Source organism: Xenopus laevis, chromosome 5S (genome assembly GCF_017654675.1).
Source record: "Xenopus laevis strain J_2021 chromosome 5S, Xenopus_laevis_v10.1, whole genome shotgun sequence".
Taxonomy (NCBI): domain Eukaryota; kingdom Metazoa; phylum Chordata; class Amphibia; order Anura; family Pipidae; genus Xenopus; species Xenopus laevis.
In genome coordinates, this window is record NC_054380.1 from 66,728,764 (window position 1) to 66,872,942 (window position 144,179).

At 37.0% G+C, this 144,179-nt stretch overlaps 1 protein-coding gene and 1 long non-coding RNA gene across 2 annotated transcripts; one reads left to right on the plus strand and one right to left on the minus strand.

The window, feature by feature from the left end:
- Window positions 1-31,911: 31,911 nt before the first annotated feature.
- LOC108717955 lies at window positions 31,912-57,903 on the minus strand. Its single transcript, XR_001935942.2, has 2 exons — window positions 56,752-57,903; window positions 31,912-33,011 (listed from the first exon to the last, which is right to left on the minus strand). It is a non-coding gene; the product is annotated as an uncharacterized LOC108717955 (long non-coding RNA).
- Window positions 57,904-58,844: 941 nt separating this feature from the next.
- On the plus strand, window positions 58,845-117,625 carry lin28b.S (lin-28 homolog B S homeolog). Its single transcript, XM_018265415.2, has 4 exons — window positions 58,845-59,630; window positions 60,278-60,474; window positions 88,163-88,347; window positions 116,214-117,625. Exons 1-4 carry the CDS (start codon window positions 59,621-59,623, stop codon window positions 116,581-116,583), a joined length of 762 nt encoding a protein of 253 aa, XP_018120904.1. The 5' UTR covers window positions 58,845-59,620; the 3' UTR covers window positions 116,584-117,625.
- Window positions 117,626-144,179: the final 26,554 nt, after the last annotated feature.

Sequence of the window (144,179 nt, forward strand, 5' to 3'; positions counted from 1 at the left end):
GTTGCGTAAGATGGATTTTCGCACCGTCGGTTTTGTTTTAACCAACGTCTTTAGAAGATCCCAATTACGGCGGATCCTGCTAGACATCTTTACAGTAACAACGTTGTTACCAAGAATGACCTTTGTGATGAGAAAATTACTTTTTAGAGCTTCTTTTTGCACACATAAGCCGTCGGAAGATCTGGCGGGAACAAGCCGGTTCTTAGTCGCAGTTCCTCGGGTGTATCAGATCTTAAATCTACGAGTAGATATCCGTAAGGCTGATGCGTGGCATCTTCAAAAGCTTCTAAAAAGAAACGTGTTTTACCGGGGTACATTTGCCGAGCCAGCGTAATAACCTGTAATTTATCACGCGGGTTCTTAAACAGGACCATGTATTTAGTGTTTAAATTTATGGTTCGGCTTTTCTTACCCTGACAAAACACGTTTTGAACGAGATACATAATGCTCAAATTTCTGTGGTGTACATATTTGGTGAATGCGTTTTGTATTTCAAGGTTTTCACAAGCCGCCTCCATAAGATCATCAACAACTGCCAAATTTACCTTGTCCGACGGGAATAGATCGTCGTCTGTAAAATTTTGCGGTACCCCCTCGATAAACCTGATATTTGTAAATAGGCTGTTGAGATCATCATACAATTTTTGCCAACATGCATAAAACCAAATGACATTATCAGGTTTGTGCGACATTAACGTATCTGAGTGTATCAACAATTGTTTTACAAAAAACTCTTTCCGGAATTTGATGGACCGGCTAAAATACAAGAAAAAGGGTGTTGAAATTGAGTCATCATGTCTAATAGCCAAAAGGCACCGTCGTAAAGTCTGCCAGCAGTTGTCTCTTTGTGTAGACACACTTTTGAGTTTTACGTAACGGTCTTGTCTCAATGTCCCAACGCTTCCTATTTCTGACAATTCCGTTTTGTTCTATACCTATTGTTTTCTGGTTCTTGGGATCTGAATTGCGTGAGTAGTCCAACACAAGGTCTTTTAAACTGTCAAAATTAACAAGTTGTGTGTTAGCAGTATTGAGTGTTATACCCTTAACCTTTAGTACAGTTTTCTCGGTGTTGAGTTTGTAACCATAGGTCTTTGGACCTGCAGATACAAACTCTGTAATATATGTACCATCGGGTATTTCGCTAGTCAGCTCACCGAGAAAATCGCCCAAAGACGGGTTCCAGTCACCCTCTCTACTCACGAATATAACGGAGTCTGTGTCGTGGTATAGACATCGTTCTTGCAGTCTGTCTAGGAGCGTGTATAACTCAAGTCTGGCATAGGCAGTAGTAAAACAGGCTATAAAAATGTTTGTGTTTTTGTTGCGCGTGTAGCGCTCTTTTACATATTTCCAATTAACTACTGTTGTCTCGTCATCGATGAAATTAACCTCTGAGACGTCGTAGTATGGTACAAAAGCTAATTTGAAAAGTTCATCAGGATCCGTGACTATACTGGTGCGCGACAAGTTAGAACGCTGTCCAAACTTACCCCACAAAGAGTTGAGGAACAGTTTTGAGATTTGTCTTTTTGCGGGGTTTACAGCGATTTTGTCAGGCCGCAAGCGAACACCTTCTTTTTTAAAAAACGCGTCTATGTACGCCATTTTTTCTGAATCATTTTTACACCAACTGGGATAGCCAGAAGCCTCCTGTTTATCCCTGAGGTGTAACTTGATGTACGGAGCAAACAGTTCGTTTGTAGTATTGGGGAAATGCCAGATCTCGTAGACCTCCCCAATCCTATAACCTTTTTCCACCGCTAAAATTAGTTCTATAGTACACCATGTACCTGTCAGGGATCGTTCGTCATCAGTGTGATTGCAGATGTCTTTCTGGGAATTCAAAGCGCATGTATAGCAAAGCGGAAACATTAGTTTTTTATTCAGCTTTACAGGAAGGACCGGAAAAAATAAATCTCTGGGCGGATACACTTTAACTTTGGCAATACCAAAGTATTTTTTGATGTGTCCAAAATGATCAAAAATGATTTCTGGGTGACCGACTGGATACGTTTTAGTTTTATTAACGAAAGGGTATAAACTAGTGAAATCGTAATAATGTAGCGTTTCACCGGGCTGCACCTTGTGATAAAGTTTGATGGCGTTGGTTCGACCACCGTAAAGTGAATCACGAGGGTCCAAAGGTACTGGAAACTGCATTTTAAACAGAAAGTCTTTGACCCCTTCATCACTAGCGACCATTTCACGCCACTCGTGTTCCCACATGACACGGACTGTAAAGCCGCATCTCTGTAGGTGACTTTTCTTAACTAAGAAAGAGTGATACAGCTGACCGTATGAGGATTTAGTAAGCTCATTACGGTCATGCTCGTTATAACACACGGGACAGCCGTGGTAAAAACAACCCTGAAATTCAAAGGCGGTTTGTAAACCATTAACTAAAGCATAACCGTCCAAAAAGTATTTCCCCACCTTCTTCTCACCGCCCTTCAAGGCATGTTGAATAGTTATGCCTTCTGTGTGTTCTAAGAACATGAGCCACTGAATAGCAGGTGTGGAAAATCGTTTCTGGGTCTTGTGGTACATATCTGCGGGCACAATCGCCACGGTATTTGCTGGAAGAAATTTAAACCGGTACATGGACATGCAGACAGATGCCAGCGTGATGAGCTGGAATGGATCAATGCATTTAGTGACCAATTTGTATTTCTTGCCAGGTTTACATTTCTTGCCGCGTTTAAAGTATTGTTTGACTGTTTTTTTAGTCATATCCATAATCGTGTCCCTGTAACACTCACAGGCCCTTCTCAAGACCTCCACATCCTGTTTACAGTAAGCCTTTAGTTCTGCCTGAAAATGAAAGGTGTCATTTTTATGGTTTTGGTACCACTCCACAAATTCTTTTTTCTCCCCGGGCATCATGTAATCCACGCCGTAATACCGGATGTCCGGCATCGGCCCTATGTAATTTTGATTTTCTTCTGTATTGAAGAAATGTGGGAAATGACCCTTGGACCCCGAAAAACCCATAGCTTCAGGCATCTTACTGAGTTTCATCGGCATGAAATTCAAAGAATCTATGAACCTCATTTTTAAATCTTTTAGGGACACACACATTAATCGCCCTCCTTGGTTAACAACTTCAATTTTAAATTTTTCCTTGATCAGTTCCTGTACAACAAAATAAGCGTCGTAACGACCGGCATTATGGGCTATGAATGTGTAACCCAAAAACTTGCCGTTGGTAAAAAAGCGGACAAAGTCCTGCGTGCAAGTTTTTCCGTTGAATTCCCAGGAATTTGGACCGTATAAAGTCGTTGCAAAAATGTAATTGGGTACGTGTACACCTGTTTCTTGCATACACTCAAAGTCGTAAAATATGTATTTGTCGGTCATTTGTTTGGGGTTGTAAGGTTGCATGTAACAACTATGTTCGTCAAATTTGTCAACCACCGCTCCGCATACGCTGCATTTCAAACCGTTACACTTGTGCTCGTCCCCATTGTCTACATATCTGTAACAAGAATCGCAGAAAGTTTTTTTCTTACAAATAGCGTTGTTGTTTGCAGCCAAGTTTCTATGTGTTGCAAAGCACTGAACTGACCGACAGAACACACGACATATGGGACATCGTAAATTATCACTCTGTTCAATGCAGTCTGGACGGTGACATGCTTTGCAAAACTGAACACAGTCGTGGTTATATTTATGGCTGTATAAAGAACAACACATATCGCAGAAAACGTTGGCGCCAATAAACGCTTTTATATTTTTTATACCGTAATAATGCGTTTCATGGTGTAATATGTAGACAATCTTGTCTCTATTGGTATTACCCGTATGATAATAACGCCAATGACCTCTATTGTGGTACAAAACTTTAATTGTAATGTTTAAATATTTTTCAAACATTACAATATCGTTAAAAGAAACTAAATGTCCTTCCGGTATTTGTAAAGCACTATGCAGTTGACGCGCTTTCTTTAACAACACGTCGTCGCTTGCATCAGTGCCATCCAAAATAGCGTACACACTAGCGGCCAAGCAAACTTTATCATCGTAATTGTTAAAGTCGTACAAATGCTGTTTTTTACGGTCGATGATCCTGCTGTACGCTATGGACCCCAAGCGTCTTCGGGAACCGCCGCGACGGTTCCTGACGACTATAACAACTAGTTTAAGGGAATTACCGGCTATGCACTCCGCGTTGCTCTGTAGAGCGTTAGCGACATTGTTCAAAAATGTTTCGGCTGTAAAACCCTCTCTAGTATGTCTTGTTGAAAAAATTGAGTCAAACGTCTCGCCGCCGTCTAAACGCAACTGTATAAAATCACCCGGTTCAACGTCCCGTAAAACCCTATCTAGCAATGTCTGTATGGCTGCGTGTATAGCGTCAACAGCGTCAACGAACGATCGGATGGTTTCCAGATTCACAAATCTAAAGTGTTCGGTGTACATAACGCTATTAAAATTTGAAAAGTCACGTTGTTGCTGAAAAACAGATTCTAAATACACAGTTCTAACGTCATACTGTTCTGGGTTGTCATTGTCTGTACACGGTATGTCAGTTTGTGAACCAGGGGGTTGAAAACGATTTGTTTGCTCTGTAGGTGGACGAATAGTCCGCTCGTTGTGTGGGTGAAAGCGCTCTGCTTGCGGTGTGTTCGCTGTTTGTACAGCGCTCACGCTGGTCGGCTCAACCGCTTTGTTACAACGGAGCCTTCTCTTTTTCCTAGCAGTTTTAGACCGTCTAGCCGCAAAGTACATCTTTATAGCCCGTTTTAATTTTTTTGTTCTTACATTCACGGGTGTTTTTTTGTTTTTATAAGATTGTCCACCACCAATCATGCATAGTCAATTTTTACCCATCATCTCTTTTTCAATCTCATCGACATGAGTCATCAACCTTTCATATTTATCATGTGCCGCGTGTATTTTTATCACACTAATTTCGTTGGGGTTGTTGAATGCCAAAAACATAGAGTCTCGCACAAAACATCTTAAATAGTTGGCTACACGCATCATTTTATCGTTGTAGCGTGCAAGAGAACTCAATACATTGTAAGTATTTTCGTCCCAACAAGTGCAAGAACGTACAAGCGGAACATGATGATATGAGGCATTCTGAACCTGACAGATTCCAACCTGATCCCTACCGTCATCATTTGTGTCTGGTGTGTCAAATGTTATTCGTCTTTTAAAAATATGGGCCTCTGGTGTATCGTGGACTAAGTTAATGTCGCATAAATCTGTTTTGTCATTCACCATGCATGTTGACTCACCACCCTCCGGAGACCGCTGTGTTTTCATTATATCGGTAATCGGTGATATGGCCGCTTCACGTTGAGACAGAATTTCTGAAAATAACGATTGCGGCGATGAGTGCGGTGTTTTTGCTGTTTGATTTTCTCTCCTGTACCATTTTTTACAACTTTCTTTTCTTTTTGCTAAAATTTAAAAAAGTAACCGTTAGGATTTTAAACACTTTCAACACGTTCAGTACAGTCAAATAGTGTTATGATTTAGTTAAACTCACGAGCATTTGGACAAGAGATAAATGGATCCGTTAAATTTTCATATCGCCAACTGTCGCGAGCGCTGGTGCTTGGCTCAGGAGTATCTACGATGCAGGAATTTCTCACAATACCGTTGCTGTCCCCCGACGACAAAACACCTGAAATTAAAACGAAGGGACAATATAATGTCTCGCGTCTAAAGCAATAGATATTGGCATTTCATTGTCTTTTAGAGATTTACCATTTGATCGCTTTGCTCTTGCTCTAGAAGGGACCGGGGCTGTGAAAGTTTTCCGCTTCACGGCTGCGTGTTTAAAAAAGTGTATTAGAATTATAGATAATGTTTAAGACAGTCTGCATCAATAGTGCTGATTAGTGTCTTACGTGCTTTGCCCCGTTTGCTTCATTGTTTTTTTTGCTTGTGACCCGGATGATGTGAGATCTATAATGGATGGTGGTTCATTCTCCTTTAACACAGCAGAATTGTTGGAGCCACCAGCCGGGGCGTCAGGATACGCTTTGTTTTTTACAAACATGCCGCTGTTTGAAGGTTTTAGAATCTTATCGTCGTGTACACCTAACATTAACAAATACCAAATGTTACAAATGATAATATAACAATATTATATAGTAAAACATATAGAGCAAAACTTGAAAATAGTGATGTAAAGTATAATAAGAATGACTGCAGTTAGCACTCTTACCATCCATTCGAGAGAACGATTCTTCTGAAATGGTCTGCGGGCCGTCTGGAATATACGCTGTATCGTCTGAAATTATTTGCGGACTCTGTACGGAGCAGAATGACTCAAAAAATTCTTCGGCGGCTATCAACATTTCAGAATCCGGGATAAAATCATTGATCCAAGAGTCCGTAATAAGGTCTTGGCCGTTCAAGCTCTCTTGGTATGAAGCCATCTAAAACATTTTTGAGAAACATCATTTGTTGAGCAGAATAGTTTATCTAAATAGACACTCTAAAATATTATCTGATAAACTATATATATATATATATATATATATGCAGACATCGAAAATAAGACAAAGATTGGTATCATAACAAGGCATTACAACATAAACAGTAATTAAGACAGTACAACATAAACAGTAATTAATACTAAATTGTTAAGTTTGTGAATCAACATAATTTGTTGAGCCGAATAGTTTATCTAAATAGACACGCTAAAATATTATCTGATAAACTATATATATATATATATATATATATATATATATATATATATATATATATATATATATATATATATATATATATATATATATATATATATATACACATTTGTGTAATATACAGTATATAATAGACAAAAGCAGACATTGAAAATAAGACAAAGATTGGTATCATGACAAGGCATTACAACATAAACAGTAATTAACACTAAATTGTTAAGTTTGTGAATCTTACCTCAATTTTTGAAATGCGGGGTCTGTTGTTGAAGTGTTTGCCCTTTAGAAAAATGCTTGTGACACTGGGTGTAAAGGGGCTGTTTATATAGGAATTTGGTCTGGATAGGCCGGCCTACTAATGAAGCATTATCATATTCATTAGCAAGATTTTTTTTTTTCAGGACGGTCTGATATGTGTACATTTAAGATACTTTGACTATATTATAGATTATTAAATAACAACAGTGTAATAGCAGTTACATTTTGATTTATATGTCTTATTTTTGATTCAATGCTATACAATAACAGTGCAAGAGTTCGCTATTGGGCATCGGTAAAAGCATAATTCAAAATGTATTTGATTTTTCTACTGAATAGTTTATGTTTTACCTCTAAAGACCTTTTAGTTAACATTTTATAATACTAGGTAAAGCGAGTTTTAGCTTGATAGAACAAGCTTACACACTTTTCCGCATGCCGCTAAATAAGTATATTTTTTCTTATTTTATGTTCAATACTATATGTTGGCACTACAAGAGTTTGCTATTGCATATCTATAAAAAGTCTAATTCAAAATGTATTTTAGCCGCACTAGAACAAACTTATGCACAATGTTATGTATGATGTTCATGAGATTATTATTGAAATAAATAATAGAAGGGTGATTTTATATGATTTCCAAACACATATGGCTAATTAAATTTTGGAGGTTGATTTGTCTTTACAACCTGAGTACACAGATGACTAATGGTATTTCAACAGATCTGTTGCCCAACAGCTAAGGTTTTTACACCATGTGTCCAACAACTGTCTCTTTTCAGTCTGGGTTACACAGATGTCTATTTGTTTTTCAAAACAGATCAGTTACATACAAAGCCATTAGTGAGCTTCTGTCTTATTGACAAAAAAAAATAAAACCAATATGATTGCATTTTTTTTTTTTTTTCACTATACGGATGTATCTCGGCTTCACAAAGGGATAAGCTAGAAATTGAGGCTGTTTGATATTAGAAAGGGGCGTACTTTAGGCGTGGTGTGGGAAGGTTGAATGGGCGGGGCTGTGGGAGGGGTGGGAGGGGTTATGGGCGGGGAAAGGAGCGTGTCGACCTGTCAAATTAAGTTTGACGAAAGGGCTATACGTTATACTACTAAGATGTTTAAGAATAATATAGGTTAGAAGCAGTAATGTCAGTTTGCTTTGTGTAACTTCTGTTTTTAGAAATGTGATTGTAATTTTAATGTTTACACAAACACAATTTTTTCTATGTTACAACTACTTTGTGCTAACTAGACAGTTTCTAAATATAAATATATGCATTATAAAGCCTCTAGACAAAGGGGAATGCACCTTGCATAAAACCACAGGGGTCCCACAGAGGATCATGGGAATTGTAGTATAATGGCTAAGTAGAGAACAGTAGGCGGAGACTTATGCTGCAAAAAGATTTTAAATTGGAAACTAATGAGGGAGCCACACCTTCTATGAGGAAGTGGACCGGAGAGTCTGTGAAACGTGTAGGAAAGGACAGTGTGGCACCAATTGCTACTCCCTGAACACCACCATATCTCCAAACAGCAGATCCTTCTGAGGAGTCTGGATTTTTACCTTGGAATGTGATGTGCTTTTGATGCTGAACTGTTCGTGAGTAGGCAATTGGCGTTCTGTGATTGCTTTTAAAATATTTATTAAACAGAATTATACTATTATTGTTTTCTCTTTTATCTCCACTTCATGTATGGAGTAATGAATTAACTGCGGAACACAAAACAAATATGCACATGCAAGCTGCACATTGACTGTTTGTAAGTACATGCCCAAAAGGGAAGCCTGATTCATGTGTACACCTTAGGTGGATCCAATTGACCTTTATTTCTGAACACCTTTTAACCCTATTGTGGCTGGAGTGCCCTTATCAGACAACATAAAACAGTATTGCCCTATGTGCGCTCCCTTCTCTTTTAGATATTGTGCAGCGCTGACCAACTTTGTGTGAGTTGGAATTAAGGAAGCAGCGGAGATACTTAGTAAAGTGGCGCAGTATTAATAAAAGCCTCTCCCAGTGCTTTTAATTGTCTATATAAAGAAACCCCAGATACATAAAAGAGAAGAAAAGCTCAGTAGTTCTAATGTTGGGTTTAGATACCAAGCCTCATATGTTCAGCTAAGGGGAGCGGAAAACTGTAAAAAACACAGTTGGGCTGTCACTCACAAACATTCCAATGTGCAGGCCAAAGTATAAAGCAGGCATGTCCAAAGTCCTGCCCATGGGCCAATTGCGGCCTGTTTTCAAATTTACACCGGCCCACAGCCTCTGTCATGAAATTAATAATAATGTGGCCTGCCAGCACAGTGTGATCAGGAATCGCTTAGCCATAGCAGTAATATTTGGGCACATTAGTGAAATGATCTGGCATTTGGTTTATACTGCTGCCTGTGTGCTAAAGGTGTTAGCAATAGACACGTACTGGCATGTACTGATGTGCTGCTCTTGCGTACTTCTTTATGGCTGAAGATGCAATAGACGTACTGACGTGCCAGTACAGTAAACTACAGAAGTATGCGAGAGCGGTGCGTCACTACCTGCCGTTACGTGTCTTTTGCTAACACCTTCAGCACACAGGCAGCAGTATAGAACAAGCGGCAGATCATTTCACTAATGACTATCCTGCCCAAATATTACTGCTACAGCTGCGCAATTCCTTGTTTAAATAAGGCACAGAGAATAAGTCCAAACATACTCCACTTCTTCACTCCCTAAACGCCGTGTACGCGTCCGTCTCCAGGATTGAATGATCCTGATCACAAGCTAGCTTCCTCGGAATGGATGTCAGGCTGAGTGGTCGCCCCCACACATTTTCACCTCACCAAATCTGGCCCTTGTTGCAAAAAGTTTGGACACCCCTGATATAAAGAGTATTTTATTATTCATATAACAAGTCCACATACAGCCTTTAGTACTTTATCATAGATTTGAGTAGACTGGAATTTCAGTAGCCTGTGTAAGTGCATGAACAATGCCATTTAGGCTTTATTAACTAACATTGTGCCCATTGTGCATACGATGTAGTAACTGGCCTACACTAGGCAGGCCCGGACTGGCAATCTGTGGGTTCTGGCAAATGCCAGAGGGGCTGCTGTATGGTTCCATAGAATGTTACCATATAGTGGGCTGGTAGGGGGCTGTTTGGGTCTCTGTGTACTTGGAATGGCAGGGCCTATTTTAACACCCAGTCCAGGCCTGATACTAGGTACACTAGTGCCACCTTCTATGTAAGGAAACTGCACACTGTCCTGGGCCAGTTCATCAAATCCATACTGTACTTACATACTTTACTTATTTATTTTCATACCTGACAAATCTGTCTATTATTATTGCTGTTGATTACTATGATTGTTGTTGATAATAATAATAATAATAATAATATAGGTATGGGACCTCTTATCAAGAATGCTTGGGACCTGGGGTTTTCCAGATAACAGATCTTTCCGTAATTTGGATCTTCTTAGCTGAAGTCTACTAGAAAATCTTTAAACATTTAATAAATGCAATACAATGTTTTTGCTTCCAATAAGGATTATTTATATCTTAGTCTGGATCAAGCACAAGCTACGGTTTTATTATTACACAGAAAAAGGAAATAATTTTTTAAAATTTGGATTATTTGATTATAATGGAGTCTATGGGAGATGGCCTTTTCGTTATCTGGAGCTTTCTGGATAATGGGTTTTCGAATAACGGATCCCATACCTACTGTATATTAATAATTATGGAAATACAGAAAATAATTAACATAATTCCAGTAATTTACCAAAAATGTATAAGAAGAGACAAATAGCTGAGATGATCTATGCAATGTAAAAAAAATCAGTGTGATACAGATGATCAAGTATAATATGGCTACTCCCCATAATATATCAACAAGATTCATATTCAGAATCCCATTTGGATTTTATATCTATTTTTCCTGAGAATGTTCTCTGTGGTACAGACTGATCTTTCATATGGACTCGGCTGTCAAAATACCAAAGTGTTATGTTGTTTCAGTTCTATATCGTTTTGATAAAGTTACAATTTCATAGTACTTCACCAAGAGAAAACTAAAACAGAAAGTGAAAGTGAGTCTGAAAGTTTCGTTTAATGATTTATCCTCATAAAGTCAGAAAATGTTAGCGAGAAAGTGAGAACTGAAAGCAGACGATGAGTGAGAATGAAAATATGTAAAGCAAGAGGAACAATGAGGAATGTTCTGTGTGTGAGTTACGGTGTGAGTTTAATGAAGTGTTTCTTGAAGGTACAGTTCACCTTAAAATGAATGAAAGGCATGATTTAAGCAGTCATCATTTGATAACATTAGCTATATTTTTTCAAGACAACTCGACATCAGATTGCAATATCTGTTAATTTATATAGCAATGACACATTTATACATCAGTCACTGCCCCAATGGAGCTGACAATCTAAGGTCCCTATTATATTCTCTCACACACACACACACTCTCTCTCTCTCTCTCTCTCTCTCTCTCTCTCTCGTCAATTTTATCAGGAGAAAACCCAGAAGAAACCCACACAGTCACAGAGGGGACATACAAACTCCTTCCACATAGTGCCAAAGTCCACTGTGCTGTCCCATAAAATAAATATTATTAAGTGTTAAGTAAATAGCTGCCCAGTAGCCACCAAAGCTGCACCAGATTTCAGGTGTAGAACACAGTGCTCTGTGCATAAGCAGTTTGTGCTCTTATACTTTCATCCAGGGAAATAAAAAAAGGCAGATATCAGGATACTTTATAAAGCTAAAATGTGTTTTAGAGATTGTGTGTATTGTTCTCCCTTATGCTCTGAGCTGCTGAAATATATGTAGGATAGTTCAAGAAAAAATATACACTTTTCATATATGAATCCCCAGAGTCATGCCTCATTATACATGTGGCACTATTCTATTATGAGATGTATTGAATGCCATAGATTACATGGCTGGTGGCATGTTAAGCAGAATATAAAACATAGTTTCCCAGTACAAAGTATATGCATGCTTAACCATGTGGAAATATTTGCCTGTGTTGCAAAAAAAAAAAACTGGAAGTAATAATACAGCCTTGTTGGCTTACTCTGGCTTCCTGGCACCTAAGACATCATCTCCAGTTCTTCATTTCATGGAGCTGAATAGAGCCTAAGAAAACTGGAACAAGACAGCTGTAATCTGAAAGTAGGCAGTAGGCAGTAAAGCAATCTGAAAGTAGGCAGTAGACTGGAGTACAGCTGGAGAAAGGAGAATGCCAGGGGAGAAGCCAGGGAACATCCAGGGGAGAAAATACAACTAGATGTTTAACCATTCTGCTGCTGCACATTCATAGATATTATATTCAAGAACAGAATAAGTAGTGTCATGCTATGAACTGGCAAAACATTATACAATTGTTGGAATCTCCCAGATAATAGAAATCATTCTAGTGGCAAGCAAGTATTGTCCTAACGGGAAGTCTAGACATTATATCTAAAAATTGTCTGCCGTTAGTACTGCATATTTAAATTTGTAGTTTTTATCTCTGCATGGATAGCAGCTGTCCCACATCATAATAATTATAATTGTGTAGGCAAGCCATGCAGCATTATCTTTTACTGAATATTTAATATGTAAAGTGAAAATGAAAGTTAATATTTCCCTATAAACAGATCTTATCTTAGAGCACAAAATCATGTTAGATATCTGGTTATATCAACTTGGTCACAGGGCTGGATTTACATAGCGGGTGCCCCTAGCCCCGCCGTCATTCTACACAGGGGTGCTTCGCCAATGAGGCGACTTGAGGCTGTCGTCTCAGGCGGCAGCGCCCCACTAGGTACCAGGGGCGGCAAAAATGCTGCTCCTGGTATTTTAAGAGCGAATTTCCGGGGGGGGGGGCAGCAGCATCTGCTACTGCCTCAGGCGGCGGAGGGAATGGAGCAATGGGGAATGGCACATGGGAAATTTAAAAAAAAACTATCATAACCCTGCCCATCCCCAGTGTTTCTGAACTGGCTATCTCCTATAGAAGACAGGAAGGAGAAATCGAGCAGCGCAGGATGGATCGTCGCCCTGAAGAGGAGCCAGGGCCGGAACTAGGGGTAGGCAGAGCCTAGGGCGCAATCATGGGGGGGCCGCACTTTTAAGGAGAATTTTTTTCTTTTCTTTTTTAAACCTTGGTTTGCTTGGCCTTTAATAGTTTTAAAATTTTATAAACTGCCTGTTACAACCCCCTCTTGCCCATGATTTGTACTGTGGGCAGAAGCACTTCCCACCTCCCTCTTGCTGCTGACACAGATACATATTTGGGGGCAATTTGATGGATTGGCTGCTGCTGGTTGTCAGGGAGCGGGATGCTCCCACCAGGGAGGTTGTCAGGATCAAGGAGGAACAGTGTCGGACTGGCCCGGCGGGACACCGGGAAAAAACCCGGTGGGCCCCGACCCTCGTGGGCCCCCGCCGGGCCAGACCCCCTCTAATAGTATAAAAATTTTTAAAAAGTTTCCGGCGATGCGCATCGCATCACCGCTTGCAAATGCGCATCGGCGCTTGCGCGCCGAGAAGTGCGCTTGCGCATGCGCATGGCGGTGTTCGTGCGGCGCAGCAGTCCCGGTGGGCCCCAGTCCCCCCAGTCTGACCCTGAGGAGGAAGCCCACAAGGGAGTCAAGGTCGCGGTGTCCAACAAGGGGTAAACCAGAAGAATAACCAAAGTCCAGGCAAGGGTTCAAGGGCAGGCAGAATATCAGCAAAGTCCAAAAGTCCAGGCAAGAGGTCAGCAACAAACAGGAACAAGATAAGTCTTCAGACAAGCAGACAGGAAACCCAGGAAACACACAGGAATGAATCCTATACTTGGGCGCCATTCTGGCGTCTTGGTATGGCTTTTATATTTGAATTTGGCGCCATAGTGACGTCATCGGCATCCTTGCGCCGACGTCGACGCGCTGACGTCATCGCGCCGGCGCCGCTACCCATGTGGCGGCCATGGGCGCCGCCATTTTGGGAGCGACGCCGGCAGGGGAGGACGCGCCGCCCGGAGCTCCTGCTCCGGGCGGTGATCGTGACACTGGCTCAGGTACATGGGGCCATATGGTGGCTGCTGGCACAGGTACACAGATGTTTTGGGCAATATGATGGATGTTTAGCTCCTGCTGGCACAGGTACAAATTAGGGGCAATATGATGGATTTTTTTGGCTGCCTCCTGCATAGATACAGATTGGGGGTAACAATATGATGGATGTTTTGTCTTATACTGGCACAGGTACAGACTAGGCACTTGGGAGCAATCTGAGGGATTGACTGCCATTGGCATAGGTACATGGGGCAACACTTTGGCTGCTGGCACAGGTACAGGGAGCAATATGAATGGTAAGGTGGGAAATGGTAATGCAATACCGGGTGGGCGGGCACTGATTAAAGCCCTTGCCTAGGGTGCCAAAATACCTTGGCCCGGCCCTGAGAGGAGCGCAAGCAGAGAATCTGTAAGTTATTTCTTAATAAAGACTTTGTGAATTAAAAGTTAAATGTGTCTTGGTGTTTTTTTTCGTTATGTAAAATACATTTTTTTAAAAAAAAAATTATGCTACTGGTCCTTTAAAAGGAGGTGTGGAGCAACACCTCAGAGCTTCCCCCTAGAGACCTCCTTGAGTGGAGGAGGGTGAGGAACCACGTCAGAACCTCCTTGAGAGGAGGGAAGGAGATGTGCATGTGAGAAGCTGGGAACAAGAGTCTGATACCCCCTTTGTTGGAGAGAGCTCCAAAAGGACTGGAGAGGAAGACAGAAACCCCACCCAAAGTCAAAGTAAACTTTATTGTCATCTCAGCGGTATACAAATATACAGTGAGACGAGACGATGTGGCTCCAGCTAGTACAGATCACAAAAAGGCACTTAAAAAATACACAATAAATATGTAAACATGAAATTTGCAATATATAGGCAGAAATTGCATATATACATGTGTAAACCTTTAGCATTGTGCAAATAAATTAACAGTTCACAAAGTTAAGTTCACAGTTCAGGTGTGTCTGGAATGTAGTGGGAGGGCAGTCAGTGAGTTGCGGAAAAAAGCTTTCATGCAGCCTGGTTGTTCGGGCTTTAATACTGTGAAATCGTCTGCTGGATGGGAGCAGCGTGAACATTCCGTGTGAGGGGTGTGTGGAGTCCAGTGCAATGCAGGAGGCCTTTCTTACACAGCACTTGTGGAAGATGTCCTGCAGTGATGGAAGAGCCGCTCAAATGATGTTGCCAGCTGCTCTGACAGTCCGCTGTAGACTTTTCCGGTCAGCAGATCTGGCACTACTGTACCAGATGGAGATGCAGCTCATGAGGACGCTCTCTATGGTGCCCCTGTAGAACACTATGAGGGTGGGAGGCGGAAGGCTGGCCCGTTTCAGTCGTCTTAGGAAGTGAAGATGCTGCTGAGCCTTTTTGGTGATAGAGGCGGTGTTGGTGGTCCAGGTGAGGTCATCAGAGATGTGGACTCCCAGGAATTTGGTGTTCTTTACTGTCTCTACTGTGAAGCCGTTGATGTTGAGTGGTGTGTGAGCAGGGAAAGTTCTCCTGAAGTCGACGATCATCTCTTTCATTTTATCCACATTCAGTGACAGGTTGTGCTCACTGCACCAGACTGCCAGCTACTGAACCTCATCTCTGTACGCTGACTCGTCGTTGTGGTTGATGAGTCCCACCACAGTTGTGTCATCGGCGAACTCGATGATGTGGTTCGAGCTGTGTCTAGCTATGCAGTCATGTGTCAGCAATGTGTACAACAACGGCCTGAGAACACATCCTTGAGGAGCTCCTGTACTCAATCTGATGGTGCTGGAAACCTTGTCGCCGATACAAACAGACTGAGGCCTCTCTGACAGAAAGTCAGGTGGAGTACAGAAGATATGGCATCCTCAGTTGACCTGTTTGGCAAATTGTAGTGGGTCCAGTGAGCGGGGGAGGGTGCTCTTGATGTGTGCCATCACAAGTCTCTCGAAGCATTTCATGATGACTGGGGTTAATGCAACAGGGCGGTAGTCATTCAGGCAGGTTACTGAAGATTTCTTTGGCACTGGAATGATGGTGGTGGACTTGAAGCATGTGGGGATGATCATCTGGCTTAGCAATGTGTTGAAAATGTCAGTGAAGACGTCAGCCAGCTGATCTGCACAGTCTCTAAGCACACGACCAGGAATGTTGTCTGGTCCGGCAGCCTTTCGTGGATTGACCTTGGTTAAGGTTCGCCTCCGGCCGTGGGTAGACAGATGACTTGGTCGGTGAGAGGAGGTGTGGCTTTTCTCACAGGCTCTTTGTTTAGCGCGTCAAACCGTGCGTAGGAACTTGTTCAGTTCCTCTGGGAGTGTGTCGCCTTCGTCGCTGCTGCTCCACGCAGGCTTGTACTGTGTGACAGCCTGAATGCCTTGCCATAAGTTGCGTGAGTGTTTTGAGTTGTCAAAATGATTTTGAATCTTCAGTGTGTACTTTTGCTTTGCTTGTCTGATGGTTCGAGAGAGGTTGGCCCTGGCTATTTTAAGAGCAACTCTGTCCCCTGATCGGAAAGCGGCATCTCTCTCTCTTAGCGTGCACGAACCTTTGCTGTAAACCAGGGTTTTTCGTAGGGTCTCGTGGTGACAGTTTTGGAGACGGTAACATCCTCTATGCATTTGTTGATGTAGCAGGTCACAGAGTCTGTGTACTCCTCCAAGTTGATGGAGCCATTGTGGGTAGCAGCCTCCCTGAACATGTTCCAATCTGTGCAGTTGAAACAGTCCTAAAGTGCTTCCACAGCTCCACTCGGCCAGACTGTGATGGTTTTTCTGGCTGGTTTTGTGCGTTTGAGCAGCGATGTGTATGTGGGTGATAACATCACTGTCCGGTGGTCGGAGGAACCTATGTGGGCGCGCACGAAGGCTTTGTAGGCGTCGCGCACGTTTGTGTAGACTTTGTCCAAACTGTTCTCTCCCCTTGTGGCAAAGTTCACATCCAAGAGACAAGAGTGTCTTAAGTGTACTCCAGAGAGGATTCTGGGAGTTGTGTCCAGTGAATGCTGTAAGAGCTAAAAACGTGAGTTTATATAAACACCAGTGAGGGTGTGAATTGGGACTGTGATTTCTTATGATTGAAGCCAGTGGGCTGAAGATTGTATTCATGTCAAATAAAAGCCAGCAAAGCTGCATTCAAACATAAAAGTGCTGTCAGTATCCTTTTCTGTGCTAAAAAAAAACTGTGCCGTGGCTCTGGATTTCACAAACAGAAGCTCACACTGTCCAATACGGAAGGATTGAAAGTTAAGGACATTTAGAAGTAGCCCAGTATTGTTTTTTTCGTTTTCAAAATGCTTTTTGGTGCCATACTATTCCGCTTTTTAATACAGGTATGGGATCTGTTATCTGTAAACTCATTATCCAGAAAGCTCCAAATTACACAATGGCTGTCTCCCATAGACTCCATTTTATCCAAATAATCCAAATTGGAAAAAATGTTTTTCTTTTTTCTCTTTAATAATAAAACAGTACCTTGTACTTGATCCAATGTAAGATATAAGTAATACTTATTGGAAGCAAAACCAGCCTATAGGGTTTATTTCATGTTTACATGATTTTCTTAGATTTAAGGTATGAAGATCCAAATTGTGGAAAGATCGGTCATCTGGAAAAACCCCGGGTCCCAAGCATTCTGGATAACAGATCCCATACCTGTATTACTTTGTACTTAATAAAAACATATGTTCTTATATCAGTGGGATGTTATATATATATATATATATAAATTCAGCGGTGGTGGGTGGGTGCTGGATCAAATTTGTAATCATAGAATTTCACATAGAACCGCACTTTAGATAAAGTCATATTTTATTGTATTCGATCTGCGTGTCCAACGTTTTGGCCCACCTTAGGGCTTTTATCAAGGATAAACAAATGCAGTGGTATCAACATATTTATATTCCAAATGGCCAATTTTCGTTTTTCATTCCACAATAGTGACACCAAGTGGTGAGAAAATATATTTTTTCTTTTGTTTTTCACTGTGGCTAATTAAGGATGTGGAATTTTAATTTGTATGACGTCATACTTGGCACCAAATACTCCTGTAGGAGTTGGGGTATAAATATGTTGATACCACTGCATTTGTTTATCCTTGATAAAGGCCCTAAGGTGGGCCGAAACGTTGGACACGCAGATTGAATACAATAAAATATGACTTTATACATCTAAACAAGTTGGAGAGCGGTTCTATGTGAAATTATATATATATATATATATATATATATATATATATATATATATATATATATATATATATATATATATATATATATATATATATATATATATATATATATATATAAATTTTTGTTTTGGATACAAAAATGACCAAATGGCAAAATGAATAAACATTTATGAGCTACAGATATTTGCAGTGATTCTGGGCCTTGTACCACTGCCATAGCAACATGAGGCCTCTGAATGATCTATTCAGACTGCACTTGACAACAAGAGACAAAAATGCATTTGTGATTGCTTAACCTTTTCCAGATTTGAAGTAAAACCTGGGCTGTAAGTTATTTTTGGAGAAGAAAATGTATAAGCGGTCTGGTTCAAAAAATATAAATATTGCAGTGTATAAAGGTATTAGGAAGACAGAAAATGAGGAGGGGAAACAAGTGTATGCTGTAGGTCAAGGGTAACAGAACTAGAGAAGAGATTCCTCTAATTATATGTGAAATATTAGTAATGAAGGGCACAAATCAATTATTTCTGAAAGTTTCAGTGCGTCTTTCTCAAATTGGATATAAAACCATCCTTTCACATTGCAATTGTTCTGTATTCTAAATTTCATATATTGTATTTTTCTTGGTTATATTTTTGTGAATCAAGTGTTATCTCAGTGGTCTTCATTGGGTTTTGCGTGGCTTATTGGAATGGTTTGCGTAGACACAGTCTCTTTTTCATTTACCAGTGTTGGATTGGTTATGTAATATATAATATATTAAATAATACAATTGCAACATGGTTTACATAGTGATTTGGATATTTGTCACTAGAGATGTGTGGGTCTACAAAAGGTAGACCCGCACCTGACCCTAACCCACCCATTTGGTAACCACTCCCAACCCAAACCCAACCCTAACACAGTTATTGGCCATATTTATAGGCCCATCCACACCCTGCTGTGACGGCAACATTCAAGAGGTTGGAGAGCAACATGTTGTTCATGAGCCACTGGCAGGGCCTGAACTAGGGGTAGGCAGAAGAGGCATCTACCTAGGACAAAACGAAAGGGGGGAGCTATGCAGGTACCTGTCTTCTGCCTACCCCTAGTCCATATTCAATGCTCTCCCCTGTCTCCTTCCCCATCATTGCTCTCATCTGCCTCTGTCGATCACCCCTCCATCACTCTCCCCTCCATTGCTCTCCCCTGCCTACATTGCATATGTGCACACACTTTGCGGTCGCAGTCAGGAGGGAGTGCAGTGGCCACCCGGGTCATCTATGGCACCCAGTTGGATTGGCCACTGGTTGGGGATCACTGGTCTAGCAGTTTGAGTGTGTCCTTGTATTGTTATGGCATGATCATTAAAACAGCTTAGTAACAACAGGGCACCCCATTAAGTACACTCATGGCTGGAATAATAGTTTTAAAATAAATATCCTGCTGTAATAAAGAATTACCTGTATTTACTTTTGACTGATTAGTAGTGATGGCCAAATTCATACGCCAGGCATGGATTTGTGGCAAATTTCCACGTTTCACAACCTGCAAATGTTTTCGTGAAACCGTGGCAAACATTCGCTGGCAATACAGTTTGCCGTGTTAAAAAGAATTGTCACTCTTCAAAATTATTCGGACGCCCATTGACTTTAATGCATTTGGACGAAATAGTTGTGCGTATAAAAATTGTTGTGCGTCAAAATTGTTGCGCATTAAAATGATTTTGTCGCAAAACGACAAAAAATTCGCACAGATTCACCCATCACTACTGATTAGCTTTGAATTTTTAACTGTGCCGACTGTTAACTAAACCAGCATAAAGCAGTATGGCTTGTTTTTATGGTGCTCCATATTCTGGGAAGACCTCACAGATCAAAAATCAACCAAGAAATGTAGTCACGTAACCCACAGCACTGCTGATATACAGCAGGTAAGTGGCTGAATACAAATATTTAATATCCCTTTCAGCCTTATACAAACCATGGGTGTCATGTACAGATAAGCATTAGGTAGCATCTTCCAACAAGATTCCGTTCTTGGCTTCTAGAAAGAACTCCCCAATGAGCAGGTCAGATGTCACCACCAGCTTTTATAAGCCATCATTTAATACACTCTAATAAGTATGCTTCGTGTATCCGTTTTGCTTGTAAGCAAGACAATTGAAATGGTGTTGATATATCAATCTGTCATTTCACCGGCTGAATAAATTAGCATCACTAACATAAACATAATGGTCTGTAAATGAGGCAAACAAAAAATATGTAACGTGTAAATCAATGAAAGGTTGTGTCAGAGTTGTGACTTGTAGTACTGTACCCTGATGTCTACATGTCCATAATCTCAATCACTAAGCAGCCTTATTTTCAAGATAACTTCCATTGCAAAAACCACAAGGTTCATTATAAAGGAACATTGATTAATAAATAAGGGCTATTGTGCAGAATTGGTAATGCTTCACAATGTCTATAGAAGTCGTCTGAAAATTCAGAGCAATTTTACACTGAGTCTATGAAAGAAAATGGGTTAAGTTGGAGAGATGTGGCTGTTACCATAGAAACGCAAGCAGGCCCCCCCCCCACACTTGTCTTGTGATGAACTGAACTATCGATGCTTATAGATTGGCTACTGCATGAAATAATGTAGCTTAGGAAAGGAGATGGCATAAAACACAGTTATATGAATGACACTGATGCTTCAGCCATGGATATCAGGGATTTTCTTGTAAATTTACAATATTTAAAAGCAAGAAAGTTCTGAATTAATATGGATCCAGACAATCATTTTGTAACCATGTAATTCTGCAGATACTGTGGAAAGCACAGCATTATTGATATTATGGCAAATCTGTTGTACAATTATTATTGTTTGATTAATATTTACTGATAAAATGATGGTAACTAAACAAATTTAAATCAGTTATAATTGATTTAATAAATTAAATAAAGCATACAATCTCTGAACAAGCATTATAGCATAAGAAAGCTCTTCTATCTCCTTTTGCCTCTTTGTTCCAGAGTCACTGATTCCATGTTTCAACTGCTACTGTTCCATATAATGGAGACAAGCCAACACTCTCTAAATGTGAGGCTTTTGAGTCCCTTTCTTTTATGAAAGAGCAAAGCCAATGGAAATACTGAAGAAATTGCACCTTGTTAAGCAATACTGATTGGCACTGGCCCATTTATGAATTTTATCTTCAATATGAATTTATATTGCAAGATTTCTGTTGTTATCAATGAAAATGTTGTTGAAAATGTTGTTTGAAAAAAATCCGGTTGGCCCCGTTGACCAAGACCTACTCCCCAGCATCTCGCTGAAAACTGTGGGTGCTTCCCACACTCCCCTTGATAGTGGCCACAAGGACAGAAGTGAAAAGCCTGAATTCTGCCTGAATCAGAAGTGAAAAGGTACATTAAGCAGGGGAGGGTTGTAGCCTCTTGATGAGCTCAAGACTGGAGTGGGGCCCTTAAGGGGATGTGGAAGCCCTGGGATGGCATTCCTGATTGGCCCCCGAACCCCCCCCCCTCAATGATATTGTTGATATTGATTTTAACCCTTCTGTTGTGTTTACTGGAACTAAACTTAATGACATGAGACTGTAATTGCCACATTAATAAAATCCTTAAATATATCTTAATGGGCCTTTTTTATTTCAAAGCAAAAGAAAACACTTAAGTTGCCAGATCTGGTAAAAAAAATGTTTCTGCTAGCTAATAAGAGTAATTTACAAAGACCCCAGACAGAAGTTAAACATAAGTAATTAATCCTTCCAATTCTGTCTGGGCTCTTTTCATTTCACACCTGAAAATTAATCTAGCAGAAGATACAAAGCACATTATCAGTGAGTGCACCACTCACTAACTTGCACACCTGAATTACTTATATGTTCGGGACATGTAGAGAATGGCAGAATGGATGCCTAGGTAGGGGGAGACATGAAGGCAAATGATTGGTAGTATAGTTGGGAAATGCAATTTACAACTAACCTACAACTACTTTACAACTAGTTTTCAAATAAAAGCAAAATACCTTTTTATTTCAGAAGTTTACCCTTCCCATCCCCTTACTGGAAGATAATCTTGCAAAGTTGAAATAATCTATATGCAATTCAAATATGCAGGGACACTGTTGCCATGAGACGAGTTGAGGAACTTGCCTCAGGCAGCAGCAGCCTGCAAATTAGAGTCCTGCAGTGGGTCGGGTACCCACGGGTTACCCGCAAAAACCTGCGGTACCCTGCGGGTTGTGGGTAGAAGTTCCGGGTATAGTGCGGGTGCGGGTATAGACGCGGGTAGGCTGTTCTGTGGGTCGGGCCGCGGGTCTTCTCAATAGTGATTTTTACTCCTTTTTTCTGATCACGCCTACTTCCGATGATGTCACTTCCGGTTTACAATGACAGCACTTCCTGATTCTTGATGGTCAGCGGGTCATGGGTCCGGGTTGTGGATAAGGTACTTGCAGGTCGGGTAGCAGGTCCAAGCGGGTAACAATGCGGTTTAGGGGTTGCAGGTACGGGTCGGGTACAGGTTCCAAAAAATGGACCCCTGCAGGACTCTACCGCATATTACCAGAGGTGGCAAAAAATCCACTGGCGATAACTCAAAGCTGAAATCGGAATTTAGGCTTTGCTAGCACAGACAGCGCAATTGTGCTGTCTGCACTAGTGATGCGACCCCCCTACATGCGCTCCCGTGCTATAAATGGTATGGGTGCTCTTTTGAAGGAAGTATTCCATCCATTCTTAAATGACATCTGACTTCTATCCTACTCACTTGTGTTCAAGCAAATTCCCTCAGTTAAAGAATGCTCCCCTTACGTATAACCCCTCACCTTCATTGTGATAATTGCTACATTAATATATGCTGCAATCATTAAAGTGATGGAGGATTTACATAAACAAAAATGTCAATTAACTCTCTTAGCTCTCAAATCAAGGATCAAAAAATCTTCCTATCTACTGGTAATAGGGTATGTGAAGGGATGTAGTAGGCCAGTGATCCCCAACCAGTGGCTCGTAAGCAACCCCTTGAATGTTGCTCCTAGTGGCCTCAAAGTAGGTGCTTATATTTAAATTTCTGGCTTGGAGGAGTTTTTGTTGCATAAAAGCTAGGTGTACTGCCAAACATAGTCTCATGTAGGCTGCTAATCCACATTGCATAGCTAATGCAGGCAGCGTTGCATTCATGTTTTGCTAGCTCTATGCACTTAGACCTTCCACATAAATGATGCCTAAAATTAGCTTCATTTCTGTACTGAAAGGATGCGCATGCATGCAGTCATGTAGGACAGAGGGGGTGCCAGAGGAGGCTGGCCTCTGGGCGCCCTCAGAGGGAGATCCAGCCCTGGGTGCAAGAAAGTGTTGAAGGACATGGAAAGTCCTTTAATCCATAAATAACCATATGATAGTCTCAAATGCTAGCTTTTTCTGTAAATAGAAACAGTGCTTTATAGTTTCACTATCTTGATGGGAAGCTTACTTCTCACTAGTCGCTCTTCTTTCTTGCACAGTGTTGTCTGTGAATGGGCCAGTAGCCCACCCACTGATCCCTGCATACGTCCCTAACATCTGAGTTATATATGTTGTAAATCATTGCTGGTGGTAAATGCTATTTACACACTAACACAGTGGAACTGTTCAGATTTCTATTTGCGTCTCCATGGCGTCCATGGATTCATGAGGAGAGAAGACGGGTAGCTGAGGGTTACTGATGCAGGAGAACATTAGATGACAGTCCATGCTTTGTCTAACACTCTGGATTGAGAACCACTGCCGAGGGCAGCTGGAGCTGCAATAGTAAGTAGGGCACAGATTGTTTCATTGTAATTATTGGGCTTATGTACCAATAATTGTACACCTGGGCAGTAACCCAACAACCAATCAGTAGGAACAATTAAATAAATATTTGATTGGTTGCCATGGGTAATTGCCCAAGTGAAATTTGTCCAATGTTAGTAAATGAGCTTTGTGTCTAGACTGAGACACACTGCAGAGGAATAGCAGTGTTTGTACAGCAGTTGTATATTGTTTTAATTACAGACTATTAATTAAGTAACATAGTGTCTGATTTTCTTTTGCAGAAAACAATTCATTGTTAGAAGGCAGAGCATTTAGGGCTCTTACACATGAGCGTTTCCGACCTGCGCTCCCCTGCGTTCCGTTTTTTGGCGTTCAGCCGCAGGGGAGCGCAGGAATAGACGCAAGTCATTATTTGAAATGGGGCTGTACTCACTCAGGCGCGTGTAGGCGCCGAACGCAGGTTCAGACGCAACATGCTGCATTTTTCCTGCGTTCGGCGCCTACACGCGCCTGAGTGAGTACAGCCCCATTTCAAATAATGACTTGCGTCTATTCCTGCGCTCCCCTGCGGCTGAACGCCAAAAAACGGAACGCAGGGGAGCGCAGGTCGGAACGCTCATGTGTAAGAGCCCTTAGTCAGCCAGAAGCCTCTAAATTGTTCTGATTGGAAACTGGTAGTTAATTACCTCATCTTGCAGGAAATTAGTCTCAGCTAAAAGAAGGCCAACAAGAAAACAGGTAGGTACACACTTTGCTTCTGTTATAGCCAAGTAGCATGTCTGACCACAGGCAGTAGAATCTAGGAGAAGCATGAGAAGTAGAAAAGTTAATTTGTATTGTAAAACAGGATAGAGTGTACTAAAGGGGTGGATTGTTCAATGGTTGCAAAAGTCAGGGGCTTGGCTGAGCAAAGCTGAACTGAAACTTGGAGACAAATGAGAAGTCAAGGGCAGACCAGGTCATACAAAGAGAACAGCCCAAATCCAAACATGGTACCAAAGTAAAAGACAAACTGGGTCAAGATACAAAACATAGGTTGGTTGTACTAGGAGCAGAAATTACTTCATAACCAAGCAATCACCTAGTAAGACACAGACTAGAACGGATGTATTATGAGAGTTTGATTGCATACCAACCAAGTGAATTAACAATTTGCTTTAGAATGGAATGGTCAACACATAAAAAAGAGAGTACATTCAAGAGGTTAAAGGAATTGTTCAGTGTATAAATAAAAACTGGGTAAATAGATAACTGTGCAAAATAAAAAATGTTTCTAATATAGTTAGTTAGCCAAAAATGTAATGTATAAAGGCTGGAGTGACTGGATGTGTAATATAACAGCTACAACACTACTTCCTGCTTTTCAGCTCTCTTGGTTTACACTGACTGGTTACCCTGGTTACCAAGCAGTAACCAATCAGAGACTTGAGGGGTGGCCACATGGGTCATATCTGTTGCTTTTGAATCTGAGCTGAATGTGGAGGATCAATTGCAAACTCACTGAACAGAAATGTACCATGTGGCCCCCCTTCAAGTCCCTGACTAACTCAGAGTTATAGAGCTGAAAAGCAGGAAGTTGGATTCTGGCTGTTTTATTAGACATCCAGTCACTCCAGCCTTTATACATTACATTTATGGCTAACTACTAACTATATTAGAAACATTTTTTATTTTGCACAGCCTATCTATTTACCCAGTTTTTATTTTCACACTGAACTGTTCCTTTAAGGATACGGAAGGATACAGAGGTGTTCTTTGCCCTTGGCAATCCAGACATCATTTGCAACTTTACTTAAGGCTTTTTCAATGGAGTGTGCAGATCAAAAAACAGACTTTGTGGGATCGAGTTTAAGTTAAAGGGGAACTCCGGATTCCAAATCAAAATTTGATAAAGAGGCCCACGTAACACAGAAACCCCTAATATACCCATCACAGTTACCTGTTTCTTCAAAAAATATGAACAAATGTCATTTTCTATGCTGAAATCCAGCTGTTTTAACAGTTGTTCTCTTTCTGCATCATTTGAAATCCTGGCAGGGAAGAAGGGACTAAACACTGATGTTACAAATTGTAACAACTTATCCACAGCTTAAAGACAGTATGCAACTACATAACCCACAATGCATTGCACTGTGATGTTCCGTTCCTTATTGAAATCATGTGTGCAGTGAATTGTGGGGTTTGGAGGATGCAGGCTAAGGACAAATGGCTGCCCCACTGTATCTGGCTGCAGTTGGCTGCAGCCGCAAAGAAAATCAGGTGGGAGGCCCGGCTGCATGGCACGCACCCGGGCCCACCTCCACCTAGTTATGTTACTGTATCAAACCATTAAAAATCATGAAAAGTCTGCATATTTTTTAATTGATGTATATAGCAAAGTTGCTTGAAATTATGTTTACTTTTTCAAAAAGCCCAAGTTACTTTTTTGTGGAGTTCCCCTTTAAGAGACTAGAGATAGAAGTAGTAGACAGGATGGCCTGAGTGACACCAACCTTAGGGAAGAAATTAAGAAACTAAAGAAGAATTGAATGCATCATATTCATATATAATATCAATATGCTGCTTTTGATACATCAATAATAAAGATAGTGTGTGGGCTTTTTTTTTACTTTTATACCTTCGTTAGATGCACCAATCATTTCCCTACTATATCCGACAAATGCACCCAGCCCCTAAGTGTTGTGTACTCTGATCCATGCAGACCAAGGAAGATCTACACCCTCCATATTTCCTTGAGTGGGTGTTTGTTAAAGCTCCTGTAAATATTTCAAAGATGACATTTATCTTTTTCTACATACTCACTAACTCTGGCAAGCCTCAAGCTAAGTTAATTGTAGCCTTACAGGTACTGCTGAACCTTATTAATCAACACGTGAAAACAGTCTTGGCCCCAAGCCTCTGCAGCTCTTTGTTCACTTGTATATGATATTTGATACATATGTCCCTAAAATCCTGTGGAATTTTGGAATCCAGCTGTGGAGTGGTCAGTGCATAACTGAATTAAGTTTTTTGGATGTAAATATCACATACAGTGGTGTGAAAAACTATTTGCCCCCTTCCTGATTTCTTATTCTTTTGCATGTTTGTCACACAAAATGTTTCTGATCATCAAACACATTTAACTATTAGTCAAAGATAACACAAGTAAACACAAAATGCAGTTTTTAAATGAGGGTTTTTATTATTTAGGGAGAAAAGAAATCCAAACCTGTGTGAAAAAGTAATTGCCCCCTGAACCTAATAACTGGTTGGGCCACCCTTAGCAGCAATAACTGCAATCATGCGTTTCCGATAACTTGCAACGAGTCTTTTACAGCGCTCTGGAGGAATTTTGGCCCACTCTTCTTTGCAGAATTGTTGTAATTCAGCTTTATTTGAGGGTTTTCTAGCATGAACCGCCTTTTTAAGGTCATGCCACAACATCTCAATAGGATTCAGGTCAGGACTTTGACTAGGCCACTCCAAAGTCTTCATTTTGTTTTTCTTCAGCCATTCAGAGGTGGATTTGCTGGTGTGTTTTGGGTCATTGTCCTGCTGCAGCACCCAAGATCGCTTCAGCTTGAGTTGACGAACAGATGGCCGGACATTCTCCTTCAGGATTTTTTGGTAGACAGTAGGATTCATGGTTCCATCTATCACAGCAAGTCTTCCAGGTCCTGAAGCAGCAAAACAACCCCAGACCATCACACTACCACCACCATATTTTACTGTTGGTATGATGTTCTTTTTCTGAAATGCTGTGTTACTTTTACGCCAGATGTAACGGGACGCGCACCTTCCAAAAAGTTCAACTTTTGTCTCGTCGGTCCACAAGGTATTTTCCCCAAAGTCTTGGCAATCATTGAGATGTTTTTTAGCAAAATTGAGACGAGCCTTAATGTTCTTTTTGCTTAAAAGTGGTTTGCGCCTTGGAAATCTGCCATGCAGGCCGTTTTTGCCCAGTCTCTTTCTTATGGTGGAGTCGTGAACACTGACCTTAATTGAGGCAAGTGAGGCCTGCAGTTCTTTAGATGTTGTCCTGGGGTCTTTTGTGGCCTCTCGGATGAGTTGTCTCTGCGCTCTTGGGGTAATTTTGGTCAGCCGGCCACTCCTGGGAAGGTTCACCACTGTTCCATGTTTTTGCCATTTGTGGATAATGGCTCTCACTGTGGTTCGCTGGAGTCCCAAAGCTTTAGAAATGGCTTTATAACCTTTGAAATTGAACTCAGGTGTGATAAACCACAGTTAAGTTATTTTTTAACAAGGGGGGCAATCACTTTTTTACACAGGCCCATGTAGATTTGGAGTTTTTTTTCTCCCTTAATAACGTAAACCTTCATTTAAAAACTGCATTTTGTGTTCAATTATGTTATCTTTGATTAATAGTTAACGGTTTTTGATGAGCAGAAACATTTAAGTGTGACAAACATGCAAAAGAATAAGAAATCAGGAAGGGGGCAAATAGTTTTTCACACCACTGTATACTGGCACAACATTTGTTACTTCAGTTTACACCAAACCAAAAGATAGAAATAATTTATTGAGACCCACTTCTTATCACCCACCAGGTCTCTTCAAAGGTTTCCCAAAAAGTCAATTATTCCTGGTCAGATGTATTGCATCCACTGATGGGCTGTTCTGATACTGAGTCAACCCAGATGATTTCTGGATAAAGACCAAGAGTCCCAATAAAGTTCAAAGAATACCTTTTATGACTTCTTTTGACACAAGGGTCGAATTTGAAAAACGTCGAAATTCAAAAAGACCAAGAGGTCCTCTGCACTCAACCCATTATCAATATATTTTGTGCACACTGCTACTGAAAAATGCCTTACCCTTTAAACAAAACAGGGATTGTTTGCCCATATTTTCTTAATGAATCGGATAAAATTGAGCATAGGACTGGCCAGATATGGGATGACTTTGCCAGCTTAAATATATTGCAATATATGGACAAACAATCCCTGTACAGTTTTATATAGCAAGTATAGTCAGGGCAGCCATCAGGGGGGGACAGGGAGGAGAGTTGTAGGGGGCCCCGAGGGTAAGGGGAGCCCAGCCATGCCACACTTACTTGGTTAGAGGGCCCCCCATCTTTCTGAAAGCTGCTGACTTCGGGAAGGCATGGACGTTTAAGGGGCCCTGGCCACCAATTTTCTCATAATGTGGGGGGGGGGGGGCTCTGGCCACCAATTTTTTTTCTCATGTGGGGTCCTAGCCACCAATATTTTTTAATGGGGGGGCCCTGGCCACAAATGTTTTTTTATGGGGGGCCCTGACCACCAATATCTTTTTATTTATTATTAACATGTGGGAACCACCAATATTTTTTTAGTTTTTTTACTGTGTGGTGGGGGGCGGACTTGTAGGTGGGGCTTGCGGTGGGTGCAGCCAAGGGGGCTCAGGAAATGTTGTCGTATGGGGCCCTGCGATTTCTGATGGCGGTCCTGAGTATAGTATAGGTATGCAATGGAACAGGTTGATTTGGCATTTTATCTAAAACTAAAGCTTATTGTGATGTATAATGTAAAATTGCAACTAAAATAGAAATTGCTTATACAGGTATAGGGTCCCTTATCCGGAAACCCGATATCCAGAAAGCTCAGAATTACGGAATGGCTATCTCCCATAGACTCCATTTTATCCAAATAATCCAAATTTTTAAAAATGATTTCCTTTTTCTCTGTAATAATAAAACAGTAGCTTGTACTTGATCCCAACTAAGACATAATTAATCCTTATTGGAAGCAAAACCAGCCTATTGGGTTTATTTAATGTTTAAATGAATTTCTAGTAGACTTAAGGCATGAAGACCCAAATTACCAAAAGACCTGTTATCTGGAATCCCCCAGGTCCCGAGCACTCTGTATAACAGGTCCCATAACTATATAGGAAAGTATTTATAACATGCTGTAAAACACATATAAAATGGTTCAGTGTTTTCCAGTCTATGTCTTGACTTGTAGATTCTAACACTGAAACTATTTTATATGCGTTTTACAGCATGTTTTAAATACTTTCCTATATAAGCAATTTCTATTTTAGTTACAATTTTACATTATACACCACAATAAACTTCAGTTTTCCCTAAAAACTGTATTTGTCTCAACCTAGATTAGGGCTTCAGATATATTAATTTGCCTTCAGTGTTGTTTTTCCTCATAAATTACGAATGAGGCAACACAAGATGTGACGAGAGCAAATGTATTGCACCCTCCTCATCCCCACACAGCTGATTAACATCAGCATGAATTAAAAGTCTATGCATCTGCAGTTTAAAGGACAAGGAAAGTTAAATGAAAGAAGTAGGGTAGAAATGTTGTACATTAGGTTGTGGGCTTCTGTACCAGCCCAAGGCAACCAAAGCCCTTTAGCAGTAAAGATCTGTGTCACCAAAGATGCCCCAGTAGCTCCCCATCTTCTTTTCTGCTGATTCACTGCACATGATCTGTGCTGCTGTCACTTACTGAGCTTATGGACCAACTCACAATGTACAGTACACATAGAATAAAAATGTCACAATATAAGGCTGATTAGTAATTAACACTGATAATTACTACATGGCAGCACAGAAACCAATGTAATTAGCATCAGAATTTAATAATCAGCCCTGTAGCATCATCTTATATTACATACAAAAGATTAGCTTCTTAACAGCTGTTCAGAGACCACTGAGCATGTGAGTGTCGCAGACACTTTCCAAGATGGTAACCCCGTGACAAGTTTGAAGTCCTGGATCATTGCTGCTATTGAGAAGCTGAAACTTTAGGCTGGTGCAATAAGTTCAGTATATAAAATTACATTTTTAGTCCAATTCATTTTTAGGGTTTATTTCTCCTCTTAGTACCCCATGGGTCTTTGTATATTTCCAAATATACAACAAATAGCATTAGTTGTTACAGAAGGAGCATACAATAACAAGCCCTATTTATACAAATGCAGATACTTTCACCACCAACAAGGCTTGATTGTTCAGATGCCAATATCGGAGTCACAAAAAATACAATAATACACAATAAATACAAGTTGGCTTGTTTGTAGAGTCACAAGCTTCCATTGGTCAAATCTGGCTCCGTATTTAAGACATATGGAAAAAACTTTTATTTGCAGGAGGCCAGGGGAAGCATCTATAGTCTCAGAAAAGAAGCAGGTCTGGGTCACCCATTTATGTGTAAGTGACTCACTCACGTGTCACTTTTATCATGTATACATCTGTACCTTTCAGAGCTAATCTTCTTGTTTCTCTCCTTCCTATTCAGAGTGAATTTCTAAAATGGCGACTCTAACTAAAAAAAGGATAGCTGAGTGCCGCCGCTTCCAGGAAAAATGAAAATTGGAGTATTTTTTCACTGAAATACGAAACAACTATGTCTGCCTAATTTGCCAAGAGACTGTCGCTGTTTTTAAGTGGTTGTTTTTGGTGGTTATATTACCACACTGACTTTTCAATGAATGGTTTTCCATGGACTTTTCAGTATCATTGTTTTTTTATGTTAATTCCATTATAAATACCTTCTGCACCATTGATACACTATGCTTGACAAAGTTGTTGCCCTGAGATGTTGCACTTCCGCAATAATAAAACTGCAAAGGCTTGCCCTGAAACATAAGCCTTGTGTGCCAGTGAACTCTTTTTCAACATGTATCTTGTTGCCGAATCCTTTATCACTGGGCATGAGCCACTATTGTTGGGTGTGTTAAGGGTGTGTGAATGCTTCTCTCATTCGATCTCTACCTTATGCATATACAGGGTCATGGAACTCCTCTGTGACTTATAATATCTTTATATTTTACAATAGGTGCACATTATTCTCTCTATGAATAACAATTACATATAACATATATAAATAATGTTGAAGGGGGTCGTGAGCAGACACCAGATTCTGTATTTCTTACACCATAGAGACAAAACAATGTTTAATGGTAAAGATTACTAGTAATCTGGGATTTTACTATTTTATTATGTTAAGAAAGAGTATTGCTCAAGTAAGTATATAGTTGGATGGATGTAATGGATGTGAGATCAATGGAAGTGGACAGTAAAATAAATGTTTGCTTTTATTCTTAGAGAATTTCACCTCAGGTGAATATTAGGAAATTATAGATATACTGTATATATAAGATGCAAACATATCCAATGCAACTGATCTTCATTTGGGATTTTCTTGAAGCTTGATACTGGATAAACAATACCCATAAAAGACATTGGGGTTCTCAAAAGGCACCACTCATGGCTTTCCCATTTTGTGTAGAAAGACATCTTTTTCAGGATGGGACCTGTTATTCAGAATACTCGGGACTGGGGTTTTCCAGATAAAGTATTTCCATAATTTGGATCTTCATACCTTAAGTCTACTAGAAAATCATGTAAACATTAAATAAATCCAATAGGCTGGTTTGCTTCCAATAAGGATTAATTATATCTTAGTTTGGATCAAGTAAAATGTACTGTTTATTACTACAAAAAAGGAAATCCTTTCTAAGCATTTGGATTAATTGGGAGATGGCTGAGTGGGGTGCTTCTGGAGTGGTATCTCCCATCCCTTATTTCTCTGGTAGTCCAGTGGTATACGGACACCTCATATCAGGTATGATTTCAGCAGTAATCAATGACTTTCAATTTGGCCCTATGAACTGTGCGTAGCAAGGACACCTTACATCCCTTCGATAAAAATATAGGGGAGGTAGATAGGGACTGGAAGTGGGATAGAAGAGAACTGGAAGGCCTGCCCAGTCTTAGGAGAACCGAGAATAGCACAGATGAAGTTACGTGCTAACTTGTTAGAGAGCAGGAATGTGATGGATGGAAGTAAACTTTGGGAGAGCACCGGGGTAATAATACTGGCAGTGATTAGTACTTCTGCCTTGCAGTGCTGGGGCCCTGCGTTCAACTCTATGTAGTTCCTTTCTCTGCATGAGTTTTTTCCTGCATGACAAAAACACACAGGCAGGTTAACCGGCTCCTGATAAACTTGAACTAAGTGTGTGTTGAATGTGACAGGGACCTCAGATTGTAAAATCCAGTGGGACAGGGACTGGTGTGAGTAATAAACAATTACTTATTGATCACCCTAGCTGGCACCCCATGCTGATCCACTTGCGTCCTGGCTCCTTCCTTTGTTCAGTAGTGATCTGAACAGCTGCAACAACAAAAGAAAAAATTGGTTAGTATGGTTTCTTTGTTCAGGTAGCATCTCCAAAACCATTAAACCCACCCAGTTTATCTACCTTAATCATTTTTCCAACTCCTTTCCCTGGTAGCTGCTTCCGTCCTATTTTTTTTTAGTTTCTATTGCTCTTGCCTAAACTATTCTGTTCAGGGTTTTTGAACCCTCTGCCCAATACCAGCATTTGTTCACTAACTGCTGTTTTGCTCAAAGTGCAGCAGTTCTCCTTCAGCTGTTGTTATTTTTCTGTAGGATCCTCTCAATGGTTCATAGCTCCCTCCCCCCTCCACTTGTGGGGTAGAAGCCATGCTCTTTATTAAGAAAAACCAATAGAGAGCTCTGTTTGTCCTGTCCATTCTGTGAGGGTGTAGGGGGCGCTGCCACCCGGGCTCATCCCCACTCCTGTGTCCGCATGCGCACAGTGCAGGTGCACCCCTGTCCTCACTGTGAGATGGTAGAGCTCAGATCATTTGTCCCCTAGGCAGTAAGTAATTCATGTGTGCTTGTCCGGACGTAGCTTCTGTTTGTTGCTTCTGTTGCATGACCTGCCCTTTCTATTTCTGCAGCTTCCATTGATGATGTGGGTGTGTTATCTTTGTGTATATATATATATATATATATATATATATATCCTTGCTACTTTCTACTGCCATCAGTCAGTGCCTATCTTAGATATTTGAAGCCTGAAGGAAAGCTCGTAATACGCTGCCTCCCTTTTCAATTGAATGGAGCCACTGTTTGTTACAAATCCAGATCAATACATTCATGCAGTGTGCAGTGGGGGCAGGGCTCCTACAAATAATTCACGGAAAGACCCATGTGCACAGCTAGAATGTAATCACTGCTAATATTCCAAAAGGGTTGCTTTTCTTTGGATGGGAGCTGCACAGGGAGTTCTGCTGCAGTCACCTACAGAACTAGTGGTGTCTTCCAGCTGCAGTCCTCCAGCTGCTTTTCAGCCTGTCTCCCTGCATTAATGGTGGGAGCTGTAGTTTTACACCTAGTACAGATAGGTTGTTGGACACATTTGCCTTTTTGCAGCAATTTAATTGAAAAGGGGTTTTGTAGAGTGAAAAACATTTTTTTTTATTTGGAGGCTATATATATAAATCAAGGTGGTACATCATGTAGTTTATTTGCAGAAGGGTTTAACTTTAAAAAATTAAGTGGGTTTTATACTTATTAGTGATCCATTCAATGTAACATGTGCAATAAAGGCCCTTATTGACTTGCAACTGCTAAAGGAGATTGATATGCAAGATCATCAAATTAGAGGGTCGGAGGTGCCTAACTTGGGTGGAGTGCATAGAGCTCATTTTCAAGCAGTTGGTTTATTTTTTTTTCAGTGGTGAACATAATGCTTAAAATATTTAGAAAAGAGGCCTATATGTTTGTTTTCCATGTAAACATACATTTTATTTTCACATTAGAATTTTTTTTAAAATGGTATATAAATTGCAATTTGAAATATAGACTGCACCCTCCTCTGTAGTCTATTTCAATTGACCCCTAATTTTCATTTTGTATAGCTGCATATTATTATGACTTGCTTTAATTGTTTTGAAAATACACAGTAAGGACATTATTTTAGATGTTATTTGCTTTAAGTATACTGTTCAGCTTATAACAAATGTATGTTTCATTTGGCACGTTTTATTGTTGTGTTGTTTTATTTTATTTCTGTTTTATATGTGTACTAGAGCAGCAGTTCCTCACCCTACCCTCATCACAAGGGATTTTACCATGATATATTATATTTTGAAACCGCAAAATGTCCTATAAAAACTTACATAGATCTACATGTATACATATATAATAATTATTTGTGATACCATGATATGGTAACTTGGAAAGCCTTTTGCTGCATCTTTTTACATATATACAGGTATGGGATCTGTTACCCAGAAATGTGTTATCTAGAAAGCTCAGAATTACGAGAAGACCATCTCCCATAGACTCTATTTTAATCAAATAATTTACATTTTCCCTCCCCCATTATTTCTCTGTACTAATAAAACGGTACCTTCTAGTCCTTCCTAGTACCTTCCCAACAAAGATATAATTAATCTTTATTAGAGGGAAAACCAGTTCCATTCAATGTATATATACTGTATATACACACACACACACACACACACACACTAGTGTCTTATATCATTCATCAGTCTTCCGCTGAAAGACAAACAACTCCACTGGTAATATCCTATTTTGTCTGAAGGGGGCGGGATGAGATCCCTAAATTAAATCTGACTTAGGATCTGAATCATTTTAGTGAGGACATTTTTATTCACTCCATCTTAATTTCTGTAGAATTACATCAGAAACGGGTATATACATATGTCAGTAAACCAATACAATTTCATTTTTGGACACAAATGTATTAAAAAACATTTAGTTTTCCTAAAGTGTAACAGTGCAGTATTATAGGAACTATTTCTTTTTGTATCCACTTGTATTTAACGTCTGTGTTAAAATGCTTTACACAAAATTATATAAATTATAAACTTTTGATTGCTAAGAATGAAGGTTTGATGCAGGAAAAAAACATGTTAATCACTTTGTTTAAAAAACTATGTCATCTAGACTATATCAAAAAATTTGCATATTAAGGCCCACTCATTGTGTTGTAGAAATAAAAGAGAAACATTCTTTGCAGTTCTATCATGTTTATGAAAAGAGCTTATTGTTGTGTCTTTGGCCTCACACTTAATGAGGAACGGATATCACCTGCTCCAAAAATAAAAGTTAGTTATAAATTAAAGGACACTTGTTTTCTTTATATAAAACAGAGGGACACATTTATTAAAATCCAATCAAGGGAACCTTCTAGTTTCATCACATTTGTTGACAGTCAGGAAAATGCTAATAAACTGGCACATTTATCAAAGCATTCACTGATTTGATCAGTGTCAGTTCATCAGAAAGTGTTAGAATGCTTTTGAATACTTTGAACAGCTAAATTCCATTCTTTTCTATGGATGTTAAAGCTCAGCAGCACTACTAAGCACTAACACCCCACCGAATCCTTAAATTGCAGGTTAATGGGGAGGATTTAGTAATTTAAAAAAACTCTTAACTCAATCAAGAGCTTTTAAAATCTAAATTAATTACGGTAAATGTTAAATTAGACCCTCCTGTGTAATTGTTAAACATAAGTGTTTGTATTTTATATCCATTCTATTTCAGATTGTATTTCAGATTATTTCCATTCAATCAGATTACAGAGTTAATGTTTATATGATATATAACATTTGATTGATTCATGTCAAACAGACTGCATTCTCATAAGGCTTATATTTAATAATAGTAAACCTTCATATTCTATTAACTGCTGCATTTTATAGATTTATAAAAATGTTATGTGATTTTTTGATGTGATTAATCTTAGCATACGCATATACATTACATATATACACTCCTACATGCTATCACGTTTTTTTTAATGCATAGTAGTGTTTGAACGTTAGAAGTAATTTTGATTTATTTTTATTTTTTTTTGCTTGCTTTGTCATTATTGTCAATAATATATATTACAAAGAATTGCTTTAAAAAAAAGTTGCATAATGGAGCAGTGTCTTAGTTAATGTAGTTTGTCATTTGCAGAGCAAGAAGGAATGGAAATACTTTTTTAATCTGATAAAAACATTACATTTTCTATAAACCAATCAGTGACTCTTAACTGTAGGCAACCTAGATTGATGTCAATTATTTACCAAAATGTTTGTTTTTCTTTCAAGTTTCATAAGTGTCTCAGAGAATATTTTGTTTGCTACAATACCAGAAAGCCTTTCTGAGCTGTGTTCTTTTAAAATGCAAATGTTAAACATTTTGCAACAGCAAAGAAGTGTATTTTTCTTGGCAAAATTATGACATGCAGCAAAGTTTTGATTTAATTTAAACTTATTGCCTATTAAGAAAATATCTCACATAAACAGTGAATAAAAAATGTATATGAACTGAATTTTATTGAAGAAGTGCACAATATTTTCCACCAGTGGACATTTTGTTAAGAAATTATATATTCTTAATAGCATAATTTCTCTTTACAGACATAGGTGTGGCTAATGCAATTTTTTATTAAATCACAAGCAAAAAAAAAATTCTCTGGATGAACATAATAGTTAATACAAAGAAAAAATACATCATGTTTTCTTTTGGTATTAACATTTTTCATAATAAAATGTATAATTACTTTAGTCGTCTTTATTAAGCTAAAGAGTAATAAAAGTGTCCATGTTTATCAAATAATACTTAACAGCGACTTGTGAAAATAACTTAACCTGGCATACACAATGCAGTTTTCTGCTAAATTAAATCTGTGTAATTGGACCTTGCATATAAATAAGTAGATTTTTTTTTTTAAAATGTCTCTGTCGTTTAAGCCCTATAAAATATTTAGAAAGTACAGGTTGTTAATGCTGAAATGTATTTTTTAAAAAAAACAGAATATTTTTCTGTAATGCCCTCTAAAAATAATTTAAAAAAAATTCTCCTTTATTCTTATTGGATATTTAGATATTCGATAATGACATCATGTTTTAGTTCTGATATGCTTAATAAGAGAGTACTTTTATGCAAGAATAACTAAATGTGACCCAAAATTACCTTTTTTATGTGACTAATATATCTTTAATATTTACACTTTGTCTAACAAAAATACGACTGCAGTACTACGGCACATGATATCAATTCTTTGTAGAAAATTCAGGGAGTGCATATGTAATATTTAAATAGAAAAGGGAATACTTATTTTCTCTGGTTTCCTCATTATCAAAATGATTGAAATTTAAACATGGGAGTAACATGATGGTTTAATTCTAAGCCATAGGGCATGAAAAATGTTTAAAAACCCATAAACCATTGCATTGCAATCCATCTTCTACTACCTGTCTACAAATACTAAAAGTTAACTTTAAATCATATTTCACATTTATCCATCCCAGGATTACTAAAATATGGAATACAAATTTGTAATAACTGTATGTGACAATTAGAACATATTATTTTTTAAAAAAAATAATTACATCATAGTTATTTGCATTGCGTTAGAATAACCTACAAACATATCAAATCAAGGAATTTCTACTTTGTTAGTCCAACAACGTCTACTTACGTCTCAAAGTAATCTTTAACATGCAGTACATGTATCAATAGATTTATTACAAAAAATGGATCTTTGTGCTATAGACAAATACAAGAGTCCTCTGCACTCAACCCATTATCAATATATTTAAGACATAGACATTTTGTGCATACTGCTACTGAAAAATGGCTTACACTTTAAACAAAACAGGGATTGTTTGTCCATATATTGCAATATATTTAAGCTGGCCAACTACGTCAAAGTCATCCCATATCTGGCCAGTCCTATGCTCAATTTTCATCTGATTCATTAAGAATTCTATTGCTTCATTATACATTTTACAAAGGGACTAAGTTTTACCTGCAACTTACTAGCTGCTTTCAAAGTAAAACTCCCAAACTTGGCTGCTCTTTTATAAGACACCAGTGGGATCACCTGACTATAGCTGGGAAGGGTGGGAGCTACAACATGGAGCTGGTCACTGCTCCTGTATAACTATAACAAAGAAGGGAAAGTTGTGCTCACCACTAATCTTTGTGCTAGTCAACATGCAAAAATTAGACTGGTATATCAACACCTGCACCTAATTTTTGAATTCCTACACAAAAAAAAAAGGTACACAAAAAATCTTTCAATAAATCTCTACATGGTTTTTTTTCCTTATCTCCCTAACCATTTACATAAAGTTCCAGTTTTGCAGCCTCTAAATGTCCTGCTCACTGCTGCTGAGAAAGCGGTCTCTGCTAAAGCATTTGGCTTACCTTTTAGACCTGCATTACCCAGACAGCTTTGCAAGTATATTGTTTATATCAATGTCATGCACCTGCATTGGTAATTTTAGAATTTAAGATTTAGAATCCCACTTAACGGGAACCACAGTTTAGTGAAAACATAATCTTCTAAACTGTATTGAATGTTTAATAAACATTTCTTCTGCTACAAAAAAATACACCCATTCTGTGAGTCACTAGCAGTTTTTACCTGCTTTTAATTTGCACTCACATCCGACAATCATGTCGGATACATGTAGTTTGTAGATGCAATGTTTAGATCACTTTCATTATATTCAAATAAAAATAATATATTCTGTTTGTAAATAACAATTATTACGAATCTACCAAACAAAGGGTACATGTTGATACAAGCTTTGAATGCATTGGCATAAGTTTGACTAACAGGAGCCAATTTAAGCGAGAATATATATATATATATATTATATGGTCACTTTGTGTAGATCAGCACCTCACCAACATCAGATCATGGTGTTTACAATGGATTTTGATTAGATATTTGTCAAATAAGATAAATGCCTAATGGTTTATAAATTCAGATTGTCTATCTGAAAAGTTGTGTAATCTGCTATAGTAGTGTTCTTATTCAACTCGTAAACATTTTACTTCAAGAGTTATCGAGTACACAATCTTTTTACCAATACAAATAAAAGGGGACAATAAACCTTAAAATAAACCTTGGGGCAGATTTATCAAAGGTCAAATTGTTTTCCATGGGTAAATATAGCATTTTGATCCTCTATTTTCCTTTTTGCATTCATGAAAGCTTTCCCCAGCAATTTCAAACTTTTTGTGACTTTTATCCAGTATCAAAAACATTTTAACGACTGCATTGACAAGTCAAAAACCTTTCTATACTATGGGCTAACAATAAGACTACTACAAATTCAAATCAGTAGAGGAAAGTGAAAAGTTGGGAAACAGTTTTCCATGCTGCAGGAAATTTATCACAATACAAGTGTATGGGAACGCCCTGTAACTTAGTAAAGCATCTCTTATTGTAGGGAATAAATACAGGAAAATCTTTATCATCATCATTTATTTATATAGGGGTTATTTATCAAAGGTTGAATTTCAAAGTTATGTGAATTTTTTAACAGTAATCAATTTGAATGTACTCACAACTCGAATGGGAAGTTATTTACGAAAAAACGCACATTTAACATTTGATCAAATAGGAACAACCTCAAAATTTGAATTTAATTTGAATCAAATTCAAAATGAGTTTTCCTCCGAAAAAAAAAAGAAAGTTTCAGGTGGAGAAGTATTGAATTAGAACTATTTCCATTGTCGAGGTGTGATCAATATCACATTCGAATTGGTGGTTTTAAATTCGAAATTGTGAGTTTTGACCAAAAAAATGGAATGCCTTGAATTATCTATTATTTTTTCAAAACAGTTTAACAATCTGATTTCCTTCTTTTAAGATATTTACTATTTTATTTTTATATGCATTTTTTCTGCATTTGCAGTGGCTAACACAGGAACATTTTTTCTTAACTTAACCACTACATCAGGGGTGCCCAAAAGGTAGATTGGGATCTACCAGTAGACCTTTAGCTGGTGATCAAGACACTGTCAACAAACAGCTTGTCTAAATCACCCTCCTATTTCATATTTTTCATTAAGATGTTTATAACAGTTTATTTATTAAAGTTACATAATAAATAGTTGTTATTTAAAAATAGCAATAAATATTTGCTCAAATCAATTTCAATGGAACAGAATGCTAACAATGCTTTTATGGATGTAGATCACATTGAGACATCATCACCAAAAGTAGACCAGTCATTAGTAAAGTATGGGCACTCTTGCTCTACATAAAATTTGCTCACACTGTTATATGCAGGACTCCAATTATGGAGGAGAAGAATGTTCCAGTTAGAACCAGACACACAAAAAAAGCATGTTTCCAACACTGCGTTGGCCCTCTGTGGCCTTTGGTGGTATCCAAGTCCTTCAGACCCCAAAAACATGTAATATGTAGGAAACACAGTGCCTAGCAAGAGTCAGGGGTAAAATGGAAAGCCAAGTATGTACTTTTACAGCATCTTGATGTGGATACAGAAGTGCTGGTCCACGCAGTTGAATCCAAGCAAATTTAGGATTGAATAGGGAATCAATTGCCCTAGTTTTTTTTTTTTATTCTGGCCAATCAACATTGGCCATACAGTCCAACAAAAAATGTATTGAACATATTGGGTTACTGAAGTTCACATTACGAGCAGCAAACCATTATATGAGTCTGCTCAGAACAACACTGACTTATATATATACTGTATATATATATATATAGATGAGAGATGAACCTGTGGGCAATTTCGCAAAGATTATGTTGTTCGACCCATGGGATGAAAAACTGAAAACTGGATCATTAAGTGATCTTATAAGTGAAGCATTAAAATCTAGCTGGTGCGGATTTTGCTAAATCTGAGAATTTATACTAGAAGGGTCACACAGTTGTATGGAGTTTGGTTTAAAAGCAATTGGCTAAACATATTAGCATATAGTGGCAAGTAAAGAATCAAGTGTGCTTGTTTGCAATTAGAAGATAGATATGAACATATCTGCACTAAAGTAGAAGTGCAGTGTGGCCTCTCTGCTTGAATATAAACATTTCAGGCTTCAGGGCAATCACAGTTGGGACAATGGGCTGCTAATCATTATGGTGAAGTGGCCTAAAAATGATTTCTAGAAAAGTTACAGATTTCCTACCAAGGAAAAGTAGAATTTTATAGCAAGGAGGTAGCCTTTTAGGTTTACTTTTTACTATTGTCCAATCCATAACACAAAAAAACACCTATATCACATCAATATCAGGCATTGTTGGGTAAAACAATGGTTTGTTTCTCTGTATAAATATGACTGTAATGTTACATTCACTGCACAACACACATTATCAGGACGTTCAAGCACATATTGTACTATTTTGAGAACATGCTTGGGGCAGTGTATTTCTGTTTGTGTAGGTAAATATGATAAGAGATTGATTGATGCTGACAGCATAGACACCTACATAGACAAAGTCATAAGGGCATTCACATTTAAAGGGAATGCAGACTAACAGGGAATACAGCCTAGATATTTGTGGCTGCAGATACCAAATTATGGACTGGCTTTTAGTGTTGGCTCAAAGTGAGAGTTGGCGCTACTACAACTTCTAGGCCCCCCTGCAGCAGCAGGGTCTGCTTCCTCTATAGTTACATTTGAAAAAGTTTGGGAACCCCTCTTAATTCTTTGGAGTTTTGTTTATCATTGGCTGAGCTTTCAAAGTTGCAACTTTCTTTTAATAAATAACATGCCTTATGGAAACAGTAGTATTTCAGCAGTGACATTGATAGGATTAACAGAAAATATGCAATATGCATCATAACAAAATTAGACAGGTGCATACATTTGGGCATCTTAACAGAGATATTACATCAAGAGATATTATAAGTTGAGCCTAATTTTGCAAATGTAACGGCCTCTAGATGCCTCCTATAGTCTTTGATGAGTGTCTGGAATCTGGATGGCGGTATTTTTACCATTCGTTCATACAAAATCTCTCCAGTTCAATTACATTTCATGGTTGCTGAGCATGGACAGCCTGCTTCAAATCATCCCATAGATTTTTCATGATATTCAAGTCGGAGGACTGTCAAGGCCATTCCAAAATATTGTACTTCTACCTCTGCATTAATGCCTTTGTAGATTTCCAAGTGTGTTTAGGGTCATTGTCTTTTTGGAATATCCAACCCCTGTGTACCTTCAACTTTGTGACTGATGCTTGAACATTATCCTGAAGAATTTGTTGATATTGGGTTCAATTCATCCGACCCTCGACTTTAACAAGGGCCCCAGTCCCTGAACTAGCCACACAGCTTTTTGTAGCCCTCCCCTAAACCATGATACTGAACAATCTTTGTTTTCAGATCTTTTGAGAGTTGCTTTAAGGATCCCATACTGTCACTTTTCAGAGTCAAACAGAAACACAACTTGCAATTGGCCACCTTAAATACCTTTTCTCATGAATGGACACACCTGCCTATGAAGTTGAAGGCTTAATGAGCTAATCCAACCAATTTGGTGTTGCTAGTAATCAGTATTGAGCAGTTACATGCATTCAAATTAGCAAAATTACAAGGGTACCCAAATTTTTGCACAGCCAGTTTTTCACATTTAATTTCATACAACTTAATACTACTTCATTAAAAATCTTTGTTCAGAAAATACCCCAGTACTCAGATGTACCTGGGAAATGAAAGACATACCACTGTCTTATCTTTTTTGTTGAAAGTGGAGTCAATTATTATGCAGGCTGAGAGGGGTTCCCAAACCTTTTCATATGACTGTACGCCCCTTGAGGGTTGCCTGAAGTGATTTCCATTTCTGGCTACCATTTATGCACACACACAACTCTTTCTGGTTTAACATGGGTAAATGAATGGTCCAGAACAAAAGTTTCCACTTTCAATTTGCACCAGATGCCCTCAAGCCTCTCCTTGTTGGGAATCCACTAGGTATTGTATAGTTATATCATATACATGAGAGTCAGTGCAACTTGAAGGTCAATTTTACGCCATACACAGTAGTGTAAAAAGTACAGTATGGAGTAAAAGTATGGAGCCTATATAAAAAGTAAGACAATCATCTTAAGTCTGGGGTTTCTAATGAGGTGTTTTTGCTTACAAAGTGTTGTGGTTACTTCATTTTCATTAACTACTTTCAAAAGTAAAATGGGCTATTGCCTAATGGAAACTAGTGTTCTGTTTTTCTGGACAGCCCATCTTGAAATAAAGGAGCCTCCTCATTTTGTAAATGACTGCTAGTGCTTTTTTTAGGGGGAGGGGGGTGGATGAAGCAAAATTATATAATCCACCTACTACATGTATGTACTGAAACATTACTAACTCATGCATTTATTAAAGGTTTTTTTTATTTGTGAAGATACCTAAATTGCAACTGTACTTCCCCTGTAAACACAACCATTTATGATCTTTCGGACAACAAACATTTTGTGGAAAGATTATTTGTGTGTACCTAATTGCAAAGACTAAAATCAAGCAAATATCAGGATATAGACATAAATAAACAGATAAACAGATGAAAAAAACAATTTCCATGATACAACATATCAGATATCAGGATTGTCTGCTCAACACATGTATGTTACATTTTATCATTTTCTTTATTTTTCAGTAAGCATTAGGTCAACAAGCAGTAGCTCTACTGATCCCCCTTCCAAAGTGATGCTGCGAATATATTTGGAATATCACAGGCTTACTTGGAAGGTGAACAGAAACATAGCAAATGAATTGGGAGGGGGAGAGGTTCTGTGAGAGAATAAATCTTCTGCATGTCTATGATGATCTATCCAAGATACTTGCTATACTGGTATCTTAATTAAATAATAGGGCACAAAGACTTGTGTTGTCCTATAAATCCACAGTTCCAAGTTATGACATTGTAAGAAAATTGTTAATACTGTATACAGTCAGGCTCCAGCATAAGGGCAGGCATATCAATATACTGATCACACTTCTGATACTTTATCAATGATGGATTGGAGGAAAGGGGATTAATCAAGGCCTATTAATAATTCAACAGATCTGCATCCTTTCTGTCACTAAACTTGAACTTAATGCGATTGATTTGAAATTTGAGCACTACACAGTTAGTGTTATAAAGTACATGTCTCTGATGCAGAGTAGTCTAATTAACCTGATCATCAAGGATCCCATAGTTACTCAGTTATATCTATTGACCTCTTTGTGTCGTATAAGCATGGCTGTGGTATAATAACTAGTCCTCTGTTTACTTTTTTACCATGAAAAATTAATAGGTGGAAAGAACACCTTCTATTGTACAGGGAATGTGAGGTTTTCTGATGTGAAACCATCTGTTGTATGACAGACTGTCAAAATAGGGCAATGATCTTGATAAACTTAGATTACTGCTGGGTTTCTACATATATGATGTTTTGGTAATTATTAAGTTTTAATTAAAGCTATACACAGGACATAAAAAAATACACCGATTTTTTTTACCATAATTCTTATCCTGCAGTTTTCGGCTAATTGGGACTTTGAAGCAATGATTCACAATTATAAGGTCGAACAGAAAACAAATGGTCATGGTACTGACCTGAGATCTGACTTCTAGGTGCTGCAGAAGATGATTAGACCTTTCAAGAAACTGTCCAAGGCTCCAGGTCAGTTCATTCTGCATGTATGCGTTAGCTTCATTTCCCACTATCCCATTTTCTGACAAATGCTCTTAATAGAGCACTGATTCAGCATCTCATTAATGAGAAGCTGACATTTTACTAGGTGTGAAGCAATCTATGCTATTTTTCTGTACATTTATCAATAGTCAAACTATTTTTGTTTTAAAAGTTAAATAGGGCAAGTATATGTAATGGTACAGATGTAAGCAATATAGATTAATTATGTTGTAATATATAAGAAGAAGAATAGTATACAAAGTTCTGTTTGGTGAATAAAGTAAAAAAATGCACATTTTTATAGACAGGATAATCTCTTTAGCCAAGTATTTCTTGCTTTTTTTAATGGCCCTTAGAGAAAACCTGGAAGTCAGCCTTGGCGACCACGATTCAATATATAAATAATTACAATATTAGGTGCAAATTCCACTGCATTACATTTCTGGATCCTGACCTGGTAAACATCCTCTTGTAGTAGCCCATGAATCAGAGGTGCTGTAAGTGTTCCAAGACAGAAAAGCCCAGTGATACAGAATTCCTATATTTGATGGGCTCTCTATCCATTGATTGAAAATTATGGGGAACTATCGCAAAAATTTAAATTTAATATGAGCATCATACTAAAATATGAAACTTTCAATTAAAACATTCTGTACCATTTATCTTCACTATCCCTTTCTCAGCATCTGTTTCTCTTCATTCAGCAGTTGGGTGTCAGATATTCATTGACTGTTAAATCCAATATATCTTATAGGGGGCTTCCTTTCCTAGCAGATAAAGTAGAGTCACTCAAATAACTGATTCCAGTACAAACAAAATTTAACAAAATAACTGCCTTCTGCAAAAATCCTGCATGTAGAGAGACAGGATGTCTGATGATTTTAATAGTGTGAGCTCATCTTATAGAGGAGCCCTCTATAAGATATATTGGATCTAACTGTAATGAGTATGACACCGAACTCCTGCATGAAGACAGAATAAAGAGAAACAGATGCTGAGAGAGGAATAGTGAAGATAAACATGATTATTTCAGAAACGGTGCAGAAGTTTCTTATTTCAGTATGCTGAAGCTTATATTAAATTTTCATTTTCACGATAGTTCCCTTTTAAGTTGTATGTGCATTTCTTATGTGTCCTTATTAGGATTTTATGAACAAAGTGTCATAACATGGCTCTGAATGCATGGGCCCTAAATAGTATGAATTGGATCAGACACATTGCAGCGTCAAAGTAATTATCTCAACTATCAACAGGTCTGCTATAACTCAGAATATATACAACAGCCACTCTGGCACAAAGTAACACACCATTATTACTTTCAAATACCTTTATCAGAGAAATATTACCTAAAAGTGAAAAATAAAGCAGACCATGCACTTGCCCTAAAGCAGTAAAGCTCATTTACAAACACAGCCACCACTGTGGTCATGCAAGTTGCTGTGCGTATTGACAGCATTCATTAAGGTACTGTACCTACTCCTAAACATACTCCTATTGTTGCAGGGGGACCCTGGAATTCCAGTGTTCCCACAGAAGGCTGCGTAAATAGGTATAGCAGACTTACACTGTAAAAATCATGCACAGATTTTGTGTTAGCTCAATTAATGGGTGGACATGCTACTGCTGGTATTATGGGGGGGGAATGCTGCATTATGGGTAGAAAACATGGCAAATTGACCTTAGCAGAAAAAAAAAATACTTAGAAAGCTTATTAAGTAAATACCATACAAATTCTAATTTAAGTTTTAATAACTTCAGAGTAGTGAAAACACATTTCGTTCAGTGTTCCGGCACAAAAAAAGACTAGTCAATTCCAATATGGATGTGATGTATACAGAATGGTATTTATACTGTTCTGTTGATTAAACTGCCTAATCATTTAAAGGGAAATAAGCAACATGGATTGTCATTGCTGCACTGCTGGTAAACACTAAGGACAACTTACTCAGAAGTTTTCAGGATTTTTTGGATGGCACACAAGCAGAAATACTGCATATGTACAGATGCTACAATGCTGGACCTAAACACACTGGGAAAATCTGATGTAACGTTTAATAGAGGAGTAGGTTTATATGACTAAAGGGCTCCTCCACCTTTTGCAATGCAGATGAATGTATGCATGCTAGATGTCTACATGTGAACAGTCTGAATTGACTGATTGCATTTTATCATTGTATGCTCATATTGATAAAGCATTATCTTTAATTCTATAATCAAGATTTTAACAGCATTTTGTTTTTGAAGAACTTTCCTCCAAATATGCCCCCCCCTCCCAAACTTGATCAGATAGGATAAAAAGTATGAATGACATCTTGCAGAATTCAAGGCAGCACTGCAAGGTGATCATAGCAGTAAACATGATTCTGGCCTTTTAAGAACCCCAAGCAGGATTATCATGGAGATCCACAGACCCCATGCAGAGTTTTTCAGTTTAACCCTACTGCTGTCAAAGGCACAGAAAGACAAGTTACTTTCGATATATATTTTAATCCCTCTTCAGGAATGATGTTGCCTAATACACCACATGTTAATGTGGTGTATTAGGCTGTTAATTATAATCAGTGTGATTCATCAAGAATAGAATAAAACAAAAGAGAAAAAACATGAATTTCTTTCTTCAGAAAAAAAAACTGTAGAATAGTGTGATGTAAATCACACCTGTTTAGATATAGTCCTTACAATTCAGGGAATTGATTGAACACCAGCTGAGCATTAATGGTCATTGTAGTTAATAGCAGTGACAGCTGGACTAGAACATTAAAGGGATCCTGTCATCGGAAAACATGTTTTTTTCAAAACGCATCAGTTAATAGTGCTGCTCCAGCAGAATTCTGCACTAAAATCCATTTCTCAAAAGAGCAAACAGATTTTTTTATATTCAATTTTGAAATCTGACATGGGGCTAGACATTTTGTCAATTTCCCAGCTGCCCCCGGTCATGTGACTTGTGCCTGCACTTTAGGAGAGAAATGCTTTCTGGCAGGCTGTTGTTTTTCTTTCTCAATGTAACTGAATGTGTCTCAGTGGGACATGGGTTTTTACTATTGAGTGCTTTTCTTAAATCTATCTGGTTACCTTCCCATTGTTCTTTTGTTTGGCTGCTGGGGGGAAAAAGGGAGGGGAGTGATATCACTCTAACTTGCAGTACAGCAGTAAAGAGTGATTGAAGTTTATCAGAGAACAAGTCACATGACTTGTGGCAGCTGGGAAATTGACAATATGTCCAGCCCCATGTCAGATTTCAAAATTGAATATAACAAAATCTGTTTGCTCTTTTGAGAAATGGATTTTAGTGCAGAATTCTGCTGGAGTAGCACTATTAACTGATTCATTTTGGAAAAAAATTTTTTCCCATAACAGTATCCCTTTAAATAGGGAGTTTTTCTTATTTTATTTTAATATATCAAATAAAACCATGCCTTCAGGCCAATTACCAACTTAGCAAACAGACCATTTAGAGCTTGTCACAGGTGAACAATTACAATTAGGGGCACATTTACTATGGGTCGAATATCAAGGGTTAATGAACCCTAGACCATCGAAGTAAAATCCTTCGACTTCGAATATCGAAGTCGAAGGATTTACCACATTTCGTGAATGAACGATCATAGGAAAAATCGTTCGATCGAATGATTAAATCCTTCGAATCGAACGTTCAAAGGATTTTAATCCATCGATCGAACGATCCTTCGATCAGAAATTGCTAGGAAAGCCTATGGGGTAGGTCCCCATAGGCTAACATTGGTGCTCGGTAGGTTTTAGGTGGTGAAGTAGGTAGTCGAAGTTCTTTTTAAAGAGACAGTACTTTGACTATCGAATGGTCGAATAGTCAAACAATTTTTCAGAGGCTATTTACAGTTTCTTCATCTAATGAGATCCAAAATTAACCTATGTAAAGCTTAAAAAGTGGTTCCTTTTTATGCAACAAAGGCATAAAGTTTGTGCTTAATGATCATGGGGATTTGCATTAACCCTGGGAAGGAGCCACAGGTGCAGAGACCCCGCATCAGGGAGAAAGAAATTGTAGAAATTAGTATGGCTAGAATGCTACTGCTCATGTCTGGCCTCTTGGACACCATTAATCCTACTGACAGCCTATGGGCAAATTAACTAGAAGAGTAAAGCTGGTCATAGACGCAAAGATCCGATCGTACGAATCAACGTACGATCGGACTTTCCCATCTCCCGACCCTCCACTAACCATTCAGATCAAAGTCTTTACCATTCCGATCAAATAAGAACAGATCACCCAATGTTCTGCCCCTGACAGCAATCATACGATACTTATGTCTGACAACACTAGTGACAGTCTCCCACTGAAAATCGTACGATCGGCAATACACGCAGAGATATTATCGGCAGGCGACAGAAATTTTCTAACCTGTCCGATCGACCAAACGACCGATCTCCGACGGACGAAAAATGTCGGGACTCTCCACACATGGTCCGAAAATCGTACGAATCCACGATTCGTACGATCGGATCTTTGCGTCTATGGCCAGCTTAAGTGCTTATGACCAATCTCTCCACTCTAGCTCCCTTTCTCATCACTGCTGATCTCTGTATAAGCACTGTACCCAAGAATTAAAAGTTGTAAAACATATCACAAAAATGAAGCAGTTAAAAAAAGAAAAAAAAACATTGGGAAAAGTTTTTTTTTGCATAAAGTATATTGGAAATTTGCTTACAATTAGTTTTTCTTTTATTTAAAAGATCTCCTTTAAGTTCGAAAGCAGTGGTGTAATTTTTTTACATCTGGTAAGCGCTGTGGGATAAAACAGTGTATTCTTGTTTATCTAGAGGGGACTGATGGGAATTCTGAGAGAGCTGGTTTTAGCAATGATTGCAAACTTTAATGGGCAGATATATCAATATTCAAACAAGTTCATGTATAAGTCAATAGGAGATGTATTTTCAAATTTCAGTCATTTTTCTCGTTCTGTTTTCATGAGATATATGAAATTTGGTAGGCTCATCATTGAAAATGAGGGGTAGAACGTAAGCATTCAAGTTTCTTTCATAATAAATATGTAAATGTGCTCCTAAGAGAAGGTTTGTTTCTGCTATTAGTTTTCATTGCTTTAGTTGCAGCATACATAATTTAGCAATACCTATACATTAAAATACATATAATTTAATAAAGTAATGTTTAAATATTACAAAGAAAAATAAGTGAACAAAGTGATAGCATTTCTTTACTGGTCAACTAACCATCCAATCAGCATAAGAAAACTATTTTGGTGTCAAACATTGATGCATTGGGACATTTTAAGGAAAGTATTCACTGGATTAGATTCTCATTTTAAATGTAATCCAAAATGTAAAGGCTGCTACAGTCAACTCCATATAAAGGCAAGCAAAAACAATGTGGAAATGCATTCAGGAAAAACAAGAATTTCATTGCAAAATATCTCAAGTTTCTAATATATTTCATTACATTTCAACTGTGTAACTGAGTAAACATCTCATGTACAGGAAAGCAAACTTTTTTTACGATGACAATAACTGCTTTGTAAAATTCTTATATTGTTGAGAAAAGATACCATATAATTTGAACTAAGCAGGAGTAATGGCTATTCCAAAATCGTTTTTTCTGTTTATATGTCTCATTACACTTCAAGATTGGTCTTCTTTTTGGAACTGCTAGACACTGCTGTATATCATGGACATCATTTTAAACATGCCATTGTAACACCCTGGCTGAAGGTTTTTGTCTTCTTTATAAATGTATTTTGGGATGAGATTAATTATAAGGCTATTGTCTGGACATCACATGCCAAAAATGGCATAATGAGCAGCAGGCCAATATGATGTGCAATAAGTGAAGTAACTTTTTCTAATTCATGCATTAAGTACTCAAAAAAGTGACATTTTATTTTTTCAACACTAGTACCTGTACACATTGGCAAAGGCTGTGATGGGATAAAAATCTATGAAATATTTTATAACAGATCTGTTTCAATATGGTCAAAAGATTTGTAATTTTTAAAATGATTTGTTCTTTGTTTAAGTTATCGCCATCCCTGCAAACATTTGTAGACTGCAACTTTTTGCTCTTTGGAAAGGCAGCCTTCAATAGTTGAAGTCCATATGCTGCATGGTTGATTAACAAATACTTTACATACATGCAGCAGACTGATTTACTTTTACTTCTAGGCATCCATTCAGTATCTACATAGAATCTTGAAATCTCATTATGCTTTAATAATTAATGCTTTTGAAACATAGCAAATTTGGGGCTTTACTGACACTATATAGAGGATTTGTTCATGAAATAATTATTTTATTGAAATGTATTCTAAAAAAACTAATTGTTTGGTTCTTTTTTGGCTTAAAGAAACACAAGTTGTTGAGGCATAAAGTTGACATTAGTACTGTACAGATAAAAAAAGTGGATTCCTTTTCTTTGTTCATCACAATCCTCAAGAAAAACTTCATGGTAGGATGTCACAGATGAGTTATAAAGATCACTGGTGTGCATTACGAATGTACATTAATGCCTGTGGTATGTTGTGACTTATTTTTATATTAGTCTAATTTAGCTTTTCAAGTATAATCTTTCCAAAAATAATGATTCTATCAAATAAGGTAAATTATGAATATTATTTCAATCATTAGAATATTTTATATGATGCATTTTTGATAGCATCAAATCACAATCTTAAAGATACATATAAACCGTGAAGAAACTGTAAATGAGGCAAAGAAATGTTCAGTAACCATGAAATTGCATAATTAGTAGTTTGCTTACGAATGTACAAATTTTAAACATATTTATAGAGAAAATGGTTTAATTTGTAAAATATCTAACAACATATGTGTAATGTGCGTGAAGCTTTTTATATTTATCACAGTTTTCAAAATAACCCCCTGACTCTCCCACACAAATTTACATACAGTTTTCAATCTGAAAGGCTTAACTGCCTTTCTAGTCTACTCCACGTGGACAAGACTGAGGACACAGGGGAATCCTCCATGACTGATAATTAAACTGATTGTTGATACTTTCTGAACATATACTTAGTGGTATTTTCATAGGACACATGTTGCACTGTAAAATATACAAATTAAAAGAACTAACACACATAAAGCATTTATTATTCAAGTTCTGCTTCAGCATAGTGCCAGTTGCACATGACATGGCATGTAATACAAATATTTGTTGTCTAATGTGCGTTGCCATTTGTAAAAGAAAGTGATTATTTGGTAAGACAATGACCTAAGCTGGACACCTAATTTAATAAAAAAAAAAACCTTCTCCTTGTGAAGGCAAGTAGACAAGTCAGTGCATACTGTTCCTAAAGAATGGACTAATTAAACTGGGGAAAATATTTTTATTACAGTAAATATGTAGTTAGCATTGCATGCAAATGCCCCAGTATGTCAAATTAATGATATACTTCATTTTTTCCTTTGGTCCATGAAATTGTTTGATATATGCTTTTTAATGCTATACTTTACTTACATTGAAGTTCTGGCTACTGAAAAAATTTAGCAGAATCCACCCAATAAAGCAGTGATCCCCAACCAGTAGCTCGCGAGCAACATGTTGCTCTCCAACCCCTTGTATGTTGCTCCCAGTGGCCTCAAAGCAGGTGCTTATTCTTGAATTCCAGGATTGGAGGCAAGTTTTTGTTTCATAAAAACCAGCTGCACTGCCAAACAGAGTCTCAATGTAGGTTGACAATCCACACAGGGGCTACCAAATGGCCAATCACAGCCCTTATTTGGCACCCCAAGAATTTTTTTCATTCTAGTGTTGCTCCCCAACTCCTTTTATGTCTGAATGTTGCTCACGGGTTCAAAAGGTTGGGGATCCCTGCAATAAAGGAACTGTAAAAAAATGCATGACATTGTGAGAAAAGGAGTATTGGCTGGAAAAGTACTAACTTATGCTGCTCTGTTGTACAGTGCTACGAAATATGTTGGTGTTTTATAAATTCATGTTAATAAATATCATATAATAAATATAATAGACATAATAGAGCTATTATTAGGAGTGAAGAAAGGCATTAACAATGTTTTCATTATCAATTATATTTGCAGATAACTTAAAAAATATTGAAAATAATTGTATTTTGGGGTTTCCATCCCCTATAATATGTTCTTCCAACAGTGCCTGCTCAGAGGTTAAATGCTATGATATCTAGACTGCTGTTAATTGCTAGCAATTATTGCAATGTGTTACCATAACTCCAGCACATTTATAGCAGTTATTGTATCAAATATCAACAACTGAACTAACAAAGGTTAGAGAATAAAACTGGAGGATTTGGACATGCTAAATTTACAAGATAAAACTTGTGTGTGGATAGGAGAGAGAGAGATTTCTTTGTGTATTTCTGTCAGTAAATTGTTAAATATTCAGTCACTAGTAAAATGGGGGGCTAGCAGTACAGTTTTATCTAATAGGTTTATTTCTAAATATAAACCAAAATACCAGTCAGCTGGTGGAGTTGTCCCAGAGTGCATGTGCAGATGAGGCAGCCTGCTGGTCCATCTGAGCACCCGTACTCATTAACATTCCACTGCTGATGTTTAGCTGTTTTTCTCATTCGCAAGGAAAGGGTTGGGCAGCCAGATACAGATAAAAGACTGGTTGAAACCCGCATGCAGCTGCATATGGGAGAATGACACGAATTTAATGCTCTTCTTGTGATACGTTTGCTATTCAAAGCGGCAAGGGGGTTTAAACCCTTCAGTTCCGCCTTTTGTTTCTCACAGAATTCTCGCATTAATTTGCTTAAGGTTTGCAAAAGGTGCAAGGTCCAGTCGAGTGGGATCTTGGGTAGTGACAGTGCGACCTCCCGCGCGCGACACACTGAGTGGGCTTTTGGTGAGGCGGAATGTCATGTACGCACCAAGACACGAATTCAAATAGCGTCAATTATGGGAACATTGATTTGTAGCATGAAAGTGCTAGGAGAACACGAAACGAAATTACGCTGTCTGTTTTAAGAATCTCTGGTTCCCTTCACGATGTAATGGTACTACTAGGGCTTATAATAAACCGGGCGATACTACATTGGTGATTGGGGGGGGGTCTTATGAGTGACAGGGAGGCTGGAAATGCCGTAGTTTAAGTAATTAGTATTTTTATGAACGTTTCTGGTCACTGACAGATGATGGCGTGCTTATGATTCGAGGTAAGCTAATAACAAATGTTCTTATGATGGGGAATCCTATAAAAGGCTGTATGAACGCATAATAAGCCATTTTTCCCCTGCAGCGCTTCTGCTTCACACGCAAAGCAGAAAGAGCGGGAATTACCCACGGCGGCGGGTCACGTGCCTTCATTTAAACCCGCGCAAGCACAAAGGAAAGCGGAGTAGAAAATTGCGTCACTTATCGTCTTGTGACAAACTCTGAGGCTGATGCCAATGACCGTGGATACCCGGGGCCGGGCGGGCGGGGACTTGCTTAGCGTCGGAATTTGTGTCACAGCCAAGTTTTGTTTAGTTCATAGGAAGCGCTATTTACGGTTTCCTACACGTCGGAGTCCGCGTGTTAAATATGACTGTTGTAAGCAACGCAGACATGTCACAGCTTTGTGTGGCTACCCTACGGCCAGCCATGTTGGACCAGCGACTATGGCAGTATCTGGGCTTCATGGGAGCTGTAGTTCCAAACAACTGGAAGTTGGAATCCATGTCATACAACATGGCAGCAAATTCACTATGAGCAACTGTAAACAGATACAATCATGGCAAGACGTAACAAAAAATGTCCACTCTTAATACAGAACTATCCTGAAGAGATGGCAATTATTTTAGAGATGCAGGAAAAGGACTGTGAGATTTAACAGATGATATGATTTGTGCTTGCCCTGAGGAAACTATATGTATTCCTGGTATTACTGCCAAAGTGAATGTACTGATGCTAAAAGTAGACACGGAAGTCTCCCAATAACTCGGAGAACAACAAATAACTGGAACACCATTGCTTTTCTATACTCATTTAGAACTCATCTATTCTTCCTTTCTTAAGTCAAGATAGAAATAAACATCAAGAAAAGCCCATTTACTTAATAGAAGTACAAGAACCCCTAATGACAGTCTACTACTACTCTCTAAGTTCAATCATCCTTCTTCAACCCAAAACCATTTTGAAATAAAATGTAATCCATTTCAATGATTTTAAAGTTATATGTAAATGTATTTTCAATTGAAAACCATCTGCCTGACGTTTACATTCTCCAGAACTTCTGGTCCTGACTCCTGAACCAATGCAGCAGCATTGCATTCACATGTAACTTTAGTTATGAATGTGTAATTTATATAGGAAAGATGCCTACAATTACATTGTCTTTCATTATTCAAACAATTAACTAAATTGTGTGTGCTTATTCCCTTGGTTCTGCAGTATGTGTCATATTTTGAATCATTTGAGTGTGATTTCAATAGTTCCACATTTAATCCTCTTTGCATGTTTATAGACAAAAAGTACAACGCAGGAATTTAGGAAGCTTCTAAACATCCAAAGGGTCTTCTGCCCAAAACGTATTTTGCTTAGTAAAAGAAATTGTAACTCTTTGTTTCCTATAGCTTGTGTGGTTTCAAATGTATGTGAAAATATCACTGAAAGAGCAGTATCTGTCTGACTGTTTACATTTTTAGCACAATCCTGTAGCAATGTTGCAAGGCATCTGATAAATAGACCTGGAGGAGAACTGACTCATCTTACATTACAAGCACAGAGAACAGGAAGGGTAAACAGATACTGGTTTCACTACATTTATAAATAACTTTAAAACCATTGAAAATTCCTTAAAATTGTATTTTCTTTCATTATTCAAAAGCTGGATGGAGGATCCCTCAAATTTCCATATGAGGCACATAAGCCACACTATTTGATTTAGTGGCTTCATCTGCACACAGGAGTGTGTACTTGTTTTTGTTTTACTATGTACTGCTACCTATATACATTTGAATGTTAGTCTTTATTTTTGATGATGGGATGTTGCACAGTTTGCTGGCAAAAAATGTTACAGCAACCCATTCTCCATGTGAAAGGCAATAACTATTAGTGTTGTTTTTGCAGGAAAGCGACATGTTTTTGGGGAAATTGTAGAACCAGACTTGTATATACATTAGAACCCCCATTTTACGTTTTTCAGGGGACCAGAAATAAATTGGTGTTAAATCCAGGAAAATGTCAAATCAGGGAAAAGTATTATGCATAATATATAGGTGGGACCACAAAACAACAATGTAAAATGAGGGAAAACTTAACCAGGGGATGTAAAATGGAGTTCTACTGTATACAAGTTTGTTTGGTCTTCATCGTGTAAATTGCAAACAAAAACAGCAACAATGTGTCCATATGGAAGACAACGTGTGGAAAGGCACATCCTATCCTAGCGATTTAAACGATCAGGAAGATTTCATATATTACATTTCAGTCAATGTGTTTAGATGTTTTTTTCCATGTTTTACTCTTGCAGTATAGCAATAGTTTTAACATTTCAAATCCATGTTAAAATTCGTTTTATCAGCTACCGAAACGAACATTTGTGCGATGTCCTTACCGACAGGAAATATTAGTACATAACTACAGACGATACGATCTAGTCTCAGGGTTTCCCAAAATACACTCAAATGAACATTTCCGAGCTGATCTCCTAAGTACACTTACACTGCTTGACTGGAAGAATGTTCGAGATATGCCAATAAATCTGTATGAACAGGAGTATGTGAAGGGGGCTGCAGTGGTTCCCTTTCCGCCCCATGTTATTCCCAGCGCTTGTTTGATAGCAAATGTGCATTCCACGTGGGAACAGCGCTCAGTATTTAGGCTCCGCCTCTATATGGGAAGGGCAGGTCATTATAGGACAGATATTGCCTACACAAACTATTGTGAGTTTACGGTTCAAGACTGCAAAGGAATTTCGAGATTAGACTTCTGATTGCTTTTAGCTTTTTTTGGGGGGGCGGCTGCCGATGTGACCAGGAATCAGCCTACAAGAAGCAGTGCCACGACTGCATTTGTACTCATTTAAACCCAGGCAAATGGATTTTATCAGGACGCGGTACATCATTAACTTTCAGTGGGTCACAATATAAAAAGGACAATGTGTTCCAATGGAACTTAGATGCTTTTAAGGTGCAAGGTGATGAACGTATAGCTGATTTAATTTGCTGGCCGGCACCTATACATGCTGTAGACCTACCCCTACTGACTAGAATGTTTTTAAGCAAACACTATCTTTGCCAATGAGCGCTTTAACGCTACTCTAAAGGATGGACATTGTTAGTTTCGGCTGCAGAATCGCAAGAAGCAGGGGGGCAGTTCTCTCAGTGAAGAGCTACTTGTATACGGATAGAGAATGCTTGGCGTTCTGAAAGGTATTAGCGCCCCTCCCCCACAGCTGGGACTCGCACTTCAATCGAGACAAATACCTCCTGGCATTTGGGAAGCAAGCTGTGGTGTTTGACCTCATACTGGCAGGTCACCAGCACACTTACATGTTCTCAACGTGGCCAAACCGTGTACTTTATGGGCTGGTTAACAGCACCCAGAATTTCTGGGGGTTACCTTTTGGGACTAAGGGCCTTCTTATTCATAATGTACTGGAGCTGTGAATGTGATGACACATGGATCTGAATAAAGAGATTCTTGTGTAAAATTGTTAGCATCTCTCAGGAATTAAAAAGTTGTTCACTGTTCAAACAACCAGTTGTTTTCAGATAGTAATGACTTTTTCCAATGACTTTCTACTTCCTATGTGTCACCGGTTTTCTAATATTGAAGTGTCATTTTTCACCTTCTAAAGAAGCTCTGGGAGAAGGGGGTCGCCGACCCTGTAAACTGTTCTAAATAAAACATTTAGTAGATACAGTTCTTATCTTTGTCCCTGCTGAGCAGAATCCCTAAATTTCATTACAGACAGCTGTTAGAATTGATACAATCGTTGCTAATACTCCAGAGATGCTGCTGAGAAATGTATCAAGTAAATGTTGCAAAATGGTAACAGTTTAACATCTGCACTTAAATTACTGAGCTGCCAGACTCAAACACCAGAGACAGGAACATTCAACTTTATAAACTTAGATTTTGGAAAAACAGTAAAAAATAAATAATGGAAAGTAATTGAAAAAGTCTATTTCTGGGAAACAATCTGAAAACAACTGAACTGAAAAAAAAAGTGTTTAGAAGGTGAACAACTTGATTGCCTTTAAATGCACTTATCTAAACTAGATGCAGAAAATACTGTACCATACTGTGATACCAGAGGCCTTATGACATATGCTTTGGAAGACACTTGCACCAATCTAGTAGCAGCATCAGCTCAGTGTCTGTGAATATTATAGATGGCGATTAAAATTGTGGGAAGCAGACAAAAACAGTAATTTGCAAATTCCTATTTGTAGGAACCCTACTGAACTTATAAGACATACATTCATGCGCTATAAATGGGATGATATAAGCACATCTCCAAAGAAAGATTGCGCTCTCATTTTTCTCATTGTCCTTGTCTATTTCAAACCCACCCTTCCATGACTCCCACAGAACAATCCACGTTGATGAAGGCTTTTTTCTCCCCCTCACCTCTCCCTTTCCAATGCTTGGCTCTTATTTAGGAAGTCATTAATCACATCCCCTCCCCCGGAAAGAGATGGCGGAGAAACCTGTGAAGTCTGATCCAGCACCCGCCTCTTCCCCACCCCCTCCTTTAAAAACATAGGGAAACCTCCACCACGTTTAACCCTATCGCTGCCACGCCATGTGGCCTTAGTCCGATGGGGTTAATTAAATGCATTTTCCCACCAGCAAATCATTGTATGTCACAGGAAACCTCTCATTCTATAGATCAGACTAAACTGGACAATATGACAAAATATGTAAGGAGCCGTTTTATTGCACTGGCCATTGACTAAATCACACTAAGAATGGACAACAAAAGTAGTTGTAGGTCGATGAATAAAAGCATATCTTTCTAAGCTGAGTCAAAGCAAACCTGCTCGAGTCACATCTGTTAAAAGGACATTGCATGGCGGTCGTTCTACTAAAGATACCAGTAATGTACCAGAAAGCACCGCCGATAAATAGGGGCACAGTGAGGTCACGCTATCGCCATACCGATCTGCACGCTGCAGGCTTCTGCACGAAGCCCAAATATGTACATCCTCCTTGTAGTAAAACGACTTGGCTGTGCTTGTGCGTGTGTAAGCACTCGGCGTGTTTATAAGGATTTTTTTTTCCTCGTTCATTCATAAATGTTTTCCGTGGCAGCCTCGGTCGACGTGGTGATTGGCTGCGCCCGGCTCTTGCCAGCCCCTTGTGGATCAGTGCAGCGAGAAGGCATGTAATTGACAGAGTCACGTGTGCTCGAGGGGCCAGCGAGCTGAGAGCCGGGAGAAGGGAGCAACACAAGAGGGAGAGCACGCTAGACCATGCGAGCTAAATTCGGGAGCGCTTCAAATCAGGATGTTACATTGATGCTACAGATCACCCCCAGCAAAAAGGAAACTTTTCACCTTTCGTTTCTACAGCAGGAGGCGTCATGGCCGAAGGTGCATTAGCCGTATTCTTTCTGTTGTTTTTTGGGCATTTTCCTTTCCCACCGCGACGTTTGGATCGGCCGGTAGAGGGGCATTACATTAGGAGGAGGGGGGCATCTTCCAGCTGCTTGCTTATCACTGTACACTCATTATTATTGCTATTATTTTCTGCAGGCTTTTGTTTCAATCGTCGGCTTTGTAAAGTCATCCCATGGTTTCTGTTTTGTCCTTTTTTTTTTTTTTTTTTTTTTTTTTTTTAATTACAATCCCCACTTGCAAGGGATGTACAATCCAAAAACAATGTGAGATCCCGTGCATAGGCAATAACAAGTTGTGCAATAATCCTCATACCTCGCTTCACCTCCCTCCCCGCGCTGCCTTACATCAGGGCCATTCGCTTGTTTGAAGTGCTTTATTCTCTTCCCAATAGTGTAGTATGGCTGCAGCACCGAACTGACCGGCTGCATTTATAAAGCACATGGCTTTATAAATAAACAAGCATAGGATTTAAGGTGGGGGGTTTCTTATTCCCAAATAGCGCGTTGTGCACTCGAACTAAAGGATGGAGTGTTTGTGTGTACTCTTCTATAGTGGGTCATATGCTTTCTGTTTCTATGCTTAGGGACTCTTACTTATTGTTTTCTTCTATTCTCTCCCAGGAGGGGCTGCCAGAGGTACAAGAGAAGAGCAGGGGAAGCTGCCAGAGCAAGAAGAAGAGGAGGAGGAGGACCCCCAGGTTCTGCTTGGCTCAGGCCATTGCAAGTGGTTCAATGTACGGATGGGCTTCGGTTTCATATCTATGACTAGCCGGGAGGGAAGTCCCTTGGAAAACCCTGTTGATGTTTTTGTCCACCAAGTAAGTCTCCCTTACCCCCTCCCTTCTCTCACCACCCACAAGGAGAGTGGAAAGCCACCCGCTTTGGTGTTTCTCCCCATTTCCTGGTGCTGCAGGAATGTGTGTGCTTAATAGACACTTGCTCTCTCTGTGAACTCCTCACTTTCCTTGTGTGCAGCCACTGCCTCTACCTTTTTAAGGGCAATCGTTAACTCTGCGCTTCTGTCATCTGCAGGGCCCTTTGCTCTGGCTTCAATGGGTTAAGCAGTGCACCCATTTTTGTTGAAAGGAAATCTCTTTTTTGAGTGCAAGTGAAACATGGTGTGTGACTCCACCCTTATTGTGCTCTAAGCATTTGTTAGTTATCTTAAGACCATTAGATGTGAAATAAGTATTTATCGTCCAGCTACAATTCTGGTTGTAGAACTGGGTTCAGTAATCAAGGTTGTTACACTATTGCTTTCTAAATAGTCTGATAGGTAATGTCCAATTGTAATTCATATTGCTTGCCCTAAAGAGTAAGAAAGTAAATAGCCACGTTTGTTTAGGGCTGTGCTTTTTCCCTCTGTCTCCATTGTGAGCAGCAGGAAATCTCGTGTGAGCTGCTCCGCCTCTTTAAGGACACAGAAGTCAAGAAAGCATGTGGCCAGAGGCAGTTCATGTTTATACTTTAACTTAGTAGTTGGCTGTGCTCGTCCTGCACTTTCTTATGTGTGAAATCACAGCAACAATCCACAGCCTGAATCATAAAAAAAAAAAAAAACACATTATTTGCCAATTTCATGGATTATATCTGTGTATAGATGTTAATGTTTGTGTAAAACATGACATGGAGTTAAGAAAAGCAAATACAGTTTGAGAATGGATTATCACCTGTGCACACAGTTCTGTAAGTGCCAGGAGGGGTACCTTTTAAATGCAATTCCTCTTCAACTGTTACGGAACTATGAGTTGCATATCACCTATAACAACCAAATAGTGTATTGTGATGCAGCTTCTAAATTCATGTTTTACACTGTGATCTTGGTGTTGTTGACAGGCTTTAAATTTAACCAAGACTATTGCTGATGGGTATTTTCTATTAATTGCAACATTTAGCATTTTCAGTCACTGATTATCTTCACAACATAGGAACTAGATTAGGACAAAATTTTGTATGAATTCTAAACTATAATCGCAGTTGCCTGCACAACACTGAAAATTAAAATGTTTTGTTTGTAACTTGTTATAATTGGAACCTTCGTAATTATATGACCCTCTGCATCAATTCCTGATGTAATTTTAATAAATAGTCAGATCTGGTTGAAAAAAAGACCAAAGTCCATCGAGTTCAACCCCTCCAAATGAAACCCAGCATCCATACATACACACTGACCCCTCCATACACTCGCATAAACTGTATATACTCGTACAATAACTATAGATTTTAGTATCACAATGAATTTGCATTTACAGATCTGATCAAGGTGTGATTCTAGTAAAGCAACTCTAATGTATGTTGCTTTATTTTTCTATACCGTGAGCACTTATTGTTGGTTCTGAAGTTGAAAAGACCAAGGGAAGCAATCTCAATGTACACTTCACTTCCTGTTGTCCCATAGACAATAGAAAAACGCACCTTTCTTGCAAGCAAAGAACAGAGAGCAAAAGTGCCACTGCAACATCGTTGCTATAACCCTTTTTTTTTTTTTTTTTTTAAATCAATAATCCTGTTGTTGTCAGATGCCTACGTTTTATTATAATATACTTAAGACTGCTTTGTCAGGCTTTTTTAGATGGTTGTAAAAATCCATCCGTGGTATGTGTTGTACAGAAGTCTCCTTTTGTGCTCAAGTTTGACAACAAACCAGTTAAAAAAAAATATATATATATATATATATATATATATATATATATATATATATATATATATATATATATATATATATATATATATGTGTGTGTGTGTATGTGTCAGAATGTTATGCATATATATTTTTTGATCTCCTTTTAAGTACTGCTGGATTTGCTTTACTCTTCTTATGTGTTTCTTTTTCCTTCTGTGTTGCTTTGGTTGGGGCCACGGTTAAAACCTAAAGAAACAAAACTTTTGTGACATGGATCCTGATGGGTCACATGGGGACATCTCCCTCCTATTTGTTGTGTAGCATTTCTTTAGGCTCACTCTCAGTGCTTTGTTCGGTACAGAAAATAATAGGTGTTAGGTGTGAAACCAAATGCATTCTTGGATTAATTATTATTGAAAGATCATGATGTTTTTCCATTCTTGCTTTTTGTGATTTTAATCATATGGTCATGTTTTTAATCTCTTCTTAATATTTAGTTACCTAAATTTTTGTCAGATCTGATTGCTAGAAGTCTCATGGCTCTTTATTCATCTGAACCTCTCTAGGGTCGTTAAATTGTTTTTTTTACGATCTCATAAATTTAGTTTTATAGATGAATAAACTTAAAATGAAAGGAACTTCCTCTCTATGTAATTCTATCTATTTCTTTAATATTTTTCTTTTCTCACCCAAATATATATATACATTTTTTTTCCTTCATACTGCTGTAATAAATACCTCAAGTAATGACCAAATAATATTTTTATTTTAGTAATAAGAAAAAAAAACCTGTCCTGTTTCACAGTGACAAGCTATTTTGTTATCATTTCCCTTTATTTTGATAGTATTTCAAGACCTTCATATCATTTCACATTCTGTTTGAAATAATGTATTTGAGGATTCAGATAGGAAAAGGTACCATTTATTATGTTTGTTGGTTTTAGCTAAATTTCAAACTAGTGTTTGTAATGGAAGGGAGATGGATTAACCAAACTGTGCAATATACAGGCAATTCCTCCATATGATAAATATTTATTAAGGCCACAGTAGAACAATGCCAGAAATGGCATTTGCTGAATGTTAACTGTCATAGTCTTGTACAAGCATAAATACTCTTTTTCTATTTTCTACCTCTATGAGCATGTAAAATATGTTTTATTACACTTTGCTTAAGGGGTGAATTCAATGGTTGTCAGCATTTCAGTGTTCTTTTATAGAGTTATTTAGAGATCTAGTCTGAGTCTTGTGCGAGTGTTTCTGTTTTTAGACACCTATCTCAAGTCCATTTCAAAAGATAAAATTACATACCTATATTACCTAACATAAGTGATGTAGTAGAACAGTAAAACTGCACCGGCCCAGGGTTTTTCTAGCAAGCACCACGGTGGGATCTTCTTCCGGCCTCTTCTTTCTTCAAATTTCCCCGGGCAAATTCATGCGCAGTAGAACATAATAGCCGACTTTTTAGTTAAAGTTCAATTTTTCATTCTTCTGCGCATGCGCAACCGTTCAAAGAGAGTTGAAGCAGGAAGAAGATCTCTCGGTGGTGCTCACTGGTATAACCCGGCCGGTAGGAGCACCGGCCTGGGGTTTCAGGTAAGTCAATACAATCACTTTGGGGTGCTTAACATTTGGCACCCGCAAGTGCAAACACGCTTTCCTTCTCCTTTAATGAGCTATTTCTGTTTTTGATTTGTTTAATATTGCTTCTGAAATTGGTTTACCAGAAGACTGGGATGTAAAACTAAACTGTTTCATCGTGGTTGGTACAATCACTATCCAAACAAATGTATAGGTCACCACTACTAGAATTTTATAAGAAATAGAATAGATCTTGAACGACGTTGGCTCTCGGCTGTGTCATTGATTTTCAGATACTGTATTAAGCAAATAGAATAGCAGTCAAATCAGTGAACAGTAATTATCTTACCTGAAACGTATAATAATAATAATAAACAAGCTTGTCTGTTGGACAACAGGGCATTCTTATTCGGAGAAAAATACTAACATTTTGCAATTGAATGGACACTGCCTTTTTTTTTTTTCCAAAATTATATATGTATATATCAGCTATGTGTCATCACTCCATGGATAAATTGGGTGTAGGATCAAAAATGAAGGTGCAGATTTATCAAAATGTGCAATTAGAACTCGCATCAATAAAACCCACTCACTTTCTATTCAATGCTATGGGATTTTTAGAATTGTATTTATCAATGGAGTTCACCATTTGATAAATACACTTTTAAGAAGCCTATAGCATTAAATAGAAAGTGAGTGAGTTTTTCTGTGGCGAGTTCTGAATTCACACTTTGATTAATCTGCCAAATGTATAATAATAGTACCAAGTTCTGATTTCTTTTACTGAATTTGCTAGCATATCACTAAAATATATGTTTCATTCTTTATACTGAATTACATTTTCTGTTTAACACTCCGTATCTTTAATAGAAAGCTACTAAGTATTTTCGTTTGTTGTGAAGAAGATGCATGAAATTACTTGAGGTAAATGGAGAGCATTTGTACTTTTGACCCCTTCATAAAAAGGTTATACATGTATGGGATCTGTTATCCAGAATGCTCGGGACCTGAGCTTTTCCAGATAGAAGATCTTTCCACAATTTGGATCTTCATACCTTAAGTCTGCCAGAAAATCATTAACTAAAAAAAAAAAATTAAAGTAAACATTAAATAAACCCAATAGGCTGGTTTTGCTTTCAATAAGGATTAAATACATCTTAGTTTGGATCAAGTACAAGGTACTGTTTTATTATTACAGAGATGATTTTTAAAAATATAGATTATTTGTATAAATGGCAGTCTATGGGAGGCTACCATCCCATAAATCATAGCTTTCTGGAAAATGGGTTTACAGATAATGAATTCCATACCTGTAGTATGTTATAATGCGGACAAACTTTTTGATAGATGCTAGGCATTTAGTCTAAGAGTATATGGATGGCTGTAGGGTTGACATACTTAAAAAATAACACACTTTGAGGCTAATATAAGAACCCTTGAGCTTTCAGATACTAATACCTTGGTACATAAAACCTGCAGAGGTATTCAAAGAAAGAAACCAGGCAAGAGTTTAGGAACTTTTGTGTATTTTAGTACCCAGAGGCTCAAGCATTCTTAAACTGACCCCCCTAAACTTGATTTGAATCTTAATGTGAATTCGAATTTTGAGATTTATCAAACCTTGCCCCTTTTAAAAACTAGATTTTGCCACCTAGAACCTGCCGAGTTCATGTATAAGTCAATGGGAGAGGTCCAGGGACCATTCTAAAGCTGTTACTAGCCTTCCTGACATTCAAGTTTTTATTTTTTCAGAGAAAAAAACTCTATTCGTTTTAATTTCAAGGTTTGGGGTCGGTAATATTTGTTTGAGTTTTAGATATTAATTATTTAAGTAAACCCCCAATCGAATTTCAAGTATATTCAAATTTATTAGTTGAAAAGCCTTTGACCTTTGATAAATGTGCCTCACATTGTATAGTGACCGTAGTTCTTAATATTTATTATATATTAATCTGTTTCAAAATCTTTTATGCTTGTTTTGTACACATGTGCACAGCATCTGTACTAATGATACACAGGAGGTTTAAAAAATGTATTACCTGTGTGGTATTTGAGCTTATACCCAGTACTCCTCGCAGTCTCTTCAGTCTTGACAAAGGGAAAATGATACTGTGACTGACTTTGCCTAAAGTGTTTTGTACAGGTGCAGTTCTCAATGACTAAACACACATACCTTACATTGTAATGTGAACCATTACAATCCCAATATCAAAGTTATAAGTGCTATCCAGTCTTCAATGACTGGTCATTTTCAGCCTAATGACACTTTTGCCTTTGAGCCAATGTGACCCTTTCACTAAGCACACATTCTAAATAAGAAATATTAACCCATAAATACTGCTCAACTCTGAAACGGTACCCATGAGATAATGTATCCATAGCAACTCTGTATCTTTGTTTTGATCGCAATGCATGGTGAATACAAATACATATTTTGAAAATTAAACACCATACAACAGAGGTTTCTTTGCTCAGGCCTCCCTGTGGTTCTTAGGGACAAAATTATTCATGTAACTGTGATAATTATGCCCCCCCCAGAATAAGTCGATTATTATTTCGTTCACAAGCGAAATTAACGTTTTTGTCATTTTCAATTAGACTGGAAAATTGGGAATGGCAGGAAAAAATTCAAATAGCCAGCAAGGTTTCTTCATACCCACGGCAGTATTTACCTGTGCTTCATTGCTTCAAGCTCAATACTAAGTTATTGGCATATTTGCCTACAAATGGGCACAAGGTGTTTTGGTGTGATTGAACCTATTATTATTGAGTAACCAATCATCAGTACAGGTATAAGATGTCTTAACCTAAAAAAAGCTTCAAATTATAGGAAGGCCATTTCATATTCACTTAATTCTAAGCAAACAATACTACATTTTAAAATTATATTCTTCTCTGTAATAATAGAATAGTACTTATATTATATATAATAACGGCAAACAATCTTATTGGGTTTATTTAAGGTTTTTTAATTTTTTTTAATTTTTTTTTAGTAGATGCGGAGGTCCATTTATTAAAGGTCACATTTTAGTGGTTTTAGAGCTCTTTGAAAGAATGACATTCTTTCAAGTACAGGTATGGGACCTGTTATCCAGAATGCTCCAGACCTGGCTTTTCCTGATAACGGACCTTTCTGTAATCTGGATCATTATACCTTAAGTCTACAAGAAATCATTTAAATATTAAATAAACTCAGTAGGATTGTTTTGCTTCCAATAGGGATTAATTATATCTAGTTTAGATCCAGTACAAGGTACTGTTTTATTATTACAGGGACACACAAAATCATTTTTAAAAATTTGAATTATTTGGATAAAATGGAGTCTATGGGAAACAGCCATTCCGTATGTTGGAGCTTTCTGGATAACTGGTTTCCGGATAACTGATCCCATACCTGTAATTGAAAATTAGAACACATGTATGGGATCCATTATCTGGAAACCTGTTATCCAGAAAGTTTCCAATTACGAAAATTAAATTGTTCAGTAAAAAAATAAAAACTGGGTAAATAGGCTGTGCAAAATAAAAAAAAATTCTAATATAGTTAGTTAGCCAAAAATGTAATGTATAAAGGCTGGAGTGACTGGATGTCTAACATAACAGCCAGAACTCTACTTCCTGCTCTCTCTTAGTTTCCACTGATTGGTTACCAGGCAGTAACCAATCAGTGCCTAGATGGGGGGGGGTACATGGGCCATATCTGTTACTTTTGAATCAGAGCCGAATGCTGAGGATCAATTTCAAAATCACTGAACGGTTATGTCCCACGTGGCCCCCCTTCAAGTCGCTCACTAAAGGTCCCCATAGACACAAAGAATTTTCTTTGGTGAACGACCGATTTTTAGTGCAATCCAACCAATCCGTCAAATTATCGTGAGGTTAGTGGGAATCGAGCGATTGTGCATCTAACGATTCTTCGTCCGACATCTGTCAGAAAATTGATCGGCAACGTTAACAAATTTTCATCGGTCACAGTGAAATCTATCTATGTTTGCAGGGCCAAACAACAGTTACCCTCAGTTTTCCTTGCTTCACCTAGACATCATCGCTTGAAATGGTCTTTTTAGTTGATGGACAAATTGTACATTTAAAGGAGAAGGAAACCCTTTTGCTAAAAACCCGGTACCCCCTACCCCAGATAGACCTCCTCCTCCCCCCAGGCTAACTACCCCCCCCCCGGGGAAATGCCCCATATTTACTTACTCCTCGGCACAGATTCTTCCAGCAGTGTTCCAAGAATCCATCTTCTGCGTCCTCTGTAAGCTGACTGGGAGATTGGTATTTCTGTGCATGCACAGTTGGAGCAATTCGCCAGTTTGTGACAACTGCGCATGAGCGGAATTACACGGAAATTGAGGATCTCCCAGTCAGCTTACTGAGGACGAGGAAGATGGATGGACTCCACTGGAAGAATCTGCACCGAGGGGTAAGTATGGAGTATGGGGCATTTCCCGGGGGGGGGGTTAGTTAGCCTGGGGGGAGGAGGGAGGGGGGGGTCTACCTGGGGTGGAGGCTACGAGCTTTTTTTGCAAAAGGGGTTTCTTCTCCTTTAAGTGCTCTTACTGATGAGCGGTTGTAGCTGCGCTCCCCTGCGTTCCGTTTTTCTGCGTTCAGCCGTAGGGGAGAGCAGGAATCGACGCATTACGTTTTTTCCAATGAGGCTGTACTCACACAGACGCGTGTAGGCGCCGAACGCAGGTTGAGACGCAACATGCTGCATTTTTCCTGCGTTCGGGCCTACACACGCCTGTGTGAGTACAGCCCCATTGGAAAAAATTTAATGCGTCGATTCCTGCTCTCCCCTGTGGCTGAATGCAGAAAAACGGAACGCAGGGGAGCACAGCTTCAACCACTCGTCAGTAAGAGCCCTTAATGATCGTTTCAAGATAAGCTTGGTCTAACAATAATGAAAAGATCTTTTAAAAATCTTGGCCAGCTTTAGAGTTGAAAAGCAGGAAGTTGTATTCTGTTCTGTTAAACATCCAGTCACTCCAGCCTTTATAGATGACATTTTTGGCTAACTAACTGTATTAGAATTATTTATTATTTTTTGCACAGCCTATCTATTTACCCAGTTTTTTTTACACTGAGCTGTTCCTATAAGTACATTTAAGGACATGCATAATATACAAAAGTATTAAGAGATATATGTGAAAAATAGGAGCAAGAACATACTAACAGCTAAACTTGCTACCATTTTAAAAAATAGACAAATACATGCTCCTTCCATCTAGCATATGGATAATTACATACGACTGCCACATTTATCTCTCTGGCTCCTGTATTTTAAACGGGCACCATGCATCTAAATATGCCTTTGCATAATACAGGATTTTTGTTGAAAGTTATTACCATTACAATTGTGCTATTGTATAAAGAACTAATGGAAAATAGTTTTGTATTTACCTGAATTCACCCTGTACTGACCATGTAGGAAGTAACTAGTAATCTCCGGACTCCTCAAATAGTTAATCAGCAGAACCAGTAAGTTGGTAAAAGTGGTACATTTTTTATTTTATTGTAATGAGAAAAAAAAAAGAAGATATTTCTTAATTCAAACAAAAGACAAAGGGCCAAATTTACTAAAGAGCGAAGTGGCTGGGAAAATTCGCCAGTGTGACGTCATTTTGGTACTTTGCAGATTTACTAACGGGCGCAGGCGTAACTTCGCCAGCGAAAGAGACTGGTGCTCATTCGCACTCAATTGGCAGGTGAAGTTGTGCACTGGTGAAGGGACTTACCGTGCAAATTCACTAAGATTTTACTGAACGTTACCTCTTGCACTAGAATTGCCTTCGCCACCTCAGACCAGGCGAAGGACAATAGAGTAGATAGGACTTCCTCAAACTTGAAAAATGTTCTAAGTCCCAAAAAACGTCTTTTCCTTTTTTCAGGATGATAGGCTGCAAAAGAGCATACAAATTTTTTGGGGTAACCGGCTTCCCCCTACATTTCCTAACATATCACACATAAACTATACACTGGGCTCATGTGTAGGGCAGTATAACAACTCTATTTTATTTTATTAGTTTCCCTGGGCTTATGTAATGTATTTGCTGCAACATATACGTCCATTCAACTTTTTAACTTCCCGCCGTATGCAAATTAACCTCAGTGCAAGACCTCTAGCGAATTTGTGCTTGGCAGAAATGCTTTGCTTGCTGAATTAATGCTAGCGCAACTTCGCCATCGCTCCGCGGCCCTGGACGCAACTTCGCATGTTAGTGAATTAGCGTTGTCTTATCGAATCTTCGCCTGGCAAATGTTGTGCTGCCTGCAAAGCAGTCGCTGGCGAATTTTCACCGCTTAGTAAATTTGCCCCAATGTGTTTTTTTTTTTTTATTGACTCTGAAATCTACCATAGAACACAAGTTTTGTAATTTGACATTATTCATTTGTTTGTTTACAATATGAATAAATATCTTATAGTTACAGATGTATGCTGTGTATGAGATTACATTACAAATAACCATCTTTTTTTGTTTTTTAAGTTAAATGTCTTTTAATTGACTCCAAAGGGCCTGTTATTTACTAATATAGCAATCGTGCACCAGTGAAATAACACATATAAAAATAAGAGTAATTCTCTTTATTCGGTGTTTAACAGTTGAAATAACTTTTATTTGTATACTCCAGTGGCACAGGGGCTTGTGTGAATAGGTTAACATTTTTTGTAATGTATAGCTCAATATTTTGATGCTGTACAAATAGGTTTGAATAAAGAAAGTAAAATCCAGTTTCCGTGGGTTACTGCACTAGTAGTAACTTTGTAATTTGTAGATAAACCTTAGAGGCACATTTATCAAAGATCGAATTTCAAATGCGTTGTAAGTGTGCACACCTTTTCATGAAACCCAAATGTAAGTCTTAAAAACAAGTATAGGGGTATGTGTGATGTATATGTGCATTATAAACATGCATGTATTGCGGGAGACGAGCCAACTGATATTGACTTGGATATTGGCTGGCTTGCCAATTGGGCAGGTCTAAAAATTTTGTTGAGCGCCTGAACATCGCCACTGTTACTGCTGAATCATCGATAGTGGTAGACTTCTGTTGTTCCTACCTATTAAGCTCTAACATGTCTGTATTGAAAACTTAACAATCTTTCTTGCAACCAATGGTTGCAGGAAAGATCCTAATTGTAATGTCTATATGGCCGCCTTAAAACTTCTTAAATTTACAATACTAATGGTCTTTGCGGTTTAAAGTAGCACAAGGCATGTTTCCCTTCAAAAATATATGAACTAAAAATTTGTCCTTTAATATCGTGCCTCTATGTTTGCTCAAGTGCATTAACCAATCAAAAGGTAGCATTTACTGGTCACCTGTAAAAAAAAAAAAAAAAAAAATTTATTGGTCGCTGTTGGTACTGGACTTGTCTATTGGTTGCCTTGGGTTACTAGCTGTGGGCAAATGTATGATTCTTTAGAAGGTTATAACGTAAGATTAATAATATTATGTAATTGTTTTTAAACTGAGGAAGTTAATGTTTAAAAAAAATTCCTCATAGGATTTTGCAAAGAATACAAACAAAATCCTAATCCATTTGCCAATCATTTGTCTTCCGCGAAGCCAGAATTGTAAACAGATGTAAACAAGAAATTATATATACATATCTATATATTTTTGAAGGGAAACATGCCTTGTGCTACTTTAAACCACAAAGACCATTAGTATTGTAAATTGAAGAAGTGTTAAGGAGGCCATAGACCAGGCATGTCCAAAGTGCGGCCCATTTTCAAATTTACACTGGCCCTCAGCCTCCGTCATGAAATTAATAATAATGAGGCCCCCCATCACAGTGTGAACAGAAATCCCATAGCAGTAATATTAAGGCACATTAGTAAAATGATCTGCCACTTGGTCTATACAAGGCATGTCCAAAGTACGGCCCGGGGGCCAATTGCGGCCCGTTTTCAAATTTACACCAGCCCTCAACCTCCGTCATGAAAACTTTAAAAACTCCCATAAACTCCCATGAACTCAAAATTCAACAATCGAAATTTATTAAAAAAATTGAATTTTTAAAACTCGTGTGAATAGGATCAACCCAAAAACTCTAATTGAATTTTTAAACAAACTCAAACAATTTTTACAATTCCCTAGTCAAATTTGACGGTTTTGGCCATAAAAAACCTCAAAATTCAAATTTTAACTTCGACCCTTGATAAATCTGCCACATAGTGCCATTTTATGATATGTTTGATTGAACAGTAAAGAGATGAGGAATTGTCTAACAATCCACAATTTTCTATTTTTCTCTAGCCTGCCTTTAGCTTAGATTTTAAAATCCTACATGGTTCTTGGGACATGTACCCTAGTAACCAGAAACCACATTGATTGTAAGCTAGACATAAAGTTTGTATACTTAACAGAAGTATAGATTTAGAATTTATAGGAAAGTCCAGTGTGGATTATTTCTTGAATGAAATTATTGGATACTATACCCTTTAGCTATTTATATAATGTTTGTTTATTGTCCTGATGCATATTTGGCATACTATTATAAACCCCTGAGCAAGTCAATACGTTTTTATTTTTTTTTAGTTATTTATTTGTAGTCAATGGGGGTCATTTATCAACACTGGGCAAATTTGCCCATGGGCAGTAACCCATGGCAACCAATCAAATTGCTGCATTGATTGTTTTACTTGCAGCTGGCTTCAAAAAGCTAATCACTGATTAGTTGCTATAGGTAACTGCCCATGGGCAAATTTGCCCAGTGTTGATAAATGAGCCCCCTTGTTTTGTTTTAAAGTGAACAGAAGTTATTTTTATTGTCTATACAGTTTTCAGTGGCCAGAAAAACCATAGTGTAAAATCAGGGAAATGTATTCTTTATTGGGACCATCAAAAAGCTGTAAAATGCTGGGGAAAAGTAAAATTGGGGTATGTAAAAAAAAAAATTATGTTTAACTCTGCGTGGTACATTCAGGGCAAGACAAACCAACTGTTTTAATGTCTAAAGCTGGACATTCACAGGCAGATTTAAGCTCCAGATAATGGCACCTTTAGACTAAGTCTGCAGCTTATCTGCCATTGTATGGGCCTTCCCTGATTTCCTCGCCAACGGATATCTGCATCGACTTGTTGATGTGGTCCTCTTCAAGGCCCAAAAATTTTGTATCAGCCTATATGGTTCAGGGCATAGACAACCATATCATGCAAAGATCTTTAGGTATATGGCCACCTTAAATGGGTAGTTCACCTTCAAACAACTAGTTGTTTTCAGGTAGATCACCAGAAATAACTTTTTCCAATTACTTTCTATTTTTTATGTGTCACCGTTTTTCTAATATTGAAGTTAAAGTGTCATTTTTCACCTTCTGAAGCAGCTCTGGAAGGGGGTCGCCAACCCTGTAAACTGTTCTAAGTTGATACATTTCTTATCCTTGTCCTTGCTGAGTAAAGTCTCTGTGTTTCATTACAGACCGCTGTTAGAATTGATATAGTAGTTGCTAATATTCCAGCGATGCTGCTGAGAAATGTATCAACTAAATGTTACAAAATTGTAACAGTTTAGGGTCTGCACCTGAATTACTACCAGACTGAAACACCAGAGACCGGAACATTCAAACTTTAAACTTAGATTTTGGAAAAACAGTAAAATATAAATAATGGAAAGTAATTGAAAAAAGTCTTTATTTCTGGGGAACAATCTGAAAACAACTGAACTGAAAAACTTGAATGTAAAAATTCAGCATCTGAAAGCTGGCAAGGTCATGAAGTTTGTAATTTTCAGTTTTTAAAGCAGTCAACTCTCATCCGTCACCTCTAAGGGACATATTTATCAAGGATTGAATTTCGAATTAAAAAAACTTCGAAATTCAAATTCAAAAAGACCAACCGAAATTAGGTCCGTATTTGGCCAAATTCGAATCAAAGGAATAGCTCTTCGATCGAAATCGATTCAAAGGTTTTCCTATAAAAAAAACATAGATTTTTCAAAGTCCACCAATTGACTCCAAATAGGTTCTAGGAGGTCCCCCATAGGCTAAAACAGCAATTCGGCAGGTTTTAGATGGCGAATGGTTAAAGTTGAATTTTTACATGATAAATTTCAATATTCAAATTTTCAATATTTTTTTTTTTTTTTACAATCGAATTTTGACTATTCCCTAGTCGAATTACACAAAGAATAGCTCGATATTCTAATTTTTTTTCATTCGAAAATTCACCTCGACCTTTGGTAAATCTGCTCCTAAGTGTTTCCTGTTAATATGAATGGGACTGTGATTGGCTGTCCCCCTCCTACTGTGCTTCTGGCAGGGACCATTAGGATACTCCCACCCCTCATTTGAAACAGGGACCAGTGAACATCTATAGGGAGCTCTAATAAAGGGGCTATTTTTAAAGATAATATTAAGATGTAGATTTTGAAAATATAATTTGAGTTTGTGAGCTTTTGTGCAAAAAAAAATCGAACTCAAACCTTTATAAATATCCCCCTTGATTTGTATTAAAAATTCAAGAACAGCATTCGTCTTCCTCGTATCAGTTTTAAAAGAACATCCTGAGACTGTCGGGTCACATGTCAACTTGCCTAGTTGAATATTTCACCTGCTATTATTGAGGATTGTTTTGAAGTTCTGTGCAGGAAAGCATTTCTAAAACATTTTCTTGATTGCTTATCTGGATTTAATTTTACAGATTTGAATTTAATCTTATTTTTTTCATGTTTTACACATTGTAGCAGCTTTCATTTAATACATTTTGGGATCTGTTACCTGGAAACCTGTTTTCCAGAAAGCTCTGATTTATAAGAAAGTCTGACTCCCATAGACTCTGCCAGGTTTTAAAAACAATTTCCTTTTTCTCCATAGTTATAAAACTGTGCCTTGTACTTGATCCCAACCAAGATACAATTAATCCTTATTTGAAGCAAAACAATCCTATTGAGTATTTTAATTTTACTAGATCCTATATTTGGAAAACCCCAGGTCCAGCACAAACTTCAGTCAACTTTTGATTGTTACATCATTATATTATTTATTTTGTCTCACAGTATAAACATTTTTTTGAAAATAGTAGACGATTTAAAGCTAATTTCTAAGACCTTGTTGACATGGCTGCTGCTAATGCATAAAGATTTAGCAGCAATAAAAATTACTGTTCTGTATTTTTTTAGCATTAATTTCTCTTCCTGATAATACAATGGTTATCATTTTTGTATTAAGATATATTTATCTGCAACCTGTGAATGTAATGTGTTTTCCATTTATGGTTCTTTTTATACATTCACACAGAAAAATCTTAATTTGCTGCAGTTTTATACTGTTTAACTTGGTTACCAGACAAAATAAACAATGCTGAATGAACCCCTAACTATTAATCCACTTTCAGACAGTCTCTTTTTAAACGTGTTGTGTTGTGTTTAATTAGGGTTATAATCTGTTTCCCCTACCATTATTGCAAATTATTCTGAAACCAAGATGTGCAATGTTTCACGACAAGGTGCTTCATTTGCTAATTTAACTATTTTAATTTGTCGTAAATTGAATATTAATTTTTTATGACGTTGAATTGAAAATAAAACCTGCATTACAAGCTTGATACTAACGTAAAGCACTGTGTAACTTGTTGACTCTATATAAATAAATGATGATGATAAAAATAAACTATTACACCAAAATCCTATTGCTGCTTGGTTTGAGCAGGTAGGCAGATCAGGAAATCTAGCTTAAGTAGAGAAAGAGTTAATGTTCCTCCCCCCATTGAAGAATTTTGAATGAGAGGAATTTGCACCCTTTGGCTCAGGTTGCAGAAACTCTTGATCAAACCAGGCTAGTGGGGCCATAGTTATTCCCAGAATACTGTTTCCTTGGGTATTTTTTACACCCAAGTTTCCACATAGTGGTTAGCTTCTAACATCCTCAGCATAACTGCAAGAGTAAAATGCTTACCTGATCTGTGGTATAGTTTACTTATAGCACATACTACATATTTTGAAAGATAACAAAAAAAGTGGTTTTAATACACTTTAGCATTTTTACAATTTAGCACTTTTATATGTTTTTGAATAAGTAGTTATTCAGATGACTGAATAAGATGCTGGGAGTTGTAGTGTATAGTTTGGCTACCAGCTGTTCTGCAAGCGCTAAACATCTAAACACCTTATTCATTATTTTTTGGAATCGCTTTCAGTAAGGCGATGCATGTAATTAGGTGCATGGAAGTGTTTAATAGCTTTTATTTTTAATTAACATTTATTTTTAAATGATCCTTTAAAATTTCCCAGTTCAGTTTGTGTTTTCATTTAATTGATATCCGTTTTAATTCATACTTTCTAATATCCATTTTTTAAAATGGATTAGTGTGCCATGTGTGTACATTTATTGATAGACAATTATCAGCATTGATGTTGCTAGTTGTGTATTGATTGCATCAAAATGTTTACAGAACAATATAAAACATGTAGTACAGGTATGGAACCTGTTATTGAGAATGCTGGGGACTGGATAACCGATTTTTCTGTAATTTGGATCTTTATACCTTAAGTCCAGGAGAATATCAGGTAAATATTAAATGAACCCATTGCTTCAAATAAGGATTAATTATATCTTAGTTTGGATCAAATAATTGTAAAACAATGTATTGTACTCTGTTTTATTATAGAGAAAAAGGAAATCCATTTTTAGATATGTGAATTATTTGGATAAAATGGAGTTTATGGGAGATGGCCTTTCTGATAAGCGGTTTCCAGTTAATGGTTCCCATACCTATATACATCTTAGACAAGGCCAACTAGACTTGGTTATGCCTTTATCCCTAATAATTTAAACCGCAGCATACAGCAGTTCAGAACCTTGGGTCCACTGTAGTCCTTGCATTCTCCTTTTTATGTATTCATTTGGCTTCTGCAGTGTATATCATGTAAAAGTGGACAGGGGTGGTATTCATGATTAAGAGCTTGTACACATGCTTGTATACAGTGTTTAAACCTGCACTCGTCTGCTTCAAAGCGCTCAGCCGCAGGAGAACGCAGGAAGAAATGCACCCAACTCTTGCTTATGGGCACGTTCTGACACAGGCGCATATAAGTGCAGAAGCATGCTGTGTTCCATCTGCGTTTGGCTCTTTCATGCTCCTGTGTCAGTATGGACCCCTTTCAAAGAATAAGATGCGTTACTTCCTCTGGTCCCCTGCGGCTGAATGCTTTCAAACAGAACACAGGGAAGTTCAGGTTTAAAGGAAAAGGAAAGGCTAAAATTAATTAAAGGGGCTGTTCACCTTCCAAACACTTTTTTTCAATTCAGTTATTTTTAGATTGTTCTCCAGAAATAAAGACTTTTCCCAATTACTTTCCATTATTTATTTTTTACTGTTTTTCCAAAATCTAAAAAGTTGAATGTCTCTGGTGTTTGAGTCTGGCAGCTCAGTAATTCAGGTGTACTCTTGAACTGTTACAATTTTGCAACATTTAGTTGATACATTTCTCAGGAGCATCTCTGGAGTATTAGCAACTATTGTATCAGTTCTAACAGCTGTCTGTAATGAAACCCAGAAATTCTGCTCAGCAGGGACAAAAATAAGAAATGTATCAACTAAATGTATCCATTTTAGAACAGTTTACATGGTCGGTGATCCCCTCTCCCATGGCTGCTTCAGAAGGTTAAAAAAGACACTTTACACTTCGATATTAGAAAAACGGTCACATATAGAAAATAGAAAGTCATTGGAAATAGTCATTATTTATGGTGATCTATCTAAAAACAACTAGTTGTTTGAAGGTGTACCACCCCTTCTATATAGGTCTATATAAATACACCAGTAAACCATGCTGCTCTGAGTTCTCTGTCAAAAGAAAATGCCACATTTCTTTTCTTCTCTATTGTATACATTGGCTTCTGTATCAGACTTTCTGTTTTCAGCATAAACCTCCAGGGCTAGGGTTTGAACATGCTCAGTTTGCTCCTCTCTCCCCCTCCCTTGCCCCCCCCCTGCAGGTGAGCAGGGAGAGACTGTGGCAGAAAGTGATGTCACACCAAACTAATATGGCAGCTGCTATCTTAAACAAATGGAGAGCTTATAGAGCTGTTTACTCTGTATGGTAAAGCTTTCTGCAGACTTAAAATAGTCTAAAGCTGGCCATAGACGCAAAGATCCGATCGTACGAATCATCGAGCGATTGGACTTCCCCATCTCCCGACCCGCCACCAACCATTCCGATCAAATAAAGTAGAAAAGAACATCAGCCGATGACAAAAGCTAGTGACAGTCTCCCTCTGAAAATTGTATGATCGGCAATACATGCAGAGATATTATAACCTGTCCGATCGACCAAGCGACCGATCTCCGACGGACGAAAAATGTCGGGACTCTCCACACACGGTTCGAAAATCGTACGAATGCTCGATTCGTACGATCAGATCTTGGTGTCTATGGCCAACTTTATAGCTTGCACTTTTGTGGCTAATCTATTGTCAATATACTGCTTCGGTAGCTTTCCTTCTCCTTTAAAGGAGAAACAAACCTGTAATATAAAAAAAACCCTACAATTGGTAGACCACCCTTCTTAAAAATGTTGTCTTAAGCCTAGTCTTTTAAAACTGGTTATCCTAATGAAATGGACCTTGGTTCACTAACTGTTGGGAGAAGAATGCAGCTTTTAAATTTGATGCTTGTCTAATAAGGTTAATTGAAGGGGGTATGTTATACGTGCCACCCACGAGTGGCCTTGTGCAGATAGATAGTACCATGTTTTTCCCCACAAAAATGTTTTCCTTTTCAGAAAGGAAGGAAAACAATTCTTTCTGTTTCACTGTTCTGATCATGTGACTTCTTTCAGTGAGTCACTAAAGGTGAATGAATCATCGAATGATTCAGGCAACAACAAATGTCTTTCGCTGTAAAAACTCTTCTGCAACATAATTCCACCCATCTTTTAAAAAATTCATGGGTGTTCTTTACAGCCCTAATTCAAGACCTACTGTAGTGTTTTCTTCTCCAATGCCTTTCTGCTATTGTATGCATCTGTTTATTATAGTAGTCATGTGTATTGGTGTGTGCGCCTGTATGTATGATAACTCATGTATATTCTAATTTGAAAACCGATGCACTTCTCTTTTTCATGAACACATCATATAGTACGCTTGCAGTTTCAAGTAAGACTAATTTTGGATGCCTATATTTTTCACTCTTTATACTAAAAGCAAACATTTAGTAGTAATAAATAATAAGATACTGGTGTAAATGAGCTATCATTGCGGTCATCTAAAGTGGTTTGTTCCTGTTTAATTCCATGTCATTCTAGCTCTCTGTTTTTTTGAGGGTAGTGAACGTTACCATATTTTCTCAGAACTCGCATGGCAACTACAGTGGGGGAGGGGGAGGGGTACCACCCGTCCCACCCCACCCACCAAGCTCCATATGGGGGCTGGGATTCTTTCTAGAAAACTGAGGTGATCAACATTTTTACAATTTTTAAAGAGCTGTAACATATCCTATGCATTAAACATACTGTATTTAAGGCATAATGCTCATTTACACAAGAGGGCATATTTTGGTAAAGATAACCTAGGATTTTAACCTAAAATAAAATTTACAATGATAAATACATTTATTCAGGATTTATTTTTGGCATGCATTTGAAATAAGATTATGCTATGTCAGTTGACTAGAAAACCTGTTACTATGTTCTTGTTTATTCATGTAAGAAGCATTAACTTGTAGTATAATATTATCTTATTTTTCAAGCCAGTGTGTAGCCAATACTGTCTTTACTTTGAAATGTTATTAATAACTACAAGTAAATTCTGCTTTCCTCTTTGTAATAAGCAATTGTTATTGGAATACTCCCACGCTAAAAAGAAACATAGTTATACTGATTCTTTGCATGTGTGCAGACAAACTGGTTTTGGATTTTATCACTTTCACATTACGTTAATAAAATCATGGAACATATAATTAAGTACAAATTAATTGCGCAAGTGTTTGTTCTCCTGCATTGTTCTGAACAGAAATTTACTATAAAGGGCTGAACCACATGATGCATCTTCTTGAGATTTGACTCGCTGTGAGGAAGCGCATGCAATGAGATGGATGCGGCGAATATAAGGTAAGTAATAGAAATGTTGGAGCTTGTCGATGCGTGCATCTGACACGACTGTCTGATGCGAATGATACACGTTGCATCTTCATCCGACGGTAGTGTTGTCGGATGCACGCATTGACAAGCATCCAACAGTTCTATTACTTACCTTATATTCGTTGCATCCGTCTCCTCGTATGCGCTTCCTCTCAGTGCGTCGGATCTCAAGAAGACGCATCGTGTAGATTAGCCCTTAAAAGCAGGGTGATTTGACTTGCTTTTGGCAGTATGTATTTAAAACTTGGTTGCATGTATTTGTTTATTTTACTTCACTTTCAAGATCAAATGTTGGTGTTTAATGGCAGCTATAAGGTTAATTCCAAAATTTGATACTGTTCTTATGCCAAGAGGTCAAAAAATACATATTCGTTTATTCTTTAACAGAAAGTTATCTCATCCAAAATTCATGGACTATTTCTATGTTCCTCTTGTAGCTAAAATTTACATCAATTTGAAGGTTGTTCAAACCTGCTAGAAAAAAGCATGTTAAATTATGATATTTATTTGCAAATTATGCAATCCTATGAGTTAGACTTTAGTTGTGTGCAGGCATAATATATAGTATGTATGATTCCCTGCCAACCTTTATTTATCACTACAAAATCTGAAACCAATTTGTCTCTTGGTTCACCAATGATCTGTAACATAAGCATTGATCATGCAGATTTAAAACACATTTTGTCAGTGTTCTATTTTAGCGGAGGCATGTTCTTTTGTGAAGCCTAGCCAATAATATTAATACTGATGTATCCACATTTATTCCATATTTTCCCGGTTAAAACGGTTTGTTTGCAGGTTAACCGAGGTTGACATTTCATCAGACTTTTGTTTTACAACAAACTTCTTTTTTTACTGCAGCTAAACATCGTTATTAATTTTCACCAAGTTTATTTGTTTTGTTTTCATTTAATGTTAAAACTATGTTTTAATTTAATTTTTTTACTTTAATCTTACTGTGTATAATTTTAATTATGGTGGACAATTATTTTCAGCTTTCATTTAATGGAAAATAAAAATTTACAGCACTTAATGAAGCCTGATATTTAATTTTTAGCACATTTCAGTGGCAATATAAATGGGATTTCAGATTATGGACTTTGTGAAACCTTGTGATGAAGTAACAGAAAGCTGATGTAACACATTGACCAAAACACAAATCTGTGACATATTCTACTATATCATCTTATATTGTTGAGGTTTTCACGTTTAGTTTGAAGTTAGAACAATAAAATGATGTCCATATAATTACTATATTACTATTATAATACTTATTATTATATGTACATATTTTAATTATCATTTAGTAAGGTAATGCAGAGATTGCTTATCATCATTATCACCAGCAGAGTTAACAATCCTATCGTGTTGGGCAGTATTGTTGGTGGATGTTAAAACACACAAAATTGCCTGTCACTGCTTTTGGTAGCAATTTCCATCTCTGTGATGGCATATATTATGTATAGGGCTGTTTTAGGCTCTTAATATACTGCTCATGTGCCCATCTTAAATGGATGCAGGGCATACCTGGCATTGGGGAAAAAATGGCAAGGTGATCTGCATTTTTTAAAGGAGGCACACCAACCAAAGAGTGATTGTCACTCGGTGGTGTCTAAGAAACCTTATATTTATGACACTGCACTTATTTTAAACTCTAGGGCATATGCTGGGGTAAACACTAATCTGCAGGAATTTGTATAAAAGTATTGTCTTCTAAGGCTTACAAATGACACAGGGTGCATACCCTTATACAGTTGTAATTACTTGCCTGTAACCTGTAAAGTTTCTGTTATATATATAGTATAACAGTCCTGAAAATTTGTATTGTACGATGTTATCTGTGCGTCTATGGGACCAACCGGTGCAAGCAGCCATGTCCTGTCACTCGCATGCGCATAATTAAAATCTGCCCCGAATTGCTCGTTATGCGCAGGTGCAAGTGGCCATGTCATGCATAGCACATGCGCATAATGAGTAAGTCACAGTGTTTGCTCATTATGCACATGCATTTGCCCCAACATGACCGCATGTACCTGTTGCCAGTGGCAATTAAAAAAAAACAAAAAAAACAAAAACGATTACCCCGAACCAGAGTGCGGGCTTTATAAGCCTGCACCTTTGGTTGAGGAAAAATGTTTTTTGCCAATAGATGCCCTTTAATTATGTATTAATCAGCTATATTCACTGTATTTTGTGAGATGGGGCACTACTGGGGACATCAAGTGAGGCACAGATCTTCCTTGCAGGGGGCAGTGGTTGCCTTGGGCTGGCAGAGAACCCCAGTCATGATGTATAACATGTTCCAGAACATTTGGAGGATAACTGCCACCACCAGGCATTTAAGCAAATGCTCACATTATTTTAGTATTTTTTATATTTTAGTAGTCATATGAGCAGATTGCATTGTAGAGACCCAGGAAACTTTTTTGTTAATCTAATATATATATATATATATATATATATATATATATATATATATATATATATATATATATATATATATATAATCTATAAGTCTATTACATTACATTTTTATACTTGGTCATAACTTGTTGACACCACTTCATTTTTAAAGGGCAGCAGTTATGAACAATTCTATTTATTAGAATTGCAGCAAAATGACCCGGGCCAGCCGACAGCTGGAACAGTTGCAGCTTCTGTTATCTGCTAAAGCACCATGTACAGTCCAAAGTATGATGATATCCAGAGCACAAAAATATTGATTTAGATAATCTGCACAGAATTATATGAAACTTTGATTTATGCAGTTTTATCGGTACCTGTATAGACCACTTACGAACCACAGTTTATGTGATGATTCCTGCATGAAGCCTTTTATTGTGGGCTAATAATGGCTGATTGTAACAAGTGTTGGCCCTGCCCCATGTATTATAAAAAACCAATAGTCAAATTGATAGATAATCTATTCAAAGCTAAGTATAGTATAGGACAACACATTTGATTTGTCTAAAAAAAAAGAAGAAAAAAAAGCAAATCATTGAGAGATTTTGAGAAACATTTGTAATTTTCACACTGTAAAAAGTCCATAGTTTTGCATTTGTAGATGTGTTAAATATTTTTCATATTGTGGATGGGGCAACTTTTTTTTTATTTTTTTTTTTAATGGTTTTATACATACAGATATGACATGTTTCAGCTTTCATGAAGACAGATATGATGTGATTAAGTGGGCCCCCATTTATTTTGGAGATGATCAATGTTACTTCTCAGATAGTGTTAATATGCTAGGCTCAATAGCATTCATGTAACCCTAAACCATATAGAAAGAAATCTGCCTTAACTAGATCTCTTGTTCACCAAATGTCTCATTTTAAAGTTTGCTTTTTGCCATGAAAATTATACAGAACAAAACAGTGCATTGATTCCAAATGTCTCCTTGTAAAGTTTGCTTTTTTGCCATGAAAATTGCAGTTTTGTTTTATTTTTATTCTGAGGACCGAGGTCTCATGGTGCTAGTGGCCCAATAGAAAATATTGGACCCAAGGCCGACACTCTAACTATTTATTTTATGCTATGACTGAAGCATTTTCCATAGAAAAATACAAGTACACTTTTTAACATAAATGGTGTGGTTTTGTAAATGATGAATTTCAAGCAATTTTAGTATAGCAGCTCCCACTGATTTATACAGACATGCCAAGTTGGGGAAAAAAGTCTGCAGTCTTGTAAAGGAAAAGTTGTGTTTCTGAAAAAAGTGTCTTATAAACATATGCGAGTAATGTATTTTTTCCTGTTGCTTAAAATATGTAAGGTGGATGTAATTATTTAAAAATCCATATAGCAAGCTATGTTACTACCTGTGACTCGGCAGCAGCTAATGGGCCAAAAGTTAAAGAACTGCGGATACCTCATGTGGCTCAGACAATTCATTGTAGTAAATTAACACCAGATTTGCCAGTAACACAGTTTGCTCATTGTATTATCACCGATATGCTACTAATACCACTATAGTCTGTGAACTCTATTTTATTGCCTAGATTACCCAGTAACACCCACAGCAGAAGATGATTCTCCATTGCATTAAACCCAGGCATGCCAGTAGCACAATCGTAAATAAATTTTAAGTTTTTGCATTAATGGAAATGGACTCTGTACATTTCGTTAAAGGGATCCTGTCATCGGAGAACATGTTTTTTTTTTCAAAACGCATCAGTTAATCGTGCTACTCCATCAGAATTCTGCACTGAAATCCATTTCTCAAAAGAGCAAACAGATTTTTTTATACTCAATTTTGAAATCTGACATGGGGCTAGACATTTTGTCAATTTCCCAGCTGCCCCTGTCCCTGGTCATGTGACTTGTGCCTGCACTTTAGGAGAGAAATTCTTTCTGGCAGGCTGCTGTTTTTCCTTCTCAATGTAACTGAATGTGTCTCAGTGGGACATGGGTTTTTACTATTGAGTGTTGTTCTTAGATCTACCAGGCAGCTGTTATCGTGTGTTAGGGAGCTGTTATCTGGTTACCTTCCCATTGTTCTTTTGTTTGGCTGCTGGGGGGGAAAAAGGGAGGGCGTGATGTCACTGCAACTTGCAGTACATCAGTAAAGAGTGACCATAAGTCACATGACTTGGGGCAGCTGGGAAATTGACAATATGTCTAGCCCCATGTCGGATTTCAAAATTGAAAATAAAAAAATCTGTTTGCTCTTTTGAGAAATGGATTTCAGTGCAGAATTCTGCTGGAGCAGCATTAACTGATTTTTCCCATGACAGTATCCCTTTAACCACTAAACACTAAACTTTCTTTCTTATCCCTGCCATCTTTTGCAAGCATCACCCCTCTGGCACACAGACTATTTTGCCATACTCGCAACACGCATGCACGCTTCCTCCCCCATTTTGCTGTTCCCTTCACGCTGTCTTTTTCTATATCCTCCCTTTCTTACACTCGGCCTCATTCCCTCTCTTCCCTGCAATCAGCATTATTTTCCAATTCTTTCTTTCTTGCACACAGCACCCCATTTCCCATCCTTACTCTCCTGTGCTCTATCTCCTTCTCCATTCCAACCCTGTCACAGACTTTCTTCATCCTCACCCTGTCTGCATACAGCCTCTTTCTCCTTCCCTTCTTTTGCACACCGTCACCTTCTTCATCCTACCACTCCCATACAGGCTCAACAATAGGTGAAAAATTGTTAAAATTGAATAATTCCACCACAGTGTTTAACTGCAAGCTTTATAAATTGTCTTTAATCTGTTATGTGGACGTCCTCTCACATAAATGCTCCAACTGCAATTAAAACAATAGTAAACAAGACTTTTTTTTTCATTTTTCATCAGTGAAATTCCTGGATTATGTGTTCCATTCTAAACATTTAAACTTGTTTTGTTCCAGAAGAAGTGGTGTTCAAACTGCTACTCTCCCATGAAGGCTAGTTTGCTAGTTGTCTTTATTGCATTCAGCTGAACTGTATTTGCAGTAGTGACAATAATGCTTAAGGCCTCTTACACATTTTACGCATCTTACGCATTTATACATGGAATTGCGCCTGTGCCATTCTACTATCTATTCTGGGGGTATTTATACATGGAATTGTGCCTGTGCCATCCTACTATCAATTCTGGGGGCATTTATACATGGAATTGCGCCTGTGCCATCCTACGATCTATTCTGGGGGTATTTATACATGGAATTGTGCCTGTGCCATCCTACTATCAATTCTGGGCGCATTTATACATGGATTTGCACCTGCGCCATCCTACAATCTATTCTAGGGGTATTTATATATGTAGTTGCGCCTGTGCCATTCTACTATCTATTCTGGGGGCATTTATACATGGAATTGCGCCTGTGTCATCCTACTATCTATTCTGGGGGTATTTATACATGGAATTGCACCAGTGCCATTCTACTGTCTATTCTGGGGGCATTTATACAAGGAATTTCGCCTGTGCCATCCTATTATCAATTCTGAGGGTATTTGTACATGGAATTATGCCTGTGCCAACCTACTATAAATTCTGGGGGCATTTATACATGGAATTACGGCTGTGCCATCTTACTATCAATTCTGGGGGCATTTATACATGGAATTGCGCCTGTGCCATTCTACTATCTATTCTGGGGGCATTTATACATGGAATTGCGCCTGTGCCATTTTATTATCTATTCTGGGGGTATTTATACATGGAATTGTGCCTGTGCCATCCTACTATAAATTCTGGGGATATTTATACATGGAATTACGCCTGTGTCATCCAACTATCAATTCTAGGGGTATTTATACATGGAATTGCACCTGTGCCATCCTGCTATAAATTCTGGGGGCATTTATACATGGAATTGCGCCTGTGCCATTCTACTATTTATTCTGGGGGCATTTATACATGGAATTGCACCTGTGCCATCTTACTATCAATTCTGGGGGTATTTATACATGGAATTACACCTGTTCCATCTTACTATCAATTCTGGGGGTATTTATACATGGAATTACCATTCTGCTATGAATTCTGGGGGTATTTATAAATTAAGTTGCCATTCTGCTATGATTTCTAGGGGTATTTATACATGGAATTCTACTGTGCCATCCTGCTTTCTAGGTTGGGGGGGGGGTATACAGATACAGGGTTAAAGATCTTAGTACAAAGTTAATCCAGAAAATGGTCCAATTGCATCTTGGAGTTGGGAAGAAATTTTTTGAAGCAAATTGGAGAAGCTTTACAAGGGGTTTTTCTCCTTCCTTTGTATCAGCTAGAAGTTAGATAGGTTTTACTTAGGCCAAAAGACTAGACGTGTCTTTTTTTCAACCTAAATTACTATGTTTATATACTGTATAATTATTATGCTGATGCAGTGGGATTGGAGAATGTGTACAACTGTCCCATTATAATATAACATTGCTGTCTAACTAGCAGAAAAGGGATCCATGTAGTGAGAGATATTTGAATTTTTCACATTACTAATGCAGTCAGTTACTGCATGGCTTTCCCTACTAAAGGTTACACAATGCTCCAGGCCTACAGCTCCTCATACCTTGCATTTTGGCAGAGCAATAGAGTGAGGCAATGCATCTGGAGGTGCTAGAATTTATAGGCTTGGAGTGCCTGTGTTCACTGATTCTTACTATAAAATGCATTCTTGTACTTATACCCACTTTGTTTTATTGTATATTGTGCTTGGTCTGCCAGTATTCTCTATATCGTATTGCTTGTGGTGCCATTGTCCATTGCTCTCTATGTTTGTATTTGGTGTACCAGTGCCCTCTGCTTCTTACAATATAATGTACTTTATAGTGCTTGTGGTGCCTTCTCTATATTATGTTAGGGGAGATCAGTACCTACTGCTCCTTTGTATGTCTTTTGAGTACCTCGCTGTCTCTGCATGTAATGTACTTTAGATTACAGAATCCTTTTCCCCATAATGTGCTTGTAGTGCCAGAATTCAACGATCTCAGTTAAACTTGTATTAATACCCTCTTCCTGCAGTGCAAAACGTTAAGCAAATTTCCCCCCCCCCCAATGCTATGGTTTGATTTTCCGGAAAATGTAGTGAAACCACACAGGAAAGTGGGTGGAGTCCAAAGGGAATGCTTCTTCTTGGGGCCCCCCCCCGCCGTAACCATCTTCTGCTGCCTATGCCCTCAAAGGTTTAAATGCCGGGGAATTCCCTACCAATTCAGTTGAAATGAAGAAGCCATTTGGATGAGTGGTGAAACATTTTCAAGAAAAAACTGTAAATGTTGCCTTTGACTTAACTCTACTAGATTCTGTATTTATGACCTGGATAAATGAGAATCTTCATAGACTTGGATAAATGAGAATCTTTATAGACATAATCCGTAATAGATGTTAAAAACCAACACATTTCACACTGTTTAAAAAGGAGCACAAGATGTTAAGTGAATTAATTACAGTGCCTATAAAATTATTGTAATTGTGACAGAGCATTGAATCACAGTGTAGATGTTTTTTTTGTTTTTTTGTACATACTTTTGAAAAACAATCTTTTCAAAGCGCTTTTATGTTTATTGCAATGAAAAAACAACCCCTTTTAATATGGTCTATCAATTGAGTTAGAACTTTTTTAAAAATGAAAAAAATAAAAAAAAAAGTTGGATGTTTTTAGACCATACTGCATGTTACTTGTAACAAGCATTAGATAAACCCTACACATAATCAGGCTACATTTCCATTAATCAGTGCTATAACTTTTAATTCATCTAATCTTTGTTTTTATTATTTTAATTTAGAGCAAACTGTACATGGACGGATTTAGAAGCTTGAAAGAAGGAGAACCAGTAGAATTTACCTTTAAGAAATCTTCCAAAGGGTTTGAGTCATTACGGGTAACAGGCCCAGGAGGAAACCCATGTTTAGGAAGTGAAAGACGACCCAAGGCAAAGACCGTTCAAAAAAGAAAACCAAAGGGGGATAGGTATGTTTTTTTTACATTTTTTTATGAACTCCTGTTTGTCAAGTGTGTCAAGTGTCCTTAACTTTGCTATGTTGTCATAATGGTTGTGAAGTCTATTTTCTGTTAAAGTTTATCACCGGTTTCTTTAGCAGTTCATTATTTGTTGTGTTAGGATGGATGTCTTATTTTTGCCAACCTTTGGGCATAACAATTGCATTAACTATTACATACTATTCAGACAGAAAAAAGAAAAGTTGGGCTTTGCTTTTAGTCTAGCACCCCAAGGGCACCCTAGTTGATCAGATATTCAACCCAGTTAGGAAATGACTAAATCCGTGCTAGTCTCCTTTTGCTGGAGCTGCAAAGAGGAGGCAAGCACTCTATCGTTCCTTACCTCAGCATGAGCTTTTGATTATTTAGTTGTGCAGTAAGGTCCGGTTTTGACCCGGACAGCCCGGTTTTTTTGAAAGGGCTGCCCGAGTCAAAACTGCCTGGTCAGTTTTCCAAATTAAGAAAACCGTGCAGGATTCCCTATAATTGACATGGCGATCCGTCAATCATAGCCCATCCCCCTTTGTGTTATGGCCCCCTGCCCAGTCTACACCAGGCTAAAAGGTGGCAACCCTAAGTTGCACCATGAATTTATTGTAGTTCATCCAATATTTTACCGAATGTACAGCACTGACTAGAAGCCTGCATAATGCATTAAGACTGTGTTTCCCAACCAGTAGCTCGCAAGCAACATTTTGCTCACCTACCCCCTGTGATGTTGCTCCCAGTGGCATCAAAGCAGGTCCTTATTTTTGAATTCCTGGCTTGGAGGCAAGTTTTGGTTGAATAAAAACCAGGTGCACTGCCAAACAGAGCCTCCTGTAGGCTACCATATAGGGACTACCAAACAGCCAGTAACAGCCTTTATTTGACACTTTTCATGCTTGTGTTGCTCTACAACTCTTTTTTTTTTTTTTTTTTTTTTTTTTTTTACATTTAAATGTGGCTCACGGGTAAAGAAGGTTGAGGACCCCTGAATTGACATGGTACTTTTTTCCCCAGAGTGTCTTGTGATATAAATGCAGCTGTACTAGTTTTCTTGAGTGCCAGGTAACAGTTTGTCTATTCAGCCTTGCTGTTTCTTAAGTTCATGGTGTGAGGAAGCTGCTCACTCTCCACACACAAATATATAAATATATATGGGAGTTACTATTGCTGAACTATGTTTTGGCAAGAAATTACATTTTATGATCAAGGTGTCACGTTCAGCACCCTATATCCAGAAACCAAGCTAAGCTCCCTGGTCTTGACTCTCACTTCTGCCTCTAACTGCCACCTTCCACCTCGGGAGGAGCCCTCGGCTAATTGGATGCCGCCAGGTCTTATTTGAGAGAGGAGCTAAGCTAACGGTTCTGGACAAGCAAAGGGGCAAGATCGTCTCTCCAGAATACTGGAAGGAAGAACACCACCAGGAACACGCAGGCCAGGCCAGCACAAGCAGAGAATAGTCAGACAGGCCAGAATCGGGATTGGAGAGTGAAGAATAGTCGGAGGACAGGCAAAGCCTAATTGGAGAGATCAGCATAGTCACAGGCAAAGCAAGGGTCAAAACCAGTAATAACAGATAAGATTATACTAGAGAAGGCACCTAGGAACTTTCCAAATAGAACCTAACAATGGGCAATCTGTAAACTACAAGGCCCCATTAAATAGTTTGAGTTTTGTGCCGTTGCGCATAAGCATGGGAGCGCGCGCGCCATAGAGAAACCGGTGCTGCAAGAGACAGGACGCATGTGGTGGGTGCCCCCCCGCATGCCAGAGGAAACACCACTGGACCACCAGGGTAAGTGGAGGCTATTACACAAGGTTTTCAATTTATAGTCATGTAGAGAGTCTTGAATGAATTTGACACCTAAATATCCTTCTATATAGTACTATATCTATTCTATTATACTGGTGTTTCTGTTGTCTGCTATGTAAACATTAGCCTTTTTTCTCTGTTCAGTTTTAATGGCTGCCCCCCATTTCTACATTGCAAATTGATATTAACTGTAGTAGTGTTTTTGAGAAAATGCTGCTACAGTTTGTAGGGTAAAGACAAATTTTATTTAATTTAGTGGTCTCTTTCCTTGTGTACAAAAATAGGAGTTTAATTTATAACTTCTGCCAAGGTAGTAAGTAGACACCACTAGATTCTACATGTTTTCACTGAGCACATTTAATGGCATGTATTGTATGTTGCTATATCTATCTTATTCTATTTATTTTCTGCTAATGTGTATGTAGCACTTCTATATTTTTGTTGTGCCATAACAGTGTGTTTAGTATGTAATTTTTTTAACATATCAATGTTTTTATAAATTAAAATGTGTTTTAATTAAAATAAGTAAAATTTAGCATTTGTGTTGAAACCACGAAATGGTGGTTCAAGGCAAGAGATGTAAAGGGCAATATTTACTTTCTAAATACAATCAATTGAAAATTCTGCATTGTTTCTGAAATAATCAACTTTATATTCACTATTCCTCTCTCAGCATCTGTTTCTCTTCATTCTGTCTACATGCAGCAGATGGGTGTCAGATAAATGATCCATTATATCTCATTGGGGGACTCCCTTCCCCAGCAGATGTATTAGAGCTCACTCAAATAACTGATTCCACAATTACAAACAAAATCTAACAAAATAACTGCCTTTTGCACAAATTCAGCATGTAGAGAGATATGATTTCTGGTGGTTTTAATAGAGGGAGCTCTAATACATATTCTAGGCATAAGAAGCCCCCCTGTAAGATATATTGGATCATTCATCTGACAGCCAACTCCTGACTGAAGACAGAACGAGGAGAAACAGATGCTGAGAGAGGAATAGTGAAGATAAACTTGATTTTTTTCAGAAATGGTACAGAATTTTTAATTGATTTTTAGAAAGTTTCTTATTTCAGTATGCTGAAGTGTATATTTCACTTTCGGATAGTTCCCCTTTAAATATATATACCGGTTTGGTGAGATTCTTTAAACTATCTGTTGCTTAAGTGTTCATTGTGGGGGTATAGTTTTCCTTAAAAAGGAAAATAACTTAAATTGTATAAATAATGTAATTTTTTAATTTTTTTTTACCAATTGTTGCTCTCCGTATGGTTGCAATCCGTGTTTTATTGACCTTTTGTTGTCCATATGTACCCAATCTGTAGAAACAATGTCTCCATTGGTTTTTTTGTGTGTGTTCAGTGTTGATGTGGGTACAGTTAACTCTTGTTTTGTATGTTTTGAAAAACCTGAAAACACACCAATAATTAAAAACATCTGTTGGCATGTACCCTTTACTATACATCTCCTTAACTCTTCACTATATTGCCATTTACCACTACAGAAAAAAAGTTGATATGGGTAGCAATTCTGTTCAGTATTATATTACTTTGTTGTCTGTGTACCCCATTTTATCCTTCGTTTTGATATTGTCTCCACAGTTGTAAAACAACATACATTCTTTACCATGTCTGAAAGCTAGCCATATAACTGTACAGGTATGGGACCTGTTATCCAGAATGCTCAGGACCTGGGGCTTTCGGGACCTTTCTGTAATTTGGATCTTCATACCATAAATCTACTAGAAAATCATGTAAACATTAATTAAACCAAATTATTTTTTTTTTTAACAGAGGAAAAGGGAATCATTTGTAAAAATCGAGATTTGGATAAAATGGAGTCGGTGGGAGACAGCCTTTCCATATTTCAGATATTTCCGCATAATGGGTTTCCGGATAACTGATCCCATTCCTGTAGTTCTATTTTTTGGTGCTGGCACAAGAAACAAATGAGCTCTGGCTGTTTCTCCTATACATATCTGCTGATATGACTGATTTGCTTTTGTTGTGAACAAGGAGAAGCAGATGCAGAATGTAATAATATACTAAGATCCAGCTGCAGTGCAGGATGTATTTTGGCCTTAACCCAGTAATTGGTATTTGCAATAATTCCGATTGGTGGAAATAGTAACCTAACTAAGCACCTTTAGTGTTTTGATGCATCTAAGGCATAGATTATTTCTTGAATATTCCTTTTTTCCATTCTTTTAATATTTTTGTTTATTAAAACTGTGTTTATGTTACAGGGACTGAGCAGCTCTCGTCCTTAAATTCTTGAATTGTATATTATCTGTTGATGTATCCTATTTTATGGTAACATTGAAACGGCAACATATGGTAAAGGAAATCCGTTTTTTTCCTAATTAAACCTTTTCTTCAGTTTGCATGTGCAAATATTAGTAGAACATCAACCAACACTTGTATAATATAGAGGTTGCTAAGCAACCTGAAAATGCTGTTCTTGCATGATCTGCAGTGTCAGGTGGAGCTTTTGAGACCTCTCGGTGCTTGTGTTGCTAGGTAACCAGAGGTATTCTTGAGACCCCAAAGGAAAATGGATACGATTAAAATTGAAAGAGAATATTGCACTGCAGAGGCCATTATAACCAGCAACCTGTTGCTACAAACCAATATATGAGAAGTTTTGTAGGGGTTGTGCTTCCTTCCTGTTTTTCCCCTCATAAAAACATGTTTTCGTTATACATGACATTTCAAATTAAAGCCATTTAAGAACATGCATCAAAACTCATAGCCACACAGTCATACAAACTGATGTAAAATTTTCTGTCCTGCTTTTTTAGATCGCAAATTATCTGTTTATATTAATGGTTTATTTTTGTCTGCTCCATTGTAAATATATGGTAAATATTGCAGATCTTAGAATGCAGAACCCTTTATATAGCCAATATTAGATTTCTAGCCTTGTAGAAAAAGCCATGTGACTTGTGGCTGTAGTACCCTTATAAAATGTTCAGATGTTTTCCTCCCCCACGCTACTGCATGTGGCCTTTTATGCCATCTTTCAAGTAGAAATCCTGTGATGCCTGCTGGGGGAGGGGAAAGATAACACTATTCATCCATTGCATAATGAGCCACAACTTAACCCTTTGAATGAATGTCTTTAAACTAAACACTAAATAAAAAAAAAAATATTATCTGATAAATTATTAGTGCTTTATTTCATCATGTCAACGTAGGCAGTAGCGTTTGTAGCTGGTTTGATTTTTTTTGTTGTCGTTAATTTTACTTTTAAAGCTGGTATGAGCAATAAGGGCTAAAGTTCTAATCATAGTGCTTACACATTTAAAATAAATAAACACTGAATACTTACAAGATGTTAATGTGTAAGTCTATATATTCTAAATGGGCATTCTATTAATTTAGAATAGAGATGTCATTCATACATAATACGAACAGATGAAATAGAATATTATCCTTCTTTGATTATGAAGTGCATGCATTGTCTGTCATACTCTGCAAAGTACAATGAAAAGCATGCATGCAGTGTCATAAGCAAGTTTGGTGATTTATAAATATGTATAATACACACAGCCGTTTTTTTCTGCACTCCCCTGCGTTGCACTTTCTTCTGTTCAGCCGCAGGGGTAGACACACTCCATTATTGTGAAGGGGGCTGTACAGATGCATGTATGCGCCAAACGCAGGTGAAATGCAACATGCTGCGTCCCAACCTGCGTTTGCCGTTTACATGCGTCTGTGTGAGTACAGCCCCCTTCATAATAATTGAGTGCCTCTACTCCTGCGATCCCCTGTGGCTGAACAAAAGAAATCGCAATGCAGGGGAGTGCAGGAAAAAATGGCTGTGTGTAAGAACGATCTTACATTTTAGGATTTTTCGGCCGACATCTGTCAGGAAATTGATCGGCCAGGTCAAAAAATCTTTGTTGGTCCCAGTGCAATCTATCTATGTTTGCAGGGCCAAGCAGGCAGCTCCCCTTTGTTTTCCTGGCAAATTGGTCTTTTTAGTTGATGGTAAATTTGTACCGAGAAGATCATAGTCTCTCGATCAGGATCTGAACTTTTAGAACATCTATGGCCAGCTTAAGATCCCTTAATAATCTTTGTTGTGAAAGCTGAGTCGGATACTGGTAACTCTTTTGACTGAAAATCATTAAGATTTATTATTTTATGTTTAAACTTAAAAATGGTGTAACTGAAAAAAAATTTTTCATTTTAGCTTAAAATATAGCATTACCAGCACACCATATTTTTATATTTTATATATTTAGATATATTGTTAGATTTGGATTATATTCTTCCTAGGTTTTGTGCATGTTTTGGGTTTTTAGCATTGTGTGTGTCAATGTGCAGCCTAATAATTGGCAAATTCATTTTTAAATCCAATTTATTTATTTTTCCAGACACTGCTTTTTTTTTAGTGTTATTTAGCCTTCTTTAGTAGAGGTAGACATTGTAAATATTGAGACTGCAGCCCCCAGGGCATTAGCAAGCCAAAAATGTTAAGGTACCAGACTTTGAGATTTCTCTGCTGTTTTCTGTGTTCTATTTCTTATCTGCATATTCAGTGCTGGGGGCTTTTAATGCTAGATAAACTTAGGAAATATTAATTGACAAGACTTAATTTAATTCAGCTCAAAAGCACTTTATTAATCAGGCTGGGTCCTGAGTTGTAATCCGCACCAATTCGCCTTTATGTTGCCAAAAATGTACCGACTCCTACAGAGGCGCACCAGCCATGAGGCAAGGTGAAAACCTTGCCTCAGATGACATTTCTGGGTTTTAAACACAGAAATGCACTCTCTACACTAGTGAAGCCCCCCCCGGACCTATTCGATGAAAGATGGGAAGAAGAGCAGTTGGGAGGGTGGCAGTTTAGGGGCCCAAATCATCCCTGGACTCCTAATTACTTTAAATACAATAACTGAAAATCATCAAATCCGATTTAAGATTCTATGGAGGAGGGTACGGCAGAAGCAATTTCTAAGAATAATACTTTGTATTTACAGCTATTCATCAGCTATATGCCAGGTTCAAATAAATGTTGTTTTAATATGACCAGGGGCAGCTGGGAAATTGACAATATGTCTAGCCCCATGTCAGATTTCAAAATCGAATATAAAAAAATCTGTTGCTCTTTTGAGAAATGGATTTCAGTGCAGAATTCTACTGGAGCAGCACTATTTACTGATTCATTTTGAAAAAATTTTTTTTCCCATGACAGTATCCCTTTAACTTCTTTCAATCAACATAGAAAATTCATTAGTATTTTAAAGGAATAGTAACATCAAAAAATGTAAGTGTTTTAAAGTAAGTAACATGGGGAGACCAATTTAGCAAAACTCAACTTTTTCTCACTTTGTTATGAAAAAAATTCAACCAACCCCGACACGACTCTCCTTAATTTACCAATAATTATTATTCTCAAACAAATCACACCCCCGGCGACAACTCAAATTTATTGGATTAGCGACTGTAAACCAGCGCAAACAGCCCGAAACTATCAAGAATCGTGAAGGTAAAAAACATGTTCCAATTGTTAAAGGGACCATCTGCCAACAGTTTCAGAGCATAATAAATCTCAATTTGAGTTTTTCTCTTTTAGAAACTCAAGCATGCACTGGTAAAAGCTGTGTGTTTGCTTCAGAAAGATTATTATAATTCCTATTAATAAGCTTTTGTGTAGCCATAGGACAGCCATTCAAGCTGGCACAGGTTCCATAGCACATAACAGATAAGCCCTGTCCAATGCAATGTAGTTTTAACTGTTATCTGCTATTTAACCTGTGCCTTTTTTCCATCTTGAATGGCGGCCCCATGAGGAAACACACTAGTTTTACCAGTGCGTTACTTTGATACACTCAGTTTTTGGTGTTCATTTAAAAAGTCGGTGGTACCAGACTAACATTACTAATATAGAATATAACACACAACAAAGATGCTCTGCTAGTCCTCTTATACACATATTTAAGAAAATAATTGAGGTGTACCAACATTTGGGGATACTAGTTGAGGCCATACATATGATTACCCCCGAGGTGGGTCGCTCCCTGTAGTGCTATAGAGTAAAGGGGTTAACAATAGAGAGTCAATATGTCAGTGCGACATTTCAAGTGAAAGTTTAACAGCCCAAAGGAAGGAGAGATCGTTTTGTGCTATTATTGCTATTATGGTGTTGTTTTTAATTTAGTCTTTTCTGCTAGGAGAGATGAATACAAACTGATATACTCTCTCTCTCTCTCTCTCTCTCTCTCTCTCTCTCTCTCTCCCTCTCTTTGGCTATAGAGGCAACTTACTGCATCTTATCGAGAGTGCCAGCTCCATGTGGCTTTAGATAGATAGGTAGATTCAAAGTAAAACTTCCAAACTTAGTTGCCCTTTTATTGACCACCAGTGGGATCACCTGACTTTAGCTGGAAAAGGTGGGAGCTACAACATGGAGCTGGCCACTGCTCCTGTATAAACTATATCAAACAAGGGAAAGTTGTGCTCACCACTAATTTTTTAAAAAATAGTTTTTTTCACAGACAAATACAAGAGGTCATCTGCACTCAATCCATTATCAATATATTAAGGACATTAAAACATTTTGTGCCTTAATGTCCTTACCCTTTAAACCAAACAGGGATTGTTTGTCCATATATTGCAATATATTTAAGCTGGCCAACTACGTCAAAGTCATCCCCTGTGTGGCCAGTTCCTACACTCAACTTGCATCTGATTCATTAAGAATGCTATTGCTTCATTATACATTTTACATTATACACTTTATTATAATTCAGAAGTTACAGTAAGTCATATGAAAGAGATGACATCACAAAGTACCATTTAAAAGGATGTAACTTACAGGATATTCATGATTCTTGTGTTTTTCTCTACTGAGCCTTCTTTATTTCTCTGTAGTAAATTTAATGGCAATAACTTAATTAGTTACCTTTACTAGTACATTTCTAAACTCCAATGTGAAAGCACAATTTTATAGCAGATTATTAAAAGAGCAACATGAGTAGTCCTTATATCTGAAAATTGTGGAATAGGTTTCTTTCTTTCAAATAATAACTACATTTCCTTTGTTTCCCTTAAGATGAGCGTTTTAGACATTTACTACTTTTAAAATGCCGTTTTCTAATCTTTTGATCCCCTTACTCTGCTAACCCTGTTTACTTTGTGGGCATTATAAACTACTCCCCCCAACAGTAAACCATTCTATATTTCGCTGCAAATAACTGATCTTTCTCTGTGATATAAACCTTCCTCTGATGATAAAACATCCGTTTATGGAAGTTCTGTCTCCTTGCATTTGCGCACCTGGCATATGCCTGTCACTTGGCCCAAATATCACACTTTTCGGACAGAAATCAACTTTGTGTGCATAGTGTAAATTTTTTGGAGATGTTTGTAACATATAAAATGTGCTAAATTTGTCTTTTATGATCTATACATACAATGAATTTAATGCTTGGACTAGCTGCAAAGATGTTATTTTTGAGGTAAACACAAACAAAAAAACATAATTTCCTGGCTGCAACTGCCTCCTGTTCATAGAAAATAGAAATGCAATGCCTATAAGATATTAATTCTGTTAGATAGGGATCGCTCAGGAATGCTTAGTTCTGCCCGTGTGCCTCTACAATACTAAATGCCCGTTTAGAACAAAAAGGCACAGAGATTAAATCAAATACTAAGTAAATTGCATGGGAAAAAAATAGTGACATCTACAATGTTTAGCAAAAAAAAATCCCATTTTTACTTTCTTTAATGAAAACAAAAAACAATATACCCCAATAAATCTCCAATATACTTCAATTAAAAAATCTGTACCGTTTTTTATAAGAAATCTGACTGTGTGCAATGAAATTCCCCCTTCGTTTTACTTGCTCTGACTGCTGCAGACAGGGTCGGACTGGAGCCTTGGGGGCCCACCGGGGCTGCAAACCTAGGGCCCTCCTGGCAGTCCCCGGGGGCCCCTTCCAACCTCCAATTCCCAGTGGCACATAACAATTGTATGCGCTGACAAGGCGACATATGCACATGGCTGCACTGAGCGTGCATACGCAGACACGTTGTGCCGGTTTGTTTCTTTATGTGCCAGGCGGGGGAGCAGGTCATGGCTGCGTGCATATGCGCGGTCACGTCGCTCAGGTTTATTTCTGTAGGGGCCAGCCTGGGGAGCAGGTCTGGGTCAGCGGGGCCCATGAGGGACGGGGCCCACCAGGTTTTTTCCCGGTGTCACGCCGGCCCAGTCCGACACTGGCTGCTGATAGGAAACTTCAGCTAGCTGCTCTGCAGGGAAACGTACTTTCAAACAGCAGGGAACCCCCCACACCTTGCTTCCCAGCCCTGCAGAACTCAAGCAGCTTTGTTTGTTTCCTTGTAGAGCAGTCGGCAACTGTGTCGAGATTCATATTAGATTTTATTTTTGCCTTTACATTAATGTTTCCAACTCCACTGGCAGGGACAAAGATCATGGAGCAAGATTTAAACGGATAAACTGAGATTCTCATTGAAGGATTATTTTGCTGCAGCCACTGGTTCTGCAAAGTTGCAGAAAGTTTGTATTAAAAAATAATAAAACTATAAACTCCACATTAGATTACATGACAACACAGGACCCAGTGTAGTCTGCATAGTTTGATTATTGCTGTATCGGCTTCTGGCAGATATCATGTGATTTGTGTTGTTTTGATAAATTATGACGATCCCTAATCTTAGCCTCCTAACAGCATCCTAGACCACACTGAGCACGTGTATTGTCTTGGTCTTGCAAAGATGTTTAACATAGTTACAAGATGGTGACCCCCTGTGGCCAACTTTGAAAGCATAAATCATTTGTTTTATTAGGCTTGTGGTGCAGTAAGTTTATGTTTAGTATACAAAATACAGCATTTCTAGCATTATTCTATTTTAGACTTTAGTTCCCCTTTAAGGAGTTCTCTCCAGAAACTACACTCATATTGCAGAATCCGAGATTAATCCAACAAAAAAGGATATTTACATTTTCAATCTAAAATCTGGTCAAATACTTTTTGAATCTTAAGGGGGGAGAAGAAAAGTTAGTCACGCCCATTGCTTACTTAACTTTACACTTGTGCCTTGGAGAGGCCATGAAATGTATTTTTTTGCTAAGCATGGTCTATAACAGTGCTGTCCAACTTCTGTGGTACCGAGGGACAAAATTTTACTGGCCTATGTGGTGGAGGGCCGATAATAGAAGTCAGTGTTCTGAGTAAACCGAGAATGGCACACACGCAGAACTGAGTAAGCAGAGAATGGCACACACAAGCAGCACTGGGCAAGCAGAGAATGGCATACACACGCAGCACTGGGCAAGCAGAGAATGGCACACACAAGCAGCACTGGGCAAGCAGAGAATGGCATACACACGCAGCACTGGGCAAGCAGAGAATGGCACACACAAGCAGCACTGAGTAAGCAGAGAATGGCACACACAAGCAGCACTGGGCAAGCAGAGAATGGAATTCAAAGCTGCAAAGGGAAACCAGCGCTCATCCAGCACGAGGTATAGACAGACAAAGGGGCAAGAAATTGACTCTCATATAGTGTAGTATTTTTTCATAGATAGAGTCCACCCTTTTGTGAGATTAAAATATTTCTAAAAAAGGTGCCTTCTCCAGAATATGCTATTTGCCGTGCTTAAACTTCACACAATAGGTGAGTCTAATGTGAGGATACTCACGAATGTTTAAACGAAGTTTGGGCGTTTAGAAAGATAATTGGACGATCATCCCCTCAAATCTCTCCAACCTCTGTGTCTTAAAAACAATGCGCTGACATAGTGTAAAATCGTCACTTTTTTAATCCCAAAAATAACATTAAAATCACACTCACAATGTTACTGTTAAAATTTTCGCATTAAAACAAAAGTCACCAGTTCGGCATCTGTTGGAGTCACTTAGGCAGCCGGTATAGATGTTGTTGCCGGCGTCTCGACCGCCTCGTGTATCCCAGTGAGCTTCGTGGATGACGTCACTGCCCGACGCGTTTCGTCTACTGACTTCCTCAAGGGCTTCAAAAGTGTCAGTGCGCATGTCGCCTTAAGAAGAGATATCGGATCCGGCTACGTGTACCTCCCTTCCGCTTCTCCGTCCTACTTGTTTATATGTTGCTATAGCAACATCTTTCCAGCGAAAAGTCTCCTCTATATTACCACAACCCAACGTACTATTTCAATCGTAGGGGAGACATCCTTACTGTTCCCACCGATGGATAGACACGTCCCCATACTACACAGCCTCTTCACTCTTTACCATAAAAATATTCCAACAGTTCCCACATACAGCATAAACAGCATAATTGTAATCTAGGTCATTTAAAAATTTCAAATAGGCAGCAAAATTATAATTCTAGGGCAATTAGGTCGTTACATACAAATACACATTTTTTTTTTCCATTTAAATTATAAAAAAGCTCTCAAATTGATGTCTACATTAAGTCCTTTAGGCGTAAAGGTTTCTAGGCTGTAAATCCAGCGGCTTTCACATTGTAGGGTGGTTTTTATCAAATCCCCCCTCTCCATCTTTTTTTCACTTCTTCCACCCCCCAATATTGTAAACCAGCAGGATTCATTGCGTGGGAATCTTTAAAATGTTTAGAGACGCTATGTTTCTCATTCCCTTTTTTTATATTGTTAACATGTTCTCTAATTCTATCTCTCAACTTCCTATTAGTTTTTCCCACGTATTGCAGTCCGCATGGGCATTGTAAACAGTAAATCACTTTTTTGTTGTACATCTAATATTCTGTTTTATCTCAAATTCCCTTTTGTTTACTTCTGAAGTGAATTTTTTCTTTTTCTTCCCATATCTACAGGCCGTACATAAAGAACATGGGTAAAAACCCGCCAATGTATGTTCCTTATGTATATGCTCTTTTTTGATACAGTGGTTATTAGTTAGAATTTGTTTCAAATTGTTCGCTCTTTTAAATACCACTTTGGGTTTGTCTGGAATGATTCCTCGCAATTCTATATCACATTGTAGTACTCCCCAATGTCTTTTAATAATTTTTCCTATACTCTTGGCCAATGGGTTGTATGTAGTCGAGAATACTATCTCTTGTTTTGTTTCACCTTTATTTTCCTTTACTTTCTCTCCCAATAGATCTGTTCTTATTATTTTATCTACCTTTTCTCTAGATTCTTTTATTGTTCTCTCTTTATATCCCCTTTCTCGAAATTTGTTGCTCATCTGATCTAGTTGTTCCTCTAACACTTTATCTTCACTACAGTTCTTTTTTTATCCGACACATTTGGCTAATGGGGATGCTTTTTACCCATTGTGGATGATGATTGCTATATGGTAGTACATAGTTGTTTGCATCTACTTCCTTAAAGAAGGTTTTAAAGTGTAGTTGTGTATCTTTAGGGTAAATCTCCAGATCTAGAAAATTTATTTTTTCGTAACTATAGGTGAGAGATAGGTCAATGTTCAAATCATTTTGATTTAGGGAGGCTACATACTCACACAGTGAACTTGCCGACCCCCTCCAGACAAGCACTATGTCGTCTATGTAGCGACGCCATAGGACAAGGCTCGCTCCCAGTTCTAGGTATGGGAGAACATGACATTCTTCCCAATACCCCATGTGCAAATTTGCATAACTGGGCATGAACCTCATACCCATGGCTGTCCCACATGTCTGTAGATAGTACCTGTCCTGGAACCAGAAGAAATTATGTTCCAGAATGAATTCAATTCCCTTTAGAATGAATTCCTTTTGAAGGGGTGGGATTAGTTCATCTTTACCTAAAAAGTGTGCTGTAGCTTTAAGTCCTTGATTGTGTCTTATTGAAGTGTAGAGTGATTTGACATCCAATGTTGCCAATAGCATATCAGACTTCCATTCTAAACTTTGTAACGTGCGAATGACTTCAGTAGAATCTTTTAAATAGGTGGGTAAGGATATAACATATTTCTGCAACATTCTGTCAATGTATTGTGACAGGTTGCTTGTTGGTGAATTGATTCCTGAAATAATTGGTCGTCCTGGAGGATTGGCCAAAAAGCAGAGAATGGCACACACAAGCAGAACTGAGTAAGCAGAGAATGGCACACACAGGGAGTGAAGGCAGAACAGAGCAGGAGAAAGTGTAAACTATCATTCTAATATGCATTACATACAGTGACACAGTGCTGGTGCCCCATTAGCATTTTGTATAAAGTGTGAACAATGTGGGCAGTTTCAGTCTGGGTTTCAGGTGTGAACAGTACGGGGCTTTAGGATATAAACAATAGAGGTGTCACAAGTGTGAACAATACAGGGGGATCACAGATGTGAACAATGCAGGGGATTAGTCTGAATTTGATCTTTAAACAATGCAGGGGCCAGTTAATCTCTGTAGTGATATTAAAAAAAACAACTTCAATTTGAATGTAAGATTTATCACATATTGACCCTTAACAGTTTTAATTCAACTATTCGCCACATAAAACTTGCCAAGTTCATGTAGAAGTCACTGGCAGAGGTCCCTTGAACCATTTGAAGATGTTAAATGCCTTCGTGACATTTGAGTTTTTTTCAGAGAAAAATTTAGTTCGAATTTGATTCGAATTTTCAGGTTGTTCTTATTCAATCAAATGTACTCATTTGAGTTGTTAGTACATTCAAATTTATTAGAGTTAAAAACATTCCCATAACTTATAAATTCAACCTTTGAAAATAACCCCCTACAGGTACACTCAACCTAAACTGTGCCATATACTTCTTAGTCACATTTTACTTTTTACAGGGCAGTCAATCCACAAACCAGATGGGGATGTTGGGGTTTACCTGAATGACAAGGTTTTATGGGTCATCTAGCAACGTGTGACCAAAAAACAGCCGTTTTTTACATTCATTTGAGGTTTTGTTGTTTGGCTGGAATATTTTAAAAATTACAAACACACACAGACTTCTTTACCACATTTTAAATAAGTTTACAAAAAAATGCTATGTAAATATTAGGAATCAAAAAATGTTAGTTTGTATCCTATTTTTTTTATATCAGTTTTTTCCTTCATTTTTTTAATATGTAAATATATTCAAAAGAGTAGATGATACTTTATGGAATGGTGTGATAACATGATTTCTGAAATATTTATACTTCATGGTTCTATACAAACTGACAAAATAAAGAACTGAACGTTCTTATGTATTCTATACAAAATGTGCTTTTCTTTCACCAAGCTGCCCTAGTGTTGCCTTTTACTTCAACTTGCACACTGAAAATGAAAGCCATGGTATTTGAGGAATGTTCAGACATTTCAATAGCAAATGGAACATCTTGTTGTTTTCAACAACTACACAAGGGGTATATGTGTACACTTGCTCTATTCTGATGGTTGTTTCTTAATCTACAGTATCTGATATTTTGAAATTTTGGTGTTCGCTAAAACCACCAAACATATACAGCTTTATGTTAACCAGAAAGTAAATCCTGTGGGGAATTGCTATAACAATGCTATGCAGCGATTCAACTTAGTGTGTTCTGAATACTTTCAAAATATGCATTATTTAGATATTGCTGCAGTTTTTGAAATTATTTTAGGATTATTTACACAGCTTTTCTGTAGCAACATGTTATAAGATATGTTTCTTCATAGTTACATGTTGTTAGTACTAAATCAAGGACCCCCCACAGGTTTGCTTACCAGAACATGGACTGGGTTTTGGTTGTAGTCCAAGTGGGTAAGGGGAATAACCTAAAATGTACTGTTTTATTTTGTTGGTAGATATACTGGTAAGATCTTAAATAACGACATCTTAAATGTCTTTGCTACCTCTTTATTGCAAAAGTCCTTGAAAATAATGGTGCAGTACAACTAAAGTCCTTATATTATGTAGCAATAGGTGGACAAGCAAAGAAAACGGCAGCATAAATCAGTTATTGCCACATTCTCACAGCACACTAGGAGCCAATTAACTGTGTGACCTTAGATTGTTAGTTTCACTAGTGATTGGACTGGTGTGGAAGCATAATGCAATATGTTGGCACATAAGAGATAATCTTTTTAATGTCATCAAATTTTGGATTTTCGTTTTTTTGAAAGTCTGCAGTGCTTTTGTCATTGTAACCAACCAAGTTTGGTTGTTCTATTCGGAGTGGTCTCTGTGAAGGTTTCATGAATAAACAGTTTGAAAAAAAGTACAATGGCATACCAAGTCCAAATGTCATTGTAGTTCTGCGTAACTGGCTTGTCACAATATAAGCATACGTTTTCAAATGTTTAACCAGTTGTCTGCTACTGACCACAACCTCTATGGAGCTAGTTGTACTTGATAGCTAGCACCATAAATTTTGGGTTCCTCGTTTTCTCATTGATTATTGCTGTACAGGTATTGGATCTGTTATCAGGAAACCTGTTATCCAGAAAGCTCCGAATTACGGAAAGACCATTTCCCATAGACTCCATTTTTTTCTAAATAATCCAAATTTTAAAAAATATTTCCTTTTTCTCTGTAATAATAAAACATTACCTTGTACTTGATCCAAACTAAGATATAACTAATCCTTATTGGAAGCAAAATCAGCCTATAGGGTTTATTTAATGTTTACATGATTTTTTAGTAGGCTTATGGTATGAAGATCGATATTTTGTAAAGATCTGTTATCCAGATACTCCAAGTCCCGAGCATCGTGCATAACAGATCCCATACATGTACCATGTATTGTCTGCCAACAGGAATCATAACAACAACAAAACAACAACAGAGGCCTGTGCAGAAAAGCTTAATGAATGCTGTACGTTTTATCTTGAATACCTTACCATGTAAAATGAAGAGTCCTGTTTAGTTTAAGACAGAAACAGAGGGTATTTTATTGTTTCGCTAGTAAAACAGATTGAGCAATATTTAGTAATATTGTATGTGCTGCTTTGCTGCACCCTCCCCATGTATACAAAAAGTACACACATATTAGGCTCTTAGTGGGTGTTTCCGACACTTCCCCTTTATTGGATTGGAAGAACTGCAGTCCCTTTTCTCAAATTGAGCAGGCAATTTTCCAATGCAGTTAGTTGTGCTCCATCTCTATTTTCCGGTTGCCTTCAACCTCCATGAGTACAACACAATTTGGTAAAAGGGGCTACTATCTTCCTGCAGTGGAATGTGGGAGAGATCCACTGCAGTGGAACATGGGCAGAAATGCCTTTGTCATTGTGGTGTTATTGTAGGCAGTGCAAGCCAATGATGCCTACATACATTGTAGAGGTTTGCATCAGTGTTTCTTCTTACAGCCCCCCAAAATTAAACCCCACTTTCAATGTACCCTATATGTGCACACATTTTTAACTTGTGTGTGCAGTGTGCTTGGGTCAGAATTGATACAAAATTCTTGCCTCAAAATTTTTGTATGAGCACACACCTTAGAGGGAACATTGCCCATTTTGTTACTCTTAAAGGATAACGGTGATAGAATTGAAGGAGACGGCCTGGGAGCAAGCAGAAGGGTGCTAATGCTATATGGTTGGATGGTTAAAAAACTACTGCATAAACAGATGAAAGAATGCATATCGAGAGATGTGAGTAAAACCAGAAAAGACAATAGTGGGCAAAAGGGGGTAGAACACATAAAACAGAAGAAGGGAGGGCAATCAAGTGAAGCAGCTATCATTTTTTTTGTTTTTTTTTTTAATTTAAAATCCGAATTTCCAGAGTTTTTACCCAATCTGATAAAATCATGCATTTTTTTTTTTTAAATAATAAAAAAGGTCCTATTGTGGATTCTAGTCAGTGTCGGACTGGGACACCAGGGGCCCACCTAAAAACCTTACACCAGGGGCCCACCAAAGAACCATAGATAAGGGACCCACTCTCAGTACTATTATTATTCTTCTCCTCACTCAACCTCTATTCTCCTAGTCTTTTTTCTTTACATACTATAATCTATTATTCCATCTATTTAGTCTCTTTGTTCTCAAAGACATAGGAAATGGCCATGACACCTGGGCCCACCGGGAGTTTTCCTGGTATCCCGGTGGGCCAGTCAGACACTGCTTCTGGTTAGGTCAGAAAGAAAATTACTGGAGACCACGAAGGTGAGCAATGGTTATGGATGGTGTATTGTCTGGTATGGAATAGTGTCAGGTTTTTTTTTTTAACTAACCATGTGGACATGCATTCTAGTAATTGGTCACTCTTAGATTCTTTCTAAGCCAGCCAATGTTTCTATTTGTTCAGTGGCCTCACTTTTCAAACTATGGTATGGAGAAAATGGCTTGTTTGGCTAGCTTATGTTGTCATAATCCTCTGTTTTTTAAGCAAAATATTGTAAATCAGTCTAACTAGAGGTTCACAATTTATTTATTTTTAACTCTCCCCACAGAAGTTAAACTGACCTGTGTAATGCATTTAAAGTACTAAGATAATGTTTCTTCAAGCGCACGTAGATTTCTTTTCGAGACTTTTTAAAGGTACTTACTAAAGTGTTCCAGGGTGGGAGAACACAATGAAGAAATTAACTTGCTAATTAAAACCAGTCGAGTTGTATGGTGGTGTATTGATTGCGTAATAACATGGCAGAACAATATGCCAACACTGATCTGGCTTGATAATGGATTAATGTGGTTAATGTGCATGCATACACGATAAAACTGAGAAACAATTTACCATGTTTATACGTATTTGTGTGTAGTTTTTTATGCTAATGTATTAGATTTACTAATGTATTGGTATTTAATACTATTATGTTTGCAAAATGTTTAATCACCTAAAGCTTTTAAGTTTGTCTATAAACTCTGCGTAATAAAAACTGTGTCCATATAAAGTCAAAATCTGAGGGCAGGAGATTAGAGCTGTACTTTGTATGTGTTCAATGCCAGCAATTTCTTACCCACAGAGCAACTTTTTATAAGCAGAGATTGAGTACTTAGTTGAAATAGAGGAATAGATCATTCCTGACTATCGTGAACAATCTTTGAGCAATTCTGCCTAGAAGATTGGGGAAACGACAATCAAAATGGGTATATGCTTAGCCCAAATGGCTTAATTCTGCTGTTGCTACCCAAGATGTCTACAAAATGACTATAGGCAGGAAGGAGAAATCGTAACCCATGGTGTTACAATTAGACTTATTGGACTTAAATTATTTTTGTTTTTTTAAATACCGGATTAATAAAGTAAATATCTACCATTTAAAATATGAATATGAAGAAATAAAACTGATTTTTAAATTATCAGTGCAAATATACAGAAGCAGTTTTGAAAAACCTAAAAATAAACTTGAACACCTCCTACATTTTCTTCGAATTAATGTTGAAAAATCAAATAAAAAAAATAGTCCAAGATTTCAAATTGTGTCCCATTGATATCTGTGAACTCTCCTCCTTTTAGATTTTTTTTTTTATGCTTGATTTTCCAGAAAGACAATATCTAATTTCCAGGAGACCTGATAGAAATGATTGTGGAAAGAACTGTATCTCTGGAATTGTTAGCCAGTTTATGCCAAACTGTTCCCATAATTACAGAACAGTTGTTGAATAAGAAATAAATAAATGTGCAACCACGCACTATATATATCATAATGTGGACTTTTGTTCAAAATGTTAGACATACCTTTCCCAAAAAAATGTTCTATAGCCTCCTGGTCGTTTACTACTCTTTAATGCTATACACCCACAAGCAAAAACCGTACAGTAGTTTACTTATTCCTGGCATCACATATGCAGTACTTGGAGCCTGAATGTTCGATAACATCTACAGTATCTTACAGTCTGGTGGTGCATATAGGCAGATATTTTGCACTTTTAGCTAAACTAAACAGGAGATTTTGAAGATAGCATTGTTAAAAAATAATCGGACTGATAGAAAAACCTGATGTGTACTCTGAAGCCTTGCTCTCTGACACACCTGCTGGAGCGGAACACAACGTGCTACGTCTTCATCCATTGAATATCTGATGGTAATCGTCTTTTTCTTTGATATTCATTGACTGTCTTATATAGATCCATGACCAATTTGCAAGTCAAATAAGATTTGGGTGGCTCATTATAGCTGTCGGGGGCAGATTTTGTAAGGTTTTACAAAATCTCATACTACTCCTGTGTAGTTAAGCACGTAAAGAGTAATAGAAGCAAATGACTGAGTGATTTAAGGAATAATAATCTGAAACAATAGAAACCCTCAATCTCTAAGAATATGATTTTCTGTCTGTACCACAAATAATTTAGACCATCCTTAACAGCAGATTAAAATGATCAAACAAGACTCTCTTCTGTCAGTCACAGATCTTACAATTTGCAATAGTACAACATAATAAGATGGGGTAAGGGAGAATCTGCACCTGAATTTACGGAGTTGTCACACTGAAATATCAGAGACATGAACATTAAAGGGGTACTGTCATGGGAAAATTTTAATTTTTTTCAAAATGAATCAGTTAATAGTGCTGCTCCAGCAGAATTCTGCACTGAAATCCATTTCTCAAAAGAGCAAACATGGGGCTAGACATTTTGTCAATTTCCCAGCTGCCCCTGGTCATGTGACTTGTGCCTGCACTTTAGAAGAGAAATGCTTTTTGGCAGGCTGCTGTTTTTCCTTCTCAATGTAACTGAATGTGTCTCAGTGGGACATGGGTTTTTACTATTGAATGCTGTTCTTAGATCTACCAGGCAGCTGTTATCTTGTGTTAGGGAGCTGTTATCTGGTTACCTTCCCATTGTTCTTTTGTTTGGCTGCTGGGGGGGAAAAGGGAGGGGGTGATGTCACTCCAACTTGCAGTACAGCAGTAAAGAGTGACCATAAGTCACATGACTTGGGGCAGCTGGGAAATTAACAATATGTCTAGCCCCATGTCAGATTTCAAAATTGATTATAAAAAATTCTGTTTGCTCTTTTGAGAAATGGATTTCAGTGCAGAATTCTGCTGGAGCAGCACTATTAACTGATTCATTTAGAAAAAAATTTTTTTTCCCATGACAGTATCCCTTTAAGTTTTAAACTTGAATTTTGGTATAAACAAAACATGGAAGGCAATTGAAAAAAGTCCGGGCACCATTTTCGTCGCTTCGGTAATCTTTAGTATGTAAGCGTCGTTTCGGTGCATGTGCAGCTGGAGCAGTCTTCCATTTCTTGATAACTACGCATGTGCCAAAAGTGACGAAAATTACTGAAGCGCCGGAAGAAGACCCGAAGATTACCGAAGCGCCGAAATATGAAGTCATTACAGGCTTAGGGGCATTTACAGGTGTTAACACCTGTGCAGGGGGGGCAGGAAGGGGGACTATGGAGGGTTAGGGTTTTTACATTTAAGTAATAAATATTGCCCTTTTACATGTTTTGCCTTGAACCACCATTTCGTGATGGTCTGTGTGCTGCCTCAGAGATCACCTGACCAGAAATACTGCAGCTCTAACTGTAAAAGGAAAGTGTGGAAGCAAAAGTCGGAACTTTGTCTGTTAATTGGCTCATGTAGCCTAACATGTATGGTTTGTTTGTGTGCACTGTGAATCCTAGGATTCCAGGGGGCGCCCCTTGCTTTTTTTAAAATGTCAGTTTTCTGTTTTATGACACGTGCTACTAAAAAAAGTATTTTATTATGAAAATGGGTTATTTACATGAAGCAGGGTTCTGCATATGAGCCGTTTTATGCAATATATTTTTATAGAGACCTACCTTTTTCGGGGGTGTAGTTATCCTTTAATGCAGTACTACATACAGAATGAGGCACAACACTTTGTACTTCATTTTACGAGCGCAAAGAGTTGCCTCAGGCCACAAAAAGATTGACAAGGAGCTGCCCCTTCTGTGGTCAGTAAGCCTTGAGGTGTATGTGGTAATGCAACAATGGAAAAAAATCCCCATCATAGATATTATTTTCCTTTTACCTCTTTTGGGCATCACTGGATAATATCAGCAAATAGGACAAAACTTTTTCTTAGTTTTATTCAGTTGTAAATGTAAAGAATTCTCTCCCTTCAAAGTATTTTTTCTTTACAATTGGCGATAAGCAAATTTTTCGCCAGGTTACATTGCAAAAAAGACACCCAAAGACTCCAATGAATGGAAAAAATTGCTGCATGTCAAAGAAAAATAAAAAATTGCTGTGTGTAAAAAGTAAAAAAATTGTTGCCTATTGCCAAATTCATTTATCAAATTTTTCACCATTTCGCAAATTTTCTGCAAAATGGGTCAGATTCGCCCATCACTAAGATGTTTTCTACAGTAGCCATAATCTACCTATATAAAGCAAAGGTAAATTAAGGCAGTGACATTGAATTTATCAAACTGAATAATAGAAATTACTACAGGGGCTGCACTGTAAATAAAGGAATCCACTGCTTAATGCTGATGGTGCAGTTTTTAGTAAATATATATGTGTAAAAATGTAAAAAAGGGAAAGTTGTGCTCACCACTAATTTTTAAAACCATTAGGCAGGGGTGCAATGAGGCTGTGACCACAAAATACATATAGACAAATACAAGAGTCCTCTGCACTCAACCCATTATCAATATATTTAAGACAGAGACATTTTGTGCATACTGCTACTAAAAAATGCCTTACCCTTTAAACAAAACAGGGATTGTTTGTCCATATATTGCAATATATTTAAGATGGCCAACTACGTCAAAGTCATCCCATATCTGGCCAGTCCTATGCTCAATTTTCATCTGATTCATTAAGAATTCTATTGCTTCATTATACATTTTACAAAGGGACTAAGTTCTACCTGCAACTTACTTGCTGCTTTCAAAGTAAACCTCCATACTTGGCTGCCCTTTTATTAGACACCAGTGGGATCACCTGACTATAGATGGGAAGGGTGGGAGCTACAACATGGAGCTGGTCACTGCTCCTGTATAACTATAACAAACAAGGGAAAGTTGTGCTCACCACTAATTTTTAAAACCATTAGGCAGGGGTGCAATGAGGCTGTGACCACAAAATACATATAGACAAATTTAAGAGTCCACTGCATTCAACCCATTATCAATATATTTAAGACAGAGACATTTTGTGCATACTGCTACAGAAAAATGCAAAGTAAAATTTAAGCTGAAATATATAAACAGGTTTCTGAATGTCTACAACCAAAATATTAGCCTCTGTTTACTGTGGTTGGTTGTTGCTTAGATTTGTTTAATGGTTATAGTTTTTAAACATGTCATTCTATATCTGTCAGCTTGGTGTTTATTTAAATTTTTTACAGAAAGAATAGCATTTATGTAATTATTATTGTGTTGTCACAAGGTTGAGTTTTTATTTTATTATTCTTGTACTTCATTGTGCCACTGTACCTTAAGTTTTTAAGAGATGAATTCTCAGGAATAATGTACTTTTGAACAAACAGCAGCTATACAGACACATTTTTGGACTACTTTGTAATAATCCCTTATAAAGTAGAAACACTTTATCTAAAGCTGTGACTGGGGCAATTCCTCTTTATTTAATCATTCTCGTGTAAAATAAATATTTGAAAGCTATTGCTTTACTAAAGGTGTTAATACATTTTTGTGCTACTAGCTGTTTCAGATTAAATAAGATTCAAATTTTTAAGTGTTTGTATATCAAAATATCTGGTATTCTGTCATATGTAATTATTTGCAGTGTCACATTTAAAAAAAAAAAAAAAAAACTTTTTGGAATTTTAGTTCCAATTTTGTCATCTGACAAAATGTGTAGTTCCAATAAATAATGCAAAGTGAAATGTTGGAATTCCCAAGTAATCTGTTAAAAGTAAATAGGATTGACCAGACTGGGGATGAGCTGACAAATATATTGTGGCTGACAAATATATTGCAATTATTATTTTTATTTTATTTGTAGTATTTGCATCTTTGATTTATATATATATCACGAACTCGTTTACACAATGCACATTAAACAAGATGGGTTGTTGATTCATGTGTAAAGGGAAAGTGCATTTTCATAATTGCTTTTTATACAAAACTCCTTTTCATATATTGATAAGGTTAAATGCAGAGGACCTTGTTTTCTGTTTGAATAATGTTGTCACACCCTCATTTATCATTTAAATGTTGAGTGGAGACTACAAATTTTCTTGTTTTGCCATTTGTTCAGATATAATTTAGAATAACTAAAATATCAGAGCTTTAACATAACTGAAAAAGAGGCAAGTATTTAACCTATGAAGTTGCTTAGTTTTCTATAACACCTGCTATGTGGCTTGGTGCTTTCTCATGATCGGAATTCTCAGATATGTATATTACCTTACCACAAACATCTATTCATTGATATTGTTGGTGATGACTCATTATGTGGCTTTGTAATTTTTCTAAATATTTTCACGACTAATTAATGTAGTCTGAAATAGACTTTTCCATTTAAATAGTTGCATTTATATTCAACAGAGAATTCTTAGTGAATTATTTTAATTATTTGGCATTGTTTTTTATGCTATTAGTAATTTTTGTAATTTAGCAGACGCTAAAAATAACAAACATTTACATGTAGTTTGAATGAATGGTTAAATTATTAAAATGTCAAACCTTCATTTTGCTGCATCATTTAAAGTTAAACTTGTGAAAATTAAATATAGCATAGTACATTCTATCTATTTCTATTTTTATTATTTTAATAGCATAATTTATTATTCCAAGAATCTAAAATAGCTGATTCACTAATGGTTTCAGATTTATTTGAAATAAATTAGATTGAGTAATCATTGTGAATTTATTTTATTTAGATGATCTAGGAAGCTAGTAGTTTGGTAAATGGAAATGACTATAGATATTTAATGAATTATATCATTAACATGATAAAATGGTAAACAAAATCCTATCCACAGGATTTGTCTATTGAATTTAACATCCTAGATTGTTGGTGGGCTACTAAAAAGCAATCATTTATTTATTTTTTACAAATCCTAAATCCAGTAATATCAATATTACTGACCAGCTGGATTTCTTTTAAGTTCTGATTTTTTTTCATTCCAGATTAAACTTTGTTAAATATGTTCAAAGTATTAATAAATATGAGCACTGCAAAGGTTTTTAAATAAGGTTTCTATATTTAACTTTCTACTGTTAAAATGCTGCTGCAGATTGAAACGTGAATAATACATACATATATTACATTGATTTGTTACAGTGATTGCAGTATTACGGTGGCTTTTTGAAACTGTATAGTGAAATTAAAAAAGGCTTTTTCATAAGAATTTTAACACCACTTTATTTTGATAAACTCAATTAATTTTTTACCAAATAAAAGAACGGTGCAGGCTGTCCGCATTATTGCTTCTTTGCCAGTTTTGGTCTAGAGATGTAATGTTGCCCCCTTGTGGAATCAGAATTGACTAGGATGAAGCTACAATATCCGTTATTCTAGTGCGCTGTCATCCTGTTACGTTGGTTATAGGGTTTTTATTGTACAGTGATTGTGTTTAAAAATCTCAAGTTTTATTTGTGTTATTTGAGTTGCATCCAACAGCAAAACCTATGTGATAATACAAACTTTTTCAAATTGGCTTTCTTGGCACTATGGCTTATAAAACATTGGTGCAGATAAAGGAGCAAAGTGGAAAATTAACTTTTCAATTTGCATCATAAAGATGGTTATGTTTTTTTATAGAAGTAGGGATGGTTAACCTGTAAAAGTCCTAGTTCTTTGCTGGTGATAGTGCACAAAATAACCCAGTTCTCAAAAGAATGTCCGTCTCTCTTGCTCATATATATAATTTTTAAGAATAAATTACGGATCTGTTTAAGCCTTTGTATTCTGTATTAAGTGCTTACCTTGTGTGCTTATATTGCATAAAAGTAAGGGGGAGAATAACCGTTATAGGGAGATGCTTTGCTGAAATCCAGTTGCAGTTATTAAACATGTTTATGTAGATATCAGATTAGAAGACGCCCACCCTAAGAAGCAATTTTAAGGTGCTAATTAGAGTCCTGCAGCAGGTCGGGTACCTGTGGGTTAACAGCAAAAAAAAGCAGGCACCTTGCTGAATGAGGGGAGAATTTTCAGGTGCGGGTATACCCGTGGGTCTGCAGGTCGGGTTGCGGGTCTCATCTAAATGTCTTATCTAATGTAATATTGTCTCTATTTTACTCCTTTGAAAGTTTTACGAAACTTGTTTCTGTCCCCGCCCACTTTTGACGACATCACTTTTTCATTTGCTTCTTGTTTGGTGGTCGGCGGGTTGTGTGTCGGGTTGCGGATAAGGCAGTTGCGGGTCAGGTAGTGGATCAAAGTGGCTAAATATGCGGGTTGTGGTTTGGGCTGCGGGTCTGTGTCTTAGAAATTGGTCCCCACATGTGGGTCTCCAAAGTTAACATGTACAAAAATAAACTAAAAGATTGCACACTCTACTTAGAAAAGCAAAAACGTATTTATTATAAAATAAGTAGTGAGCCCAATGTGTTTTGACCATGGTCTTCCTCAGGGGCACAAAAATCAAAAAAGAGAGGACTTTTTTGTGCCCCTGAGGAAGACCACCATGGTCGAAACGTGTTGGGCTCACTACATATTTTGGTATTTTTTGTTACTTTTTGGATTTTTTGTTACCTTTTTCTTTTGATGTAATAAATACTTTTTTGCTTTTCTAAATTGAGTGTGCAATCCTTTAGTTTATTTTTGTACATTAAACATGTTTAGGCTATGGACACGCTGGGCTGAAGCCAAGAATCCGCCCCTACTTTTGAATTGGCACTTTTCTGTGTCTGCACACAAAGCCGATGTGGTGGCCCAGGTGCAGGCATACGGAGTGGATTTTGGCACTGAAATGCATGCTTGTGTACTTCAGCAACAAAATCTGCTCCATGTGCCTTTTCATTCAAACATAGGGGCTGATTATAGGCCATGCAGATCAGCCCAGTGTGGACGCAGTCTGAATTGTAGCATGGCTTTTCATTTGGTTAGAAGGCAAATCATTTTCTAAGGGAAATTATACACAACACATTTTATCACTCGCATGATTTTTCACTGAAGGTAGAAATGGAGGAATAACACTGGAATATATCCATCAATAGACTATACTGTGTTGACCCTGCTAGCGCAATTACCAGAGTCAATAAATAAATGTTTAATGCAGTGTTTGAAATTTGTTTTAATCTTTCTAAAATGGTTACTTTAATAGTGTTTCATTGCCAACCTACGTTTCACCAGATCCTCAGCAGTTGGATTGGATTAAAGACATGCTAATTAACCAGGAAGGAAAGAGTGTTAGGCAGAAGCTATGAATGCCTATTCTTCCCTTCTTGTGTATTAACCCACTCAGTGGTGGGAAAGGACCATATATACTGTCAGAGGGTTAGCAGAAAGTTGTTGGTGTTTACTTTGGAAAGTCAAGGGGCATGCATGGCCCATTTTACTAGTATACAGGACCTGCCACACTGATGTCCTTTTGACCAGTGCATTATAATCAAGGGCCTTCAGGTCAAAGGGGCCTAATAATTTAGTAGTATGGGGTCTCATGATTACTAATTTTGGCTCTGCCTATGATATTGGACAGTTTCAGGCCCCCTTTTTATTCCTCTAGATTATCAATGAATACAGAAGATTTCTGAATAACCGTGTGTTGGTATTTAGCTTGCATGACAAATTGTATTTGCACAGTACCGTAACTAGAGGGGGGCGGGCCCTGGTGTGTGACGCGCAGCCGGGCCCCTGCCCCCTCCGTATGGCCCGCATTTCAGTGGCGTGCAGGCTGCCGGGGGCCCTGAGGGGGTGAGGGCCCTGGCCCGCTCGCACCCCCTGCTCCCCCGGTAGTTCCGCCACTGTATTTGCAGTTGTTGTTCTGCCTTCATCTCTCCCAAAAACAATTTTTAAAAGTATATTACAAGCATGCTTTATAACCTGAGATTTTAACTTTATAGCAAATCATAAAATTGACACAAGGCAGTCAAAAACCTTTTGTTAGAACAATCAAGGTAAAAGTAAAGTGTCATGGCAAAAAAGAAAATAATAACACATAAGCAGACTTTTTTTAAAATAAGTAATAATGGAGAAACAAACACTCTTCTGAAATTCTTTATAGCATTGCTCAAATGTGTGTTAAAAATAGGGAAAGTGATTTGCAGAAAATTTTTAAATGGGTTGTAATGCCTTAATCTGGTGCAACTAAAATCAGTGTTTGTTCTTTTCACTCTTCCTTTTAGATGCTATAACTGTGGTGGCCTTGATCATCATGCAAAAGAATGTAATCTACCTCCGCAGCCAAAAAAGTGCCATTACTGTCAAAGCACAATGCACATGGTAGCTAACTGCCCACACAAAATAGTTCCACAGCATCCAACAACTTCTCAGGGAAGATATGAAGCAGAACCACAGCCTTCAACTTCATCTTTTCAGAGAGAAGGGGGAGGGGCGTTTGACTATTCATCTCCATCTTATTCTCAGGAGGGAAGATCAGAGCTCTCAGAACGTTCAAGCAGGTTGCCACAAGAAGCTTCCTTAAGTAAGATATCTACATCGCCTGAAGAACAAAGCAGAAAGGGGCCTTCTGTTCAAAAAAGAAAAAAAACTTAAGGCTTTGTCCTGGTGTTTCCCTTTAACTTCACCCTTTCTGGGAAGTTCTACCTCATACAAATACAGGGGAAGTCATTTCATTTATTGCAACTGACCAGGAATTTTAACTACTGTTAAGAAACTGTGAATTTAAGAAAAAAAGCAAAAAAGCAAAATCATGAAATGGACAAATCACTCCAAGCAAAATTAAAATGCAGGGTGTTTTTCTATATTTTATTTTCTAATTATTTTGTGTTTTCATATCTGTATAACATTTTGCCCTTAATACATATCACATTATAATTTGAAGGAAAAAGGCATCTTTGATATAATTGTGTGTGTCTATATACACATATATACAAAATAAAGGTGCACATACTGTAGCACACACCAGGAAATGGCAATTCCCTGAGTGATAACATAGATAACATGAAAATGGCTCTCCAATCAGAACTATTAAAAAAGCAAAAGGGAGTCACAGTTATAAAGGCTTGTTTAACATTTTCATTGGGATAGAAGCAGGAATATTACTGGCGGTCCACCTAAATAAGGCCCCGTACAAATGTTGCAACTACAGCTTAGATAATCAGGCTTTCCATATTCATTGTTTTTAATTGTTACTTTTTTTTGTTAAACACTCCTGAAATTAATTTTTTTATTTTTACTGTCAAAATGTTATTGTGTACACAAAGTTTATAAGATTGTTGGGTTTTTTGCACCATCTCTATCAATCCTTCCTAAACAGGAGGGGGTTTTCCTGCCCCTGACCTTTTTGAACCTTCGGAGTTCTAACTGAGCAATATATTGAGCCAAATATGCTTAAGGTGTCTTTAAATATTATGTTCACATATAAAAGATCAAAAAGAGACAATGAATGATTATCTTCTGTGATGTTGTATCATATCCTGTATTAATTATAGTGTGTACTAGATGAAAACAATGCAAAAAACATCACAGTTGTATTGAAGTCACATTGGCATAATTTCTAAAAAAATGAATCTTGGCAGTGGCAACAACACAATTTTCATGTTATTTAGCTTAAACATGGTCTTTGGGGACCATTTAGATCTGATTACATTCATACAATTGCCACAACGGGGCAAATTAAAGGGATACCGTCATGGGAAAAAAAATGTTTTTTCAAAATGAATCAGTTAATAGTGCTGCTCCAGCAGAATTCTGCACTGAAATCCATTTCTCAAAAGAGCAAACAGATTTTTTTATATTCAATTTTGAAATCTGACATGGGGCTAGACATTTTGTCAATTTCCCAGCTGCCCCTGGTCATGTGACTTGTGCCTGCACTAGAGAAATGCTTTCTGGCAGGCTGCTGTTTTTCCCTTCTCAATGTAACTGAATGTGTCTCATAGGGACATGGGTTTTTACTATTGAGTGCTGTTCTTAGATCTACCAGGCAGCTGTTATCTTGTGTTAGGGAGCTGTTATCTGGTTACCTTCCGATTGTTCTTTTGTTTGGCTGCTGGGGGGGGGGGTGATATCACTCCGACTTGCAGTACAGCAGTAAAGAGTGATTGAAGTTTATCAGAGCACAAGTCATATGACTTGGGGCAGCTGGGAAATTGACAATATGTCTAGCCCCATGTCAGATTTCAAAATTGAAATTAAATATATCTGTTTGCTCTTTTGAGAAATGGATTTCAGTGCAGAATTCTGCTGGAGCAGCTCTATTAACTGATTCATTTTGAAAAAACATTTTTTACCATGACCGTATCCCTTTAATTATACACAGAATAACATGAATGTGTTACACATTTAGATTAATCTAACATTTACAGGCCGTGCAATGAATCAAGTGTAACCGTTTGTCTCTTATTTGCTTTTCTGAAAATTCTGTTATGGTGCCTTACACCTTTTACAGAAAGCATAACTAGCTATTTTAAGATAACTTGGTAGAACACTGATTGTAAAAAAAATTCTGTCATCTGGTGTCCACATTTTAGAGGGATACTATTGTCACATAACTGAAGGTGTTTAAGTGTAATCATTTTATGCAATTTGTTTTTAATTTTTGTTGTTTTTAACCTTTTCAGAGAAAATGCTTGTCCCTACTAGACAGTGAGGTAGACTATCTGGTGCATAAAACAACTGAAATAGTTCTAAATGCAGGGCCTGTCTACATACTGCAGAACAATCTATCACTGATCTGGTGCAAGAAGGGGCTGCCCTTTTTGCATATAAATTCAGGGCTCTTATTACAAGCAAGCCAATCCCTGACCCTGTCTGCACTCACAGGCTGCATCTTTGTTGAGCAGTAAGTAAGCAACCATCCTTGTATGTGTGTTTGCAGAAAGGACAGATCTTGCTTGCTGATCATAGCAGAGCTGCAGAGCATGAGACCAGCAGGGCTGGTATTGTTTTCAGCTAAAGCTGTGAAATTTAGGTGCAAAAGGGACAGTGCCATCTCCCTTAGGTGATAGATTGGCAGACGGGTTGGAGGTGAGTGGAATCTCACTTATGCAGTATTTAGAAAGGATCCATGTAGAGACATTTCAGCAAGTATTTGTGAGAGTTTGCCAACATAGGCTGTTCTGGCCCACTTGGAACCCCTTAGTCTGGGACTAATTTACTCTAAAATAGTTAAACCTAAAGCAAATTGCTAAGGCTATTTTATAATCACACACACACACACACCAACACTGCTTCCCATTCTCTCGTTGTGCCAAACTTTAAGAAAAGCATAGTCACCATACATTTTATTTTTGTAGTGAATCTCTTGTAAAGTCACTCCAACAGATGTAGGCCAGAATGACTTTAGGAACTGATTTACGAACACCAGTGCAGTAACCAAGAGGAGTCACTTGATAAGTATTTTGCAACTTTGAAAATGAAAGCAAATTTCTCTAAATGTTTAAGCTGGGCTGCTACACTTGGCAAGTTAGCACTAGAAAGGCTGCTTATAAAAAATTGTCACTAGCAATAATAGCCACAATGCTGTTTGCCAAGGTCAGAAAAAAACCTTATGCTGCAAAAAGTATAATATACTAAATGTTTGATATAGTTTATATTTCTGGCTGTACAGGTATTGGGTCTAGTATTTGGAATGGTAGGTACCTAAAGTTGTTCAGCTAATAATTCGTGTTTTTCTGTAATTTGAATCATATACCAGTGTATGTCTGCAAAAAAAAATGTAAATCCAATGGTTTTGGCAGTGATATGACGAGTGCCAGTGAGCAAGGTACTGTTTTATTACAAATATAAGGCAGCTTATTTTAAAAAATAGGAATTATTTTCTTTAAACGGACTCTGTTGGATGGCTTTTCTGTAATTCAGAGCTTTATGAATATTGGGTTTCTGGATCCCATACCTCAACTTCTAAAAGGAACGACATGGTTTTCCTTCTGAGGGTGAGCCATTTAACTATTGGAAGCATTTCGAATGTTATTTGGAACAGTATGTTAAATTCTTCAACTTCTGGTTACGAAATACAATGGATATGTGTACAATGTTTTATCTACTATCCTCTGTCAAAAGATCTGCATTCATGAAAGTGCAAACCTAATCATGAATCAAGACTTCTTAATATCCGATGAAAATTGTTAAGCAGAGATCTCCATTTTACTTTATTGTAACAAATCACATTGAAACCTCAAAGTCATCAGGTGCAACAGCTGTCTGTGCAGTACATATAAGCAAATATTTTGCCTCTAGGGCTATAATCTTGTTGATGCCAGCTGAATGTTAATCTTCATAATCATACAGTATTTTTTTTTTCAGCTAAAAGGGTATCCATATTATGGCCATGAGTGGTACTGTGGTGTTTCATATTGATTTATCTAGGATAATGGTTAGTTGAATAGACTGTCTTCAAAAATGCACCTCTCTAATAGCCTTGTTTTTTCAGCTGTGTAGTAGACCTGAAATATTACCTAGAGAACTGTTTTTAATGTCTCATCGAAATTTTTTTTTCCAATCTCTGTTTGAATGCTGCCATTTAAAAATGACTTAACTAAGATGGACCAGTAATTGCAGTATTACAAATTTTGAATTGAGCATTGCTGCTATGGCTTTCAAACATTATCTGTTTCTACCAGGCACAAATCAAGTCATTACACTTGAATTTCATTACTGTATGATGCAATGTTTAACTTTTGACGATATTGAATGTGATGTATCAATTTTGAATACTTCCTTGACTTTAAGGAAAAGCTGTCATATTTAAGTTATGTAGACAAATCAAAGTGACATTGTATAACCTGGCAAATGGATATAAAAGATTGTGACTATGTAGTATGGTCATGTTGTTCTGGTGCTAGAGGTTATGCACTACACAAAAGAACAAAATTATTGTAAAAGATCGCTTTGAATTCTTAAACCAAAGTTTCCTCATTTTCTACAAATAGAGATTTAATTTTTTTTTCTAAATGGACATTCCCTGTTTAGATTTGGTTCAGAGAATCTAAAATTTCTAGACTCTTCCACACCCCTTTTTAGGGGTGCTGTAGATAAATTCATCATAAGCATATGGCCGTAACCATAACGAGCACATATTAAACCTGTGTTATTTCTAGGTTTTATTTTTATATATGACATTATTATCACAGTTTCAAAACATACTCAGGATAAAGAACTTTGCTCAGGGAATATACCATACGATAATGTTTTTTTCCATTTCTGATTTGTCTACAGGCCTATTATATCAGAACAAACCAAATAGATGTAGACTTTTATATCTTGTGTATTAAGTGTTATATACTGGCATTAGTAACTACCTCTCAAATTCAACATAAACCCACAATTCTGATAATCAGATTCATATTTGTGTGTGTGTGTATGTGTTTGTGTGTATTTCCTGTTATTTGTAAAACTGTGTTATTTGGATTACTTATGTGAATACTTGTGAGCTCTGTTTTCGTTTTCACAATGTTTATGTAGGTATTTTTTGTTATTTTATTCTGTTTACAGCAAAAGGCTACCTCATTTTACCATATTACATTTTATGCTGCTTCAGCCTTTTAGGTTAATGTCATGTCAATGGTACATTTTTTTTTTCCTCTTACGTTATGACTATCTTTTTGAAAATAAAAAAAAAAAGTAAATGTAATTTATTTGCCAAGAATGCTTAGAATCAATGTATTTGGAATTGGCCACAGAAGACTACTGCCAACATGTTACATCTACGGCTCAGTAATAGTATTTAAAGTTTCAGTTTAAAAAAAAAAAGCCTAAAACCACAATTATGTATAATTAGCTATATAATTTTCTCCAGTCTCCCACTGAACTCATTTGCAAAGTTTTCTGATGTTTAAAGGGGAACTCGAAACCAAAATTTGATAAGAGGCCCACATAACACAGAAACCCTAATATACCCATCACAGTTACCTGTTTCTTCAAAAAGTATGAACAAATGCCATTTTCTATGCTGAAATCCAGCTGTTTAACAGTTCTTCTCTTTCTGCATCTTTGAAATCCTGGCAGGGAAGGAGGGACTAAACACTGATGTTACAGATTGTAATAACTACTCCACAGCTTAAAGACAGCATGCAGGAACTACATAACCCACAATGCATTGCTCTGTGATGTTACTTTCCTTTTTGAAATCATGTGTGCAGGGAGTTGTGGGGTTCGGAGGATGCAGGCTGAGGATAGATTGCTGTTGATACAAAGTAACAGTAGTCAGCCAGTTCAGCTAAGTAGTCAGACAGATCAACAGGAGAGCAGGGGGCTAGGCTTAGGGAACTGTCAGAAACCATTAAAAATCGTGAAAAGTCTGCATATTTTTTAAATGATGTATATTGCAAAGTTGCTTGAAATTATGTTTACTTTTCAAAAAGTTCCCCTTTAAGGTATCTTAATTTCTGAGTTGTATTCTGTGTTTTCTGACCACCTAAATTTAAAGAGTTGGAAGTATATCTTATTATTTACTGCATACCACAATTATGACAAATCCATTATATGTGGTTGTATTATGGCTGTTGAGTGTACAAAGCTTTAATATTAAAAAGAGCCTTGATGGCAGAATCATTGCAAGGGTAGATTAATGTTTAACATACAATATTGCATGTTCAACATGTGTTCTTGCTCTTGGTTTTCTAGGAGAATTTCAATGCATTGTTTCTAAGTAGTGTGCTTTTGTAAGCCTTATGTTGTATTTGGATATGGCTTCTGCTGTATGTATCTCTGTGGAGATGGCATTATCATCGAAGGACAATGTGTGCATCCATAAAATTATTCTAAATATATTATCATTTTGGAGTGTTTAATAGATACTTTTTTTCAATATAAATTTTGAGATTTAAATCACCTCTAATTTTGATTATTGTTTTAATTATCCAGACCTAGAAACTAATATTCCCTTGATTTAATTTTGTCTTTTAAGGTAGCATCCTAATCCATTTTTGTTATTATGCAGCAAATAACATTCTCAAAAAAAATGTATGACCTGAGGGATCTCAATAAGTCTTAAGTAATTTAAGTTATGAAAGAAATTTTATCATAAAAAGTTATATATGTTAAAATCACCCTTTTATAAAATCAGGGTTGGGGCATAAATTATGTGCATATGCACTGGGTTGATGTCTATATGAACAAGACATAGTATAGAAAAAGCAGACCTCTTGATATGACTTCATCCTTCTTCATTTGCTGAATACTAGCAATAGGTTGGTCTGTTAAGTTTTTTTTTAAACAAATTAACAATATAATTGTCTTGTCACTATTACATAGTGACTGTAAACTTAACAGAACTGTTTTTCATAAAGTGTCCACATACAGTGCTAAGTTGTCCCCATGCCCAATGAAGTACACTAGTAATTCGTTAAAAATATTAACTAAACCAATGTGGACCAGGGGAATTTTTTCCTCTAGCATCTAGAATTTTGTTTGGCATTCAGTGAGAGCAATTAAGTAGAAATTCTATAGATTCAGCAGTACCCGATTTAATATAAATATTTAATTAAAAAATCTTCAATTTTTTTAAAACCTCAGCTTGAACCATCTAATGTTACTTTAACTTTATTCTTTCAACTTTCTAGGTTAGACAACTTTGGTTAATGGTACTCTGCAGCTATGTGGGTACCTGAATTGTGTTTCCTAATAGAGTACTATGTTAATGATAATTTACTATTGATCCCACCTGTTAACTGCCTAAAAATATCTTTTTTAAAAGCATTGTGTATAAGGTTAGCACTGTAGTAAGTTTTTAAACAAATGATGGCTAACTCTTGAATTAAAACTAAAATAAAAATTGACTAGAGAACCTCATTGTGCTTTAATTAGCCTGATTTAAAGTTGAAATAACCACAATAGAGAACAAAGTAAACACTGATTTTCCCCCTATATATTAAATATTATGCCATATATAGTTTCTAAGTTAACTTCTGTAGATTAGAATATCTTCCCCATTTTTATTATAACACGTTTAAAAGATTATAAACCAACGTTGCTTGAATTATATATACTCTGTTAAAAAAAAGTGGAAAAAAACAGACAATTGAAGTTCTATGGGTCACATTGCCTGTTTACTGTCTTATTGATGGACTAAAGCACTGATTGCCTTTCTTTATATCATGTATTTTATAATTTCATTTCATGCCTAGTGTCTTTTTATATCTGTCAATCATAATTATTGTGAGGTTTTAAAGGAATTACTTGATTAAAAACAAATAAACATTTAACTTTGGCATTTAAATGTTCATGAAAATTGTTTCTTTTCAACATTATAATCAATGTATTATTCTGCCAAACAGCATGGCATGTGACTAGGTGTTCCAGTTTACCAATGTAAACTGGCTCTTGTTTCTGTGCTGGGTTTGGTTACCAAAATGTAATGGCCACTAATGAAAATAGTGAAGGAAGCCACAGACTGCAGAGCTCTGCTGCTTAGTGCTTTATTATACACACAACATGTTTCGGATCACATGGACCCTTTCTCAAGTGTGACATGCACTAAGCAGCAGCGCTCTGCAGTCTATGGCTTCTTTCACTATTTTTCATTTGATGTCATTTGAGGTCTATACGGTGTGACCTTTGGAAGGAGAGCCTATTATTATAAAGATTGGGGATACGCTGATAATTCGTTTGTTGTATGTAATGGCCACTAATTAGGTAAGATTATCATCTCCGTTGACACCTGCGTGGTCAGCAAAATGCCACCACGGAGCACGTGTAACATTTAAGATGTTCGAGAAGAGGGACTGCTTATCGCCTTTTGGAGGTAACCACTGTCTAGGGGCAGACCATAGGAAAAATAGGAGGAGGTAGGTTGCTTATTTAGCTTAGACAGCAAATTGTCTAGATCAGTAGTAGTAGTAGTAGTAGTAGTAGTAGTAGCAGCAGCAGCAGCAGTAGCAGTAGTAGTAGTACAATTTATGGAATGACGACCTATCTTTCCACTTCCATGGACCCTTTTATCATTGGAACTTAAAAATGCACACCTACCCTCTCCTTTTTATTTAACCTTTTTTCATTGGTTTCATTAAACCAAACTCAAAATTCAAGATATGAATATAATTCTTTCTGAAGTATCTGCTAAAGACCCAAGGGCATATAAGGAGATGTAAAAAAAAATATTGTGCAATGCTGTTTTTCATACACCTGTTTTCCACCATGTCTCCTTGACCCCCACCCCTACAAATGTACTGTGGCCTAGTTGATAAACCAGTTCAAATATTTAAATTGCAAAGTTTTGCCTTAACAGTCGTATGTGAATACAGGTAGATACAGCTCATATTCACATACACTCTACTATATCAACTAAATCTGGTAATATACACCCATCTGGCAACTTTGTGAAACAGATCTTTTTCTTGTTTTTTTGTTATCCAACTATTTTTTTTTATCAGTCTAATTCTAATTGATATCTGACTGAAAAACACAGAGAAAATCTTATTGAAAGAAGCACAATCTACAAATTATCATAATAGTCTTTTAAGGGAAGTTTACACAGTAAGATCCTTAACAAATATACAGTATGTAGTAGATGAAAAGCCGGAATCAACTGGTATTTAAACATTTGAAAGGGAACCATAATGAAAACAAAATTATTATGATTATTATAATTCTATTATATATAAATCATATAGACATAAACTTTCTAAATATAACCACTTTTCAATTCTGTACTGTTTCTGAAATCAGTTACAGTACTTTTCCTGATCCCTCTCTTAGTAACTTTTTGAGTAGTAGACATCATTGGTCTTTCCTCCTTTTCAATAAGTGATGTGTTTGAGACAATGCATGCATGTAAATTCCGCATTTTGCCATCACTGGATTTTTCTGCAAAACGATGGCAAAAATTCACTGCAGAAAATTTGCTGCGACAAAAAAGATAAGTAACAAAAAAAAAAAAAAGCCTAGGGTGCATCATGGAAATGACTCTGCGTTGATCCACCACTGTTGTCTTCTATGGACGTCCAGGTCTAGGAGTTTACCAGTGCTTTCTTTCTTTCTCAGGATGTACCAAACTGTAGATTTTGCCACTCCTAATATTGTAGCAATTTCTCAAATGTTTTTTTTTGTTTTTGTTTTTTTCTGTTTTTGCAGTTTAAGGATGGCTTGTTTCACCTGCATGGAGATCTCCTTTGTCCACATGTTGTCTGTTCACAGCAAAATCTTCCACATACAAGCACCCCCCTCAAAACAACTCCAGGGCTTTTATCTGCATAATTGATAATGACATAACAAAGGAATTGCCCACACCTGCTCATGAAATAGCTTTTGAGTCAATTGTCAGTTGAGTCAATTACTTTTGAGCCCCTGAAATTAAGTGTAAGGCTTTAGTTCCTCAAAATGTTATGCAATCTTTTTGTTTATTCCCCCCCCCCCAACCTATCCAGGTGTTTAACAGTGAGGAATTACTGTGTGTTTCTGCACCACCACATTAAAGACTTTACCCATTATTGGATGCACATGTGGTTGTAGTCCAGTTCGGTTACCGCATGGCAACACCTGTGGTACTGACTGCATCTTGCCTAGTTCGTCTACATCCACACCAAAGCCTTTACATAAAATATAGGCCCTGATACCTTTTTTTGTGAGTGTTTAATTAAGGTTTTCACGCAGTGTCTACAGATTTCTTTGGAAAAAATTTGATCTATTGATACATGGGCTGCCATTCACCAAACTTTACTGCATGTGGATACATTTCCTAAAAGTTCCTCAAAACATGGGAATCAAACACAAATGTATTCAATACAGTCAAAGCATTGCTTCCATTTTCTTCATAGTGAAATTGTGAGTAGGTATTTTTTATTTCTATTAATTAAGTATATCAAACATTTGAACTGAATGAGAAATTGCTATACTTTATACAAATTTAAAAACCTTTCTTTCTTGCTTATCCCTAAAGAAAACAGGAAATCAACTGCATGTTACAGTGCTAGAAGGAGACCTACAGCACCAGATACACTAATTACAGACATCTGTTTGTCTTTCTAGATCTCATTGATGTAATTTTGGACTCTAGTTATTGCATTTTCTGTTCATATTTTAAGTCTAAAGCCAAAAAAAGCTATCTCCACAATATAAGCGGTTCTCTCAGAGAAACTGCTAATATAAGCCTTCGAAACCTACTTGAAATAATAAACATTTCAAGTTTCACGAGTCTGAAAAAGAAAAAAAAAAATCAGTTTCAAGACAGAATAAATCAAACCACAAAGAAAAGCCATATCATGGTAGTTTGTTAAAAGCAATTTCACCTAATTCCACCATTTCCTTCATCTCATGAAAGTCTTAATGATTTAGTTGAACGTTCCCCATTTCTATTGAATAGAATCTCTGGAGCAGGGGAAATCAAAGAATATGCACTTCACTTCTGATTAGTAATAACTCATATTTGTGGATACAGTGAACTACTTAAAGTGCTAACTAGTTTTTATTGCACTCGTATTAGGAAGTAACTGAAGTATTGTTCTCATTAGTGGTTGTGTAAAGTGCTTTTCTCCCTAATTAAAACCCTTACAGAAGTTCATGTCAAGGTCAAAGTGAACAAAGCCAAATGTGCGTACTTTGGTCTGTTGTAAATATATCTTTCTTTCAGAGCTTTTGCAAATCTACAAAAAAAATACATTGCCCACCGAATCTAGCGAAATAGGCCTTTTAAAATAGTGGATGGGATGGGAAGTGTTATTTTGCTGCTCTACATAAAAAACTACAAACTGTAAAAAGATAAAGATAATACAGATATTTAGCATGATTTTTAGAGGGACTGTATGCAGCTATTGAACATCACAACATTGAGGGCCTTATTTATCAAAGTCCGAATATTGCTCATTATTTTAATGAAAAAAGTCGGACCAAACTAGAATCCACGATTGGACCTTCTTTATTATTAAAAAATCACGATTTAATTGGATTGGGGACAAACACGAAAAAATACATCTGAAATCCAAATTGTACTTTTTCTTGGGTTTTTTTTTCCAAATTGCTCGAGTTTTTTTCTCTTTTTCCTGAAAAGCCAGAATTTTTCAGATTTTTGCCCAAAAAAGCCTTAAATACTTGGATTTTCGGGCTAATTCCAGCGCAGACCACAGAAACTTTCAAATAGGATAGGGTCCTCCACCTTTGACTTATACAACTTTGGTAGGTCTGAGATGAAGGATTTTCAGTTTCAAACTTTTTCCATCCCCGGGATAAATCTCGAAAAAAAATAAAAAAATTTCCACTTAAAATTGGGATTTTATAGTTAAAAACTTGGTCTGATACATTTTAATTTGGTCTGATACATTTCAATTTGGCCTTACCAAAAATAATTTATTTCCTTCTGTGTTTTCATGGTACAGGTATAGAATCCCTTATCTGGAAACCTGATACCAGAAAGCTCTGAATTACAGAATGGCTGTCTCCCATAGACTCCATTTTTTCCAAATAATCCAAATTTTTAAAAATGATTTCCATTTTCTCTGTAATAATAAAACGGTAGCTTGTACTTGATCCCAACTAAGATATAATTATTCCTTATTGTAAGCAAAACCAGCCTATTGGGTTTATTTAATGTTTAAATGAATTTCTAGTAGACTTAAGGCATGAAGACCCAAATTACGGAAAGATCCGGTATCCGGAAAACCCCAGGTCCCGAGCATTCTGGATAACATGTCCTATACCTGTATTCATATTTTGTAATTGAAATAAAATAGCAGAAAATCATACGCTCAAAGGTATACCCCCTTTTCATCATGAATATGATTTTTGCACATATTTTGTGTGGTTTTGTCTTTACTTGCACTAAACTGAGCAAAAACTGCTAATAATGTCACACTCTACCTGTTTGTAGAATTTACTTTCAACTTAAGATGTTGCCATGTTTAGTGCAATAAATAAAACAACTCATACATCTAATAATTAAAACAATAGGCAAAAGTATTTTCAGCATAACCATCGTTCATTGACCAAACTAACATTCATATTTTATTTTTTACTATTCAATGTGTTTAGCAGTAAAAATCTTGCATGTGAGGAATGGTGTTAAAACACAAAATGTTATCTATTAATTAAGAGGGTTATTTACTAAAACTTGTCTCTTTCTCATATAGTACCATAAACAAACTCTGCCTAATGCTCCACCACAAACTTTGCTAATTTACCAAAAATTAAACTCTTCAACAATTGCATAAATTTTTTTTATAAATACCTTGACTTTTCCAAGTTTATAGGCTTAAAAACCTCAAATTGTTAATCAACTGCTGCAATCTATAAAGGCCTGTCAAAAAGGGACAAAAACGCTGGAATATAGCCCCCAACTCGGAAGGGCACTTAAGTCAAAATCCAAAAAAATATATATTCCAAGTCATTCTCTCAGTTAAAAAAATCACTCTTTATTCAGCATAAATATTAAAAAGTAGGCATACAGACTAATTGATGCTCCGCCTAGGCGGTCTGTATGCCTACTTTTTAATATTTATGCTGAATAAAGAGTGATTTTTTAACTTTGAAAAAATGACTTGGAAAATATATTTTTTTGGATTTTGACTTAAAAACCTCAAATACCTTGATCAAGGTTTTTTTTGTGAAAACTAGTGTCAAACACTGCAAAACTCCCAAATGGTTAAAGGGACAGCTGCCATAGACTTTTACATGAAATCAACAGGTTTTAGAGTTTTTTTGGATTCTGACTTTTAGCAGCTTGGGGGCATGATAAATCTCTAAAAACTGTAAAACATTTATTAAAATTCTCTAAATTTTTTTTTAACAAATAACCCCTTAAGCATAAAAACAAAAGTACACCATCAAGCTCATGTAGAAATCAGTGAGATTAAATAATTCAAAGTAAACAAGGATTTTGAGGGTTTTTTTTATATTTTTTTTGTTTATATTTTGTTTTTTTATTTAGATCTTTTAATAAATAGGTAGACATTTGTACTTTTTTTTATAATGTGAGTTTAGTCATTATTGAAAAACCTACACAAATTCTAGTTTTGATAAATAGGCCTCTAAGGGGCCAATTTAATAAAGTTTGTTTTCTTTTCCCGCAATCATATATTTTTTTTTACAGCTATAAATCATGTATTTTACAAATTACTCTAAACTACAAAAAAAAATTACTTTATTAAGTGTAAAAACCACAAACACTAATGCAAAACTCTGCAATCTAAAAGCTAGCAAGGTCACGTAGAAGTCAATGGGAACTGTCCTTTATCAATTGTAAAATCTTTCTTTGCTTTGAGCTTTTAAAAGGTTTTCGGGGTTTTTTTTTTTGTAATTCCATTAAAACTTCCATGACAATTCATACAAAAATGGGGATTTCAAAAATTCCTTATTATTCAGATTCATTCCTCAGTTTTATTCATTCAGGCTTTAAAAAACAAGTTGACATTCATGGTTCTTTAAAAAGTGAGGTTTTTTTGTCCTGGTTTAAAAAAAATCACTAAAACCCACACAAATACGCTAAATGATAAATGGGCCTCCACATGTAATGTCACACAGGGACAATTTAGTAACCTGTATGGTATTGCAGCATTCACAATCCAGTTAGGAAGTTTGAGGGGCTGCTTGAGTAAGGCAGATAGTAGACTGTTATACAAGTTCCAAAACCTCTAAAAGTCCAAATTGATTTAAAGCGGTCCAGTAAGCTCAGCCCATAGCACATTGACAACTTTTACTTGACAACATTTTTAGAAGTTTTTATAGTTTTTTACACTTAAATCTTTTTTTATTTAGAATATTTAGAGCTGTATAGAAATATAGGAAAACTATAAATCTTTTGAGATTAGTGGAAAAAATGAAAATTGGATTGTTAGTACATGGGCCCCTGTCACCTGGGGGGCAAATTCTTATTGTTCATTTCAGTATTTTTTACAGAGCAGTAACAATAGTTACCACTATAAAAATACAGCACATTCCTGATTAAAAATGTTTTTTGCCTGCTGCAGAACAAGTGCATTTAAATTATGGGATTATATTTCAGGGGGTACCACTGAACTCTTAACACCCCATATAGCAGAATGATGCTCAAAGCAGATGAGCACATTTTGCCAATCTGCAACATCTGACACATTAATCAGTTTTTTTATTTAAATTCATTGAAGTTGACTTGAACAGTCAGGAAAGTTTTTAAACCCCTGGGAATAATTTAGGATTCCTTGTTTTTTAATTTTAGTTAATTTGCCCACTTAAAAGATATGTATTATAATATATAATAATTTCTTAATACATAATAATTGATAACTGCAAAAGTGTTTTATTTTTAGCACTCATAGTACATTGGGGAAAAAATAAAATCCTAATTCCTGTGCACCAACTGCGTACTGCTTGCAAAAGGGCACATAGTGGTACAACACTAACTGCAACTTTTGACTTATGATCCTTTACTTAACTCATGCAGGATGTTTCTGTGTTATTACTCTGAGTTCAACAGTCACGAGCAATTACCGGAGCCACTTCCTCATCCCATGCCTCACACACGCACTTAAGCATTCATTAAAAAAAGAACTTTATTTCCTGAAATATAACATCTCCCAATTTATAACAGAAAAAATGTTATATAGAAAAAAATTCTAAAAAAAAAAAAAGGAAATTAAAATAGCATGTCAGGGAAGTGTTTGTGAATGATTATTTTCCCTTTTTGAAATTTATCTGCACTAAAGTCGTTTCAGAAAAAAATGGAACCATCATTATCATCTTTATCAAACAATAACATTATGTACATTTAGGGGCAGATTTATAAAAATGTGGGATTAGGCGGCAGATTTATCAAAGTGTGAGATTGGGGGGCAGATTTATCAAAATGTAAATACAGATTTTAATAACTGTTCATTCCTATTGGATTTTTAGAAGCATATTTATCAATGGGTGATAAATATGCTTGCAAAAATCCCATAGGAATGAATTGAACGTGGGTGGGTTTTTATTAAAACTGAATTTATATTTTGATAAATCTGCCCCTAGTAATGCTTTATTTTAAAATGTTCATATTGTGATGACCAACAAAATCACAGTTTATCAGGCAAGTATAGCAAACTCAAATGGTATGACACAACATACTACAGCACTTTTCACTTCAAACCAGGGGTGCCCAAACTTTTTGCAACGAGGGCCAGAATTGGTGAGGTGAAAATTTTGGGGGCCGACCATTCGGCCCAACATTCTTTGAACCATTAACATTAAATTACAGGAATCGAGTAGCCATAGAAGTAATACTTGGGCACATTAGTGAAATGATCTACCTCTTCTCGTTAATAATAAAACAATAGATTGTACTTCCCAACTAAATTCCAACTTACACAACTTTGTTCAATTTACTTTGCCCAGTTCCGTTGATTTGCAGTTGAAGTACAGCATCCTGCGCAGATACAACAAATGGAGGTCAGGTTTCAGTGGAGATGAAAGGAGCAGATTCACTTTGCTCAGCCTTCAAAAAAAGAAAAAATGCAGAGGTCAGTAAATACAAAGTATTTTGAGTATGGTAATCACAGTGTGTAGAGGCTGAAAAAAGGGAGGTTAATGAATACCAGTTAAATCACCAGTGGGTGATTGGGACCTCTAGGGCTTATCCAGAGGAGTGTTTTCCTTGCGCTCCCATTTGTTCAGTTCAAATGCGTTCAGCCACAGGAAGGGGCCTGGAGATTGCATCAGAGAGTGGGGTGGCTGCACAGCCTGCACTGGTACTGATACCTGAGATTGGTAGTTACTGTGCAGGAAAAGGCTTGTCTATATGAAGCCTTAGCCCCTGAGTCCTTGTGCCCAGCTGAACCGAATCCTAATTTGCATGTGCAAATTAGGGGGCAGAGGGAAATTGCGTGACTTTTTGTCACAAAACAAGGAATATGCAAATTAGGATTCAGTTCGGTGTTCGGCCGAATCTTTCGCAAAGGATTTGGGTGTTCGGCCAAATCCAAAATAGTGGATTTGATGCATATATATATAATTTATGTACAGCAGTGATTTTGCCTGTATGCCCGGATAAATTTGAAAATCTGGTACTGCTTAATTAAAGCAACCTTAGAAGTGACAAAAGAATTAAATAGAAATAAAACCGGATATCCCCAAATGTATAACCAATAAAAAAACATCTCTGAATCTTTGCGGATGTTCAAATGAGCTTGTCTAGCAAAGGTCTACATTTCCTAGCAGCATCTAACTGTGCATGTCAAAAGTCACACGGCCCAAACATCTGAGATCAGGGTTGCAATGGAAGAATAACAAACTAACAAGCTTGAGGTACCGTAATGATCTGGATGTAGCTCAGCCCCAGCGAGAGGGAATGAGGACAGGACTCCAGCTCGGAGCATGGTGGATGCAGCATTGCATTTAAAATAAGCCAACATTTTGGCCTTTTACAGCCAATTTTTGCATTTGTATGTGTGTGCATGCACAATTTTGTGTATTAAAAATCTTATTTTTGTAGAAACAATATGATTGTCGATTATCAAGGATAAGGAAAAGTTTTGCCTTTCTTTTTCCAAGGTCTGTTTTGGAATTACTTTAAAATTCAAAATTTGATGTCAATTATGCCTCTGGAAGAGTTAAAAGAAGCCTACCTTATGTTGCTGCCAAGTAAGGTTTTCTTTTAGTTTTTCTTTTTAATGATAGGCCTACAATTTAAAAATACTTTATAGGAAGCTTTTATGATGCTGTGTTTGGATATTTCTCACTTTTTTAAAGATAATGTTTAGTGCTTTGCAGCTTATCCATGCAGTACGCTGATTAACCACAATACCACCGGTTTAGGGCAAAATTTGGTTAAAATAAATATTACACTGGTATTACAAAATCTCTGGCGTGCATATGGTGTAGACAGTTGTATTGGAAAATGATTGGAATTGGGCATAATATACTTTAATGGAGCCTTGCTGTACTTTTTTTCTACTTTAGGAAAAAAATAATACACCATCCCAGCAGAGAAACTTAGCAGTAGCATTCGCTGGGGGGGGGGGGGGTGACTAACTCATTGCCACACACCACTTTACTATAGCTGAATAAATAGCTATAGAAGCTCTAACTGGTTGTTTAGGATAGCAGCTGCCATATTAGCTTGATGTGACAAAACTTCATGCCTGAGTCTCTCCCTGCTTGCTCATAGCTCTGGGTTCAGATTACAGCAGAGAAGGGAGGGGGTGGTAAGAGTAGCAAACTGAGCATGCTCACGCCCAAGCTCTGGAGGTTTAAGCTGAATGATGGAAGTCTGATACAGAAGCCCATGTGTACACAATAGAAGGAAAGAAATATGGTGTTTCTTTTGACAGAGGACTCAGAGCAGTACTACTCTGAGGGTTTACTAGTGGATTTATAAAGACCTTTCTAATAAAGCTTATTTAGTTTTAACCTCTCCTTCTCCTTTAAAGAGGTGGTTCAGAGTTAAGTTAACGTTTAGCATGTCATAGAATGGCTAGTTTTAAGCAACTTTCAATTGGTTTTCATAATTTTTTTTTTTTTTTTTTTTTTTAGAATTATTTGCAATTTTCTTCGGACTCTTTCTAGCTTTCAGATTGTTCTACTGATCGTTCTACTGACCCCACCTAAAACAAATGCTTTGTAAGGCTACAAACGTTTAGTTATTGATACTTTTTATTACTTTATTAATCTTTCTATTCAGACCCTGTCCTATTCATATTTCCATATTCTTATGCAAATCAATGCATGGTTGCTAGGGTAGATGGGACCCGAGCAACCAGCTGAAATTGCAAACTCGAGAGCTGCTCAAAAACCACAATTATTAAAAAATATAAAACAATTAAATCCAATTGCAAATTGTCTCAGAATATCACTCACTACATCATACTAAACGTTGACTCAATGGTCTAGTTTAGAAGTGAGAAGGAAGAGAGATGATATGAAAATGTTTTATAATAAATAAACACTTCTTTAAAATAAAAGGTGTCACATCGACTGAATAGCCTTCTGTTATATTTGTTTTGACAATTTTATAAAGGAATACCTAAATATCAAACACTTTAAGGCAATAAAGAAAATGAATAGAAAGAAAAAAAAAATAGTCCTTATATAAATTCAGATTTTTCTTCATTTACAACACATTTTAAAAAAGGTCACCTTGCCTTTTAAACAGATGTAAAGGTCCCATTATAAACCATGTGGTCACTTTTCCTTTATATTGGGCTGCTCAGTGTTTTTTTTTTGTTTTTTGTTTTTTAAGACTAGACTTGGTTTTATTTTAATTTATGGATTGCATGCATTTGACATCTTAAGGCTGATGACATACAAGTGCTTTCAGTCAGCTGATGCTAAAAAGATGCTTTGTGTGTCATCGGGGTTAGGGCTCATTAGTAAACAGTTCAGATATGCTGTAGGTCTGTTTGCAAACCAGCATGCAGCGGCATTTAAATGAGTAATTTTCAGCATGCAGCGGCTTGAGAAGGAGTAATTTGTTGCCCACTTGTAATCAGTCCGTTAACCAGCTGTAACATACTATCCACAGGCTGTATGTAAATACAAAGGTAAATACAGGATTTGGTTTTTGCTAAATTCAAGCACTTTTTACAGTTTTTGGCCAGTTCCGTAATTCTCAGCTGAACTAATTCCGTACCTGTATATCATGTGACTTTAAAGAACTGGAGATATGAAAGTGACATAATGCAGATTTTATTTTGGGGGGTTGATTAAACAAATTTGGATTCAGTATTTTACTGAGAATTTGGCATTCATCTCAATACAAAAATAATGGATTTGGTGCATGCCTTGAAAATACTGTTTTATTTCACCAACGTGCCATAAATCGTATGCATTGCCAGTTGATTGGATTCTCATAGTGTGGTGCAATAGTATGACATAAGGGTGATATCCTGTTTATAGCAGGTAAATGGAATTTATGTCAAAACATAATAGAAATGTGCTTGTTTTACATAGCCATGGCCAGAGGAATGCAGCGATTATTTTACTGCGTGGTGCAAAGTACTTGCTAGATAAGAATGGTGTCACTCCTCTGGATCTCTTTGTGCAGATAAGGAGAAATACAATATAATGAAAAAATGTGTGCTTTGAAGGCATATATAATAATAATACAATATTTTATTATAAATAATATAATAAAACCCAGTTGCCAAACCTGGTAATATTTATGAAGTTTTGAAATAACTGCTGATATACACTAAACTTCACCACAGGGTGCAATGCACTGTAAATAAATGATAGTTTTTATTACTAATTCAATTTTGTAAAAAATTACACCATCTTTCCCTTAGTGGTATTAAAAGGTAGAAAAAAACTGAAACACATTTATTAAAGATTAAAGTCAGCAATTTGTGTTAAGTGAAGCCAATGGGAGCTAAAGAACTTTCCGTTTGTATATGATTGTTTTGACAATCAATGTAATTATAGTTTTAGAATCCTTGGCCACAGTTTTAGAGATTTATGATATAACACATTCTAATTGATTGGAAGTTTAATTTCTGCGGCTCAGATCTGCCAAGATAGTATAAAAATCAGTAGAACTGGATATTCCGATATTAAACTGTTTTGAGTAAGTTTTAACAGAATATCCACAGGGATGGCATTAATTGAGTGGTTCGTTGCACTATACTCCAACCCAAATGAAGCAATAGCCAGCTGTTAAAAAGAAAAAAAATCAGCATGCTTTGCCATGTTAAACCTTTAAACAGTTTGTAGAATGGAACAGGTAACTAAACACATTTTAAACCTAATTCAAAAACATTATAGTGGGAGGAACACAAATATATTAACAAGTAATTTGTATTTTGTTGTCACCCTAGTAAATCAATTTGACTTAAAAACAAATCAGCTGCTTTTTGACCGCAAGCAGTGCACAGAACTTAGAGGCCTATTTATCAAAATACTAATTTGTGAGGTTTAGGGGCATACTTATCAAGGGTCAAATTTCGAATTTGAAAAACTTTGAAATTCAATAAGACCAACCGAAATTAAGGTGAAGTTTTTTTGGCCGAATAGGTCAGTTTTCGATCAAATAGGCCCGTATCCAGCCGAATTCGAATAATACAAATAGAATTAATAGCGCATTCAATTCAAAGTTTTTCCCCAAAAAATTTTTGAATTCGAAAATTTACCTCGACCTTTGATAAACCTGCTCCTTAGTTTTTTTCTACTTTGAATAAATTCACAATTAAAAAAAACTCGAATGTTTGCTTATTTATGAAAAAATCTGAGCGTTATTAACTCTATTGAATACAATTGTGAAAAAGAATTTGGATTCCTTGAATTTTTTGAGTTTATAGGCTTTAAAACTCAAAAACTCCAATAAAAAATGGCTTGAAGTCAATAGGAGTTGCCCTAGGAAAAATTCAAGCCATTTTTTAAATTCCAGTTTTTAAGGGTTTTTTGTTTAATGAATACCATACATTCGAGTTTTTGAAAATATAATTCGAATTTGTGAGTTTTTGTGGCAAAAACTGAAATTCGAACCTTGATAAATCCCCCCCCTTATTCTGAAATAAAATATATGAGAGCACATTTATAGAAGGCATGTTTACATTTGACTCTTGAATGGAGACAATATTTTTGTTCTGTGTGAAATAATTTTTATTGTTGGAACAGATTTTAAGGTACGATTTATGTTGAAGGATTTTTTTTAGACAAAGCAAAAACTGTTTGGTTATTATCAGTTTGTTATATAAAGATCGCCTTTTTACTGTCCCTTGGTTCCAAAGTTTCTCAGCGCACCTCTTCCCTGCTTAAAGGAGAACAAAACTCCCAAGAAACATATGATTATAAATGCTGTATTTTATATACAGGTATTGGACCTGGGTCTTTCCGTATAACGGTTCTTTCCGTAATTTGAATCTTCATATCTTATGTCTACTAGAAAACCATGCAAACATTAAATAAACTGAACAAGCTGGTTCTGCTTCCAATAACGATTAATTATATCTTAGTTTGGATCATGGATAACTGGTTTCTCGATAACGTATCCCATACCCTTACTAAACATACCACCAAGCCCCAGCTTAAAGTTTCAGAGTCTCTATAACAGTAATGATTCAGGCCTTCAAAGTTGTGCACAGGGTTCACCATGTTGTGAACTGGGCAGCTGTTGATAAGCCAAGTTTAAAGGAGATCTAATCTCCTCTGTACCAAAAGCCCCCATAAACTTCCTGGCATTGCACCCTCTCCCTCTCCCTAATGTATATTAGTAAAAAAATCCTTTAAAAAAAATCTGACCCTTAATTGCAGAGAAGCGCAGCGGAGCACCATCTTCCATCGCTTCGAATTGTCTTCGGGTGTCAACGCCGACTCAATACGCAGTTGAAGCCGATTCCTGACTTGGCCCAACTGCTCTGGCAGGCTTTGTGTCGGCGTAGAGACCCAAAGACAATACAAACCCTCGGAAGATGGTGACCGGGAGCCGATTTTTTTAAAGGGTTTTTTTTGGACTAATGCATATCACTGGGAGGGAGAGGGCGGGGGAATTCCAGGAAGTTTAGGGGTGCTTTTGGTATGGTGGGGGGGAGGTTAAGTTCTCCTTGAAGGGGTGTTGCAAATGATCAAGCAGAAAAATGAGGTTTTCATTTCTTAAAAGTTGATGTTACAAGGGTGGTTATTGAATTCTGCTGCAAATTACAATGATTTCTGAGCAGCCATATAATGAGAATCTGAATTAATTACTAATTAGCTTTGTATTGTGACCTTTATATTTTATATATACAGTATATTGTTGGTCCAATAGCTCAAGTAACGGACAGCAGCACAGATTATGTGCTTTAAAATAGCAGAAATAAGATAGGGAGCTCATTTAGGGCATCTTCTTAAACTTATATCAGCAGATTTGCAGCATTTGTAGCCTTCTTCTTTGTTGTTCTCCTTTATCACCCTTTCATATACAGTATGTTTTCATACAGTATTTAGCTCTCCACCAAAGCGTGCTCTATTAGCTCTGTTGAAACTGCTGTTGAGGATTGGCCAATTTTGCTATCTGTGTATCTCATATCTCATTGTTAAATAACAATGTAGTGTAAATACAATAAAATGAAGCTTAATTTAAGTAGCAATGTATATTTCCTATTTCGCTGTTTCACCTCTATCGCTTGTATGGCTGTGGAATCTGGAAGTACATTTAAAATTAGTTTGACCGTGGGGAATAATAAACAACATCTTGTAGTTGGAGCTTTGTCAAGTTTATAATTACACATTTTTCATTTTTAATTAGCTTTGAGTAAACAGATTTTAGTAAGCTCTGAAAAATTATTGGGTTGTCCATGTTTTAATATATTTTTTTATTTCAAGGGTATTATATGTAGTCTGATATTTCAGTAGTTTTTTTTCACCCTACTTACAAAATAACTACATAATATAACTCTATGCTATATTTAATATACAGGTATGGGACCTGCTATCCAGAATTCTCAGAACCTGGGGAATTCGGGATAATGGTCTAGATGAATGTAACAATTTAGTCCTCAAATAGTATCAAATCTTCTCAATCATTGTTGATGGAGATAAAATTCCAGGTATATGATGGAGTTTAGAAAGAGGGAGAGAAAATGTAGTGTATGAGGCTCAAAACAAAGGCCAATATCTGGGTTTGTGGCTGGCCAAAAGTCTAAAAAGTAGAAAGAAGTGATGCCTTACACACAGCCAGATAAAATGTTATGTTTAGACTGACCAATATTGAAAGGGATTGCAGTTAGGCCTTCAAACTGCCACTGAGGGGCCTTTATTATGAACAGATGGTTCGGCACTAAGGCTGATGATTTGTGGCCAAATCTCCATTGATATCGCTGCATGTAATGCTAATGTTAGTCTTTTGTATGGAAGAGTCTTCCCTTTGCAGGTAGGTGAAAGGGGCATAAATAAATTGTGAAATGGCACAGAGAAGCAATGAAAATTTAAGAAGGATTTCTTAAAGTTCATTTCACTAGTACAAACAAAGAGTTGTGTTTTAAGAGCAAGAAAATAGTTAGCAGGAGAGCAGAGTAGAATGGTTGTTTAGATGAGAAATAAATACTTGAACCCTAGAAAAATTCATGCATCCTCTATTATAGCAAAGATTATCCAAACAGAGCACTTTTTGCAATGTATATTTTCATATTTTTTATCTAATATATTCTTTCTTAGGACAAAAGTATATGTATTCGCAATACAATAAAACTATACCCAGTGATTGCCTTTACCAGTATCACAACTAAGCTAAATAAATGGTATGCATTTTTTCTGTTCAGTATCTCAAGTAGCAATGAAGAGTCTGCTGAGGATTGTACGGATTTTCTGTAGAATCTGTATCCATTTCCACAGACTGTAGCAGGAATCATAAGCATAAAATTATGCTGCAAAGTAGTCAGGTAAGTGTTTCCAAGAAACTGTCTCAAACCCACAACGTTAACAGTACTTTTCCTTTAAAGGAACAGTAACAACAAAAAAATTACCAAAAAATTAAAGTGTTTTAAAGTAATGATCATGTAATGTACTGTTGTGCAGCACTGGTAAAACTGTGTGTTTGCTTCAGAGACTCTACTATAGTTTATATAAACAAACTGCTGTGTAGCCATGCGGAACCACATTCAAAGTTGAAAATGGAGAAAAGGCACAGGATACACAGCAGATAACAGATAAGATCTGTAGCATACAATGGGATTCTTCAGAACATATAATTTATCTGCTGGGTATCCTGTGCTTGAATGGCTACCCCCATGGCTACACAGCAGCTTGTTTGTATAAACTATAGTTGTGTTTCAGAAGCAAACACACCAGTTTTACCAGTGCAGGGTAAAAATAAATGATATTGTCATTTACTGTTCCTTTAAATTTTTTAACATTCTAAAGTGCCAGAATTGACCACTTAAAAATGTAACTTTCACTTGATTTTCTCGGTACTTGTACTGTGAGCAATGCTCTCATAAACCCATATTGATAGGTAAATATTTCTTTTGTTTTGTGTTTTTTAGTAGATGTTGAGATAGATTGTTTAAAGACCACTTATCCAAAAAACTCAGCTACCAAGTATTCCAGATAATAGTTACCACACCTTTCTGGCACTTATAGGAGGTACTGCACACCTACTTATTCAGATACAGTACCCCACAGTGTTTACAGTACAGGTTTTTAGGCCTAGTGTACAAGAAATATGTGCCATATACAGATGAAGCCATTTACAGGTAAATAATAGAATAAACACCAGATTTTCGCAATCACAAAAACATAGTAGCTAAGATCTCTTAACTAGCGATGCTGCTTCTGAGAGGAGACTGTAAGCTGTTCAGGGCAGGAACACCCTATGACCCTGCCATTCATTCCTACATTTTTATTCTACTAATTTGCAATGATCCATAGCACTCTAGTGCATAAGTGTGTGTGTGCTTTTTGTCTTTGTAAAGTGCTTCATATACTTTTAGAGATTTATTTCTATACAAAGAAAGCTATTATTACAGATATTCCCTAAAAGAACAGTAGCAACAAAAAAAAACAAAAAAAACCCTGCACTAGTAAAACTGATCTGTTTGCTTCAGAAACACAACTATAGTTTATATAAACAAACTGCTGTGTAGCAATGGGGGCAGCCATTCAAGCAAAGGATACATAGATTACAAATACGTTCTGAAGAATCCCATTGTTTACTACAGAGCTTATCTGTTATCTGCTGTGTGTACTGTACCTTCTTTCCTGGAGATGCCCCCATGGCTACACAGCACATTTTTAATATAACCTATAGTAGTGTTTCTGAAGCAAACAGATCAGTTTTACCAGTGCAGCACAGCAGTACATTATATTTTCAGTACTTTAAAAGACTTTATTTTTTTGGTGTTACTGTTTCTTTAATAAGTTTGTTATTGGTTAGCCAGATAATTTCAAGAAAATTGCCCCAGCATATGAGAGAGAAGTCTTAAGAATATCAGCATAGATGCAGGATATCTCAATTGTGCTTAAGGATTTCTTAAGAATTTCTATCCTATAGTGCTGATTCTTAATGAAGAGATAACATTTCAGAATATGATCATGACAGCAGGATAGCTTGGTTCTATTCTATAAAGTGTATTCTGACTGGCAATGGAACTGACATCTCCTGCTTTTTTACATTTTATCTACTGCAGCAATGCATACTATTATATTCATGTCTCAAATACCCGTCCTGTTTCCCATAATGTCTTAATGTTATCTGCCACAAGATGGGGCTATTGTGTTAGCATTACAAGGGTAATGACCAAAGGCCAACATTGAAAGTGATTATAGCCTAAAATTACAGGTTGGATTTTTTATTTCAGAAGCCATTTATTTGAATAACCTAAACATAGAATAAAACTTCCCTAGGCAATATACCTGAATGCACATTAAAAATATCAAATTCCTATTTGATACATCCATGTATTTCTATTATGTTGAATAACACATTAGTTTACTGGTATTTTGTCTGAATCTTGTCAGAATTCTTAGATTTATATTACACAGTTTGCTGTTTCTTCCCAATTCATTATAGTATCCACTGTATTTTAACATCTTCATGAATGTAAGCCATGGGTAACCAGTAATATTCAGTTATTCTACTTCCTTTATGGATTTTTGAAAGTTGCAGCGCAACATACTGTATGTAAGGCCACAGGCTTGTCATAAATGGATTATATATTTTGGTAACATTTTTAAAAAAAAAAAAAAGACAGCCGAATGTAATAAATGTTATGGGAGCAATCACTAGTGTCTAATATGAAAAATAGAAATGTATTGACCCATCTTACTAACTGTTGCCATTCTGCTTAAAGGGGTTGTTCACCTTCCAACACTTTTTACAGCTCAGTTGATTTCAGATTGTTCCCCAGAAATAAAGACTTTTTCCAATTACTTTCTATTTTCTATGTGTGACCATTTTTCTAATATTGAAGCGTGAAGTGTCATTTTTCACCTTTTCAAGCAGCTCTGGGAGGAGGGGAGGTCGCCGACCCTATAAACTGTTCTAAATTGATACATTTAGTTGATGTATTTCTTATCTTTGTCCTTGCTGAGCAGAATCCCAGAGTTTCATTAAAGGCAACTGTTATAACTGATACAATAGTTGCTAATATTCCACAGTTACTGCTGAGAAATGTATCAACTAATTGTAGTAACTAAATGTAGCAAAGTGTAACAGTTCAGATGCTCCTGGATTAGGGATGGGCGAATTTGACCCGTTTCGTTTTGCCTAAAATTCGCTGCCGGCGAAATGTCGCCGACCCCCATTAAAGTCTTCGGGCGTCAAAAAAATGTTGTCGCGCGGCAAATTTTTTTTTCTATGGGTGTAATTTTTTTCGGCAAAACAAGGCGCCCATCCCTATCCTGGATTACTGAGCTGTCAGACTGAGACATCAGAGAAACAGACATTAAACTTTAAAGATTTTTGAAAAAATGGAATGGAAGCAACTGAAGAAAGTCTTTGTTTCTGGTGAACAATCTAAAAAAAATTGAACTGGAAAAAGTGTTTGGAAGGTTAACAATATCTTTAAGAGATGGGATAACCGGTAGCTAAAGCTCACGTGAGCCTGCATGTTTCTTTTAGACAGAAGAGAAACTGCCCACAGGCACCATTCTTCAAGAAGACATAACTTTATTAACACTTCTGCATTAGCAGACAAAGATCATGTCACATGACACTATCAGAACTGTATGAGAGCATACCCATTAATGCATATCTTAACACTAACCATTTCTGTTGTTTTGCAGTATTTACAGATAATGGTTAAACTTGTTTTCTCACCCTCGTTCTGCTTCCCTGAAGTTACCTCTAGAGAAATGAGAATAGCAAGAGATAAAGATTATAGGTATAGGACCCATTTTCTGGAATGCTTCAGCGTGCTTTTTTTTTTTCTTATTCAGAAAAAGCTTAATGTAATTTGATGCCCCACAGATACATTAAAAAGCCTAATGGGATTTTTACAGTGAGCATGATTACATTCTAGCATAGGTAACATTAATCACAGTGAACTATCTTTTTATAAGAGTAAAAAAAGAAAAAAAAAAGATTGTTTAAATAGGAAACAATAGGAAGTAGTACTGCTATATTTCTAATCTTTCTGAATGACGTTTCCAGATAATAGATCCCACAACATATGCTCTAAAGGCCTATTACCTGGACACTTGTGTGGGATATGGCCAATGAAGATAGTTGTGCCACAAAAAAATTCCCTCTCAGAACTTTAGCCAAATACACTTAGGGGGTTATTTATCAAGGTCTGAATTTATCTCAATAGCGGCTGCTACAAACTCCGATCTAACCTGCTCGGGTTTTTAACGCATATTTATTATAACATTTTCTTGAAAATTTGCTTCGTGGGAAAAGC

Excerpts from the sequence above, each read along its gene's own strand:
- lin28b.S (XM_018265415.2), top strand. Across the intron at positions 60,475-88,162 it reads TTGATGTTTTTGTCCACCAA|AGCAAACTGTACATGGACGG; the intron begins GTAAGTCTCCCT and ends ATTTTAATTTAG. Across the intron at positions 88,348-116,213 it reads AGAAAACCAAAGGGGGATAG|ATGCTATAACTGTGGTGGCC; the intron begins GTATGTTTTTTT and ends TCTTCCTTTTAG.